The sequence below is a fragment of the Citrus sinensis genome, chromosome 5 (genome assembly GCF_022201045.2).
Source record: "Citrus sinensis cultivar Valencia sweet orange chromosome 5, DVS_A1.0, whole genome shotgun sequence".
NCBI classification, from domain to species: domain Eukaryota; kingdom Viridiplantae; phylum Streptophyta; class Magnoliopsida; order Sapindales; family Rutaceae; genus Citrus; species Citrus sinensis.
In genome coordinates, this window is record NC_068560.1 from 3,659,341 (window position 1) to 3,803,519 (window position 144,179).

The 144,179-nt window shown below is 34.4% G+C and overlaps 2 protein-coding genes, 2 long non-coding RNA genes and 1 other non-coding gene across 6 annotated transcripts; 3 read left to right on the forward strand and 2 right to left on the reverse strand.

Moving 5' to 3' along the window:
• Window positions 1-11,489: 11,489 nt before the first annotated feature.
• On the forward strand, window positions 11,490-98,215 carry LOC102615306 (uncharacterized). 2 transcript variants are annotated; one of them, XM_052442765.1, is made up of 8 exons: window positions 11,490-11,619; window positions 12,988-13,097; window positions 95,279-95,355; window positions 95,493-96,002; window positions 96,852-97,001; window positions 97,184-97,336; window positions 97,421-97,474; window positions 97,564-98,215. In XM_052442765.1, exons 2-8 carry the CDS (start codon window positions 13,039-13,041, stop codon window positions 97,980-97,982), a joined length of 1,422 nt encoding a protein of 473 aa, XP_052298725.1. In that variant the 5' UTR covers window positions 11,490-11,619; window positions 12,988-13,038; the 3' UTR covers window positions 97,983-98,215. The 2 variants fall into 2 exon arrangements, with proteins under 2 accessions (XP_052298725.1, XP_052298724.1); XM_052442764.1 differs by lacking the exons at window positions 11,490-11,619; window positions 12,988-13,097 and adding exons at window positions 92,223-92,323; window positions 93,638-93,747.
• LOC102621143 (uncharacterized) lies at window positions 53,120-60,069 on the forward strand. Its single transcript, XR_008055349.1, has 4 exons — window positions 53,120-53,443; window positions 53,538-53,579; window positions 55,212-55,321; window positions 59,984-60,069. It is a non-coding gene; the product is annotated as an uncharacterized LOC102621143 (long non-coding RNA).
• Window positions 56,682-59,025, reverse strand: LOC102608114 (uncharacterized). The gene is made up of 4 exons (XR_001506730.3): window positions 58,668-59,025; window positions 57,860-57,932; window positions 57,570-57,733; window positions 56,682-57,168 (listed from the first exon to the last, which is right to left on the reverse strand). It is a non-coding gene; the product is annotated as an uncharacterized LOC102608114 (long non-coding RNA).
• A 19,095-nt stretch (window positions 98,216-117,310) lies between the features above and the next one.
• Window positions 117,311-117,417, reverse strand: LOC127902815 (small nucleolar RNA R71). Its single transcript, XR_008055453.1, has one exon. It is a non-coding gene; the product is annotated as a small nucleolar RNA R71 (small nucleolar RNA).
• Window positions 117,418-135,809: 18,392 nt separating this feature from the next.
• LOC127902174 (histone H2B.3-like) lies at window positions 135,810-136,587 on the forward strand. Its single transcript, XM_052440985.1, has 2 exons — window positions 135,810-135,813; window positions 136,247-136,587. The coding sequence occupies exons 1-2, from the start codon at window positions 135,810-135,812 to the stop codon at window positions 136,585-136,587; spliced, it is 345 nt and encodes a 114-aa protein (XP_052296945.1).
• Window positions 136,588-144,179: the final 7,592 nt, after the last annotated feature.

The window sequence follows — 144,179 nt, forward strand, 5'->3', positions numbered from 1 at the left end:
CTATAAACCTGATAAAATCTCAATAATAACCTCACTTAAAAGTTCATTTTCTTATAATTTTATTTTTTCTTTTTTAATTCCCACCATTAACTGTTATTATTATTTTTCTTTTCTAACTCCCAGTATTAATTCCTACTCTCTATAAAGCCAATCTTTTTCTAAAAGCGAATAATGCTTTTTCTTATTTCATACAAATCCCAATTGCTTTTAATAGAACTGAAAAGATGCTTTATTCCTAAATTCAATGACAATTTGATGAAAAACTATTGTTTTTCCCCCTTATGTCCACTGCTGTTTTGCTTGGAAATTCTTGGTAATTTTCATAAGTACTGGAATTATTTTAATACGAAATAGCGTCCATATAATTTAGATTTAAAATATTCAACTGGATCATATTTGGTTTTGAAAATTGCATTGAATAACACACGGCATATTAGAAGTCAACCGGCGATTACCTGTGTTAGGAATTTAGATCTATTAGAAATAGATATAGGTAATTAAAAAAAATAATTACAACTTAATTTTTTCCGGAAGTACTATTCACAATTACTGTTCACCGTGACTGTTCACTATTATTGTTCACGAATACTGTTCATCCGCATAAAAAATATTAATTTTCGAAAACATAATAAAATGCAGAAAATAAATGACACGGAGATTCTTACGTGATTCGGATTAACCAATTCTACATCCACGAGGCCACGCCCAGATGAAAAGCAATTCACTAAGTTGAGATGTTACAACTTATGGATTTACCAAACTTAAGACTCTCACTTACCGTTTATCACCATACAGTTTACTCAACCTTAGACTGAATCTGCTTCTCTTGAATAATTGCTACCCCTCTTGATCCACGATCCTCAAGGCACTTCGCAAAGTGTTCAATAGCAATTCTTCAACATCTAGTGATCCAAGATCCACATAGACTTTCCGCAAAGATGAACAGAAAATAAGAAAACAAATCAACACAACATGATGCGCCAAATCCGGATTCTCTAGGGAGGAGGCTGAATTTTGCTTCTATGTTTTATGCTCTGTGTTGTGCAATTTTCAATTGTGAAATACCTCTCTTTAAATAGACACTAGAGTTTCACCAAAATAGCAAGTCTTAAAAGACTTGGATTTTTTCCAAATAAAAGTTTGTTTCCTCTTATAATTCCCATGAATCTGAATAGGAATAAATCTGATCTTTTTGCCTTGCTTGTATCCTAAGAAATATCTACAGCATTTAATGAACTTCCTGTTTGAACCAACTTCTTGCTCTAAATAGATCTCATGCGCCAATTATAAAATCTCACCATGAATTGACTTGCTAAATTAGACATCTAATTAAATTAGGAAACAAATATTCCTAATAAATTGGAATCTCACTAAATTAGGGAATTAATAAATTAATCCCTATTACAAGATATGCAATAAATAAATTTCCAATTTAACTAGACTTGCCATAAAATGCCAACTCTATAAATATTGGATTTAACAACCGGGATGTTTATTATTCTTTGTATTGCCTTTCCTAACTGAAATTTGAGGTTTATGTAAAAGTAGCTTTTTTTTTGGATTATTTGTTTAATTCTCTTGTCCTTGCATGTAACTCTATTAAAGGATAAATTAGTAATTAAAAAATTTTTGAAACGATTTGAAGTGTAAATTCATGGGTTTCAATAACGTCACCCTTAAAGTTATTTGTAAAAGTGAAATAAGAGTCGGTAGAAATAATTCAATATTTTAAGTTGCTTATATTTAAAAAAGAGATTTAAGGGGTCTTTGGATTTTTTTTTCTGATTATATACAATTGGATACATTTACACGTTAAATCACTTTCTACATAAAATCTTTTTTCAATTGATCAAGTCACACACACTCACAAAGATCATTTAGTAGTTGAGATGAGTTTGAACATTTTCAATCCCTTATTTTACATTGCTTGGCTTTCTCAAATCAATGTTTTCATGAATCCACGAGGCACCAACTCTCTTTCTATAAATAAAAAATTAAAAAATTTGCCCTCAATCTTCCAAAACTCATGGGTCAAAACTTGTTTAGAAAACAAATGTTGTATTCGTTTTGCCTTTTTGGCTCTAAGTTTTATATTTCTTCATAGAATAAATTAAGTTCAATTGTTGACTCTAACATGGAAGAAGCCAATAAAGAGCAAACGGAGAAACAAATTATTAAAATAACCAACTAGTCCAAGTACGAAAATAAAATAAAACCACTCACATTTTGCCTTGTATTATTGAACACTTGTTATTAGAAAGAAAAAGAAGGCATCAATATTTTAGCCTTCTAAAATTTGTAATAATAAATTAATTGGCTTTCAAATATAAATCATAATTGACTATTCAATAATACAGGTGGGAATTCCCTTCATGATATTCTAAACTCCAGTCACATCGTGCTGGCAAAACTGATTAATCAGTAAAAGCCAAATACTATTTTCTTTAATAAATATTGAGGTTATGTTTTAATAATAAATAAATAAAATAGGAAATAGAAGTTACATGCTCTATCACAGATTATTAATCCACTATATATTTGAATTTCCATCTCATTTTTCTTCACTCTTTCTTTCTAACTCTCTTTAAGCCTCCAGTGCAATATTCAAAGTGTTTCAAGGCACGTACTTATAGTCCTCATCAGTCATGATCATTTTCTTATCATTTCGAAATATTGTTTGCATAATTATCGTCTTCATAACAGCTTAATTAATTTACATCTTTTTATCCTACCTATGGAGTTACTAAAATTATGTATTTTTCGCAAAAGAAATAAATACGAATTTTTTTTTTAAGGAAACATATGCGTGTTAATTATAAAATTGTACATATTACTGTGTTTTTAATTAGAGTAGACTATTTTTTAGAGTAAATAATTTTCTATTATTTTGTATTTATGTTAATATGAAATAAGAGACTAAAGTAAATGGTTTTATTTTTAATTGTTGAAAACTTATGATAGTAAATATTTGTGCTTTTGAGACCAAGTCTTATCTCCAACTGGTTAGTGGGATAGCCTTATCAAGACTTTGGTACTAAATTCTTTTTTGTCTCCTAGGTCTATGGACCATTTTTTACCATTAAAGTTGTCTTATAGAAGTTCAATTTAATTATCTTAATTATAAAGAAAACTAAATACCCTCAAAACTATTTTAACGTCCATAAAATCTTATGATTCTATACAAAATTCAACTTTTCTGACCTTAGAATTTTGCTTCAATTCAATGATTGATATATCTATTCTTTCGATTGTGGTACAGAAGAGCAAACACCAAGAAATTTAGTTTAATTCTGAACTCCAACATGCAAAACAACAGATAAATGATCAACAACTCTGAGTAGGTATCTTTTTCGAAGTTCGAAAGTCGATTAACTAGAAATCAAATGTTGTATTTGTCATATAATTTTTGGCTCTAATTAATTTGTATTCCTAGTATATTGAGATGAAGCGAGTTGACTATCAAAACTATGAAGCGGGTTCCAAACGATTAAGCACTCGATCTTCTTCATTGTCTGCAAAAGTATTGAATACGATTCCGCCAACTTTCTCACTATCTTTCAGTTAAGTTCAAATTTAAATATTTCTAATCTTTTGATTCTTTGCAACAGTACGGAAGTGCAGTGAGGAAGAGATTAATGCTACGTTTACTTATCAGTAATCGGAATGAGCTGGAATCAGAATGAGTTAGAATGAGAATGAGCTGGAATGGGAATGAGAATTAGAATAAGTTGTTTACTTGACTTACGGGAATAAAAATCGGAATGGACTGGAATCTTATTGATATGTTTATTTTATCTTGGAATCGGAATCGAAATGAGTTAGATTATAACAAATTACAAAAAAGTGTTTAATGAATTATTGTCATAATTATTCTTTCATATTTTAATTATAGTGATTATTTATTAAAAAATTATTATTATTAATTATTGTCATTAATACATTAATTAATTGTAAATTTTTTAATTAATTAATTATAATAATATGGTAATTAATTACAATAGTTGTATTAATCATTATTATAAAAATATATTAATTATTGTGATTATTTATTCAAAAACTATAATTATTAATATATTATTTTTAATAATATATTAATTAATAGTAACCATTATATTAATAATTATTATAATAGTATATTAACTAATTAATTATCCATGAATCCAAACCCTAAGCATTTTCCTCAATTCTTTCTTGCTTTACCCATGAGCTTGCAAATGGAAAATGCTTTTCTTTTTCCTTTTTTTTTAATTAACTTAATAACATTAAAAAAAAAATTGGCCTATGGCCTTGGGTTTTAAAATTAATAGCTTGGGCTGTGAATTTGTTTAAGCCCAACACCGATTAACTAATATATTCATGAGTTATTATACAAATAAGTTGTATAAATATGATTATAAGTCAAGGTGCTACGCTTAGTTTATCATCTTATTAACTTTTGTTTAACAAAAAGGTTGCCAGACTAATAAATGGTGCAACAATTGATTCAACTAAATCTTGGCCAATGAGTAATTAAAAAAAATTGCCAACAAATAAAAGTAAGAATTCATGATTATATTCTTCCAATTATGAATGACAAAATGGATCTCCATTAACATGTGACAGTAGAAGATTAAATAATTCACATTTTGCAATTTAATGTTTAATTTTGTTTATGATTTAAAAAATTTGTTAATTAATTTAAAATAAAATTATATCCATTTCCTACATATAACCAGCAACTTGAATATTAATTACCTATTAATTATCAAATAACGAGTTACTTACCTACTAAATTGAATCAATTGTGAAGATTAAAAGATTTAAATCTAAAGGTTTATGACATCCTCATTACACCACGGGTTTTTTGCTCCTAAAAATTCTCCCTTGAAAGTAACTTGTAGTCCTAGGACTTATTATTTTTAATTTTCTGTAGGCGGTAGAAAGTCTTGTCCATCCATCTTTTCGTGAAGCTATAAATTATCAAACGCAAACTCCCGGAAGGTCTTTATCGAAGAACACAAGGATGGTCAAAAATGTAAAAAAATGAATGAAGGAAACAACTTCATCTGGCTCAGTTTAGCTGCACTCGTAATCACTGTAGTGCTTGCCGCAGCTTTCACTGTACCTGGTGGCAGCGATAGCGGAGGAATTAAAACAGAGCTATAAAAGATTATTAAATGGCGTAATGTCCCACTGAGTAACTAAGCTATTTCCTGTTGATTTTTCATGATGCTTGTTCTATAATCCTTGATGAGTGTTTAGAACTGTGTACCTGAGTTTCGATTGAGGAACTGAAGCGTAAAATAGTTCTTCTGTTTGTTTTGATCTCATTTTAGGTTCTTATTGATCTTTGCTTCTTAATATAATATTTGGATTGATCTTTAGTTACTGTTGTGTATTCAGTGAAGCAAATCGAAGAGGTTAAAACGACAGAATTGATGCACGTTTTGGTGGCTTATAATTAAAGCAAAACGACATGTGAAGTGGATGAAAAACTTGGAGAAACAAAATAATTTTCGTACTTGTTATTCAATAGTGCTCAAAGGTCCAATCTGTCAACATTTTGAATGACTTAAAAAAGTAAAATAGTCAGATGCAATATTCTGGAGACCGATCATGCATCTATATTTTTCATTCCATAATAGTCCCAATTCTTTACATAATATCATTTTATAACGACTTCGATGTTTTGTTTTATATGGATGTCATGTTTGATTGAGAAAGATCTATTCCTCGTATTCTAATCATGACCTTGACCTTTAGAATCAATATCGGTTCTGTTGTGAATAGAGCCCTAACTATCAAGACTAAACCCACCCCAAGAACACTTAACTCACTGGTTTATACTCAAGAAACAACCAAGAAGAAATCAACCCCCTAAGAATCAAGAATAACAAATAGATCAAGAACAAAAACACACACGAATTAAAGTGGTTCAGCACCAAATGAATGATGCCTACATCCACTGGAAACAAACTCTATGATTTCACTTTATTGCTTGTCCAAGAGTTTACAGAGAGCAAACACAAATGGAGATTACAAACCTATTCAGAACTCTCTCTCGCATTCCCTCTTTCTTGCCCTCTCTGATATTCTCGTATGTGATCAAAACCCAGAACTCCAGCTCGTTATAAACTGATTCTGGGCCTTCCTTTCTCAACGGCTTTTCCCGCTAAGTTACAACAGAATCTGCCTCAGTCACGTGCTTGCAACGTGTCTTGAATAAGCATGCTCAAAACGGCTTTTGGCTTAGTCGTTTTGATAGCAAGTGTTTTTCTTCAGCTTACGTGCCAGGCATGTGAGCTATTTAAACAAAGAACGACATTTTGGCTCATGTCGGTTTTGTTCTAGATGCTTATCAGATGACATGTCGTGCTAACATAGAATCAACATACAACATGTCGCCACTGGGTATTGATTTCATATTTCACAATCTCCACCTTGAACTTAATACTTCAAGTTACTCCACAGAGCTTTCTTCCTCACGATTTGTAGCTTCAGTTCCCACAAATCCCTGCTAAGTTCATGCATAGATTGAACTTAGCAGAGGGTACTGCCTTGGTCAGCATGTCAGTTGGATTCTCCTCTGTATTTATCTTTAGAAGCTTTACAGCTCCTCTGGAAACTTCAAGCCTTAGAAAATGGAGCTTCACATCAATATGTTTTGTCTTCTCATGATGTGTCTGGTTTTTGCTGAGATGAATTGCACTCCGACTGTCGCAATAAACCTCAACTGAGTCTTGTTCAGCTCCAAGTTCAGTAACCATCCCCTTTAGCCAAATGGCTTCCTTGAGAGCTTCTGCAGCTGCTATATACTCAGCTTCTGTAGTTGACAGAGCCACTAAATTCTGTAATGTAGCTTTCCAGTTGACTGTACATCCCCCCAAGGTAAACAAATATCCTGGCAATGACCTTCTCTTATTGAGATCCCCAGCAAAGTCTGAGTCTACATAACCTACCAAGATATTTCCTTTATTTCCAGTTCCACCATATAACAATCCATACTCTGTAGTGCCCCTAAGATACCTCATTATCCATTTTACTGCCCTCTAGTGGTCAGTCCCTAAGTTTGACATAAACCTACTCACCACACTGAGAGCATGTGAAATATCTGGTCTGGTTAGCACCATTGCATACATGAGGCTCCCTACAGCATTTGAGTAAGGGACTTCTGACATTTCTTGCTGTTCTGCAGCTGTTTGGGGACACATAGCTGCTGAAAGCTTGAAGTGACTTGCCAATGGTGTTTGGACAGGTTTTGATTCATTCATACCAAACCTGACCAGCACTTTCTCAATGTAATCCTTTTGAGTCAGAAACATTGTTCCAGCCTTCCTGTTTCTGATGATTTCTACCCCAAGAATCTTCTTTGCATGCCCAATATCCTTCATTTCAAATTCACTGCTCAATAATCTCTTTAACTGATCAATCTCTGCCTTGTCATGACATGCAATCAATATATCATCAACATACAACAGTAGATAGATTCTCCTTCTTTCACTTATCTCCCTGTAATACACACAGCAATCATAGCTGCATCTGTTGTAGGCATGTTTCACCATGAAACTGTCAAACCTTAGGTACTATTGCCTAGGTGACTGTTTTAAGCCATATAGAGACTTCTTAAGCAAACAGACATAATCTCTTTTGCCAGGAACTTCATACCCTTCAGGCTGATCCATTACAATCTCCTCTTGTAATTCTCCATGCAGGAAAGCTGTTTTGACATCCATTTGTTCAAGATGCATGTCTTGCACAGCCACAAGTGCAAGAATGACTCTTATGGATGCATGCCTCACCACTGGGGAGAATACTTCAGTAAAGTCTATACCCTCCCTTTGTGTGAAGCCTCTAGCCACTAACCTAGCCTTAAATCTCCTAGGTTCTGCTCCAGGTATCCCTTCCTTGATTTTATATATCCATTTGCAGTTTACATCCTTCTTCTTTTCTGGCTTCCTAATCAACTTCCATGTTTCATTCTTCATGAGGGATTCAACTTCCTCATCCATTGCCCTTTTCCATTCCAGGCTATTCTTGCTTGTGATTGCCTCTTGATAAGTCTTTGGTTCATCATCATTGATCTCATGAGCAGCTGATAAAGCATAAGCAATTAAATCTACAACTGCATACCTCTTTGGTGGTCTGATTGTTCTCTTTTTTCTGTCCCTTGCTAGTTGGTAAGTGTTACCACCACTCTCAGTTGATTCTGATCCTTCTTCATCATAAGATCCATCATCAACCTCTCCTGATTCTTCTGTTGTGGGTGTTTGAGATTTCTTATCTTCAGCATGCTCCACCTCAAACTGAATTTTATCATCTTCAGTTTCTGGATTCTTTTCTTTAAGCGCAGAACTCCTTCTTTTGTTCAACATTTCAGCATCATTGAAGGTTACATCCCTGCTGATTATGCACTTTGGTGGTTTGAAGTCAGTACACCATAACCTGTAGCCTTTGACCCCCTCAGGATAGCCCAGAAATCTGCACTTCAAAGCTCTTGCTTCCAACTTCCCCTACTTCACATGTGCATATGCTTCACAGCCGAAAATTCTAAGCTTAGAGTAATCAACTACCCTTTCTAACTACATTTCCATTGGTGTCTTATAGCCTATAGCTGTTGATGGACTTCTATTGACCAAATAGCAGGCTGTGTTTAAGGTTTCTGCCCAAAGAGCTTTTGGTAACTTTGAGTGGATTAGCAGACATCTCACTTTCTCCATTAAAGTTCTGTTCATTCTTTTAGCAAGACCATTTTGCTGAGGAGTGTATGTTACTGTTTTATGCCTCAAAATACCATTCTTCTCGCAGTAATCCTCAAACAACTTGTTACAGTATTCCAGCTCATTGTCTGTTCTTAATACCTTCACCTTCAGATTTGTTTGGTTTTCAACCAAAACTTTCCACCTTTTAAACTTTTCAAGGACTTCATCTTTAGTTTTTAGAGCATAAACCCACACCATTCTAGAAAAATCATCTATAAAGGTCAAGAAAAATTTACAGCCACCTAGAGAGGTTACCTGTGCAGGTCCCCACAGATCTGAGTGTATGTAACCTAGCTTTTCTTTGGTAGTGTGAATTGCAGATTCAAACTTTATCTTGGAAGCCTTCCCTAGTATACAGTCTTCACATAATCCCAAAGAGTTCAGCTGATCTTTCCCAAACGCCCCTTTCTTTTCCAGTTCCTTCAGCCCCTTCTCACTTATATGTCCTAACCTCAAGTGCCAGAGCTTAGTTTTATCCACACCACTCTCAGTTACACTTGCCTCTCCAATGACTGTTTGTCCATTCATAACATACAGGCCATTGTTTTTGTTACCCTTCATAATGACCATGGAGCCCTTTATCACTCTCAACACACCTTTCTCAGCCTTCACAATACATCCCATCTGATCTAACATCCCCACAGAAATTAGATTTCTTTTAAGGTCAGGGACATGTCTGACTTGTGTGATTTCCCTCACCACACCATCAAACATTTTTAGACTCACAGTTCCTATACCAACTACTTTACATATGAAATTATTCCCCATCAATATCATACCACCATCACAAGATTGATATGATGTAAAATAGTTTCTATTTGGGCACATATGAAAGGTGCATCTTGAGTCAAGAACCCACTCACCTTGAATCTTTTCTTTGGAAGCGATGAGTACTTCAGCTGTTTCATAACTGGATTCATCTGTGGCAATTGATGCATTCCCTACTTTATCCTTTGAATCTTTAATCTTGGACTTCCTCTCAGGGCAGTCCCTCTTGAAATGCCCTTCCTTGTGACAATGGAAGCATTTAAGCTGTTTTTGTTTTGACTTAGATCTTCCCTGTTTCTTCCTTTTGCCTTCCCTCTTTTTAGGTTTGCCTCTGGCCATTAAACCTTCACCAGACTCACTGTCAGTCTTCTCTTGCTTGTCTTTCAGTTTCTTTGTGCCAAGAGCTGATTTAACCTCTTCCAAAGAAAGTGACTGTCCCCCATACAAAAGGGCATCAACAAAATGCTCATATGATTTAGGCAATGAGCTGATTAACAGGAGTGCTTTACTCTCATCACTCAAGCCTTCATCAATTGTCTCCAGAGCATTACAAACCTTGTTGAACTCATCAATGTGCTCATCAAGTGATGATCCTTTAATCATTCTTAACGAGAACATTTTCTTTTTGATGTACAACCTATTTGCAAGAGATTTTGTCATATATAGATTCTCTAATTTTGTCCATAGACCTGCAACAGTTCTTTCTTTTGCCACCTCCCTTATTACAGAATCCCATAGGCTGAGAATGATTGTACTTCTTGCATTCTTATCAATCTCAGCTGCTTGTTCAGGAGTTGTAGAAGAAGAGCCCTCTTGACCCTCTTTCTTGAAGTCTGGTTCGATGGCATTTCCCAAACCTTGAGTGATCAGCAAAGCCTCTATCTTGATCTTCCACATGTTGAAATCATTTTGCCCTGTAAATTTTTCCAGATTGATCTTGGTACCCATTTCTTGAATCTAAAGCCAGAGAGCAGTAGCTCTGATACCAATTTGTTGTGAATAGAGCCCTAACTATCAAGACTAAACCCACCCCAAGAACACTTAACTCACTGGTTTATACTCAAGAAACAACCAAGAAGAAATCAACCCCCTAAGAATCAAGAATAACAAATAGATCAAGAACAAAAACACACACGAATTAAAGTGGTTCAGCACCAAATGAATGATGCCTACATCCACTGGAAACAAACTCTGTGATTTCACTTTATTGCTTGTCCAAGAGTTTACAGAGAGCAAACACAAATGGAGATTACAAGCCTATTCAGAACTCTCTCTCGCATTCCCTCTTTCTTGCCCTCTCTGATATTCTCGTATGTGATCAAAACCCAGAACTCCAGCTCTTTATAAACTGATTCTGGGCCTTCCTTTCTCAACGGCTTTTCCCGCTAAGTTACAACAGAATCTGCCTCAGTCACATGCTTGCAACGTGTCTTGAATAAGCATGCTCAAAACGGCTTTTGGCTTAGTCGTTTTGATAGCAAGTGTTTTTCTTCAGCTTACGTGCCAGGCATGTGAGCTATTTAAACAAAGAACAACATTTTGGCTCATGTCGGTTTTGTTCCAGATGCTTATCAGATGACATGTCGTGCTAACATAGAATCAACATACAACATGTCGCCACTGGGTATTGAGTTCATATTTCACAGGTTCCTATAATCTTCATTTGATTTCCATCATCCCCTAAAATTGGATATTAGAATTTGCGAGAAAAAATTTTGGACTACCAACTTTTCCATATACATCATGAGCTAACTTGGTTAAAAAAGGAAAAGAACCTACCATACTTCTTAGAGATAATTTACTTCCATCCATCGTGCTGGCATATATGCTTGTCTTGAGTTAGTAAAAGTGAAAGTTTCTCAATATGAAAGAACGTAAAGGGAAGATACTATTCTCCAATTATTATCGACGTGGTCGATAGGTAAAGCCTTGAGATACGAAACCTATCTTGCGAATGCAGTACATATAAGAATGCAAAAGCCCCGATTTCATTTAATTTTGAAAAATCAATTTCTTTCCTTTAATTTTGTCACCGAAAATTATTCGCCACTACCACCACCATTCTAGCTGCTTCGTAGCCGCTGCCAGTCACCATTCCTCTTCTCATTTACAGGTTCTTATTTTTTCTCTTAAAAAAATTCTAATTAACGGATTTATGTTTTTATTTATTTTAATTAACTTTGAGTTTACTAATAATTATTTTTACAAAGTATCGGGCTTGACAGTCTTTACTGATATATGTAGTATGTAGCTGAAAAAACGATAATGTTTCTATAATGTTACGGACGCTGTAAACCAAATGTATAAGTCCTTTAAAATGGTTTTATGAATTTAACTTAATTAATCAATTATATTTATTATGAACTTTATCTATGTAATTTATTTAAGTTTCTTCACTTTTTTTCTTTTTGTCTTTTTACTCGAGTGATCTTCAAGTTGCCCTTTTTTGGTCCCTTTTTCTGTCCTGCAGCAGTAGCGTTGTTTTACATTAGTAATGTTAGCAGTTCGTTAATTTCTTTTTTTTTTAGTTTTTAAAGATTAGTTTTAGCACCCCCCACCCCAAAAAAAAAAAAAAAAACTTGATCACACTACAGAATACATTCCTCAACCAATGGTTGTTTACTCAATGATACAGAAGCAACCGAGGCCTTTGTAATTGCTCAAGGATTATTTTCTTTACATTTTTTTTAATCTGTACTTACTACAAGGGTGATTAATAACCAACGTGTGCAATTAATAAAAATTTTAATTTAGCACTTTTTATTAGGAAAGCGAGCATCATATTAATTTTAGCCTTCTAAAAAAATTTTAATAATAAATTAGTTGTTGTTTTCATATATAAATTGACTATTCAATTCATTATTTTGACTCACAGGGTGGGAACTCCCCGGGTGATATTTAAGTTATTTGTTTTATTAATAAAATATGCAGGTTAAGTTTGCTCTTCCTATCTTGTGAGTCAAAATTAGGAAACAAAGTTTTCGAGCTATTTGATATTGAGGTGCTATGATTTTTAATCACAGTTATTGTGAAAAAAAAATGATTGTTATATTGTGTAGAATAGATATGATTTACAAATAATGCCTTTTACAAAACTAGTAAGGGTATTATATGTTTTTCATCAAAAAATATTGAGATAAATTTAACTTAATTTGGCTTAAAAATCATAGATACGCCACAGTAGTCCCAAACGAGGCCTTACTTGGGACTCAAAATGCTCAGCTCCACTGAACCATCTTTTGTCTCTAAGGTATCTTATAGAAATTTAATAGTTAAATGTCTTATAGAAATTTAATTTAACTATTAAATATAACGTAAAGAACACTAAATTGCCTCGAAAAAAAATTTCACTTTCAAAAAAGCTTATGATTCGATACAAAATAAAAATTTTCACTTTCAAAAAAGCTTATGATTCGATACAAAATTGAACATTTCTATCTTTGCTTCAATTTAAATATTGATATATCTATCTGTGCTTCAGGTATAGAAAAGAAAAACACTGAGAAATTAAGTTTAATTCCAAACTCCAAATATGGAAGAAGCCGGCAGATCATCAAACCAAGAAGCAAATGATCAAAGCAATGACTCCAAGTAAGAAAATAAATACCATATATATGTGTATCTGATATCAGATATGCGGAATTGATTTATTAATATTTTTTATGTTACAAAATTCAATTGATGGATTGCGTTTTGATTCATTATTATACTGAAAATTAATTAAAGCTTAAAGTCTTGAAATGTATTTTGAATTTAATTGACTTTTTAGAAGGCCTGTAGTTAATTAATGATATTGAGCTCGCTCTAACCCCTCCTCAAACTCACAAAGTCACACATAAGTAAATAAAAATTGAGCTGATACTAAAGTTACCCCAAATTTTGAATTAATGATAAACTTACCCTAAAGATTTGCTTTTGATGGGATTGAGGTGGAGTTTGTTGGTAAAATTCATATAATTTTTCGTGGAACGATTACTATTATTTAGTCCTTATTAACAATTCAAAGTCTGCAACGTACCCGAGTTAGCAATGGTGTGTGTATTTTATTTAACGAGAAACTCCTCACTTTAAAAAAGTGGGTGAAGTTAAAGGACAAAAGAAAAATTTAATGCAAGTGTTTATGTTTTTTTTTTTAAAAATTATATTAGTGTTCGTATTATTTTTCCTTTTAGCACTATCTCTTTTGAAAACAAAACTTGCGCCATTTTTTTGACTAAGAAAAATTATCTTTACACCACCTTTCTTTTACCATATGTACATGTAACCACTATAAAATTTTGACACGTACTTTACACCATCTTTATTTCTAAACTTGTATTAATTAACCACTTTGACCTTCAAAATATCCATTTTACCCCTAAATGAATTAAAAGACTATTTTATTCTACAAAATATTAAAAAATATAAAAATTATACTTATAAGAATACCCTTAACTTTGATAAAATAAATAAATTTCAAAATCTAAGATGATAATTTTTAAATGAAATTATAATTATAAAAAATATCATCTTGTAATTATAACTTTTTGTAATTATAATTTCATTTAAATTTTGTAATTAAATTAATTATAGGGAAGTTTACAAAAATTAACATGAAAAAAAAAGCTCTCTATAATTATTGTAAACTTCCCTATAATTAATATTAAGTAACTTTCCTATTCAAATTGAATGGAACTATGATTACAAAAAATTAACATGATTACAAAAAATTAACATGATAATTTTTAAATGAAATTATATTTATAAAAAGTTAACATATTGAATTTAAGATTTATTTATTTTATAAAATTCAGGGGTATTCTTATAATTAATTTTATTATTTTTCAAAATTTTACACAATAAAATGGTCTTTTAATTTATTTAGGGATAAAATGGTCATTTTTAAGTGTCAAAGCGGTTGGTTGATATAAGATTAAAAACAAAGGTGGTACAAAGTACATGTTAAAATTTTATGGTGGTTAAATATACATATGACGAAAGAAAGGTGACGCAAAGATAAATTCCCTTTTGACCAGCCCCCTCTAGAATTAACCCTTGACTCTACCATTGGTGATGGTCTAGATGATTAGATTGTAATAATAACTTCTCTGATATGTGATCCATTTTTGAGCTTATCTGCAGAAAAAAAAACGAAGATGAAATCACTGTGACGGAGCCAAAAATAAGTAAACAAACTGAAGGTGCACAGAGTTCAATAGGTAAAAAAATAATTAACATAAAGAGATTAATTAATTTTTAATTTACTGATTCAATTTCAGTATTATTAATTAATTTTTCAAAATAATAATAACAATTATATAATTTATAGATTCTGTTCTCACGATGATTAATTCAGATGGTCAAGGGAAGGATGAGTATTATGCTCGTTATTGGCCGCTATACAGAATGATAGAGAAGAATGATTGGCGAGGTGTGGAAGATTTCGTCACTAATGATCCCGATGCCTTGACCGCCAAGACTGTTGCCCCAGGTTCACAGACAATATTTCACGCGATTGTGGAGTCGTTGGTTGATGTTGAGTCTGATGACGCCACATGCCTCCTCCATAAGCTGGCGTCAAAGGTTGATCCACAAACACTAGCACGACAAGATGAACATGGGCGCACAGCTCTATATCAGTGTGCGGGAAAAGGGGATCTAAGGGCCTTAAAAGTCCTAGTGAAGTATAACCCTGATTTAACAAATATATGGCACAGCGGAGGCTTTCTTCCGGTTCATGTGGCAGCGTATAAGGGTCATAAGGATACGTTTCAGTTTCTACAAGAGGTGACCCATGGAGTAGACATCTACAGCGGCAGCGATGGTGCCACAATGCTTTCACATCTCATCTACGCTAATTTATTCGGTCAGTATTAACACATATAAGCCAATTCTCAAGTTATACTGTCCATGTAAAGCTTGTCGAACCAACTTTTTTCTTTTAAAACCTCAAGGCTAGCTAACGCTAAACCATAACTCATAATTAACTTAGTGCCCATTCTTTAATAAAATTTTTATTACTTTGATGCCCATTTGTTAAGATAGTGCTTATTATGAAAATTAATGAGCTGATTAGTTTCGTTTGTTAGATATGCTGATGTGTAACTTGCTGAGTCAGCATGTTAGTTAAAAAGTTGTTAAGAACGTTTCTGTTGCTGAGCTTAGAATTAGCTTACACACACAACGTGTGTACAACATTCTAGATCGCGTATATAAATGGTTGTAATCAGAAAGTACACAATACAATTGAATAGCAATTCATTTCTCATTGCTCTCTAAAACTTTCTCAAACATTTTTTTCTCTGTTTCATTCATTTTCTTGGAATCCAAACACTTCAATTTTGATTTTAACTCTATTAATCAAATAAATATCTCAAATAAATAATATGATTAATTTTTTGTTTAAAAGAAAATTCCTCACAAGACAACCAACTTACTGAAACTCCAATAGAAAATACTGGGAGCGCAAAATTCTTCGAAGATGAACCCATTAATTATCACGCAATGGTTAAGACATAATTCAATCATAATAACATTGAATTGTTTAAATATACACACTTAAATCTTGTTTGCCGCTTTTGTTAAACCAAATTCCTGTTTCTACTGTTGATTGCTTGGTTATACTTTAGTTTTATTATCTTCGTTTATATGATGCTCGCATTATATTGAGATCAAATACATCGCCACTACTCTGACTTTGTTCATGAATCAGATGTAGCTTTGGATTTATTGAAGCTTCATCCAACGATTGGCCGTGACAACATCGACTCTCAGAGAATTGTTCTAAACAGCTTGGCTCGAAAGCCCTACGCGTTTGAAAGTGGGAGTCGGCTTGGACGTTTGCAACGCTTAATTTACAATTGCAGCCCCCAGCATCAAAGCTTTACATGAACAAAAGTTAGCGCACATGCAGACAGTTGAAATTGTCAGAATTATCTGTAAAGAAGTGATTTGGACCTGTCACAGAATAGAATTGGATTGGGCATTGTTCACAGCTGCAAGATTGGGGATACATGAGTTTGTCAATGAATTTATTATGGCAAATGTGTTGAATGAGGATGGGCGTAACATATTTGATGTTGCAGTTTTACATCGTCGTGAAAAAGTTTTTAATCTAATACATCGTGTGAATTTCACAACAAATTTATTTTTAACAGAAGGCAATTCTGGCAACAACATCCTGCATTTAGCGGCAAAGTTGGTACCTTCAAGTATACTGGCGCAGATATTTTACATGAACCATCTTTCATGATTTTTGCCATTTCAGATATACTGGCGCTATTTTCTTCCATTTCTTCAGTTCTAATGTTCTTGGGCATCCTCATTTCACGCTACGAAGAAGACGATTTTCTTCTGTCGTTACCAAGGAAGTTAATTATTGGCCTCGTCACCTTGTTCTTTTCTATTGCAAGCATGATGGTAGCCTTTGGTGCAACCGTTCACATATCTCTTTCTCATAAATGGAATTTGGTTATCATTCCAATTGCCCTTGTTGGATGTGTCCCTCTCACCTTATTTGCATTGTTGCAGTTTCCTCTTTTGCTTGATATGTACTCATCTACTTATGGCCGCAGCATCATCATAGATAGCAGTTGGAGAGAATTAGCTAGCTGCGACTTGGTTGCTAAAGGTAGCTAAAAAATACGGTTATAAAAGCTGATTAAATGGGGTTATTATCCTACTGTGTAACTGATTCATTTCTTGTTGATTTTTCCTGATTCTTTTTCTATAATCATTGTTGAGTGTTTAGAGCTGTGTACTTGAATTTGGTTTATAAAAGTCCATTATGAGGCTGGTCCGATTGTGGAACGGAACCTTAGAAAATTTATTCTGTTTGTTTGATCTCGTTTGTATACACTACTAGAAAAATGGGCTTTACTGACACCAATTTAGTGTCAGTAATTACTTTTACTGATACTTGTTAATTCTGTCAGTAATGCTCAAGTTAGAACACACTGACACTAATTTTTGGTGTCAGTGATTTTTGGGTCAGTATCTTGTATCACTATAGTATCACCACAATAGTGATACTATGGTGTTAGTATCAGTTGATACTATTTCTATGTCAGTATTTTGTGTCACTAGAGAGTCACAAGGATAGTGACACAATCGTGTTAGCATTTAATGATACTATTTACATGTCACTGATTTATGTGACTACAATATCAGGAATCCACTGACTCAGTAACATCAAAAATTCTTATCGTCATTTAAATAACTAGTGTCAGTATTAACGGTGCTATACCGGTTGTGTTTTATTTTTTTAATCACATTATTCCTGTTTATTTTACAATTAAAATAAACCCAAAATATATTAAACATACCAAATCTTGTAATGCAATTCACATAATACACATTTGAAATACATCAGTTAAATTAAAATAGTTCAAATACATCATTGTTTGGGGGTAAAAAACAAGTTCAAGTACTAAATGAAGCTTTGAACAAGTAGTATACACGATAAAGTACTAAATTAATTTCTAAAAATTTAGCCAACAAGAAAAAATAGATAACAATGTCACTGATTTTGGAGTCCGCATATGCCTTAATTGTTTTTCCACCTACAAGTATATAAAATCAATTAGCACACCACAAAAAATAAGTCTTGTATATTTTTAAGGAAAAATAATCATAAATTACTTGTATGTTACCTCGCGATTGTAGGCTGTAATTAACTTGGCAACGTATGTAGCCCACTGATCACGAAGTCGCGAGAGGTCCTTGAGAGTGTATTCCTCAACTCTCTTAAACTTTAATTTTAAAACAACAAGTTATTCACCGAAAATCCTTGACTAAACTACTTAATTATCATTCATTTAAATATATTTGTGTGTTAACAATTAAAGCCAACAAATAAACTCCAACAATGTTACTGTTTTATCCAAAATTATATAGGTAAATACTGAACATCCTAATCATGGTAATTCCAAAAAAAAAAAAAAACAACTTGTGAACCCCAACAGCAACAATATTTGATAGCCGAAGCAACTTGTGAACCCCAACAGTACGCGATTTAATACAAATATGGATGTCTATACAAAACCTTAATTAGGATGACAACTTATCCTCATCAAAGTAAAGTACAAGCAACGACACCATAGCACATCCCCACTAACAACTACTTTGCAACCCAAACAATTGTTTTGTGTTGGGATATGCAGTACATTGTGTATATCCCAAATCCTAATTCATGTCTATATGGATATTCATATAATCTATTCAACAGTATGCAACATAGTCACCATTATAAGTACCCTCACAGTTTATAAAATGCATACAATACGCAATAAAAAGATAACTATAAAGAAGAACACAATAGGTGTTTGAGTTGATTCATTTCACAATAAATTAAAACAATATGATGCAGTATTGTAAAAATCGTTTTCAATACTTACATTATTTTTCAGAACGTTCACATTTGTGATGTTATATTGCATGTATTTCATCACATAGTAACCACATTCAAAGCTGCTCGGCTGCCTCGGACACTACAAGTTTAAAATTACATTAATTTTTTACTGTACATTAACAATAATTATTTAGGTTTGTCTGATTTTACCTTGACAGGTATCCATTGAACATTGGCCTTTGTATCAGAATTTAAATTCTGATGTATTCGAATCCCCCTACAATTAAGAGACATAGCTAACGTTAGCAAATAATTAGCATAAGACATAAAAATAAAACAGCATGATCAAAGATACAAATAACAAACTTAACTGATTGACAATCTGCACTAGCTCTTCATCAGGACTACCTTCCAAATGATCAAGATAATAGGTTGTACGTCTCACCATATCAATTGCCAATAACACCCAGTGGGCACTAAACAAAGTAAAAATTGTTCTCACACATGAATTACAAGTAAAAGTTTTTAACTTCGTGATTAATCTACAAATTAAAGAATATCACTAGCAAATGAAAAAGGTTATACCCAGGGTTATACGGGAATACGATGACTTGTCCTAATTCTGCCAAGCCTAGCAGTTTTGAAATGTATTGAGTCCTGTCTTTGAAGCTGGCCCTTGGATATAGCTTCTCAAAAAGCCCAAATTGAACTGGTTTAGTACTTCCATTGCTCTCCATCTCCTCATACAGGTGTCTAAGAGGAAACAAATATATATTATAGGAAACAAAATAATAGCTCCAAGTTTACTAAAACATAAGCTATGATTTACCGTACTTGATCCATATGTTAATGATGCAGTTTGAGACCTCTTTAAACTCTATGCTTTCAGCACAAATCATTTTGTCCAAGTGTGTTTCCCAAATTTCACCAAAGATTGCTGTGTCATGCCGAATCCTGATAAACCGAGGTAAAGAATTCTTGATGAACATGATAAATATGTTCATATTTTCACTCCTGTCATTCTTTCTTGATCGTGTTTCTGCCCGTGTATTCTTCACACGTACCTTGAAGTCTTTTGCTGTTGGTCTGATGACCCGTGGTTCTTTTTTGGCTACCACACCTGGTCTGATGATCAGTGGTTCTTTTTTGGGTACTTCTGCTGGTCTGATGACTAGTGGTTCTTTGTTGGGTACTTTGTCATGACAGGAGAACTGCCTATCTAGTACTTTAGGAGTTAGTCTAGGAGATCTTCTCGGTGTGGGCTTTGAAGTAATTTCACACTCTACTTTTTCGGGGGTTTGTTGAGGAGTTGCTTGGGAAATTGTGGTGGGACTGTCCTTAATTTTACTCTTAACAGATTTTGGAGTCGACTTAACCAATGGGAAATCAGCCTATGCAATCATCGAAATACATACAATTAGTAGTAATACATGCATATACAAATGGAAATAAAATAATGACATGTAACAGGCCATATACCTTTCTTTTTCCAAGAGTTTCAAGGGATTGTTGATCATCGTCAATCTGAACACCAGTAGAAGTTTTGGGCTTAGGAAAGTTAGAACTTCCAACTTCAGTATTGCTGTACACATTTAACCTTGCATTCATGCGTTCTAATTGAGCAGACATGAATTAGAAACTCTCTTGATACATCTTTCTTTCTCTTGCTAACTCAATGGCATTAGGGACATGAAAGTACATAAATAGAGTGACGAATTGCCCCACTCCTTGCACCTGCTTCCATTTGGCTGCTTCTGAAGAGCTTCACCTAGAATGTCATGTGACCCTTGTGATTGGAATGTTCCTTGTTCAACTTGACTCTTCAGCTCATTCTACAAAAAAAAATATTGTAAATCCGCAATTACGAGTACAAAACATCAACTAAACTAAACTAATATCCTTCTTGAATCTTTAACAAAGAGCAAATCCATATACAGTTCAAATTGAAACTACATAAAATATTACAAGACAACACCTCACACAAGTTTTAACCTTTTTATATGCGAAGAAATAAGTTCTGATAAAATCTTACTGAGTTTCTGTCACTTGTAAATGTTGTCATACAACTATTACAAAAAGCAGTATATATGTATGTAAATATCTACCCCCCCCGACACACATATTATAAAGAAAATTCATAAGAATTAAGTATACAAGTGACTTACTATTTTCTCAGCAATTGGCGTCACATCAGAAGCATATTTGCCATCTCGGTCTGCTCGTGCCATTAACCAAGCTTCACTGTGATCAATCTCCTGCTCAGAAACTCCACTCTCCTTAATCTGTTACAAGGTGACATAAAATATAAATAATTGATTCTATTATATTATACGTATTAGATTACTTATGTTACTGTAATTAGATTATTTACCACACTTACTTTTCTATACAACATGCCACAATATCCTGTGCTACCCAAGCGATGGTTGTAGACATTCTTTGCTCTTTTGTCTTTTGCCTTCTTACTTTTTTCCTGCACAAATAGTTTATATGAAGAACAAAAGGTTACTGTTGAGTATTAGAAAATGTATATTTATAAAGGAGAAAATCATCATTTTACATTTCAATTCTTACTAACTACCTTTACTTTTATGTATTTAAGCTTATTGTAATTTAATTATGTGTGTTTTATTTTAATTAAGTATTTTATGTATTTTAGGGGCATTATAGTCATTTCACAATAAAGGAGAGATCAGACGGTAAAACGGACATCACTTTTGAACTCAGGACGGTCGAAAACCTTAGGAGGAGCATAAAAAGAAAAATGGCACTATTCACATGTACGGTACTATTCACGTGTACGGTACTGTTCGCGACACTGTTCACATAGACGGATCGATGACGTGGCATTGACCGATGATGTGGCATTGACTGATGAGGTGTCACGATCCTGTTGGACTAAAATTCTTATGTACTGTTGATGGTGACGTGGCAGCATATCAGTGGACGAAAAATCTCGCGTACGGTGCATGCATCACACAGGATTATTTTCAACCAAACCGTGTTACTGTTCATCCGCGTGGTCAAACCGTGGACTGTTAACTGATGACGTGGCGCAATCCTGAGCATCCAAACTGTTTTTAATCCGATGGCCATGATTTACTCCATGTATCTATAAAAAGGGGGCCTTCCCCCCCTAATTTGATATCTCTGAATCCATTTTTGGGATCTATTTTCTGTAATTCCTTCTCCATCTTGTATTTTCTTCGTATTTTAATAAATTCCCATTTTGTCCCTAGTTCAATTATGAGTGGCTAATTTTCTTTCAAGCTTGGGTTGAAGGTGAAGTCTCAACATGTGTCATGGGCTTTATTTGGTAAATTTATTTTCTCTTCCCCTCTAGTTTTTGTGGATGTTTTGACTTCTCGTCGACAAATAATAATAGTCTTGTCTAGATACCGCCTTGGTTACACCGGCTTTCTAGTACAAGGTTATTATTATTTGGCACGATAAGCCCTTAGCACCATATTGATTAGAGCGTGGTTCATGAGGTGTGGATACCCCCCTCATGATTTAATTGGCATTAATAAGGATTATTTAGCCCATGATGCATGTTGATACGGATCCAGATACCCAAGTACGTTATTTCAATAGAATTCTCTTCAATTTATTATCGCCATTTCAATTCCAATTTTAGAATTTATTCTCGCCATTTTAATTTAAGTTTTAACATATTTTCCACCACAAATCCAATCACCCATTTACAAAATTAATTCTATACACAATTAAAATCCACCTCCTCGTGGGATCGACACTCGTCACCATTGATCTACACTACAATAGATTCGTGTGCTTGCGAGTACATTAAAATTTGCACAACAAGTTTTTGGCGCCGTTGCCGGGGAGGTAAGTAATTTTAATTCATAGAATTAATTTTTGTGAATAATTTCTTTTATTTCTTTTCTTGTATTTTTTTATTTTTATTATTAAAAAAAAAGTGAATCCGCATTTAGAGGTTAGTATTTCTTTTCTTTTTCTCTTCTTTAAATTTCGGTAATTTAATTTTCAATTTATTTTTCTTAGTTAATTTATTTCACGTATTTACTTTTTTTGTATTTTTATATTAAGGTTGTAATTGCGCAATAAGGTTAGTCTTGTAATTTCTCCCTCTTCTTTATTTTTATTTGTTTTGTTCTCATCTTTATTTTTATTGGTTTTGCATGCATGGTCGTAGGTCATTATTACCTAATCTTGAACCTATAGATCTTGAACTAGAAAAAACACTTCGCACACAAAAGCACATTAAAAATAAATTTGGAATGGATTTACAAGCACCACAGGAGAGGCCATTTAAGGACTATTTTAGTCCCTTAGCTAATTTGAGCACATCATGCATAAGATACCCAAATGTAGCTGCTAGGAGTTTTGAATTAAAACCTAGTGTGCTAAATTGTCTCCCCACATTTTATGGCTTAGAAAATGAGGATCCATATAATCATCTGAATGATTTTCATGCTATTTGTCAAACTTTTAAATACGAGAATTTTTCAGACGATGATGTTAAACTCAGATTATTCCCATTTTCTTTAAAGGATAGAGCTCGTTCATGGTTAAATACTTTACCTGCTAATAGTATTGCATCATGGGAACAAATGGTAACTAAATTTTTGAATAAATATTTCCCAGTGTATAAAACCAATGCTATTCGTAGGGAAATCTCGGAATTTACCCAGAGAGAGGACGAGCAATTTTTCGAAACATGGGAGCGATTTAATGGGCTACTCTTGAAGTGTCCACATCATGGGTACGAGAAATGACACCAATGCCAATACTTTTTGGAGGGATTACTACCAAATGTGCAAGAATGGCTAATGGCAACAAGTGGAGGAGAGCTAATGTCAAAAAGTGCATCAGAGATTTGGGAATTCTTCCAGCGACAAGCGGATAATTCCCAACAACGGAGTCGATCACTCAGGAATACCAGAAGGATTAAAGGAGTGAATGAGGTTCACATTGGCGAGTCAACTTCGGGAATCAAAGAAGTTAAGGAGATGGTTGAAGGTCTTGCTCGACAAATAGCATCGTTATCGACTGCTAAATCAAAAGAACCACATGACCATGACTCATATTCAGATGAAGCCAATGTCATAGGGGTAATGAGAAAGCCATCAAATTACAACCCATACTCCAACACATATAACCCTGGATGGAGAGACCACCCCAATTTTTCATGGTCTCAAGGATTCCAACAGAATGGACCAGCAACTCCAGCTCCACCAATGCATCCAATTCCTCAAGCCTCTCAGCCCCCATTTAGACCATACAATCAGAACCAGAATTACTCTCAACCTAAACCATGGGAGGATGCATTCCAGAATTTCAAGAATGTTACTCACTCTACGATTGAGCAACAGAATCGTACCATTGATGGACTACGAAATGAGTTGAGAGCAGGCTTCAATTCACAAGCCCAATCAGTTTCAAGCCTTGAAAAGATGGTGGGACAACTTGCTTCTTCAGTTCAGACCTTGGCAATGACCGTTGAGAAAGGCAAGTTTCTAAGTCAACCAGTGCCTAATCCTAAAGGAGTACATGAAGCAAGTACTAGTTCACCACAGCAGCATGGAGAGGTCAAAGCAGTCATGACCTTGCGAAAAGGAAAAGAAGTCGACAACAAAGTGGAGATGCCGGTGACAAAAGAAAATCAAATTGTACCTGTGAATGTTGAGGATTCATCACCGGAGGAGAAAGAAGAAACCAACCCACGAGAATACGTTCCCAAAGCTCCATTCCCCCAGAGGTTAGCTAAAGGCAAGAAGGGAAAATCCACAGGTGAGATTCTCGAAATCTTCAAACAGGTAAGTGTTAACATCCATTTACTGGATGCGATTAAACAAGTTCCATCTTATGCCAAGTTTCTTAAAGACCTTTGTACTAAAAAGAGAAATATGCATGTTCAAAAGAAGGCATTTTTAACCGAAAACGTTAGTTCTATACTCCAACATAAAATTCCTTTAAAATGTAAAGACCCAGGCTCCCCCACTATCTCATGTAGCATAGGGAACCACACAATTGAGAATGCTCTATTGGATTTAGGAGCTAGTGTAAATTTGTTGCCTTACTCTGTTTTTGTGAAACTTGGACTTGGAGAATTACACCCAACCCCAGTGGTGTTACAGCTTGCAGATCGGTCCACGAAAATACCTCGTGGTATTGTAGAGGACGTGCTTATCCAGGTAGACAAGTTTTATTTTCCTGTTGATTTCATTGTAATTGACACTCAACCTATACAGGATTCGAGGAAGCACATCCCCATTATTCTAGGCCGACCTTTCTTGGCAACTGCGGATGCTCACATTCAATGCAGGACTGGAAATATGCAGTTGTCCTTCGGCAACATAACTATGGAGCTAAACATTTTCAACATAGCCAAACAACCTCACATTGCAGATGATGGACTTGTTGATGTGGATTTAATTGAAACATTAGTTGATGACACTTTTATTTCAAACCTTAGTGATGACCCTTTACAAACATGTTTAACTCACTTTGGTTTGGATTTTGATATTGACAGATCGGTCGAAGAGGTCAACGCCCTGCTTGACTCAGCACCATCCATGGACACAAATAAATGGAAGTCAAGAGTTGAACAACTAGCACCATCAGAGAAGAAACTCACCCCATCATCAGAATCACCACCGAAACTTGATCTCAAACCATTGCCCAACACATTGGAATATGCATTTTTGGGAGAAGAAAGTACTCTACCGGTAATCATTTCATCATCCCTCAATGATAAACAAAAAGGTAAGTTGTTGGATGTTTTAAAAGAGCATAAAGGAGCATTATGATGGACCATAGCGGACATAAAAGGTATACACCCAGTTGATTGCATGCATTACATTCACCTTGATGAAAATGCTAAATCTACTAGGGAAATGCAACGTCGGTTAAATCCTAATAGGAAAGAAGTTGTTAGAACTGAAGTCCTTAAGCTATTAGATGCAGGTATCATTTACTCAATTTCTGATAGTTCATGGGCCAGTCCTGTGCAAGTTGTCCCTAAAAAGTCAGGAGTCACAGTAGTCACCAATGCTGATAATGAATTGATACCCACTAGAGTGACTACAGGATGGCGTGTATGCATTGATTATAGAAAATTAAATTCTGTCACACGTAAAGACCATTTTCCTTTACCATTTATCGATCAAATGCTTGATAGATTAGCAGGCCACGAATTTTATTGCTTTCTAGATGGCTATTTAGGATACAATCAGATTCCCATAGCAACAAAAGATCAAGAGAAAACCACTTTCACTTGCCCTTTTGGCACTTTTGCATATAGGAGGATGCCATTTGGATTATGTAATGCACCTGCTACGTTTCAACGATGCATGTTAAGCATTTTTTCTGATATGGTCGAACGATTTCTTGAAGTCTTTATGGATGATTTTTCTGTCTTTGGTGACTCATTTGATCAATGTTTACATCATCTAACACTAGTTCTGCAGAGATGTATTGAGAAGAACTTGATCTTAAATTGGGAGAAGTGCCATTTTATGGTAAAACAAGGTATTGTTCTCGGTCACATCATTTCGAGCAAAGGTATTGAGGTTGACAAAGCCAAGGTGAATCTCATTTATAATCTTCCTCCACCTAAAACAGTCAGAGAAGTAAGATCTTTCCTTGGGCATGCTGGTTTCTATAGACGTTTCATTAAAGATTTTAGCAAAGTTTCTAGACCCTTATGCAATTTACTTGCTAAGGATGTACCTTTTGTCTTTGATGATTCATGTCTTGTGGCTTTTGAAAAATTAAAGCATTTGTTGACATCATCACCCATCATTCAGCCCCCAAACTGGAGCTTACCATTTGAGCTCATGTGTGATGCATCTGATTATGCAGTAGGAGCAGTATTAGGACAAAGAGTTGATCGAATTCCTCATGTTATTTACTATGCTAGTATGACATTGAATGATGCACAGTTGAACTATTCAACTACTGAAAAAGAAATGCTAGCAGTAGTGTTTGCACTAGAAAAATTTCGATCTTATCTCATTGGTTGCAAAATAATTATATTCACAGATCATGCTGCTCTTAAATATCTTCTCACAAAGAAAGATGCAAAAGCTAGACTAATTCGTTGGGTGTTACTTCTGCAGGAATTTGACTTGGAATTCAAAGATAAAAAAGGGACAGAAAATGTTGTGGCGGACCACCTCTCTCGTCTTCATTTTGACACAATTACAGAATCATTACCATTGAATGAGTTATTTCCAGATGAACAATTGATGAGTGTGGAAGTATTACCATGGTATGCTGATATAGTTAATTATCTTGTTACAGGTAAACTTCCAGAGCATTGGACCAAGCAAGACAAGGCTAAATTCTTTGCAGAGATAAAGAATTTCTTTTGGGATGACCCGTATTTATTCAAGTATTGTGCAGACCAAATTGTTAGACGATGTGTCCCAGAAATTGAAATTCAGAATATCCTTTCATTCTGCCATGAACAAGCTTGTGGAGGCCATTTCAGTGCTAAGAAAACAGCGACTAAAGTTTTACAATGTGGTTTTTATTGGCCAACTATATTTCGAGATGCTTACACTTTTTGTTCTTCATGTGATAGGTGTCAACGAATGGGGAGCATTATACGAAGGAACATGATGCCACTAAATCCAATTTTAGTGGTTGAGATTTTTGACGTATGGGGTATCGACTTCATGGGACCCTTTCCCCCGTCTTTTGGTCATCAATACATATTGGTTGCTGTTGACTACGTATCAAAATGGGTAGAAGCAATTCCATGCAGAACCAATGATCACAAAGTGGTGATAGGATTTTTGAAAAGCAACATTGTTTCACGCTTTGGATTCCCTCGAGCGATAATCAGTGATGGTGGTGCCCACTTTTGTAACAAAGCATTCAAAGCTCTTTTGACAAAGTATTCAATCACACACAAAGTGGCGACTCCGTATCATCCGCAAACCAGTGGCCAAGTTGAGATCTCCAATCGAGAAATTAAGCACATATTAGAAAAGACGGTGAGGCCAGACAGAAAAGATTGGTCATTAAGACTTGATGATGCATTATGGGCATATAGAACGGCTTTCAAGACCCCGATTGGGATGTCACCCTATAGGCTAGTGTATGGAAAAGCTTGCCACCTACGTGTGGAACTCGAGCATCGTGCGTATTGGGCCATCAAGAAATTCAACTTTGACATGCAACAAGCCAGCTCAGAAAGAAGGTTACAGCTGGCAGAACTTGAGGAAATTCGCAATGATGCCTATGAAAACGCCAAGATTTACAAGCAACGAATGAAAGTCTTCCACGACAAGCACGTTATGAGAAAATCTTTCACTCCAGGTCAGAAAGTACTTTTATTCAATTCTCGCTTGCACCTATTCCCAGGTAAGTTACGCTCTCGTTGGTCTGGTCCCTTTATTGTTCATACTGTTTTTCCACATGGGGCAATTGAAATTAAGGACCCAAAGAACGGTGTCATGTTTAAAGTTAATGGTCAAAGATTAAAGCCATATCTAGAGTACCAACCACATGGAGAAGACACCGAAATAAATTTGAGTGACCCACCAAATTTGAATTGAATTTTTTTTCTTTTCGTTGATTTAATTTCTTTTTCTTTCTTTATATTATTCTTTTGCGAATTGAAATTATTTTTGCATAAGTGTGTTTGTTTAACTATTAAGTTTTCTCTTATCATTTTTAATCATGAGTACCTTACTTAGACCGTTCCTCCTGAACATTCTTAAACCACTTCAACGTGTCAAAACTCATCTCAAAAGGCAAATTCAATTTTGTAAAACACATCGCATTTGGGCTCTACAACCACCAGAGTTAGTAGCCTATGTTGAGGGTTTAGAACGCCAACTCAGAGACATTGAGAGAAGTGTTTACGACATTCAGTTGGAGCTTGAGGTAAATTCAATAAGAGGACGATTTTAATTTTCTTTGTGTGTTTTGATTTTTTTTTCTGTTTGTGTGCTTTAGTTTGTTACCCCGGTGAAGTGGCGGATAACGGTACTCCGTGACAATCAAGTCGGTTACTTCAGTTTCCCATAATAACTGACATTCTGAGGCGAAAGTATGGACAAAAATGAGATTCTAGCGAAGCTTCACAAGCGATTCCCTTCACTTCCTCAGAATGCCCTCCTTATGATCTATAAAGCTCGGTCCGAACGCATGCGATTACTCATGAGGAATAACCTACTTGCTGATATCCGTTGGTTAATCGAAGCTAAAGTACGATTGACAGGTGAGTTATCTCCAAAATTTATTGCATTCATGCCTGGTTGTGGTAAAGGAAATTATGCAAGAAAACGACGAGCTCGAAGAATTTCTGTTGCTTGTCATAAGTGTGCCAAAATGAGTTGCGATAGAAACCCATGTTCTTTAGGAATGGTGTCTGATAACAGGGAAGATAAGATTCAATTCATTAGGGATGACTTGAATAAGGAGTCATTGGATGATATCCTTCTGTCTCTTGAAATGCATCCCAGTGGATATGTGCAAGGAGCGATTCTCCAGTTATGACCATTATTCCAAAAAGAGCATGCACGATATAGTCTCGGGAATCTGACTATAAACGACCCTGTTTGCCAGTTTATAAGAAAATTGGATAGGAAGCCTATCCTCGACCCATAGAGGGCGTTCAAGCCGTTTCTGGACGTAAAACTAGAGGAAGATGTGAGCCACAGTCGCAACTACGTGTAAATATCCTTTTACTTTACTGTTATTTTATTTCACTGTTGTTTTACTGTTTGTTTTATTGTTTTTAATAATTTTGTTACTGTTTGCTTTTTCCTTTTCACTGTTTTCTTTTTTACTCGCGAGCCATGTGCTTTACGCGTTATTTGACACTGACATGTTACCTCATACACAACTGTGACCCACTATCACTAAGACTCTTAAATGTGATTTTCTTTGTCAAGCACTCACAAATTGTTTTTGCGAAGTATCACAATGGCAGCTACTCCCAATAGACAATTCAAGAACATTTGTGTGCTTTCTGGATTTACCTATGGCAAACATAAAGAGTTCGTAGAGGCAGCCATAGATCTTGGTCGAAGTATAGCAGCGAGAAAATTACACTTGGTGTATGGAGGAGGTAACCGAGGGTTATCAAAAATGGTCTCAGAAGCAGCTTTTATCAGAGGAAGTCAAGTGTTAGGCATCATCCCAAGAGTCCTAAAACCATTGGGCAGTTCGTCTAACTCATCAACTGGAGAAGAGTTAGTCGTCTCAGGTATGCAAGAACGAATAGCTAAAATGCTTAATCATACTGATGCTTTTATTTTCCTTCCAGGAGATCTTGCAACACTAGAGGCACTTATCACACTAGCATCTTGGGCCCATCTGCACATTCACCAGAAACCCATCGGTTTGTTAAATGTCAATAACTTTTATGATGGCTTTATCGCATTTCTTAACCATGCAATAAAAAACTACTTCATTCCTTCTCATGCGAAAAAACTTTTTATTTGTGCTCACACTGCTAATGACCTACTTGATCTGTTACAAGCTTATAGATCGGAGCCAAACCCCTGGACCTTTGTGTTGGAGCGCCCCAATAATGATGGTAACAGTAGTAGCAGTAAGAAGTACAAATTAGATTTAACTCTCCGCCTGTAAATATTTTCTTCTGTGTTGCACCACCCAGGTGATGTCTTATAAACTCTACTTCTTTCCTTTAAAACATTGAGGACAATGTTTCGTTCTGGTTGGGGGGAGGGAATAGTCGACAAATGTGGAATCTTGGTTAAGTTTTTACTAATTTTTTGTTGTAGAAACTAACTGTTGCTAACGTTTTGTGTTGAAGGTGGTTGAATATGGAGTGTAGTGACTCTAGAAACGCATCTTCTTCATTTAAAAAAAAATAATAAAAAATAAAAACTTAAAAAAAATTTAAAAAAAAAAATTCAAACATTTTTTTTCTTTATTAAGTTTTTATGTTCATTTCTCTTCTTCCTTTTAATTTCTCCTCTATTAATATACATTTTCCAACTTTTGAGTTTTCTTAAAAATAAAATCTACCTTTATGCTGTCATGTTTTATCCACATGCCGCCAACTAACAGCACATGAGTCTACCCAATAAGCATTAAACTCACAAACAACAAAATAGCCACTTCTTAAGTTTTCATCATAACATAGTACTTATATGTAAATGTAATTATTAGCCAACCAATTAGCCAAATTGTTTCCTCTAAAACTAGTTACTAACCATAGCGCAATGCAATTAAGTGTTTTATTTTATTTTATTTTTAAAAATATATAATTTTAGTTGCTAAGGTGAAGATAAATATCTCTTATTCAAAAGTTTGGTAGGACTACTTTGGATTTGTGATGACAATTGCGTGAGAATTGTCTGTTGATTTGTTTGCAGGAATAACATTTTCACTTTTTCTTTTAAAATAAAAGGTATTGAATCTCTCTTTATTCATGCCAAGCTTTATAATCTTCTCTTGCTTACGAATTTAGATTTGTTCCAATTTCAGTTGGGGTTTTGCTTTATTGATCATCAAGAAGAAGACTGGAAGAGGTTGTTTTGGCCTTTGGGAACTGACTTTGATGGTCAATTTATGTGCTGCTTGTTCAGCTTCTTGCTCTACGTTCTTATGCAAAATGAGTGCTGTTAACAAAATTGGGCAATGCAATTAATAGTTCAGAAATCTGAGCAAGTATATTTCATATCTAAGGTTGAAGATTATTAAAATGACTAATTTAGAGGATTGCAGCCATCATATTCATATTCCTGTTAAAGGATGATACAGCTTTCATACTAGTTAAAAATAAATAAATAAATAAATAAAAAGAAGAAGCATAAATAAATAAATGCATCCTTCCTTTTCACGCTTAGAAATTAAAGTAACTGACGACATACGTTAGTGAATGCACATATCTATAAAGCCTTCTTTGTCAAGGCTCGAGAGTTACCATTTGATATAACGTTTCTTTACAAATAAATCCTGCTAATAATTGCTAAAATGCCGTGAGTTGCTCCTCGTGCTTCAGGTCCGGCTAACCTTAGGAGCACTAATTTTAACTATCTTATCGATTTTATTGAGAGAAAGGAAGCAGGTAAGTGTTTAATAATATATATCAGTTACGTGGCCAATCCGGGGTTCGTCCCAAGCGGCCCAGTGGGAACTGACAGACCAGAGTAGATAATAAGAAGTCAGAAGTTCTGCCGTCAGATACTCCACAACCCTTAGATACTCCACGACCTGAGCCTTCCATCACTAAACAGATTGCAGATGTCGAGTCTCTGATTGTCTTACCTACGGAGAACCAAGCTAACGCTACAAACTCTATTTCCATTAAGGAGCCGATTGGCCAGGATGTCACGACTCATGATTCTAGGATCCGAAAACCTGGTGAGTATAATCCACATCTTCATCGAGCGTCCAGCACAAATTTTAGGCATTACAGTAGTTGACAAAACCCATATCAGTCCTCGATAGAACGGTGCTCCTCGTTGTTGCCTGTGAGGGAAACTGGGAGTTCATGGAGGAGTTGGTGAATGTCGTGGATGCAAATGATCTTGGAATGGTAGATGAATTGGGTTGCACGGCACTTCATTATGCGGAAGTTGGTGGAAGCATCAAGGCGTGCAGGCTTTAGTAAGGAAAAAGCGTGCTCTTACACAAACTGTGAGCAACTGCGGGTGGACTCCGCTTCTCTCTGCAGCTCATTGTGCTCCCAAAGATAAAGACATTGTATACTACCTTTCATCTGTAACTACTAATGAACCTCCCGGCAGCCCATTCACTGGTCCTTTGGCTGGTATGCTTGCTTGCGCACTAGCTGCTGGAGGTTTTCATGGTAAAGTAAAATATCTACATCGTGACTTCCATGTCAAATGCATTCGTTGATGGATTTCTTTTGTAACTTTTTTTTTTTAATTTAACTTTTGCAGCAGATATTATTTTATATTTAAGCCAGGGACATCGTAACTTAGGTACTGTTAAAGATGATGAGGGGCATAATATACTAGATGCATTGGTTTTAAGGCCCCAGGATTTCCAAAATGGAACCGATCTTGGATCTTAAAAAAACTGGATCTACCCTCGTTAGTCCTCTCTCATTGTATATCATTATATATTCTACAACAGTAGTGATGCTATTTGCTGATATATTTTTTTTTCCTTTTTTCCTTGTTTAAGTTGTTCCTGTGGAAATGGATTCCTCAGCACCGTGGTCAGCAAGAATTGGTCTGGTCAATACAACCGGTCAAGGTTTATGAATTAAATTTCGTATTAGTTTTGGTTTTGTATTGCAATATTCTAGTATTATGGGTTTAATATGGTTTAATTATTGACTGGAGTTTTAATATAAGAATTTCAATTTTCTCCAGCGTGCCAATGTTGTATTCTTTAGTTGATCATTTCTAACGTGTCATGCATTTTCATTCAAGTGATTTAATACTTTTTTCTATATCGGTATTTTGGTTGCAGTGTTACTATGGCCATGAAAATTATTTTGGAATTGCATTGAACTCTTGGGTAAGTGATGTTGCTCTCCCTGGCTTAATGAGGGTGACTTGATCATGTAATTTCTTATACATTATCCATTGTTTGTTTTATTTGCAGTGCCTGGTATCAAGCAAATTCGGGATGCAAAGTTGACACATAAATTGGCCCTCGAAATGGCCAAACACGTTTTTAAAGCATTTCAAATGTTTATGATGTAAAGGATTATGTATCTTTCCACTCAAACACCATAGCTGCTGCAGCAAGCTCTGGCATTGTTGAAATCGTAAAGAAGTGTCTTCAAATGTTCCCACATACCATTTGGCTTTCCACTGATCAGCAAACCATACTGAAAGTTGCTGTTTGTTAAGGAAGCTCACGGTGCAGTCAAAAGGAGCAGCTCAGCTGGCACGTGAGATCTAAAGCCAAATCAGCAGAGTCTGTTAAGAAGCTATGCCAGCTCAGCAAGTTTGTTGAAGCATTCTTTTCATTCTGTTTTGTAGTTAAGCTTACTTAATTAGTTTAGCTCTCTTGTTTTAGCTTGGTATATAAACTGATGTAGATCTGCTTTTCATTGTTAATCGAGAAATGAAATAAAAGAAAAACTCTAGAATATTATTTTCATTTTCTTAGTTCCCAAACACATTTTACAATTACACATTTAACTTTCAAACATGGTATCAGAGCCAAACAGAGCAAGCTCTAGTAATCAACAAATAAATTCCAGAAATACGATAGCAGCAAATGTAAGTCAGATCAATTTCTCATTTAACACTTCAATCAAGTTAGATAGATCCAATTATCTGTTTTGGTGATCACAAGTTTTAGCATCAATCAGAGGAAATCGATTGGAAGGCTTCATAGATGGAACCAAATCAACACCTGAGGAAAAATTACTACTCGCTAGAGCTAATGGATCTGCTCAAGAAATTGATAAGCTAGAATATCAAAACTGGAGATCACAGGATCAAACCTTACTTGGATGGCTGTTATCAGCAATTAATAAAGGTAATCTTAGTCTTGTTATTAATTGTGTGAGCTCTTTTGATGCATGGAGAACCTTAGAGAAGAAGTTTGGAGTTCAATCTGAGGCTAGAGTACTTCAGCTTAGATATGAGTTGAATACAATAAAGAAGGAGGCATTAAGTATTGAAGATTATTGTATTAAGATGAAATCTATAGCTGATAAACTTGCTAGTGCTGGTAGTCCTATAACAGAAAAAGATTTGATGTTAACAATATTAAATGGATTAGGATTAGGCTATCGTGATATAGCAACCTTCATAACTGGTTCTAAAATGGAATTTGATGATGCTTATGCATTGTTGTTAACACATGAAACCAGACTTGAACAAGAACATGATGATAAGAATATGTTTAATGCAAACTATGCCTATGTTAATACATGTTATCATAGAGCTTTCTATGGTCAAGCTAGAGGTAATTTCAGAAGAGGTGAATATATTGGTGGTAGTTTTGGTAATATTGGTAGTAGGAATCATGGATTTGGAGAAGGAAATTTTAGTCCACAAAGAATGTTTTATGGAAGTTTCAGGAGGGGAAATGGCAGAGGACAGTTTCCTGGTCAAAATAATGCTCACAATTTTTCTTCTCAATGACCAAGGAATATGACTCCATTCACTAGAAATGGCTTTGTTGGAATGAATGGATCAACAGGATCTACTGGAAACATAGAAGAAACTACTTGTCAGGTCTGTTTTAAAATTGGTCATACAGCTGACATCTGCTGGCACAGATTTGTAAAAGATTATACTCCTACTCCAAGAAATTTTAGTAAAGGAAAAGGACCAAGATCTACATACTTTACTAATTTTGATGGTTTCAACTCACATTCTAGCTGTGAAGATTATGATTGTTTCAGCTATATGCCACCAAATTTTCATCCTACTTCTGGAGCACATCTTTACCCTGGTGTTGATGCTTATAATCCTGGAGCTGCAAATATGGCAAATTTTGAAGGAGCTGCTGATAATGGCTGGTATTTGGATAGTGGAGCCACTCACCACTAAACAAATAATATGGAGAATCTACAGCTCAAAGAGGAGTATAAAGGTAATGATCAGCTCATCATTGGTAATGGTAAAGGATTATCTATCTCTCATATTGGACATGCTTTTCTGTCATTTAGAGCTTCAAACTGTCATTCTTCACATATTGTTATAACACTTAAAGACATGTTGTTTGTTCCTTCAATCACTAAAAATTTGTTAAGCAGTTCTAAACTCACCTCTGATAATTCTCTCTCTGTTGAATTCTGTGGAAATATCTGTTTTGTAAAGGATATGAAGGGACAAGTTCTTCTGCAAGGCCTTGTTGAGAAAGGTCTCTACAAACTGCTATTGAAACCTAAGCCTCTATCTTCATCACCTGCATTTCATCTATCACAATCTCAGATAAATTAGCCAGTCTCTATACTGTCAGTCTCAAATGTGTCTTTTGTTCATCAAAATTGTTGTGCTTTTACTACAACTTGTAATAACTCATTTTCAAATGCTTGTAATAAAAAACCTGATGATCTGACCTTATTGCATAGAAGGTTTGGTCATCCAAACTCAACAATATTGATGCATTTGCTTAAATCCTGTAAGCAATTTAAAGTCTCTTCTAAAGCTCTTTCATCTTCTACTTATTCTATCTGTGATGCTTGTCAATTAGGAAAGACTCATAAACTACATTTTCCCACCACTGAAACTAAAAGTACACAAGTACTGGAATTGATATAATATATACTGATATTTGGGGGCCTTCACCTACTGTTTCTAGGAATGGATACAAATATTATATCAGTTTTGTTGATGACTACAGTAGATACACTTGGGTTTATCCTCTCAAGCTTAATTCAGATGGTTTTGCAGTCTTTAAATTCTTTAAACTCCAAGTAGAAAATCAATTCAGCAGTAAAGTCAAGATGCTGCAATTTGACTAGGGGGGAGAATATAGAGTGTTCACTGATTTCTTGAATCAAAATGGGATCATATTTCGACATTCATGTCCATATACTCACCATCAAAATGGTCTGGTTGAGAGGAAGCTTAGACATATAGTAGAATTGGGATTAACATTATTAGCTCAAGCTAATCTGCCCTTTAAATTTTGGTGGGATGTTATTCACACTGCAGTTTATTATATAAGTAAATTGCCTACCCTTGTGCTAAAGTTTGTGTCTCCTTATGAAAAATTATTCAACCACAAACCAGATTACAGCTTCTTAAAATGTTTTGGTTGCCTTTGTTATCCATATTTGAGGGACTTCAACAAGCATAAGTTCGATTTTCATACAAGAAAATGCATCTTTATTGGATACAACCCATCTCATAAAGGTTACAAATGTTTGACAAGTTCAGGAAAGGTTCATATACTTAGACATGTGACTTTTTATGAAACCATATTTCCTTACTTAACCAACATCATTTTTTCTTCTTCTGAAAACACATCCTCATCTGAGATTCCAGTGTCATCCTTTACTCAGCAACAAATTTTTCATTTATTAACACTTTCTATCCCTGATAGCAGTCTTGAAGAAAATTTCTCAGCAGACTCAGTAAGAAATGAACAGGTATCTTCATCATCTTTACATACAGACATTTTACATCATGAGCTACCTAATCATTCTTTGACAGAATCTTTATCACCCCACATATCTTCTCAAAATCTAGAATCAATTCAGCCACAATTTGAACCACAAATTATCATTCAACAACCATAATCTCAGCATATTCCTGATGCCTCAAACACAAGCCTGACTCAGAAACCTTCTCACAAAATGGTTACCAGATCAAAATCTGGTATCTTCAAACCAAAAATATATACAACTTTAATCAATAAATAACTTGATACAAATCAAGAAGCTTTTAGTGATCAGAATTGGCATCAAGCCATGAGAGATGAGTATGAGGCTTTAATCAGGAATAAGACTTCGTCATTAGTTTCATCTTCAGCTGAACACAAAGTTATAGGCAACAAGTGGGTGTTTAGAGTAAAACAAAACAGTAATGGAAGCATAGTTAAGTATAAAGCTCGGTTAGTTGCAAAAGGTTTTCAACAAACTGAAGGTGTGGATTACTTTGAAACATTCAGTCCTGTTGTGAAATCTTCTACAGTGAGAATTATATTGAGTTTAGCTGCAATGCATAAATAGACAATTAGACAAGTGGATGTAAATAATGTACTTTTAAATGGAAAGTTGACTGAAGATGTTTATATGTGTCAACTTGAGGGGTTTGTTGATCTGCAGAAGCCCAACTATGTGTGCAAATTAAAGAAGGCTTTATATGGGTTAAAACAAGCTCTAAGAGCTTGGTATGATAAGTTGAGAGATAGTCTGGTTACCAAGTGGGGATTCAGAAAATCAAGAGCTGATACATCCTTGTTCTGTAAAGGAAAGTAGGGCTCAATAATTTTCCTTTTGATATATGTCGATGACATAATGATCGCAAGTCCTAATAGTGCTGAATTAGAGCAATTTATCTTGGAATTCAGTAAAGTATTTGCTCTAAAAGACTTGAGGAAACTGTCGTGTTTCCCTGGCATAGAAGTTTCTTATGTTGCAGAGGATATTTATCTGTCTCAGAGGAAATATATCAGGGATTTGTTGAGTAAAGCTGATATGTTAGAATGCAAAGGGTGTAACACTTCAATGGTGACAGGAGTAAAGCTCCAGAAGGAAACTAAGGGTCATTTGGGCTAGTATGTTGAAGATCCTACTGGTTACAGAAGTCTTGTTGGGGGGTTGCAGTATTTAGTTCTAATGAGACCAGAAATAACTTATGCAGTAAACAAGCTAAGTCAGTATGTGTCAGCACCTACACTTCAACATGTCATTTCCTGCAAAAGAGTTCTTAGATATCTAAAGGAGATTGAAAATTATAGTTTAAAGTTTTCAACAGAAGGAGAAATGAAGCTCTCAGGTTACACTGATGCAGATTGGTCTTTTGATATTGATGATAGGAAATCAACAGGTGCTTAATGCAATTATTTGGGAAGTAACTTGATATCTTGGTCATCCAAGAAACAGTCAGTGGTTGCTAGGTCCAGTGCAGAGAGTGAGTACAGAGCCCTTGCAGCTGCAAGTGCAAAAATCTCATGGATTCAATCATTATTTGGTGAACTTGGTATTGAATGTGTTTCTCTTCCCACGATTTGGTGTGATAATGTCAGTGCAATAGAACTAGCTAAGAACCCTATTTATCATTCAAGAACAAAGCATATTGAATTAGACATGCACTTCATTAGAGATAAAGTCCTAACTAAAGAACTGGAAATCAGGTACATTCCCAGTAAAGAGCATATTGCAGACATCTTGACTAAGCCTCTCACTTTTATTCATTTCAATTATTTTCGAGCCAAACTCAATGTGCAAGCATGCCCCTTAAGTTTGAGGGGGGATGTTAAGGAATCTCACGTTGCAGTAAAAAAGAGCAGCTCAGCTGGCACGTGAGATCTAAAGCCAAATCAGCAGAGTCTGTTAAGAAGCTATGCCAGCTCAGCAAGTTTGTTGAAGCATGCTTTTCATTCTGTTTTGTAGTTAAGCTTACTTAATTAGTTTAGCTCTCTTGTTTTAGCTTGGTATATAAACTGATGTAGATCTGCTTTTCATTGTTAATCGAGAAATGAAATAAAAGAAAAACTCCAGAATATTATTTTCATTTTCTTAGTTCCCAAACACATTTTATAGTTACACATTTAACTTTCAAATATTGTTCAACATCGACAAGAAAAGATTTTGAATCTTTTGCATAATATGGTTGTATATAATAAGTTCATATCTCCCCAGCTAATTGATGAATCTACTAAGGACAGCATCTTGCATTTGGCAGCAAAGTTAGCACCTTCAGCTCATTTAAGAATTGTGCTTGGGGTAGCTCTAAAAATGCAAAGGGAGGTGCAGTGATTCAAGGTTTTAGCTCCTGTTAAAACACATAAATTATCCATGTTGCGTACTCTTCCAATTAGTAACATTATTCCTTGACAATTTTGATATATGCTCTCGTAGGTGGAGAAATTAGTGCACCATTTTCTTAAGAAAAGCACAAAACATTGATGGAAAAACAGCCCAGGATATATTCATAGAGCAACATAAAGATTTTCTTGAGAATTCAGAGAAATGGATGAAGCATACATCAAATTCTTGCATGGTTGCCACCGCTCTCATTGCTACTATGATGTTTGCAATAGCTTGTACTGTGCCTGGAGGAAACAGTGAAAGTGGCATCCCAATTTTCTTGAGAGATAAGTTATTCATGGTGTTTGCTATCTCATATGCACTCGGGTTTATTTTCACTTCTACTTCACTTTTGGTGTTCGTATCTATCCAAATTGCGCAGCATGCAGAAGAAGATTGTTGGTATTATATGCTCTTTTAAACCATATTAATTTATTTTCTGATTAATAAAATATTTGAGACATTTTCAATTGCATAAATATATATTGATAAGGTCCGTTTAATCATATTATATGTATTTATGTGATCATCATATGGATTCACAGAAAACATAAATACAAGTTATCTTATGATTAAATAAATTTAGTTCGCAGTTGATAAATAGAGTTGGGCGCTCTATTTATGTTTAGACTGCAGTAAATTCATTGAATAATTTGTCTTAATCATATATGAATCTACTGATGTAGTTTGACTACATTGATCTAGATCACATATGAGATTTAATTAACCTTGAAATGACTATCCGACTTATTAAATCTCATAGGCATTGATTTTACTGTAATCTTAATCTTGAGTTAGTTATGATTTCATGATTGTAATTGTTATTCCATTTGAGTTACCAATAGGCACGACACACACTTGCGGTCAAAATTACCCGGTATCTTGGTGGGAGCAATTATGAGTATTGGAGTTATAGATTAACAATATAGAATTTGTACAACACATCTCTTGATGGGTTTTCGGCACTTAATCATAGAATTCTTTGGCCAGAGTGTGTCAACATATTTAGTATGTTGAAAATGATCATTAGAGAAAACCAGTAAGTATCAAGGAACAAGATGTAATTAAATTGATTGGACAGTTGAGATGTCGATTTAATTAACGATATGGTACAAAGGATTATGCAGTAAAGAAATCAATGTGACATGGGTCGAATTATTATTCGAGTACACTATCCTAGATAGCATACAATTATGGAGGTCAATTTCAATCTTTTAGTGGAGTAGATTTGGAATTAAATAATTGGACTAGTTTAATTACAGCCTAATTATTGTAGGCATTATTGTATGTACCCATATGATCCCTGAGTTAGCTCATTTAATTGACTGCGCCGCTACTGAATTAATAAGCAAGATAACTAGCTATTTAGGTTAAAAGCCTAAATATATTATTCAGTGGGAGGCTCCATTAATATGCTTGAGTGTAAGGGGCCTTGTGTTATTTTATAAGGTGGGCCCCTATAACACAAGAACAAGTACCGTGACTTTTGTTTTAATTATTTTTAATTTAAATCAAGTGGGATTTAATAGAATTAAAAAATAAATAAATATGGAGCCTAGGATTTCCACTAAATAGAGATATAAAAAGGCTTATTTTCTCCTAAAAGAGATAGAGCAGCCACTTTATACAGATCAGAGAAAAAATATTTCTCTCCAATTTTGAGAGAAAAATTTTCTCTTGCTAGTTGCTTATAGTGGTGATAAAGGCGCCTACATGTCAAGTGCAGATCAAACCTGAGTCATAATCTAGAAGATCAGTGGTGACAGATCGTGATCTAATAGGCGTGGTGGTCACAGATCATGATCTAATAGGAGTGGTGGTGACAGATCGTGATCTGAGAGTCTAAATCACTTCAGCGGAAAAAGCAAAGATTGTACATCTTCTCAGATTTTCAAGGTACGATTTCTAGATTACGTATTCCTATATATTGTATGAGATCAGTCCTAAAAGTTTTTATAAAAATTTTAAAAAATTGATTTTTCTCTAACAAAGATTTCCTCGAGTCACTGCAAAAAAAGTTAATAATAGGTCTTGTTTCTCTCTTCATCTCTATCGTGAACATGATGATATCTTTTGTGGCAACTTTTTCAATTGTTCTCCATGATAGATCGAAATGGTTAACCATTCCTATCCTAGCGTCTGTCCCTCTGACCATACATGCATTACTGCAGCTGCCATTATTTGTTCAAATGTATCAATCGACGTATGGATCCGACATCTTTCGATGTCTTTAGATTTAGTACTTCTTGTATATTTTAGTAATGTGAGTCCCGATCCTATTGTGGATTCTTCATGAACGATGTTGTATTGAAGTTTTCATAAAGTTTTGTGTTTCACATTGTTACTTGGGATGTGCTACCTCATTTGTCGCTGAAATCCATGCTATAATTTAATTAATTTCCTGTGGAATCTGTGCTATAATTTATCCGACATAAGAATTAATGCAGTGGGGTGTTGAGAAATTTAGGGGGACTAAACGGCACAAAACTAAAACTATTTACTTGAGAGAAACTTTTGTTAAATGGAAGGACTTTGTTGATATTTTATAAGAGACATTACAACACTCACGACTCACTCTTCTTTCTCTCTTCTAACTATTTACTCTTCACTTAATTTCCACAACAAAGAGCTTAAGTCCTCAAATTAATTGTCCATCTTGACTCACCGCGTTTTAACTTCATCTTGCAACACCTTTTCTCTGATGAAAAGATAGTGCACCTCTACATGCTTAGTTCTTGCATGGAAAATTGGATTTTCCATCAAGTTAATCACCGATTGATTATTGCAATACAATGGTACTATGTAATCTACTAGTTGGTGTAGATCCTTCATCAATTGTATTAACTAAATATTTTCTTGAGCTGCCATCACTATATTTGACTACAATATACAATTTTCATTGAAATAGGTCTTAAAACATAATAGTGTATGGTAAAAACTTTTAAACTTTAAATAAAAAACTAGCATTTAAAAAGGAATAAATGATATTGTGCATAATAATCATGAAAATCATATCAATAGAGAATGTATATACATAATTATAAAGTTGTCAATGAACAAGTACCCAAAGAAATAACCTTCCATACCCAAACTTATATGGGCAATGCAACAAATGTGCGAATGTAGCGTTTACAATTTGGATTAGAGTGAAAATCCTAAGGAGTAGGAATTCTGGGATTGGGAGTGGGAGTAAGAGCAAATTGTTTACTTACACTGAAATGGGAGTATGGAATCGGAATCAGAATCTAATTTATGTGTTTATTTTGTCTTGTATTGAGAGTCAATGCTTTCGAATTATAATTTTATCCTTATGTAAAGAATTATAGTTTTTAATTATCAAATTAATAAAATATATTTTCAAAAATAAAATATTTATTTTATTATATTTGCAAATTAATGGTAATTATTAATATTCCTAATTATATAAATTAAAAATTACTGATAAAAGCAATAAAAATGAAACATTATTATTAATAATATAGTACGAAATTAATATTTTCTTAGAATAAACTATTTGTTGTTATTAATTATTAATTTTAAATAAATAAAATAATATTATATTTTCAAAAAAAGATAGTATATAGTTATATTATTAATTCTCTATGAATATAATAACAATATTTTTAAGTAATTCTAACTTAGAATCAATAAAATTATTATTTTTAACTAAATATAATAAGGTTATAGTTAAATAAGTTTAATATTATTATTTTAAATCATAATAATTTTTAAAATAATATAATAATATTATTTAAATAAATATAATATTATTTATTTTGTTTTATTAAATATAATTATACTAAATTTAATAAAATAAGAATAAAAAATGAGTGGGAATCCCCCTCCCTATTCCTAAAAAAGGTGGGCTCCACGAAGTGAGATTCCCACTCCTCTTTTAAACTATGTAAGTAAAAATTAGAATATGAGGAATCCACACTCTTCACTTCTACTCCAGTAAGTAAACATAATATAAAAGTATATTGTTATGCTTGGAGCTACAACGGATAGACCAATAACGTGCCATTTCATATATCTAATCATATCTTATCATACTGCAAGGATAAAATAGCCTCCAAAAGGCAAAAGGCCTTGAGCACATGGCCTAAAGCACTATGTGTACTCAGACAAGCTCAAAAAGCCTTTATCTCAATTGCATCCCTATACTGTATCTCTGTAACTAAATTTATGTAATTGTATCTCTATTCTCATCTATGTACTTGGAGGGGAAGGGTAATGATTTTGAAAATAAACTTTTATACACATGGAAAGAAACATTTTAAACAAACTTTAAGTCTACATTCCTTTTTATTAAAATACTCATGCATTTATTATTAAAAAATCCATCATATCCATTAATAAAAAATTCAATATGTAAATGAAAAACTATTTCTATAAAGACTAAAATCAAAGCATCAAACATTACTCTGTAGACATAATTTACTTTACTCGAATTGAAATTGTAATAAAAATATTCAAGATAAGTTTAGTGTATTCCATTCATAAAGACTATGCTTAAGCTTGACTATCTTTGATGCCCACTAATTGACTCACGTTCGCGGCTCCTGCTAAATCAAGCAAATGACATAATTACTTCTCAAACATGAGAAAATACAACAAACTTTATGCGACATAGCTCACAATGGATATTTACCGTAGAACTTATAAGTCTGAATCCATACTTGTAAACCCAAAATTACTACAATAGCCTCAAGCAATAAATTATATCTTATGCTTAAAATTCCATATTTCACCTCAATAATTGAATTTCCGTATATTATAATACTAATAAATCATACATATTATCAGCAATCTCATTACTAACCATAAAGCACCTAAATATAATATAAAATTGTAAGCTAATTACATACTTGGTGTGTTGTGAGTTGTCAATATGCAAGTGTACACAACAAGTAACGTAATGAGGAGTATCAAGATCATCTTATAAGAGATTGATGTTATAGGAATTGCTATAGCAATTTTAACAGTGCAATTTTAATAACCTAAATAAAACCAAATAAATGATGAGATGAGAAATCTACTAAAATTGACAATGCAATAAATAAAATGTAATATAGAAAATGTAAAGTCGAATGCAAAGATATACTCAATGGCAAAGGGGTAGTTGGGTTCTAAACTCACTTACTAGTTAAGGCACAATTGCTACAGCATCTACTATAGCATTGGACGGAATCTCTAATGCGTCCTCAGCTGTCTTATTTTGGATATCTTACATCTATATGCAAAGTAACAATTACTAGTTGTTAAACTAACATCAGATATAACATTATACATTTCAGACTTTATTTGCCTTACAAGGTGAATTTTTACGTCTAATTCTTCACTAATCTTAGATTAAGTATGGCAATATTCAAATCGAGATTAACTCAACTTGGGAGACCTAATCTAAAACCATGTATTGTCTTAATTTATTATATTAAGTCAGACTTTTTTTAGGCTTCTTCTTAACTAGTATCCACTAAATGAATAGTCAACCAAAATAGGAAATTGCAATAAGTAAAATTAAAACAAAGTGCTACAGCAGATTCTGAGCAATATACATATGTGAGTCAAATAACCATTAAGTTTATTAAAAACCCAACTAACTTGAGGTTTAGCTCATGATGAGCATTAAAACAGTAACAACATAAGTGTTTGCCATTAAATACATCATTAAAGAGAGAAAAAACAATCAAATACAATGAAAAGGTGAGATACAAAAGACTCCCAAATGTCACACTTGTTATCTCTCATTCTTCTCTATGAAAATTCCTTGTGTTGCATCTCTAAAATCTCTCTTATTGTATTCTTCTTGCCTTTGTCAGTCGTGTCCTCTATTTCCTTAAAATGTGCCCTTTAATATATTGGGATTAGGGCAACCAAACTGCATGAGGACACTTGTTCTTTCTTGGCATCGTAGGACCACACTCCCTTTTTTTTTGTGTTGCCTGCCACTATTGGTCTGCTTATGAAAGTGGCACTGTAGTAACGGTTGAAACAAATTTTGTCTATTAGCATGTGAATAGTTTGAACAGTTTTGTTTGTATTTGATTTTGGCTATTGTAGTATTTGCTACAACAATGAAATCCTTCTTCTACAACATCTATCAGTAAGACCTGAGCTTTTAAGTCACCTACAATAATGCACTTAATTAGAGCATAAAATCTTGTGAACCATATCAAATTGTTATGATTAAACTTAAATAGATACTTATGCAAAATATAACTAGAACATGATAAAAATTCATCATTTACTCTTTAAATAGGGCTGAGTGAAGAGTATAAATCCAATAATAACTCTCATTTCAGAGAGCTATCAATACTGAATCAGAAAAATGCAGAAGTCTTCTAATCTACAAGATAAATTCTTTTATTCTTCAACTTCGATCATTTCAAAATAGTTCCTATCATTCTATCCCCCATTTGGATGAAATCTAATCGTATTATAACATTTAAGCTCAAACCAATTTTTTTTCTTAATCACTAGGCGAAGCGCACCTTTGGTACTTTAATAGAGGGAACTGTTTGATAAGGTAATTGGTAAATTTATTACATTAATTAGCATTGATAACTTTTTTTTGTTTTTTAACTATCTATTTATATTTTACAATAGATATAAGTTCGCATAACTCTGTTTTGGTCATTTAAATATAGATATGAACTTTTATGGCTAATTTATGAAACGTACATGATAGATTATTTGATAAATGATTACGTAATAATCTAAAACTATGAAAAATCTTACCAAATTATTTATAAAACTGATTAGTTGAGGATTTTAATTATTTGGGAAACTAAATATACTCATAAAATATAGAAATCGTATTTTCTTAGTACGAAATACAACTTTTTTGCTTGATTTATACCATTCTCACTTTAAACACCCTCTCTCTCCCTATTTACACTTCCCACTCTTCATTTCATCTTCAATAGTTGTTTCCAAAATAAGATTCTCCAATAGCACACAAATCAACTACTCCAGCCACCAAAATCCAATAATAATAATAATAATAACAACAACTAATATAAAGATATAAGGGTAGAGAAAATAAATACAATGAGTTTTATGCGGTTCGACAAACTCGCCTACATTTATGCCTCCAAGCAATTCAAGCTTGAGGATTCAACTAACCAAGTCATCACGGTTTTCAACAATGGATGCAATTGACTTTAAAGGTATCAATAAACATTTACAATCTTGAGGTGATCCCACACCTCTTTACCCAACTGTTTTCCGCGCTTGCAACTTGTCAATCTTACAAATAGAGATGATTCTTATAAGATCAAACTCCTCGCAAGAGTGTATGAGCAAGTTATAGTTCAATAATGAATTATAGTATGTAAAAACAAAATGAAAGTGGAAAAATACGCTTAGAATGATCGAGTTTTAGCTTGGAAAAAAGTTATGAATCGAGTTAGAGTTGGCTTTTTATAGATGGATCAATAAACTTGCCATAACTCTCTCAAAATAAGATGCTATATGCACTATTGGATCACCAGTAAATTTAAAACGAATAGCCGCTTGCTGACGTGACATGTTACCTTTGAAGTGATTTGAAAATTTTAAGTCTAATTAAATAAACAGATAGCCATTTCAAAGATAGAATGTAACACATTGTTAATGGATAACTGCTAACTGGGAGAAGGAGCACTGCTAAATTTGACTTCTTAATTTTTCAAATTTCACACTTTGGCCTAAAACTTTATAAACTTTCAAATTAGAACAAAAATGTTATAAAACGTTTCAAAAAGGTTCTTGTCTAGAATTTCAACAATACTTGTATAATTTCATAATTTCTAAAACTCTTCAAATTACTCCTTATAATTGAAAACAAACCTTTTGATAAAAACACTTTCCATTTTTCTTCAAGTATAGAAACTTTATAATATGAAAACAATGATAGATTAAATATCATGATCATGAAAATAACTCGAGTTTTTAAATGCTTAATCATGCACACATTTAATCATACCAGTTTTATAAGAAATGTGACAAGAAATATCACTTAAGCTAGTAACCTTGATGTGTTATGTCCATTGAATACTTTGAACTTTATCTCACATGGATGATTTTTGTCCTTTAAGAGCTAGTGAGATTGAAAGAATATGTTTTCTATTTTATCCTTGACATGTTTTATTGTCATAAAAATGAAGGTTTGTATCACGTTTAGGTCAACAGAAATTTTAAACTGAAATAACTCCCAACGGACTCCTTAAATCAAGATTTTCCAAGAATATCCCAAATGTTTCATGAATCCAAACCATAAGCATTTTCCCCCGATTCTTTCTTGCTTTACCCATGAGCTTGCAAATGGAAAATGCTTTTCTTTTTACTTTTTTTTTTTTAAATTAGCTTAATATCACAAAAAATGGCTGATGGGCTTGGGTTTTAAAATTAATAGTTTCGGCTTTGAATTTGTTTAAGCCCAACACCAATTAACTTATATATTCATAAGTTATTATAATAATAACTTATATAAATATGATCATAAGCGAATGTGCTACACTTAATTGTACTTAGTGGCACTAACAGCAGAGCATTACCAAATTTCTTAGATTTAGTGCATTACTTCAGTTATAATGTTCTTGGGTATCCTTACTTCTCGCTATGCAGAAGAAGATTTTCTTGTGTCGTTACCAAGGAACTTAATTATTGGCCTCGTCACCTTGTTCTTTTCTATTGCGAGCATGATGGTAGCCTTTGGTGCAACTGTTCACATATCTCTTTACCACAAATGGAATTTGGTGTTTATTCCAATTGCCTTTGTTGGATTTGTCCCTGTCACCTTGTTTGCATTGTTGCAATTTCCTCTTTTGCTTGATATGTACTCGTCTAGTTATGGTCACGACATATTTATACAAATCAGCTGGCCACAACATTGTGCTAAAGGAAATTACAAAAATAGAGCTATAAAAGATGATTAAATGGGTGTAATGTACCACTGAGTAATTTCTTGTTGATTTTTCATGATGCTTGTTCTATAATCCTTGACGAGTGTTTAGAACTGTGTACTTAAATTTTGATTGAAGAACTGAAGCGTAAAATAGTTCTTCTGTCTGTTTTGATCTCACATTAGGTTCTTATTGATCTTTGCTGCTTAATGTAATATTTGGATTTGATCTTTAGTTATATTCTTGGTTGAAGAAGGTCCACAAGATCAACATTTTTTATCCGCCAAAGGACATATATGATTCTTTTAGTGGATGAAAAACTAGAGAAACAAAACAATTTTGATTCTTGTTATTCAATAGTGCTCAAAGGTCCAATCTGTCAACATTTTGAATGATTTAAAAAAGTAATATAGTCAGATGCAATATTCTCGGGATCGATCATGCATCTATATTTCTCATTCCATAATATGTCAATGCCCCACCGAAAAGGGCAAAGAAAAGAAGAAAGAAGACAAAAGAGGAAGAAGAAAAAATGGGTGCCGGACCCAAGAAGGAAAAGGAAAAAAAAATAACAATAAAATAATAGTGCACAATAGCCAAATTTTGGCTATAAAAGGGTGGCTCTCCTCATTTGTAAATCATCGAATTCTTTAGTTCTTTTTCTTATTTAGAGAGCGATTTTGGAGTATAGTGATTTGAGAGTTTGAGTGAACTGGAGTTTTGGATAGTAAGATAAAATACTTGTAACTCCTTTTCACTAGTAAAATATTTTCCTTCTATCTTCACCCGTGGACGTAGGCTAAAAGCCGAACCACGTAATTTCTGGTGTTCCTATGTGATTTTGTGTCTCATTATTTCTCAATTTCACTTTAGCTGTATGTCTGCTTCACCCATCAATCTCCCAACAGTGGTATCAGAGCTATTGGTTGTATTTTTTGGAGTCGGGTACTGTTTATGTATATGGTATGTTCATATATATGGTAATATTCACGAGAAACAGTGGGAGCAATCTAAGAATTTTGTGGTGCAAAGCAGGGAATAGTGGTGTGAGTAAACCAACTGTGTGGTTTTGTACATATCTAGGAAAGTTTTGTCACAAAGGCGATAAGAGCCTAAAGAGTCTAGGTTTTAAGTGAGACCGTTGTGACCCCTCCAGTCTTTCCTGGGAACTTTTCTGGTGTGCATTCTCACACATACTCACAACTATTCAAGGTGGTACACTAGCTTGTGTGCGGTATTTATTAATAAAATGGCGGCAAACTATGAAATTGAGAAGTTCAACGGGAATAATTTTCTCGTTGTGGAATATGAAGATGTGGGCAATTTTGAGGAAAAACAATTGCTTAGCAGCAATTGGAGAAAGGCCTATAGAGATAACTAATGATGACAAGTGGATGAGATGGAAGGTAATGCAATTGCTGATCTACGTTTAGCACTTGCAAACGGGATGTTATCCAGTGTGGAGGAGAAAAAGACAACGAAGAAAATATGGGATACTCTCACAAAATTGTACAAGGCCAAGTCACTACATAACAAAATCTTCTTGAAAAGGAAATTCTATACTCTTCGAATGGCGGAATCTACATTGGTGACCGACCACATCAATACCTTTAAGACTCTATTATCACAACTTACAATGTTGTGTCATAAAATAAAGGAAAATGAACGTGTAGAGCTTCTACTTCAAAGTCTATTAGATTCGTATGATTAACTCATCATTAACCTGACAAACAACAATCCAGCAGACATTTTAGTTTTTGACGATGTTGCAGTCTCCGTATTAAATGAAGAGAGCAGGTAGAAAAGTAAGGAAGACAGACAAGCAAATTCGCAACAAGTAAAAGCGCTATAAGTGACGAGAGGGAGATCAATGGAATGTGGCCCCAGTATGAGTCACAATCATGGTAGATCAAAATCCAGAAGTAAGACGAATGTCAAGTGCTACAATTATGGTGAGAAAGGGCATGTCAAGAAAGAGTGTTGGAACAACCAAAAGAGAAGAGAGGGAAAATAATCTGAGTTATCAAATGCCCAGGGTTGTGTAGCAAGTACTTTGGATGATGGCAAGATTATTTACAGCGAGGCAACAACTATTTCAGAAGGCAAAAAATGACTATCTGACGTTTGCCTCATAGACTCAGGAGCTACTTAGCACCTGACCTTTCGGAGAGAATGGTTCCACACATACGAACCTATTTCAGGAGGATCTATATATATGGGAGATGATCATGCCTTGGAGATCGCTGGTATTGGTACCATCAAAATCAAAATGTTTGATGGTACCATTCACACAATTAAGGAGATACGACATGTTAAAGGCCTGAAGAAGAATCTATTGTCTCTAAGAGAAAGAGACAGTCATGGGTGCAAAACTCGTGTTGAAAATGGGACCATGAAAATTGCTAGAGGCGCGCTTGTATCGATGAAGGCAGAAAAGATCAGTGCTAATTTATTTATGCTTAAAGGAGAAACATTACAAGAAGCTAATGCGTGTGTCGTATCAAATGGAGAAAAATCAGTGATGATGTGGCATCTCAAACTTGGTCACATGTCAGAGTAAGGTTTGAAGATTCTCTCTGACCAAAAATTGCTTCCAGGGATCAAATTGGTAAGCTTACCATTTTGCGAGTATTGTGTTACAAGTAAGCAGTATAGATTAAAATTCAATAGATCTATTGCTATAAGTAAATGCATTCTAGAATTAGTTCACTCTGATGTTTGAGAATCACCAGACATATTCATGGGATGTGCAAAGTACATGGTGACTTTCATTGATAATTATTCCATGAGATGTTGGGTGTATCCAATTAAGAAAAAGTCAGATGTCTTTCCAGTGTTTAAAGAATACAAAGCACGAGTGGAACTTGAATCCGGTAAAAAGATCAAGTGTTTGAGGACAGATAATGGTGAAGAGTATAGAGACGGCGAGTTTCTTGCTTTCTGTAAGTAATAAGGGATTCAGAGGCAGTTCATGGTAGCATACACTCTTCAATAAAATGGAGTGGCAGAGCGGATAAACAGGACTCTTACAGAAATGATAAGAGCTATGTTGGGGACTGCTGGTTTACCCATTTCATTCTAGGCAAAAGCAGCCAAAACTGCCGGTTATATAGTAAATCGGTCGCCATCCATAGCTATTGGGCTGAAGACATCGATGGAGATGTGGACTGAAAAACCAGCTGACTACTCCTACCTACATGCATTTGGATATCCTGTGTACATGATGTACAATGCTCAAGAAAGAACAAAGTTAGATCCAAAATCTAGGAGGTGTATCTTCTTGGGATATGCTGATGGAGTAAAGGGGTATCGTTTGTGGGACCTCACTGCCCACAAGATCGTCATCAGCAGAGATGTTATCTTTGTAGAAGATCAACTGCAAATGAGAGATGAAGATGATAGCGTTGTAAAAGAAAATTCAGAGACTGTACCAATAAATGTGAAAAATAATCCGGAAAAAGAAGAATCAAATTCTCCTGAAGCAGCACCAGAGAACGAGGAACAAGAACCAGTCGAGTCCGAGGCTTTGGAAGTTCGTAGGTCAACTAGTGAGAGACGACCACCAACATGGCACTCGGAGTATGTCACATAGATCAATGTTACTTACTATCTTCTAATAGAGTATGGAGAGCCATTAACTTTCCATGAAGCTTTAAATAGCTCAGATGTTACTTTGTGGATGACAATAATTAAGACGACCTACCCCGACCTACATGTATGATTTGAGGTGAATCGTGCAGACTGATAACTAAAACTTGAGGCGCAAATTTAATTCATGAAAATATGTATCTAATATGGCATTTCCTATAAACACATAACCACCTCTGTGCCTTTTCTGAAATCATAAATGTATTCAAAACTTGCATAACTTATGTCTCATTGTACATACTGACATTACATGTATATTTACATATAAAACATAAGCAACATAAATGTGCTCAAAATGCAAGACATACAGCAATGCGTCTCGTGGCCCAACCTCAATTAACTAAAACTTATCTGCACGAAATCTTGCGGAATCCTGGGAGAGGAAGGAGATGTCTCGAGTACCGTATGCATCAGCAGTGGGAAGTTTGATGTTCGCTATGATATGTACTCTAGACATTGCACAAGCAGTAGGAGCAGTTAGTCGATACATGGTAAATCCTGGTGGAGAGCATTGGATAGCTGTTAAGAAGATTTTAAGATATATTAGAGGAACCTCAGATATTGCATTATGTTATGGAGGATCAGAGTTTACTGTCAGGGGCTATGTGGATTCAGATTTTGTAGGAGACCTTGCTAAAAGAAAATCCACTACTGGCTATGTGTTTACACTTGCGGGAGCAGCTGTAAGCTGGGTTTCAAAACTGCAGACTATTGTGACCTTATCTACAACAGAAGCAGAGTACATGACAGCTGTACAAGCTTGCAAGGAAGTTATTTGGATACAAAGATTATTGGAGGAGCTAAACCACAAAAAATAGAAAATTCCTGTGTTTTGTGACAGTCAGAGTGCCTTGCATATTACAAGGAATCTAGCCTTTCATTCCAGGACAAAACACATAGGAGTTTAATATCACTTCGTTCAAGAAGTAGTGGAAGATGGAAGTGTCGATTTGTAGAAAATCCATACCAAGGAGAACCTAGCAGATGTTTTGACCAAGCCAATCAATGCTGACAAGTATGTCTAGAGTAGATTCTCTTGTGGCCTAGCAGAAAAGTAGGCAACATGAGTATAGGTGAAGTAGAAAGGATGGTGTGGAGATTGATTGGTTCCCAATCTAATCTCCAAGTGGGAGAATGTTAATGGCCACGGAAAAGGGCAAAGAAAAGAAGAAAGAAGACAAAAGAGGAAGAAGAAAAAAGGAAAGAAAAGGAAGAAAAAACGGGTGTCGGGCTGGAGAAGGAAAAGGAAAAAAAATAATTACAATAAAATAATAGTGCACATTAGCCAAAATTTGGCTATAAAAGGGTGGCTCTCCTCATTTGTAAATCATCGAATTCTTTAGTTCTTTTTCTTCATTTAGAGAGCGATTTTAGAGTCTAGTGATTTGAGAGTTTGGGTGTATTGGGGTTTTGGGTAGTGAGCTAAAATACTACAATATTTATAACTCTTTTTCACTAGTAAAATATTTTCATTCTGTTTTCGACAGTAGACGTAGGCTAAAAGCCGAACCACGTAATTTCTGGTATCCTTGTGTGATTTTGTGTCTCATTATTTCTCAATTTCACTTTAGCTGCGTGTCTACTTCACCCATCAATCTCCCAACATAATAGTCCCAATTCCCACCACCACTCTAGCTGCTTCGTGGCCGCTGCCAGTCGCCATTCCTCTTCTTCTTCACAGGTTCTTTTTTTTTTTCTTAAAAGAATTCTAATTAACGGATTTATGTTTTTATCTGTTTTAATTAACTTGGAGTTGACTAATAATTATTTTTCAGTGTGCAAAGTTTTGGGATTGACAGTCTTTACTGATAATCGTGGTATGTAGCTGAAAAAACGATAATGTTTCTATAATGTTACGGACGCTGTAAACCACATGTAAAGTCCTTTAAAATGTTTTGTATGAATTTAACTTCATTAATCAATTATATTTATTATGAATTTTATCTATGTAATTTATTTAGGTTTCTTCGCCTTTTTTTTTTTCTTACTCGAGTAATCTTCAAGTTGCCCCTTTTTTGGTCCCTTTTTCTGTCCTTCGGCAGTAGCGTTGTTTTACATTAGTAAAGTTACCAGTTATTATTATTATTATTATTATTTTATAAAGATTAGTTTACCCCCAAAAAAGAAAAAAAAATTATCACACTACAGAATATATTCCTCAGCCAATGGTCGTTTACTCAATGTTAAACCGAGGTCTTTTTAATTAATAGCTAAAGGATTATTTCCTTTACATTGTTTTTTTTCTACATGTTTTTTTTTCCTTAAAATCTGTACTTACTGCATGGGTGATTAATAACCAACGTTTGCAATTAAGAAAATAAACCACTCGCGTTTTGGCCTGTATTATTTAGCGCATTTTATTAGGAAAGCGAGCATCACATTAATTTTAGCCTTTTAAAATTTTTAATAGTAAATTAGTTCTTGTTTCATATATAAATTGACTATTCAATTTATTATTTTGACTCACAGGGTGGGAACCCCCGGTGATATTCAAGTTATTTGTTTTATTAATAAAACTAGAAAATAGAACTGCGCTTCACGCAGTTTTGAAAAAAAAAATTAGTATTATCATTTTTTCTTACTTTACACTTGATAAAACTGATAAAAAATATGGATTGATTTTCTTTAAGATGAGGCAGCCTTATAAAAAATAAAAAAAAAACTATTAACCAACAATACAAATAAAGAAGCAGAGCAAGATAAAAAATAAAATGAGAGAATATATTATAGAGTAATTTTATTCATTCCAATTGTGTGTGTACAAAACAAAAAGATCAGCACTCCTTTTATAGTTACATAATCACTCCATGAAATTAATGAAAAATTATGGATCATAATTCCTTGTGAGATAGTGGGAGTTATAGGGAAGCTAAAGGTTGCTAATGGGAGATAGTGAGGAGACTGAAAAATATATGTTATGAATATCTATATTTATTTTAATAAATTCATAACACTCCCCCTTGGATGTTCATTACAAAGAATATGTCGCATTAAAATCTTTACATAATTGTTATTGTGTAATAACAATCAAATTAATTATGAGAAGATGAAAAGCAAAATCTAAAAGAAAATTTCTCTATTTATTAGATAATAGAGAATCTACAAAGATGAGAAATGGTGATGCTATATCACCTCCTCAAGTCCCAGCTTTATATATATATATATATATATATATATAGATATGCTGGTTAAGTTTACTCTTCCCATCATGTGAGTCAAAATTAGGAAACAAAGTCTTTGAGCTATTTGATATTGAGGTTTTATAATTTTTAATCACAGTTATTGTGAGAAAAAAAAGTTTGTTATAGTGTGTTGGATAGATATGATTTACAAATAATGACTTTTACAAAGCTATCCAACACACTATAACAAGCTTATGATTCGATACAAAATTGAACATTTCTATCTTTGCTTCAATTCAAATATTGATATATCTATCTTTGCTTCAGGTATAGAAAAGAAAAACACCGAGAAATTAAGTTTAATTCCAAACTCCGAATATGGAAGAAGCCGGCAGATCATCAAACCCAGAAGCAAATGATCAAAGCAATTTCTCCAAGTAAGAAAATAAATACCCTATATACGTGTATCTGATATCAGATATGCGGAATTGATTTATTCATATTTTTGATGTTACAAAATTCAATTGATGGATTGCGTTTTGATTCATTATTATACTGAAAATTAAAGCTTAAAATCTTGAAATGTATTTTGAACTTAATTAAGTTTTTAGAAGGCCTATAGTTAATTAATGATATTGAGCTCGCTCTAACCCTCAAACTCACACAGAAGTAAATAAAAATTGAGCTAATAATAAAGTTACCCCAAATTTTGAATTAATGATAAATTTACTTAAAAGATTTGCTTTTGATGGGATTGAGGTGGAATTTATTGGTAGAATGCATATAATTTTTTGTGGATCCACCTAGCGTAACTAGCTGAAAACTATACACTTATTCTCCAAGTGACTGTTGTTAAGAATTATCACGATTACTATTGTTTAGTCCTTATTAACAATTCAAAGTCTGCAACGCACCTGAGTCAGCGATGGTGCGTGTATATTATTTAACAAGAAACTACTCACTTTAAAAAAGTGGGGTGAAGTTAAAGGACAAAAACAAAAATCTTAATGCAAGTGTTTACGCTTTTTTTTTAATTATATTAGATTTCATATTATTTTTCCTTTTAGCTCTATCTCTTTTGAAAAAAAAAATTTCAACATTTTTTTGACTACGAGAAATTATATCTACACCATATTTCTTTTACTATATGTACATCTAACTACTATAAAATTTTGACACGTACTTTGCACCATCTTTATTTCTAAACTTGTATCAATTAACCATTTTAACCTTTAAAATAACCATTTTACCCTAAACAAATTAAAACACAAATTTATTCTACAAAATATTAAAAAATATAAAGATTATAATTATAAGAATACCCCTAACTTTTATAAAACAAATAAATTTCAAAATCTAAGATGATAATTCACTACAAGAAAAAAGACCCACTATGACAGGCAAAAACTATCATCTTAGGGGGTAGATGACTGTTGTCTTTACCGTCATTGTACCCAGCGACAAGAAAAGATGACAGACAAAAACTAGTCACGAATTGTGATAGAATTTACCTATCATAATTCTGTCATACTATTTATAGGAGGGAAATTAAATTTTTTAAAAAATTTTGGCGGAAGAAAATAAATTTTATGAAATTAAAATTATAATTATTTTTTTGGACAAAAGTTGTGTGTCATATACTGACTGATTTTTTCTATCACAATTTTTAAATAATTAATAATTAATTAATTTAAAAATAAAAATTTATGCAATTTCAGCTGCTTCAATTTAAAATTTAAATTATTAAATTTATATGAGAGAAAATAAATTACTAAATGCAATCAAATACAAAACCAGTGAATCAAATTAGTGAACTTTATTATCCATAAAAATAACTAAAGTACAAAAGCATACAATTCAAGCTTTACAATATATAAGTTGAACAATATTCCAAAGTTAAGCCAATAGAAAACAAAGGCCAATCCAAAACCAAGTGATGCACTTAGCATTCATCAACATCAGCACCAAATCTATGCAAATGTAGTCCTTTTCTACCAGCAAAATCCAGCAGCCCCTCAGCCAAGTAAAATGTACCCCATTTCATCAATCGAAAATATCCAGAAAAATAAGTATTTACACATGAAATTAATTGAATATGAAAATATTCAATGAAGAATAAGGCCAGACCCTTTTTTCCCCTTCTCTAAAGTAAGGCATTAAAAAAGATTGAAGAAATTTACGCAACAAAATAAATAAAAATATAAATTATATAGTACTATTAGTTGTGTATAACACCTACCACATAGACAAAGCATCCACAGCAATCTCTGCGTTCTGCAGTTTCCTGTCATTAAGTAATGATATATAAATAAAATTAAAATCAATAGCTATAGCTGTAATTCTTAGGCCAAATCAAATTTATATGTACTTAAGTTCATGATTCTTTAAGTTTTGTTCTCTTTAGCATGCCTTCCTACTGGTAATCATCTCATGCCTTATTAAAGTTTAATAATGTTTTGAATTAGAATATACCAAGAATTTGAGTGAATGCTAGAATTATAACTCTTTAAGATTAATGCATTGCATGCTCAGCCTCAGCAAACTTATCAATCAATGTTTGCATACTCGAAAAAGAGATTGAAAAGAAAAACAGGAATTAAAGAACAGATAATATAAGCAATTCCTTACTTGAAAAGCTTGATATCACATTTCAGAATAAAAATAAACATAACAAAGTTTCCTTACCCAAATTTACATGAACATCATCATCAACTTTGATGCCACGGGATAGGGATTCCCCCACTTCCCTCGAACCCCTCACCTACAAAATTCTGCACCCCCTTGGAAAAAGCTGTAGCAAAAATAAGTTTTTGTCTTGGCTGACAATTCCAAGTAGCCCTTTATATGTTCTGGTATGTATAGTCCCAACAAACAAATGAGAAGATTTATCAGAATTTTTGAAATATATTTTAAGACTAACAGGATTGTGAATAAACACCAACAAGAGCATCAAAGGAACCAGAAAGAAACATCACCAGCCTTAAGAAGTCTCCATGCGTCTTTTCCTCTGCTTCATTAGCTTTATTAAGAATTCTACCTGATGTTGCACTAGTGAAAAAATTATATTCAATGAATAAATAATTGGAAACTTCAAAGTCTGCAGTTAACTAAATTACTAATGACGATTAAGAGATTCACTCCGCAAATTATTCAAGAAACTTTTGCAGATAATACTAATTAGATTTTTCAGAAATATTTCAATATTCTTTTCATTCCCACTGAAGGATCAAGCATTATGAGCCAAAATGCAAACACAGGGCATTACTTGAGTAGCAACTTAACCATTTGTCACAAGTTGTACAAGACTTTTCAATCCAAAAGAAGGCTGAATTGTAGAATAAAATCTAATCCTATCATTAAAAGCCCAAACGAACATTATTAACTAGATTTATAAATTTCTTGAATCCTAAAACGGAAAAGTTCATTCGTATAAAGTTATCAATTCCGGCCTCACTGTTCTACTCATCCCCGTCTCGCTCAATTCAGCCGATTCATAAAGCAGCTCAAGAAATGTTTCTAAAATTTAATAAATGAGAAAATTCTATAATGAATTATTGTAATACTAAAACACAAGATTACCCAGAAATGTAATAGAACCTTTAACAAACACATGGAATGCAAAAGCCATATCTAAAAAATATATCATTAATGCAAGAGTCGGAGCAACATCCTATACTATATATAGATTTATAATCAATTAATCACAAATCGAGTAAGAGAAACAATCAAACAAAACAATAATGCAAAAAAAAAAAATTGAAACCCACAAAAAAAAAATCATACTTAAGGTTTAAAAGAGATGAGAACTTTGAAGCTCGTGTCGAAGATAGTTGAGATAACAGCGAAGCTCACCATCACTTGCTAGAAATCGCTGAGAAATAGGTAAAGCTTGCTTGCGAATGAGTGTGGCTTTCAGGGATTCTTGATGGCTAGGGTTTCGGCTGTCGTCGACAGGTAAGGTTTTGGTTTCGATTTAGGACTGAATTTGATTCCACCGTGGCAAAGAAAGACTGCGGCGGGTCAGCGGCGAGCCAACGACAGTGAGGATTGTCATTGTCAGTGAGGAGCGAGCTACATTCGAGGGAGAGAAGTTTTAGAGTAATGAGTGGGTGTGGCCTTAACACGTGGGGAAAAAAGAGGTTGAAAGACTGATAAATGTGTGAAACAACGTCGTTTCACTTCTTTCTTTGTTTTGATGTTGTTTTATTTTTTTTTATTATTTAGAATTTTTAAAATTTCGGTCAAATCTAAAGTCAAAATAAAATTCTATCATAATTTCTTGATAGAGAAAATATATATCATTAGTTGGTCATAAGTATTTGACAACAGTAAATTCTACCACATTTTTATCATAAATTTTTTATAGAAAAAATTTATGTCACATGTATTTCGTACTTATAAGATATAAAGCCTTTTAGCCAAAAACTGTCACATGAGTAACTGTTATTATAGGTCATTTTTCTTGTAGTGTATATTTTTAAATGAAATTATAATTATAAAAAACATCATCTTGTAATTATAATTTTTGCAATTTTAATTTCATTTCATTTTTGTAATTAAATTATTTGTAGGGAAGTTTACAAATATTAACATGAAAAGAAAAGCTCCTTATAATTATTGTAAACTTTCCTATAATTAACATTAAGAAACTTTCCTATTCAAATTGAATGAAATTATGATTACACAAAATTAACATGATAATTTTTAACTGAAATTATATTTATAAAAAATTAGCCCATTGAATTTAAAATTTATTTATTTTATTAAATTCTGAGTTATTCTTACAATCAATTTTATTATTTTTCAAAATTTTATAGAATAAAATGGAATTTTAATTCATTTAGGGATAAAATGATCATTTTTAAGTGTCAAAACAGTTGATTGATACAAGATTAAAAATAAAGGTGGTGCAAAATACATGTTAAAATTTTATGGTGTTTAAATATACATATGACAAAAAAATGTGATTCAGATGTAAATTCCCTTTTGACCGGCCTCTCTACAATTAACTCTTGAGTCTACCATTGGCGATCATCTAGATGACTAGATTGTAATAATAACTTCTCTGATATGTTATCCATTTTTGAGCTTATCTGCAGAAACAAAACCGAAGATGAAATCACTGTGACGGAGCCAAAAATAAGTAAACAAACTAAAGATGCACCGAGTTCAATAGGTAAATAAGTAATTAACATAAAGAGATTAATTTTTAATTTTTAATTTACTGATTCAATTTCAGTATTATTAGTTAATTTTTCAGAATAATAGTAACAATTATATAATTTATAGATTCTGTTTTCATGATGATTAACTCAGATGATCAAGGGGAGGATGAGTATTATGCTCGTTATTGGCCGCTACACAGAATGATAGAGAAGAATGATTGGCTAGGTGTGGAAGATTTCGTCACTAATGATCCCGATGCCTTGACCGCCAAGACTATTGCACCGGGTTCAAAGACAATATTTCACGCGATTGTGGAGTTATGGGTTGATGTTGAGTCTGATGACGCCACATGCCTCCTCGATAAGCTGGCGTCAAAGGTCGATCCACAAACACTAGCACGACAAGATGAACATGGGTGCACAGCTCTATATCAGTGTGCGTTAAAAGGGAATCTAAGGGCCTTAAAAGTCCTAGTGAAGTATAATCCTGACTTAACAAATATAAGGGGCATTCAAGGCAGTCTTCCGGTTCATTTGGCAGCGTATAAGGGTCATAAGGATACGTTTCAGTATCTACTAGAGGTGACTCATGGAGTAGACATCTACAGCGGCAATGATGGTGCCGACATGCTTGAATGTCTCATCGACGCTAATTTATACGGTCAGTATTACTAACTTAAACGATTCAAGCTAACACATATAAACCAATTCTCAAGTTATACTGTCCATGTAAAGCTTGTCGAACCAACTTTTTTCTTTTAAAACCTCAAGGCTAGCTAACGCTAAACCATAACTCATAATTAACATGTGTTTTTGACAACTCTGATATAGAGGCCTTCTCTGGTGAAAATGTCCGCATAAAATTCTGTATGGACGAGGAGTTTACAACGTTATAAAAGTTATTTACAACATTATAAAAGTAGACAGCCTGCACCTGAGAATTTTTGTATTACCAAAAGTAGACCCATTCTTTAATAAAATTTTTATTACTTTGATGCCCATTTGTTAAGATAGTGCTTATTATGAAAATTAATGAGCTGATTAGTTTTGTTTGTTAGATATGCTGATGTGTAACTTGCTGAGTCAGCATGTTAGTTAAAAAGTTGTTAAGAACGTTTCTGTTGCTGAGCTTAGAATTAGCTTACACACACAACGTGTGTACAACATTCTAGATCGCGTATATAAATGGTTGTAATCAGAAAGTACACAATACAATTGAATAGCAATTCATTTCTCATTGCTCTCTAAAACTTTCTCAAACATTTTTTCTCTGTTTCATTCATTTTCTTGGAATCCAAACACTTCAATTTTGATTTTAACTCTATTAATCAAATAAATATCTCAAATAAATAATATGATTAATTTTTTGTTTAAAAGAAAATTCCTCATAAGACAACCAACTTACTGAAACTCCAATAGAAAATACTGGGAGGGCAAAATTCTTCGAAGATGAACCCATTAATTATCACGCAATGGTTAAGAACTCTTGACGGTATTGGGCAGAACGACCTATTCTTCCTGACTATCCAACACTGCATTAATTTAATCGGTTATCCCATTGTGTTAGCAATTTTTTCGAATGCACATTGAATTGTTTAAATATACACACTTAAATCTTGTTTGCCGCTTTTGTTAAACCAAATTCCTGTTTCTACTGTTGATTGCTTGGTTATACTTTAGTTTTATTATCTTCGTTTATATGATACTGGCATTATATAGAGATCAAATACATCGCCACTACTCTGACTTTGTTCATTAATCAGATGTAGCTTTAGATTTATTGAAGCATTATCCGACGATTGGCCGTGACAGCATCAACAGTCGAAGAGTTGTTCTAAACAGCTTGGCTCGAAAGCCCTACGCGTTTGAAAGTGGGAGTCGGCTTGGACGTTTGCAACGCTTAATTTACAATTGTTGGTGTCAACAATCCTTTACGAACACACACACATCTATATAGTGATCCTCCAATGAAGGAGTCCTCATTTTAATAAAATGAGGAAGCACTAATTGGAAGATGACCCCATGTAGATGTGTGTACATATAGAGTGTTTATTTGTGTGGCCTAACAAAACCAAGTAAATAAATTTGCAGGCATTCCTGTGGAAAAGAAACTTGTTCCTTCCATTCAGACCAAAGATAATCAAAATGTGGATGGAGACATGGAGAACCTTATCGTGACATCAAAAATCCACTCAAAAACATCCACACGTTTTGGATCTGCTAAGAAAATCACTACGACATTTGGTCTGTAAAACTGTTATATACTAAGTCTTCTTGAATTTATGATTCTGAAATGAAAGGTATTTCGTTTGTTTATACGTATGACAGGTGCAACGTGGCATAAATCGTATTGGATGCTCTGGAATGCCCTCATGCGCCTAGGTAAGTCTTGAGAGGCTGTGTTCAATTAAAATATAGTTGTTTGAAATCAATTTATTTATCTCCTTTTTATTGATCGAGTTCAATTGCAGCCCCCAGCATCAAAGCTATACATGAACAAAAGTTAGCGCACATGCAGACAGTTGAAATTGTCAGAATTATCTGTAAAGAAGTGATTTGGACCCGTCACAGAAGAGAATTGAAGGGGGCATTGTTCACAGCTGCAAGATTGGGGATACATGAGTTTGTCAATGAATTTATTATGGCCCATAACATGACTGCAGATGTGTTGAATGAGGATCGGCGTAACATATTTGATGTTGCAGTTTTACATCGTCGTGAAAAAGTTTTTAATCTAATACATCGTGTAAATTTCACAATAAATTTATTTTCTACAGAAGGCAATTCTGGCAACAACATCCTGCATTTAGCGGCAGAATTGGTACCTTCAAGTGAAGTGGCTGGTGCAGCATTGCAGATGCAGCGGGAGTTGCAATGGTTCAAGGTATGATTGCTCATCCGACTACTTAATACACCTTTTTATATTTAATAGTCACAATTTAATGTTTGATATTAAGACCAAAATAATTGACAGAAACATAGACAAAAATAAGATATCAAGAAACAATGCCGATTTACTCAATTGAAAAACAAGGTAAACCAGCGCCGTTTTTAACTTGTTTCTGTGAGCGTTCTATCACTTTGGCATTTGCAGGGCATATGTAGGCGTGAAAACGCATAAACAATTCTTCAAAATGAAAATTTCCGACTAATTTCTTAGTCCAAATGCCTTTAGTTATCATCTTCCCATTAAGTACATTGGGCCTTTCTGCACCTAGAAATCTACCTTAAAAGAAAGTTTTAGTCCTCGTGTTTATGACTTCTTCTCTGCAGGCGGTAGAAAAACTTATCCATCCACACAGGCTAGGAGATGAAAATAGTTCCAACCAAACTCCTAGAAAGGTCTTTACTGAAAAACACACGGATTTAGTCAAAGAAGGAGAAAAATGGATGAAGGAAACAGCTTCATCTTGCTCAGTTGTAGCTGCACTCATTATCACTGTAATGTTTGCCGCAGCTTTCACGGTACCTGGTGGCAGTGACAGCAGAGGAATACCAAATCTTTTACACGAAAAATCTTTCATGATTTTTGCCATTTCAGATATGCTTGCACTTTTTTCTTCCATTACTTCAGTTCTAATGTTCTTGGGCATCCTCACTTCACGCTACGCAGAAGAGGATTTTCTTGTATCGTTACCAAGGAAGTTAATTATTGGCCTCGTCACCTTGTTCTTTTCTATTGCAAGCATGATGGCAGCCTTTGGTGCAACTGTTCACATATCTCTTTCTCATAAATGGAATCTGGTTATCATTCCAGTTGCCCTTGTTGGATGTGTCCCTATCACCTTATTTGCATTCTTGCAGTTTCCTCTGTTGCTTGATATGTGCTTCTCTACTTATGGCCGCGGCATCATCATAGACAGCAGTTGGAGAGAATTAGCTAGCTGCGACTTGGTTGCCAAAGGTAGCCACAAGACACGGTTATAAAAGCTGATTAAATGGGGTTATTGTCCCACTGTGTAACTAATTTATTTCTTGTTGATTTCCCCTGATGCTCGTTCTATAATGATTGTTGAGTGTTTAGTGCTGTGTACTTGAATTTGGTTTATAAAAGGCCATTCCGAGGATGGTTCGATTGAGGAACTGAATCTTAGAAAATTTATTCTATTTGTTTTGATCTCATTTAGATAATAATTGATCTTTGACCATATTTGTTTGATTGAGAAGGATCTATTCATCTGATTCCAATCAGACCTTTCCCTTTAGGATCAATATTTATTCCTATGATCTTCATTTGATTTCCATCAACAGGCAATTAAAAGTTGCGATGAAAAATTTTGGACTACCAACCTGTCTGGGATGCTCGAAATCTTTGGTCGTAAGGTGACTAATGGTGCCTATTTCCTCGATAGAAACCAGCCTCACAATGGCTTTTTGTTAACAAAAGCCAAGAATAAAATTCTAAAGCACTCAAGAAGGTTACGGAGAAACAAGGATCGTGAAAAATGAGGCTTAGATCAAAATAGAATCGAAAAACCTCACTTAAGGCTCTGCTGGACTACTGACTAATTTTAATTACATGCTCAAATAAAATGTTCTAAACACTTAGCAAGGATTATAGAACAATCGTCATGAAAAATGTTGAATTTAAACTCAGCAAATAACCAAGTTTAATCCCCCAAGATCCATTCCTAATCGCTTAAATCTCAGAATTACACCTGTAAAGATCAAGCTTAATGCAATTGACTCTTAACGATTCAAGAATTATAATCAAAACAACAAGAACAGAAACAAAATTACAAAATTTGACAGTAGAAATTTATAGTGGTATGCCTTCAAGCAAACCAACATCCATTGCGAAAAGAGAAGCAAGATTTCATTAATTTCAGTTTTTCAAGATTCAGTGTTGTAGAGAGTGTGTGACAGGATGACCATATTTTAATAACCACTCATGAGGCCTTACATACAGAGAGATATTCATCTAGAAATGTCCGCTAACAGCTCGCATATTTCTGGGTTTGTTATCAAAACCCACAAGCTTCCCGTGCATATAACGGCCTTAGCAGCTATCCGCACCAGTTGATTGGACACGTGTCAATGCTTCATCCACTCTGTTATGTAAAACAGCAAATGTAGCTGTTGAATTTGATAAGTGATGCCAGTGAAAAATCACGTGTGTCACCTAGTCTTCCAGCTGACAATACATAAGTGTCAGAAGTCCCTCCGAAGCTCTACAAATGGCATGTCATACATGCAAGAGCAACATGTCATGAAGGTCTAGAGAATGTAACCGACTTGTCATTCTTGATCGCAAACCCAGATTTGAGCTTGATCCTTCAACAAAAAATGACCAAGAAATGGCTTAGTGGAAGTATATCTAAAATGGCAAAAATCATAGAAGATGATTGATCAGAAAAATTGGGTATTCCTATGCTACATATGTCTGTACCATCTGGTACATTGATAGTTGCAATGAAAACTATTGTGATTATGAGTGCAACAATTGAGCAACATGAAACTAAGGATGGTTTATTAGGCCATGGTCAAAATATGCATAAACTATAGAGAGTTAAAACATAAAATAGACTAAATAGTCTTAACACCTCTGTGAAATTAATCCCCTTCTTTTAGATAAAGCCTTTAGGTTCAACACCTAGTATTCCCTCTTTAACCTTATAAATCGACTTACACCATTCTAATTTCTCGTTTGCAAGCCTCTTTATTAGATCCCAAGTATGGTTTTTGATCAATGACTACATTTCCTTATCCATGGCTTCCTACTATTTTTATTATCTATCACTTTTAGCAGCCTCTAAGTGAGTCTTTGTTTTGTTAATTTCAACCTCATGTGCTGTTGTTAATGCAAATGTAATAGGATCTACATATGCAAACCTCTTAGGTTGCTTTATTACCCTTTTTCTCTCTATCTCTCACTAGCTAATAGTCTCCAATTTCTTGATTACCTGTTTGCTCATCTTCTGATTTAGAAATGTCCATATCAGATCCTGATTCATGTTAAGGTCTCGGTTTCCACTTTGTGTTAGAAGTTGACAACTCTACCCCAAAACGAGTCTTCTAATCTCTCACGTTGGGCTTTGTGATATCAGGTTTACAATGAGTTAAGTTTTAAAGCATCTTAGACTCATTAAACACAACATCTCTGCTGATAATAGCTCTTAATGACTTTAAATCAATGCACTGGAGTTTGTACCCCTTCACTATGTTAGGATAGCCAAGAAATACACACTTTAAGCCCTACTTTCTAGCTTTCCTTGCTTAGTGTGTGAATATGAAGGCAAACCAAAGACCCTCAAACCAAAATAGTCTGTTGATCTACTAAACTAAAGCACAATAAGTGTTTAAAATCAATTCCAGATAAGGGGCTTCTATTAAGCATATAGCAAGCTGTAGATAGCTGTAGATAAAGCTTCTGCTTATAATATCATCGATAACTTTAAATGAATAAGCATGTATCTTACATTATCAATTAAAGTTCTATTTCATCTTTTTAGCTAATCCACTCTACTAAGGTATGTATCTCATTGTTTTGTGTCTCACAATCCAATGCTCAATACAATAGCCATCTTACCTCTTATTATAGAACTCTAAATCATTTTCAATCTTCAACCTTCAAACCTTTCTATTTGCTTAATTCTCAACTAATATTTCCAAGTCTTGAATTATTCAAATACATCATTTTTGCTCTTGAACATATATACAAAAACCATCCTTAAAAAGTCATTAATGAGAGATAAGAAGTACTTTGCCCTATCTAAAAAAGCTGTCTGTGTTGGTTCTTTTGATACATAAACACCATAACTAAATTTAACTCTTGAAGACTTGTCGAGGACATATTCTTCGTAGAAACTCTTGGTCTCTATCTTATCCTTTCCTAAAACCCCCTGTTTTGACATCTCTTTAAACCCTTTTCACTCATATAACTTAATCTCAAATGCCACAATATTGTGCTATCTAAATTCTAGTTTGATACCTCACCATCACCTGTAACAGTTGACCCTTGAAAGACATATAGGTCATTGTTCATATCACCCTTCATTAACACTATTGACTTTTTTATTACCCTTAAGGTACCAGATTCAAACTTAATTAAACATCCTATTTTATAGAGCATACTAAGAGAGATAAGGTTTCTTTTCAGTTCAGGCATATGTCTAACATTCTTCAATTGCCTAATCATACCATCAAACATTTTAAGCCTAATTATGCCTTTACTAACTACCTTATAACTAGTATCATTACCTATTACAAGTACCCCACCATCACAGGCTTTATAGTTCATGAGCAAACTCTTATTAGGGCACATATGGAATGAACAACCAGAATCTAGAATCTAATTATTTCTTGTTTGGCCACCTGTAGTTATAAGAACTCTAGTTGAGTCATAGCCATTATATTATTGACCCTTTGATGCATAGTAGCATCACTACTCTTTTCCTTTAAGTCTTTGTTCTTGTTTTTCCTCTCAGGGCAGTCTTTCTTGAAATGCCTTCCTTCTGGCATTGGAAGCATTTCAAGTTGTTTTGTCCGGATTTCGATTTTTGTTTATTCCCTTTGCCACTTTTTCTATTTTCTGTTCTCTCTTTTGCTGTCAAGTTTTCTCCATCTCTAGATTCTTTCTTTGTTACATCCTTGGAGCTAAGAGTTTCTTTGACACCCACTATGGTAAAGGTTTGTCTCACATACATCAAAGTGCCAACAAGATGCTCATAAGAGCTTGGCAATGAACACAACAAGATCATGACTTTATCTTCATCATCAATTTTCACATTAATGTCTTCAAGATCTAGTGTAATCTTATTGAGAGCATTAATGTGATATGATATGGATGACTCTTCTTTTATTTATAAAGTATAAGGCTTGTTTTTTGTAGCTAATCTCTTAGCCTTAGACTTCTTAATGTACAAGTTTTCAAGCTTCTTCCATAACCCGACTGCTATCTTCTCACCACCAACTGCTCAAAGTACTTCATCTTCAAGAATAAAGATTATTGCATTGTGGGCTCTTTCTAAGACATTCGACAAGTCTTCATCAAACACTTTCCTTGTCTTCTTAGACAATGAGGCCTCACCAAGTGCCTCATCTAGCATTTGGTGTGCCAATAAAGCTCTAATCTTAAGCCTTCACATGTGAAAATCATTTTCACCTACAAACTTCTCTACATCAAGCTTAGATGCATCCATTCTGAGGTCAAGAATCCTGAGAATAGCTCTAATACCAATACGTTGAATTTAAACTCAGCAAATAACCAAGTTGAAGCCCCCAAGATCTACTCCTGAATACTTTAATCTTAGAATTATACATATGAAGATCAAGTTTAATGCAATTGACTCTTAATGATTCAAGAATGGTAAGAAAACAACAAGAACAAAAACTAAATTACACAATTTGATAGTAGAGATTTATAGTGGTTTGGCTTCAAGCAAACCTACATCCACTGTGCAAAGAGAAGTAAGATTTCACTAATTTTGACTTTTCAAGATGCAATGTTGTAGAGAAGTGTAACAGAAACATGAGATCACAATAACTACTCATGAGGTCTTGTATATAGAGAGATATTTATCTAAAGAGGTCCGCTAACAGCCACCTCTTGTATTCTTGGGTTTGTTATCAAGACCTAGAAGCTTTCCGTGCATATAAGAGACTTAACAACCATTTAAACTGGCTGATGGACATATGTCAAGGCCTCACCGGTTCTGTTATGCAAAACGTCAAATGTAGCTGCTGTATTTGATAAGTGATGCATGTGATGAATCATATGCATTACTTAATTGTTGCACTCATCATCACAAAAGTTTTCATTGCAGCTTCAAAGATACCAAGTGGCAGAGACATATATAGTAGAGGAATACTCAATTTCTTATATCAATAATCTTCTATGATTTTTTCCATTTTAGATATGCTTCCATTAAACCCTAAATCATAAACCCTAAACCCTAAACCCTATTCAACTCTCTGTGCTTCTGTAATTATTTTTTGTCCACGGCATGTACCTAGCGAGTTAACAAAGGCCTCATTTTCTTAAAAATAAAATCTACCTTTATGCTGTCATTTTTGTCCACATGCCGCCAACTAACACTACATGAGTCTACCCAATAAGCATTAAACTCACAAACAACAAAATAGCCACTTCTTAAGTTTTTATCATATCAGAGTACTTATATGTAAATGTAATTATTAGCCAACCAATTAGCCAAATTGTTTCCTCTAAAACTAGTTACTAACTATAGCGCAATGCAATTAAGTGCTTTATTTTATTTTATTTTTGAAAATAAATAATTTTAGTTGCTAAGGTGAAGATAAATATCTCTTATTCAAAACTACGGTAGGACTACTTTGGATTTGTGATGACAATTGCGTGAGAATTGTCTGTTGATTTGTTTGCAGGAATAACATTTTCAGTTTTTCTTTTCAAAATAGAAGGTATTGAATCCCTCTTTATTCATGCCAAGCTTTATAATCTTCTCTTGCTTACGAATTTAGGAATGTATTTGTTCCAATTTCAGTTGGGGTTTTGGTTTATTGATCATCAAGAAGAAGAGTTGAAGAGGTTGTTTTGGCCTTTGGGAACTGACTTTGATGGTCAATTTATGTGCTGCTTGTTCAGCTTCTTGCTCTACGTTCTTATGCAAAATGAGTGATGTTAACAAAAATTGGGCAATGCAATTAATAGTTCAGAAATCTGAGCTAGTATATTTCATATCTAAAGTTGAAGATTATTAAAATGACTAATTTAAAGGATTGCAGCCATCATATTCATATTCCTATTAAAGGATGATAAAGCATTCATACTAGTTAAAAATAAATAAATAAATAAAAAGAAGAAGCATAAATAAATAAATAAATGCATCCTTCCTTTTCACGCTTAGAAATTAAAGTAGCTGACGACATACGTTAGTGAATGCACATATCTATGAAGCTTTCTTTGTTAAGGCTCGAGAGTTACCATTTGAAATAACGTTTCTTTGCAAATAAATCCTGCTAATAATTGCTAAAATGCCGCGAGTTGCTCCTCGTGGCTCAGGTCCGGCTAACCTTAGGAGCACTAATTTTAAAGATCTTACCGATTTTATTGAGAGAAAGGAAGCAGGTACGTGTTTAATAATATATATCAGTTTCGTGGTCAATCTGGGGCTCCGTCCCTAGAGGCCCAGTGGGAACTAGCAGACTAGAGTAGATAATAAGAAGTCAGAAGTTCTGCCGTCAAATACTCCACAATCCTTAGATACTCCATGACCTAAGCCTTTCATCACTAAGCAGATTGCAGATGCCGGGTCTTCGATTGTCTTACCTACGAAGAATCAAGCTAACGCTACAAACTCTACTTCCATTTACGAGCTGATTGGTTAGGATGTCACGACTCATGATTCTAGGATCCGAGAATCTGGTGAGTATAATCCACATCTTCATCAAGCATCCAGCATAGATTTTAGGCATTACAATTCTCATACTGATAATGATGATAGTTCTGACAAGCACCTGGTGAATAATGACCACTTTCTGCACCTAAAAATTCTGAGAGAATTGACTCTAGCCTTGATTTTAGCGTTGTCGGTCATTCGAAAAAGGGCACTAAATTACTTGTCGGCTGCAAGTATCGTAAGAAATATTATCACCGTTTACATTACTCATTGTATTATGCTTCTTACGTTAGGCTATGACTTAATCATTTCTTTTACTGTTGTATTTATTTCTCTTTATTGAAGGTTTTGGTTTATATCCCCCTTCACATGTATTTTTCATTATCTGTTCTAAATGACAGGTAGGGGTCTCACCTAACCCCCACCAATATATATATATATATATATATCGCTGAATATTAGCTATATTTGTTGTTTGATAATCATTCATCATTACTTAGAAATTAAAGAAATATTAAAAAGACGCTCAAGCGTAACTGAAGAAGAAAAAAACAACAGTAAGTCCAGAAGGAACTTCTGTAAGTCCCGAAGAAAGAACAGTTTTAATTTAAGAAGGGACAACAACTGCAAGTCCAGAAGAAACAATTACTATAACTCCAGTTGCAGTAGGAACTCTTTTGCAGCGTGGCGAAGATACTTTTGAATTATGTAGGCGGATTTCTTAGTTGACTAAACATAAATGAATTCTCTCGACTAATTTCGTGTAGGCTGAATATTATTAGCTAGTTTATTGCAGCTGTATTTAAAGGTGATTGGAAGAGTGCTAAAAGATTCATTAAAAAGGATCGTAGTGTATTGACAAAACCCATGTCAGTCCTCGATAGAACGGCGCTCCTCGTTGTTGCCTTTGAGGGAAACTAGGAGTTCATGGAGGAGTTGGTGAATGCCATGGATGCAAATGATCTTGGAATGGTAGATGAATTGGGTTGCACGGCACTTCATTATGCGGCAGTTGGTGGAAGCATCGAGGCGTGCAAGGCTTTAGTAAGGAAAAAGCGTGCTCTTACACAAACTGTGAGCAACCGCGGGTGGACTCCGCCTCTCTCTGCTGCTCATTGTGCTCCCAATGATAAAGACATTGTATACTACCTTTCCTCTGTAACTACTAATGAACCTCCCGACAGGCCATTCACTGGTGCTTTGGCTGGTATGCTTGCTTACGCACTAGCTGCTGGAGGTTTTCATGGTAAAGTAAAATATCTACATAGTGACTTTCATGTCAAATGCATTCGTTGATGGATTTTTTCTTAACTTATTTTTTTATTTAACTTGCTGCAACAGATATTATTTTATGTTTAAGCAAGTGACAGAGTAACTTATGTACTAGTGAAGATGATGTGGGGCATAATATACTAGATGCATTGGTTTTAAGGCCCCAGGATTTCCAGAGTGGAACTGATCTTGGATCTTGGAAAAACTGGATCTACCCTCGTTAGTCCTCTCTCATTGTATATTCTTCAACAGTAGTGATGCTATTTGCTGATTTATTTTTTTCCATTTTTCCTTGTTTAAGTTTTTCCTGTGGCAATGGATTCCTCAGCACCGTGGTCGGCAAGGATTGGTGTGGTCAATACAACCGTTCAAGGTTTATGGATTCAATTTCGTATTACGTTTTGGTTTTGTACTGTAATGTTCTAACGTTATGGGTTTAATTATTGACTAGAGTTGTAAGATAAGAATTTGAATTTTCTCCAGTGTGCCGGTGCTATATTCTTTAGTTGATCATTTCTAACATGTCATGCATTTTCATTCAAGTGATTTAATACGTTTTACTATAACTGTTTTTTGCTGCAGTGTTACTATGGCCACGAAAATTGTGTTGGAATTGTATTGAACTCTTGGGTAAGTGATATTGCTCTCCCTGGTTTAATGTGGGTGACTTGATCATGTAATTTCTTTTACATTATCCATTGTTTGTTTTATTTGCAGTGCCTCGTATCAAGCAGGTTCGGGATGCAAAACTGACACATAAATTGGCCCTCGAATTGGCTAAACAAGTTTTTAAAGCATTTTCAAATGTTTATGATGTAGAGGATTATGCATCTTTCCACTCAAACACCAAACTGCTGCAGCAAGCTCTGGCATTGTTGAAATCGTAAAGATGTGTCTTCAAATGTTCCCACATACTATTTGGCTTTTGACTGATCAGCAAACCATACTGAAAGCTGCTGTTCAACATCGACAAGAAAAGATTTTGAATCTTGTGCATAATATGGTTGTATATAATAAGTTCACATCTCCCCAGCTAATTGATGAATCTGCTAAGGACACCATCTTGCATTTGGCAGCTAAGTTAGCACCTCCAGCTCATCTAAGAATTGTCCCTGGTGTAGCTTTACAAATGCAAAGGGAGGTGCAGTGGTTCAAGGTTTTAGCTCTGTTAAAACACATAAATTATCCCTGCTGCTTACTCTTCTAATTTGTAACACTATGCCTTAACAATTTTGATATATGTTCCTGTAGGAGGTGGAGAAATTGGAGCACTTTTCTTAAGGAAGCGCTAAACATGGATGGAAAAACAGCTCAAGATATATTCATCAAGCAACACAAAGATTTGCTTGAGAATTCAGAGAAATGGATGAAGGATACGTCAAATTCTTGCATGGTTGTTGTTGCGAAAGCGCGGGGTGAGCAATTACTAATACTGCGACTTCTGGAGAAATATAAATGTGGCGTAAACAAATGCAAAGAAAATAAGATACAATAAATTTTACGTGGTTCGACGTAATACCTACGTCCACAGGCAAAGATTGAAAGATAATTTTACTAATAATGAGAATTTACAAAAGTGAAAAACTCTCAAAAAACCCAATACCCAATACACCCAAATTCCCTTAGCACCTAAGGAAATTCTCTACCAAAACTCACTTGGAAATCTCATAAATTTTGGATGCACTAAAAAAAATGAGGAATTGCCTTCTATTTATAGAAAAAATGGGGTGCACTATTGCACCAACCCCAACATAATTGTCAACAAAAATTAGGCCCCTACCTTAGGAATTTGTCTTCAAATTTGCCTCTCCAATGTGTATGCAAGTTGGTCAATTGATGCTAGGAATTTGACTTCAAATTTGCCCCTCCAAAGTTGAATGCATACATGTGTATTTGAATTCCAATTTTGAATTTTTCAACAATTCTCCACATCGACGAAGATTTTGTCCAAATTTGAGTCAACTATTGACACCCTGTCCTCCAGTCTCTGCCCTCTCCGACCGCTTTGAAACTTATAAGATATTTGATCAAGTTTAGATAATGCTCAAACTTGATCGCTGTTACCACCTTGATCAACATATCTGTAGGATTCTCTGCAGTCTTGATTTTTTGTAGAAAAATCTTTTCCTCATCAATAATTTCCCGCACAAAGTGAAATCGTACGTCGATGTGCTTCGTACGCGCATGATAAACTTGTTTTTTCCAACTTTGACTGTCGCAATTTACATTAATGAGCTCCTATGCCAATCCCAAGTTTTCAAGCAAGCCTTGTAACCAAATAGCATCTTTAATAGCCTCTGTAATTGCCATGTACTCGGCCTCTGTGGTCGACAGTGCAACTGTAGACTATAGTGTAGACTTACAACTAATTGGCCCTCCAGCAAAAGTAAATACATATCTGGTGGTTGACCGTCGTTTGTCCAAATCACCAGCATAATCGGAATCGACATACCCGATCACACTTTGACCAAGTGTATCATTTCGCTCAAATAGTAAACCAATATCCACAGTCTTGTGAATGTACCATAGAATCTATTTCACAGCTTGCTAATGTCCTTTACCAGGATTATGCATATATCTACTCACTATACTAATTGCATGTGAAATGTCAGGCCTTGTACACACCATTGCATACATCAAGCTACCCACTGCATTTGAATACGGAACTTGTAACATGTATTCTCGTTCTACATCTGTCGAAGCAGATAGTTGTGTCGAAAGCTTGAAATAAGAAGCCAACGGGGTACTTACAGGTTTTGTTTGCTCAGTCATGCCAAACTGTTGTAGTACCTTTTTAAAATATTGCTTCTGAAACAAGCTTACTTTGCCACGAGCTCTATCTCTGCATATCTTCATTACAATAATCTTTTTAACTTCAACTAGATCTTTCATTTCAAATTCTTGATTGAGTTGAGTCTTTAACTTCTCAATCTTATCTTTGCTCTTTGATGCTATTAGCATATCATCGACATATAATAGCAAATAAATGAAATATCTTCTTGTAGGTTGCGAAAATACACACAATGATCAAATTTATTTATTGTATACTTTTACTCTTTCATAAATCGATCAAATCGCTTGTACCACTGCCTGGGAGATTGTTTCAATCCATAAAGCGACTTTGTCAATTTGCAAACCCAATTTTCTTTTCTAGCAACCTTGAATCCATCTGGCTGAATAATGTAGATTTCTTCTTCCAAATCACCGTGTAAAAATGCAGTTTTTACATCAAGTTGAACTAGTTGAAGATCAAATTGCGCAACTATGGCTAGGAAAATTCGAATAGACGAGTGTTTTACAACTGGAGAAAATATCTCATTGTAGTCTATTCCTTCCTTATGAGCGTAACCATTCGCTACCAATCTAGCCTTATATCGAATTTCAATTTTACGTGGAAATCTTCTTTTTTTGCATATACCCATTTGCACCCAATTGCCTTCTCTTCCTTAGGTAGTGTAACTAACTCTCAAGTTTCATTTTTGTGAAGAGACTGCATTTCTTCGTTCATTACTCTCTTCCACTATATACTTTCTGTGTTACTTACTCCTTCTCTGTAAGTGGAAGGAATATCATCATCTACAATTGGAAGTGCATAAGCCACCATATCAACAAAGCGAGCAGGTCTGTGAATCTCTCTGCATGGCCTTCTATATCCAATTGAATCTTGTTGTTGTGAAGGTTCTTGGGTCAGAACCTCTTCATCATCTTCGATCTCATCGACACTAGCTGGATCAACTTTAACCTTTTCAAACTCCACCTGCTGTAAAATGCTACTAGTCTTGTCATCCTCCTGAGATTCTTTTTGTTTCAACATGGTTGATTCATCAAAAGTTACATCTCTGTTGAAAATAATCTTCTTTGTAACAGGACAACAGAGACGGTATCTTTTTACTCCACCAATTATACCCATGAATAATGTTTTCTTTGCTCTTGGGTCTAACTTAAATTCCTTTACATGATAATAAGCGATGGAACCAAAAATATGTAAATAATCATAATCAGTAGCAGGATTACCAGTCCACATCTTTATGGGTGTTTTGCCCTCAATTGCAGTTGATGGCAAATGGTTGATCAGATAGCACGTATATACAACTACTTTAGCCCAAAACTCTTTGCCCAATCCAACATTGGATAACATACACCGAACTTTCTCCAGTATAGTCTGGTTCATGCGTTCTGTCACACTATTCTGTTGTGGTGTATCTCGAACAGTGAAGTGTCGCACAATGCCCTTATCTTGGCATATTTGAAGAAATGGATCATTTTTGTACTCACTACCATTGTCTAAGCGAAGTTTTTTTACCTTTCGACCAGTCTGAGTCTCGACCATCTTCTTCCATTTTAGAAACATGCCCAAAACTTCATTTTTGTTCTTCATCAAATACACCCACACTTTTCTTGAATAATTATCAACAAAAGTAACAAAATAGAGCATACCTCCCAAAGAAGCTGTTTTAGTAGGTCCCCACACATCACTGTCAATATAGTCTAGAATTTTTTTTTGTATCGTGAATTGCTGAACTAAACTTTACCCTTGTCTGCTTGCCCATAACACAATGTTCAATAAGCCTTGCTTCACCAAAGTCTGCAAAAATTTTTTACCAGCGTGTCTTAAACACATATGCCACTACTCGGTTGCTTCTGAATCTGCATCTTTTGCAAAAACTGTTGATGATGATCCAATAAATGTACTTAATTGGAAATAGTACAAGTTATTTCTTCTTGTGTCTTTCATCACTGTCAACGCCCCACCTACTACTTCACCAATCTATCTCTTAAAGTGATTGTGAGCCTTTTATATTATAGGACTCCTAATGAGATGAGATTTTTCTTCAAACTTGGTACACAGCGAACATTTGTCAAGACTTGGATTGAGCCATCATGATTCTTTAATTGGATTGTATCTATTCCCATGGTTTTACAAGCATTTTCATTACCAATAAAAACAACTCCACCATCTAGCTTCTTGAAGCTAGAAAACCAGTCCTTGTTAGGACACATATGATAAGTACAACCTGAATCCAAAATCCACTCATCTAAATGACATATCAACGTCATTCTAAGTAGATTAAAGTCTGACTCCTCATCTTGCTCAGCTACACATGCATTAGAAGTAGCCTTACCCTTTTGTAACTTAGGACAATTCTTTTTCCAATGCCCTTTCTCTCGACAAAAAGCACATTCATCTTTGGCAGGTCTCCCTTTAGACTTACTCCTTTTTCTAGGTTTGCGGCTTTGCGAACGACCTCTTGCTATTAATACTTCTGTAATTGTATCTCTGTGATCCCTGTTGTGCAAATTTTAATGTACTCGCAAGCGCACGAATCTATTGTAGTGTAGATCAATGGTGACGAGTGTCGATCCCACGAGGAGGTGGATTTTAATTATATATAGAATTAATTTTGTAAATGGTGGTTGGAATTATGGTGGAAATGATTTGGAATATGCTAAAACTTAAATTAAAATGGCGAGAATAAATTCTAAAACTGGAATTAAAATGGCGAGAATGAATTGAAGAGAATTCTATTGAATTGACGTACTTGGGTATCTGGGTCCGTATCAACATGCATCATGGGCTAAATATTCCTTATTAATACCAATTAAATCATGAGGGGGGAATCCACACCTCATGAACCACGCTCTAATCAATATGGTGCTAAGGGCTTATCGTGCCAAATAATAATAACCTTGTACTAGAGGGCCGGTGAAACCAAGGCGGTGCTAGATAAGATTAGTATTATTTGTCGACGAGAAGTCAAAACATCCACAAAAACTAGAGGGGAAGAGAAAATAAATTTACCAAATAAAGCCCATGACACATGTTGAGACTTCACCTTCAACCCAAGCTTGAAAGAAAATTAGCCACTCATAATTGAACTAGGGGTAAAATGGGAATTTATTAAAATACGAAGAAAATACAAGATGGAGAGGGAATTACAGAAAATGGATCCCAAAAATAGATTCAGAGATATCAAATTAGGGGGGAGAGGCCCCCTTTTTATAGATACATGGAGTAAATCATGGCCATCGGATTAAAAACAGTTTGGACGCTCAGGATTGCGCCACGTCATCAGTCAACAGTCCACGGTTTGACCACGTGGATGAACAGTAACACGGTTTGACCCGGATGAACAGTAACGCGGTTTGGTTGAAAATAATCTTGTGTGATGCATGCACCGTACGCGAGATTTTTCGTCTACTGATATGCTGCCACGTCACCATCAACAGTACATAAGAATTTTAGTCCAACAGGATCGTGACACCTCATCAGTCAATGGCACATCATCAGTCAATGCCATGTCATCGATCCGTCTATGTGAACAGTGTCGTGAACAGTAACGTATACAGTACCGTATACGTGAATAGTACCGTACATGTGAATAGTGTCATTTTTCCTTTTATGCTCCTCCTAAGGTTTTCGACCGTCCTGAGTTCAAAAGTGATGTCCGTTTTGCCGTCTGATTTCTCCTTTATTGTGAAATGACTATAATGCCCCTAAAATACATAAAATACTTAATTAAAATAAAACACATGTAATTAAATCACAAGAAGGTTAAATACATAAAAGTAAGGGTTGTTAGTAAGACTTGAAATGTAAAATGACGGTTTTCTCCTTTATAAATATGCATTTTCTAACACTCAACACACCCCCCAACCAGCTTATTGCTAGTCCCTAGCAAATAAAGCGAAAACAAAATTCAAATTCAAAATGATTTTTTTTTTTTTTTAGAAACACTCGTGTTTATTCAATCAGATTAATGATAGCAATCAAATAAAAGTATAAGCATTATCTCCAGTCTAAAGCAACATCACACCCACATCAACCATCCACATGAATTAGCCCAGTAGACTTTATTATAGCTACTTTCAAGAATGACATGTCAACCCCAAAATCTCACTGGAAGTAGTGACACTCTCACAAATAAATTAAACCCAATAAAAATAGTCACTCCAATAAATGGTAATTGAGAGAGAAAATAATAAAGAAGTGATATCACATGCTCTCACCAAGATGAAATAAATATGCCCTCAGCTTAGAAATAATACGATCTCAAGTCAAATAAAATGTTAGTCAACCCACTTTATTTATCTTTTTTTTTTTAATTATGCATCACTACATCTTTTTAACCCATATAACTAGCTTCTACTTCAAACTATAGTTCCCTAAAATCAAGAAGGACTTTTATTAGGACGTAACGTAGGCTAGGGACATGGCTAACGAAGAAGGGAAATACGGAAAACAAAGTTTATGTTTGAGAAAAATGCAGAGAATTTTTTTTTTTTTTTTGAAAGTTGCAAGGTGGATTTCACCTATTATTATTTTTTTTCCTTTTGAAACAACAACTTTTGTTTTTTTTTTTTTTTATTTGGCATAACTTTACTGAACAACATAATTATTTACATTTTCTCAAACATAAATAGGTGATGGAACTTATAAGATATCGGGTAATACTCCAAATCGGAGTGGGTCAAGAGGATAAGTTTGACAAAGAAAGGTTTTTTTTTTTTTTTTTTTTAAGGCTCAAAAGGGCTAACTATGAATATTTGATAAAAAAGGATAGCTAGAAAGGCTCAAACGGATCAAAGATGGCCTTTCCATCATCTTTTAGGGCTCTAAATAATCTTCCATATCTACTAGTTAGATGGGCCTCCAAATGTAGCAACACACATTTTTTTTCTTTTTTTTCTTTTTTTTTAATTTTACAATTTTTTTTTGAAGGGTTAACTCAAAAGAAATCTAGAGATCGTGTATACAATAATAAACTGTTAAGCTGTATAAAGAATGGGCAAAAGGGGTACTCTCCAAGAAAAATGATAGGCTCAAAAACTCACTTGGTACTTATTATGATATGTTCATTCTTCAAGCAACTCATATTTGTCTCCAACATCAACATGTAGAGTAGCAAACATAATGTAACATCACTTAAGACCAAAGATAATACAAATACTAAAATTTGAAATTAATCATGTCATCCAATGTTAAAACAAATCACACAATTTTTTATTTTTATTTTTCAAACAACATTCTACCCCCCAACCTATTCTAAGCATGAAAGGAAAATATGCATTCAGAAATGTGAAAATGATGCATAAAAACTAATTAGAAAAGTTACACGTAAAATAATAGAAAACGAAAATGATTTTTTTTTTTTTAAAGAAGATGCGTTTCTAGAGGAACTACACTCCATATTCAGCCATCTTCGACTCAAAAGTTAGAAAATGTATATTTATAGAGGAGAAATTAAAAAGAAGAAAAATAAACATAAACACATAATAAAGAAAAAGAAAATGTCTGAATTTTTTTTTTTAATTTTTTTTAAACGATGAAGATGCGTTTCTAGAGTCACTACACTCCATATTCAGCCATCTTCAATATAAAAAGTTAGCAACAGTTAGTTTCTACAACAAAAAATTAGTAAAAACTTAACCAAAATTCCACAATTGTCGACTATTTCCTCCCCCCAACCAGAACGAAACATTGTCCTCAATGTTTGAAATGAAAGAAGTAGAGTTTAGAAGACATCACCTGGGTGGTGCAACACAGAAGAAAATATTTACAGGCGGAGAGTTAAATCTAATTTGTACTTCTTATTGCGGCTACTGTTACCATCATTATTTGGACGCTCCAACACAAAGGTCCAGGGGTCTGGCTCCGATCGATAAGCTTGTAACATATCAAGTAGCTCATTAGCAGTGTGAGCACAAATAAAGAGTTTTTTCGCATTAGAGGGAATGAAATAGTTTTTTATTGCATGGTTAAGAAATGCGATAAAGCCATCATAAAAGTTATTGACATTTAACAAACCGATGGGTTTCTGGTGAATGTGTAGATGGGCCCAAGATGCTAGTGTGATAAGTGCCTCTAGTGTTGCAAGATCTCCTGGAAGGAAAATAAAAGCATCAGCATGATTAAGCATTTCAGTGATTCTTTCTTGCATACCTGAGACGACTAACTCTTCTCCAGTTGATGAGTCAGACGAACTGCCCAATGGTTTTAGGACTCTTGGGATGATGCCTAACACTTGACTTCCTCTGATAAAAGCTGCTTCTGAGACCATTTTTGATAACCCTCGGTTACCTCCTCCATACACCAAGTGTAATTTTCTCGCTGCTATGCTTCGACCAAGATCTATGGCTGCCTCAACGAACTCTTTATGTTTGCCATAGGTAAATCCGGAAAGCACACAAATGTTCTTGAATTGTCTATTGGGAGTAGCTGCCATTGCGATACTTCTCAAAAACAATTTGTGAGTGCTTGACAAAAGATATCACATTTAAGAGTCTTGGTGATAGTGGGTCATGGTTGTGTATGAGGTAATATGTAAGTGTCAAATAACGCTTAAAGCACGTGGCTCGCAAGTCAAAAAGAAAACAGTAAAAAGGAAAAAGCAAACAGTAATAAAATTATTAAAGACAATAATGCAAACAATAAGACAATAGTGAAATAAAATAACAATAAAGTAAAAGGATATTTACAGGTAGTTGCGACTGTGGCTCACATCTTCCTCTGGTTTTACGTCCAGAAACAGCTTGAACGCCCTCTATGGGTCGAGGATAGGCTTCCTATCCAGTTTTCTTATAAACTGGCAAACAGGGTCGTTTATAGTCAGATTCTCGAGACTATATCGTGCATGCTCTTTCTGGAATAATGGCCACAACTGGAGAATCGCTCCTTGCACATATCCACTGGGATGCGTTTCAAGAGACAAAAGGATATCATCCAATGACTCCTTATTCAAGCCATCCCTAATGAATTGAATCTTATCTTCCCTGTTATCAGACATCATTCCTAAAGAACATGGGTTTTTATTGCAACTCATTCTGGCACACTTATGACAAGCAACATAAATTCTTCGAGCTCGTCGTTTTCTTGCATAATTTCCTTTACCACAACCAGGCATGTATGCAATAAATTTTGGAGGTAACTCACCTGCCGATCGTACTTTAGCCTCGATTAACCAATGGATGTCAGCAGGTATGTTATTCCTCATGAGTAATCGCATGCGTTCGGACCGAGCTTTATAGATCGTAAGGAGGGCATTCTGAGGAAGTGAAGGGAATCGCTTGTGAAGCTTCGCTAGAATCTCGTTTCTGTCCATACTTTCGCCTCAGAATATCAGTTATTATGGGAAACTGAAGTAATCGACTTGATTGTCACGGAGTACCGCTATCCGCCACTTCACCGGGGTAACAAACTAAAGCACACAAACAGAAAAACAAATTAAAACACACAAAGAAAATTAAAATCGTCCTCTTATTGAATTTACCTCAAGCTCCAACTGGATGTCGTAGACACTTCTCTCAATGTCTCTGAGTTGGCGTTCTAAACCCTCAACATAGGCTACTAACTCTGGTGGTTGTAGAGCCCAAATGCGTTGTGTTTTTCAAAATTGAATCTGCCTTTTGAGATGAGTTTTGACACGTTGAAGTGGTTTAAGAATGTTCAGGAGGAACGGTCTAAGTATGAGACTCATGATTAACAATGATAAGAGAAAACTTACTAGTTAAACAAACACACTTATGCAAAAATAATTTCAATTAGTAAAAGAATAATAATAAAAAGAAATAAAGAAAAATCAAATCAACGAAAAGAAAAAAAAAATCAATTCAAATTTGGTGGGTCACTCAAATTTATTTCGGTGTCTTCTCCATGTGGTTGGTACTCTAGATATGGCTTTAATCTTTGACCATTAACTTTAAACGTGACACCGTTCTTTGGGTCCTTAATTTCAATTGCCCCATGTGGAAAAACAGTATGAACAATAAATGGGCCAGACCAACGAGAGCGTAACTTACCTGGGAATAGGTGCAAGCGAGAATTGAATAAAAGCACTTTCTGACCTGGAGTGAACGATTTTCTCATAATTTGCTTGTCATGGAAGACTTTCATTCGTTGCTTGTAAATCTTGGCATTTTTGTACGCGTCATTGCGAATTTCTTCAAGTTCTGCCAGCTGTAATCTTCTTTCTGAGTTGGCTTGCTGCATGTCAAAATTGAATTTCTTGATGGCCCAATATGCACGATGCTCGAGTTCCACAGGTAGGTGGCAAGCTTTTCCATACACTAGCCTGTAGGGTGACATCCCAATCGGGGTCTTGAAAGCCGTTCTATATGCCCATAAGGCATCATCAAGTCTTAATGGCCAATCTTTTCTGTCTGGCCTCACCGTCTTTTCTAATATGTGCTTTATTTCTCGATTGGAGATCTCAACTTGGCCACTAGTTTGCGGATGATACGGAGTCACCACTTTGTGTGTGATTGAATACTTTGTCAAAAGAGCTTTGAATGCTTTGTTACAAAAGTGGGCACCACCATCACTAATTATTGCTCGAGGGAATCCAAAGCGCGAGACAATGTTGCTTTTCAAAAATCCTATCACCACCTTGTGATCATTAGTTCTGCATGGAATTACTTCTACCCATTTTGATACGTAGTCAACAGCAACCAATATGTATTGATGGCCAAAAGATGGGGGAAAGGGTCCCATGAAGTCGATACCCCATACGTCAAAAATCTCAACCACTAAAATTGGATTTAGTGGCATCATGTTCCTTCGTGTAATGCTCCCCATTCGTTGACACCTATCACATGAAGAACAGAAAGTGTAAGCGTCTCGAAATATAGATGGCCAATAGAAACCACATTGTAAAACTTTAGTCGCTGTTTTCTTAGCGCTAAAATGGCCTCCACAAGCTTGTTCATGGCAGAATGAAAGAATATTCTGAATTTCATTTTCTGGGACACATCGTCTAACAATTTGATCAGCACAATACTTGAACAAATACGGGTCATCCCAAAAGAAATTCTTTATCTCTGCAAAGAATTTAGCCTTATCTTGCTTGGTCCAATGCTCTGAAAGTTGACCTGTAACAAGATAATTCACGATGTCAGCATACCACGATAATACTTCCACATTCATCAATTGTTCATCAGGGAATGACTCATTTAATGGTAGTGGCTCTGTAGTTGTGTCAAAATGGAGACGAGAGAGGTGGTCCGCCACAACATTTTCTGTCCCTTTTTTATCTTTGAATTCCAAGTCAAATTCCTGCAAAAGTAACACCCAACGAATTAGTCTAGCTTTTGCATCTTTCTTTGTGAGAAGATATTTAAGAGCAGCATGATCCGTGAATATAATTATTTTACAACCAATGAGATAAGATCGAAATTTCTCTAATGCAAACACTACTGCTAGCATTTCTTTTTCAGTAGTTGAATAGTTCAACTGTGCATCATTCAATGTCATACTAGCATAGTAAATAACGTGGGGAATTCGATCAACTCTTTGTCCTAATACTGCTCCTACTGCATAATCAGATGCATCACACATGAGCTCAAATGGTAAGCTCCAGTTTGGGGCCTGAATGATGGGTGATGATGTCAACAACTGTTTTAATTTTTCAAACGCCATAAGACATGAATCATCAAAGACAAAAGGTACATCCTTAGCAAATAAATTGCATAAGGGTCTAGAAACTTTGCTAAAATCTTTAATGAAACGTCTATAGAAACCAGCATGCCCAAGGAAAGATCTTACTTCTCTGACTGTTTTAGGTGGAGGAAGATTAGAAATGAGATCCACCTTAGCTTTGTCAACCTCAATACCTTTGCTCGAAATGATGTGACCGAGAACAATACCTTGTTTTACCATAAAATGGCACTTCTCCCAATTCAAGACTAAGTTCTTCTTGATACATCTCTGCAGAACTAGTGTTAGATGATGTAAGCATTGATCAAATGAATTACCAAAGACAGAAAAGTCATCCATAAAGACTTCAAGGAATCGTTCAACCATATCAGAAAAAATGCTTAACATGCATCGTTGAAATGTAGCAGGTGCATTACATAATCCAAATGGCATTCTCCTATATGCAAATGTGCCAAAAGGGCAAGTGAAAGTAGTTTTCTCTTGATCTTTTGGTGCTATGGGAATCTGATTATATCCTGAGTAGCCATCTAGAAAGCAATAAAATTCATGGCCTGCTAATCTATCAAGCATTTGATCAATAAATGGTAAAGGAAAATGGTCTTTACGTGTGACAGAATTCAACTTCCTATAATCAATGCATACACGCCATCCTGTAGTCACTCTAGTGGGTATCAATTCATTATCAGCATTCGTAACTACTGTGACTCCTGACTTTTTGGGGACAACTTGCACAGGACTGACCCATGAACTATCAGAAATTGGGTAAATGATACCTGCATCTAATAGCTTAAGGACTTCAGTTCTAACAACTTCTTTCATGTTAGGATTTAACCAACGTTGCATCTCCCTAGTAGTTTTAACATTTTCATCAAGGTGAATGTAATGCATGCAATCTACTGGGTTTATACCTTTTATGTCTGCTATGGTCCATCCTAATGCTCCTTTGTGCTCTTTTAAAACATCCAACAACTTACCTTTTTGTTCATCATTTAGGGATGATGAGATGATTATCGATAGAGTACTTTCTTCTCCCAAAAATGCATATTCCAAAGTGTTGGGCAATAGTTTGAGCTCGAGTTTCGGTGGTGATTTTGATGATGGAATGAGTTGCTTCTCTGATGGTGCTAGTTGTTTAACTCTTGACTTCCATTTATTAGTGTCCATGGATGGTGCTGAGTCAAGTAGGGCGTTGACCTCATCAACCGATCTGTCAATATCAAAATCCAAACCAAAGTGAGTTAAACATGTTTTTAAAGGATCATCACTAAGGTTTGAAAGAAAAGTATTATCAACTATTGTTTCTATTAAATCCACATCAACAATTCCATCATCTGTACTGTGAGGTTGTTTGGCAATGTTGAAGATGTTCAGTTCCATAGTCATGTTGCCAAAGGACAACTGCATATTTCCAGTTTTGCATTGAATGTAAGCATCCGCAGTTGCCAAGAAAGGTCGGCCTAGAATAATGGGGATGTGCTTCCTTGAATCCTGTATTGGTTGAGTGTCAATTACAATGAAATCAACAGGAAAATAAAACTTGTCTACCTGGATAAGCACGTCCTCCACAATACCACGAGGTATTTTCGTTGACCGATCTGCAAGTTGTAACACCACTGGAGTTGGGTGTAATTCTCCCAGTCCAAGTTTCATAAATACAGAGTAAGGCAACAGATTTACACTAGCTCCTAAATCCAACAAAGCATTCTCAATTGTGTGGTTCCCTATGCTACATGAGATAGTGGGGGAGCCTGGGTCTTTGCATTTTAAAGGAATTTTATGTTGGAGTATAGAACTAACGTTTTCTATTAAAAATGCCTTCTTTTGAACATGCATATTCCTCTTTTTAGTACAAAGGTCTTTAAGAAACTTGGCATAAGATGGAACTTGCTTTATAGCATCAAGTAAAGGGATGTTAACACTTACCTGTTTAAAGATTTCAAGAATCTCACCTGTGGATTTTTCCTTTTTTCCTTTAGCTAACCTCTGAGGAAATGGAGCTTTGGGAACGTATTCTCGTGGGTTGCTTTCTTCTTTCTCCTCCGGTGATGATTCCTCAACATTCACAGGTACAATTTGATTTTCTTTTGTCACCGGCATCTCCACTTTGTTGTCGACTTCTTTTCCTTTTCGCAAGGTCATGACAGCTTTGACCTCTCCATGCTGCTGTGGTGAACTAGTACTTGCTTCATGTACTCCTTTAGGGTTAGGCACTGGTTGACTTGGAAATTTACCTTTCTCAACAGTCATTGCCAAGGTCTGAACTGAAGAAGCAAGTTGTCCCACCATCTTCTCAAGGCTTGAAACTGATTGGGCTTGTGAATTGAAGCCTGCTCTCAACTCATTTCGTAGTCTATCAATGGTGCGGTTCTGTTGCTCAATCGTGGAGTAACATTCCTGAAATTCTGGAATGCATCCTCCCATGGTCTAGGTTAAGAGTGGTTCTGGCTCTGATTGTATGGTCTAAATGGTGGCTGAGAGGCTTGAGGAACTTGAGGAATTTGTTGCATTGGTGGAGCTGGAGCTGCTGGTCCATTCTGTTGGAATCCTTGAGACCATGAAAAATTGGGGTGGTCTCTCCATCCAGGATTATATGTGTTGGAATATGGGTTGTAATTTGATGGTTTTCTCATTATACCTATGGCATTGGCTTGATCTGAGTATGAGTCAAGGTCATGTGGTTCAGTTGATTTAGCAGTCGATAACGATGCTATTTGTCGAGCAAGACCTTCAACCATCTCCTTGACTTCTTTGATTCCCGAAGTTGATTCGCCAATTTGAACCTCATTCACTCCTTTAATTCTTCTAGTATTCCTGAGTGATCGACTCCGTTGTTGGGAATTATCTGCTTGTCTCTGGAAGAATTCCCAAATCTCTGATGCACTTTTTGACATTAGCTCTCCTCCACTCGTTGCCATTAGCCATTCTTGCACATTCGGTAGTAATCCCTCCAAAAAGTATTGACATTGGTGCCATTTCTCGTACCCATGATGTGGACACTTCAAGAGTAGCCCATTGAATCTCTCCCATGTTTCGAAAAATTGCTCGTCCTCTCTCTGGGTAAATTCCAAGATTTCCCTGCGAATAGCATTGGTTTTATGCACTGGAAAATATTTATTCAAAAATTTTGTTACCATTTGTTCCCATGATGCAATACTATTAGTAGGCAATGTATTAAGCCATGAACGAGCTCTATCTTTTAAAGAAAATGAGAATAATCTGAGTTTAACATCATCGTCTGAAAAATTCTCATATTTAAATGTTTGACAAATAGTATGAAAATCATTCAGATGATTATATGGGTCCTCATTTTCTAGGCCATAGAATCTTGGGAGACAATTTAGCACACTAGGTTTTAATTCAAAACTCCCAGCAGCTACATTTGGGTATCTTATGCATGATTTGCTCAAATTGGCTAAAGGACTGAAATAATCCTTAAATGGCCTCTCCTGTGGTGCTTGTAAATCCATTCCAAATTTATTTTTAATGTGCCTGTGTGTGCGAAGTGTTTTTTCTAATTCAAGGTCTATAGGTTCAAGATTAGGTAATAATGACCTACGACCATGCATGCAAAACAAATAAAATAAAAATAAAGATGGGAACAAAACAAATAAAAATAAAGAAGAGGGAGAAATTACGATACTAACCTTATTGCGCTATTACAACCTTACTATAAAAATACACAAAAATAAATACGTGAAATAAATTAACTAAAATTTAAATTAATAAAATAAAAAATTACAAAGAAAAAAAAAATTGAAAATTAAATTACAGAATTTTAAAGAAGAAAAAGAAATACTAACCTTTAAATGCGGATTTACTTTTTTCTTTTTTCTTTTTTAATAAAAAAAAATACAAGAAAACAAATAAAAGAAATTATTCACAAAAATTAATTCTATGAATTAAAATTACTTACCTCCCCGGTAACGGCGCCAAAAACTTGTTGTGCAAATTTTAATGTACTCGCAAGCGCACGAATCTATTGTAGTGTAGATCAATGGTGACGAGTGTCGATCCCACGAGGAGGTGGATTTTAATTATATATAGAATTAATTTTGTAAATGAGTGGTTGGAATTATGGTGGAAATGATTTGGAATATGCTAAAACTTAAATTAAAATGGCGAGAATAAATTCTAAAACTGGAATTAAAATGGCGAGAATGAATTGAAGAGAATTCTATTGAATTGACGTACTTGGGTATCTGGATCCGTATCAACATGCATCATGGGCTAAATATTCCTTATTAATACCAATTAAATCATGAGGGGGGAATCCACACCTCATGAACCACGCTCTAATCAATATGGTGCTAAGGGCTTATCGTGCCAAATAATAATAACCTTGTACTAGAGGGCCGGTGAAATCAAGGCGGTACTAGACAAGATTAGTATTATTTGTCGACGAGAAGTCAAAACATCCACAAAAACTAGAGGGTAAGAGAAAATAAATTTACCAAATAAAGCCCATGACATATGTTGAGACTTCACCTTCAACCCAAGCTTGAAAGAAAATTAGCCACTCATAATTGAACTAGGGGCAAAATGGGAATTTATTAAAATACGAAGAAAATACAAGATGGAGAGGGAATTACAGAAAATGGATCCCAAAAATGGATTCAGAGATATCAAATTAGGGGGGAGAGGCCCCCTTTTTATAGATACATGGAGTAAATCATGGCCATCGGATTAAAAACAGTTTGGACGCTCAGGATTGCGCCACGTCATCAGTCAACAGTCCACGGTTTGACCACGTGGATGAACAGTAACACGGTTTGACCCGGATGAACAGTAACGCGGTTTGGTTGAAAATAATCCTGTGTGATGCATGCACCGTACGCGAGATTTTTCGTCTACTGATATGCTGCCACGTCACCATCAACAGTACATAAGAATTTTAGTCCAACAGGATCGTGACACCTCATCAGTCAATGCCACATCATCGGTCAATGTCACGTCATCGATCCGTCTATGTGAACAGTGCTGTGAACAGTAACGTATACAGTACCGTATACGTGAATAGTACCGTACATGTGAATAGTGTCATTTTTCCTTTTATGCTCCTCCTAAGGTTTTCGACCGTCCTGAGTTCAAAAGTGATGTCCGTTTTGCCGTCTGATTTCTCCTTTATTGTGAAATGACTATAATGCCCCTAAAATACATAAAATACTTAATTAAAATAAAACACATGTAATTAAATCACAAGAAGGTTAAATACATGAAAGTAAGGGTTGTTAGTAAGACTTGAAATGTAAAATGACGGTTTTCTCCTTTATAAATATGCATTTTCTAACACTCAACAATCCCCTCTGTCTTTCTTTCTGGTCTCAAAGTTGTACAACGCATTGCATACAATATCGAATATGACACTGTCCTTCCTATGAACAAAAGTGGTGGTGAGATGATCATATTCATTAGGAAGGGAATTTAACAACAATAATGCCTTATCTTCATCTTCAAATCTCTCATCCAGATTTAGCAAATCTGCTAATATCTTGTCTTGTTGAATGAGTTTACATGGTCATTCATCGACATGTCAGATGTATACGTGAATCGATAGAGTTTTTTCTTCATATAAATCATATTTTCAAGGCTTTTCTTCATATACTTTTCTTCCAGTGTCTCCCACAATTTCTTTGTCGATGTCTCCTTCATGATAGAATATTTCTGATCTTTAGTCAGTCATAGGCAAATAGTACCACATGCCTGTCTATTGATCTTTATCCACTCTTTGTCATCCATCATGTCAAGCTTTTCTTCAAGAGCAACGTCCAACTCTTACTGACATAAGACATCCAACACCTCACATTGCCACATACCAAAATTATTGGTACCATCAAATTTATCCACTTCAAACTTTGCATTACTCACAATAGTCCTCGCTGATGAAAATGACGATGATCCCTCTGCCATCCTTTTTTATTTCAAATGATAAGTTTTTTCAACAACTATTTACACTTAAAAAAACAGCCTCTATGATGTTTATTTCGCGTGAATAAATGATCTAAGAAAGTTCCCAGGAGAATAGAGGGGTCACAACGGTACCACTTAAAACTCAGACTCTTTAGGCTCTCATCACCTTGTTAATAGAACTTTCCTAGACATGCAAAAATACGTGAACAGTATCGTATCTATGAACAGTTCTTTATACGTGAACAATGCGTATATGTGAACAGTGTCGTATGCCCCAAACACAAACCTTCGGCTCTAATACCAATTGTTGCGGAAGCGCGGGGTGAGCAATTACTAATACTGTGACTTCTGGAGAAATATAAATGTGGCGTAAACAAATGCAAAGAAAATAGGACACAATAAATTTTACGTGATTCAGCGTAATGCCTAAGTTCACGGGCAAAGACTGGAAGATAATTTTACTAATAATGAGAATTTACAAAAGTGAAAAAACTCTAAAAAAACCTAATACCCAATACCCAAATTTCTTAGCACCTAAGGAAATTCTCTACCAAAACTCACTTGGAAATCTCACAATTTTGTATGCACTAACAAATGAGGAATTGCCTTCTATATATAGAAAAAATGGAGTGCACTATTGCACCAACCACAACATAATTGTCAACAAAACTTAGGCACCTACCTTAGGAATTTATCTTCAAATTTGCCTCTCCAATGTGTATACAAGTTGGTCAATTGATGCTAGGAATTTGTCTTCAAATTTGCTTCTCCAAAGTTGAATGCATACATGTGTATTTGAATTCCAATTTTGAATTGTTCAACAGTTGTCACCGCTCTCATTGCTACTATAATGTTTGCAGCAGCTTATACCATGCCTGGAGGCAACAATGAAAGTGGCATCCCAAATTAAAAAAAGGTTAAAACGACAGAATTGATGCGCGTTTTTGGTGGTTTATGATTAAAGCAAAACGACATGTGAAGTTCGCGTTTTAACAAGTGTTATGTTTACTTGCAGAAAAGACCCACAGCATTGCCGTTTTTGGTTTAATGAAGCATAAGCATTGCACGTGATCAGAGAAGGTAGTTATGAAACCGTTAATGCACATGACTCTCAGCTGCGTATCTGGAAAATCCTCTGGGTTTGTTATGAGACTGTTTTGCACAGCTGGTTTGTGAGTGTGATTCAGAGAGATCTACAGCATTCTAGTGAGAGAGTAAGCTTGAAAGAAGGAAGCTTTCTTGTTCCTTGTAGCGTGCTCTGTAATCTCTGTGTAAAAGAAGCTTGAAAAGAATCAATGAAGCTGATGAACTTGTTCCCCCGTGGACGTGGGTCAATGAAGATTGACTGAACCACGTTACTAGCTGTGCTCTGTGATTCTTGGCTGAGTTTTTAGTTTCTTTCCTCGTTTATGATCTGAGTTAATCATCATCATCTTTCTCATTCGTTTATTCTTTGTTAAGCAATTAAGATTGTCTGTAAAGCATCTTGTTGAATGTCATTAGGGGTCTTGGGGAGTGTTTCTTTAAAGCTTGATGTGAATAGCTTTGAAGCATTTCAGTTATATTCTTGGTTGAATAAGGTCCACAAGATCAACATTTTTCATTCCACCAAAAGACATATATGATTCTCTTAGTGGATGAAAAACTTAGAGAAACAAAATAATTTTGATTCTTGTTATTCAATAGTGCTCAAAGGTCCAATCTGTCAACATTTTGAATGACTTAAAAAAGTAAAATAGTCGGATGCAATATTCTGGAGACCGATCATGCATCTATATTTTTCATTCCATAATAGTCCCAATTCTTTACATAATATCATTTTATAACGACTTCGATGTTTTGCTTTATATGGATGTCATGTTTGATTGAGAAAGATCTATTCCTCGTATTCTAATCATGACCTTTACCTTTAGAATCAATATCGGTTCCTATAATCTTCATTTGATTTCTATCATCCCCTAAAATTGGATATTAGAATTTGCGAGAAAAAATTTTGGACTACCAACTTTTCCATATACCATACTTCTTAGAGATAATTTACTTCCATCCATCGTGCTGGCATATATGCTTGTCTTGAGTTAGTAAAAGTGAAATTTTCTCAATATGAAAGAACGTAAAGGGAAGATACTATTCTCCAGTTATTATCGACGTGGTCGATAAGTAAAGCATTGAGATACGAAACCTATCTTGCAAATGCAGTACATATAAGAATGCAAAAGCCCCGATTTCATTTAATTTTGCAAAATCAATTTCTTTCCTTTAATTTTGTCACCGAAAATTATTCACCACCACCATTCTAGCTGCTTCGTAGCCGCTGCCAGTCACCATTCCTCATCTCCTTTACAGGTTCTTATTTTTTCTCTTAAAAAAATTCTAATTAACGGATTTATGTTTTTATTTATTTTAATTAACTTGGAGTTTACTAATAATTATTTTTACAAAGTATCGGGCTTGACAGTCTTTACTGATATATGTAGTATGTAGCTGAAAAAACGATAATGTTTCTATAATGTTACGGACGCTGCAAATCAAATGTATAAGTCCTTTAAAATGGTTTTATGAATTTAACTTAATTAATCAATTATATTTATTATGAACTTTATCTATGTAATTTATTTAAGTTTCTTCACTTTTTTTTTTTTTTTTTGTTTACTCGAGTGATCTTCAAGTTGCCCTTTTTTGGTCCCTTTTTCTGTCCTGCAGCAGTAGCGTTGTTAGCAGTTTGTTAATTTCTTTTTTTTTTATTTAGTTTTTAAAGATTAGTTTTAGCACCCCCTTCCCACCCCAAAAAAAAAAAAAAAACTTGATCACACTACAGAATACATTCCTCAGCCAATGGTTGTTTACTCAATGATACAGAAGCAACCGAGGCCTTTGTAATTGCTCAAGGATTATTTTCTTTACATTTTTTTTAATCTGTACTTACTACAAGGGTGATTAATAACCAACGTTTGCAATTAAGAAAATTTTTAATTTAGCACTTTTTATTAGGAAAGCGAGCATAATATTAATTTTAGCCTTCTAAAAAAAATTTAATAATAAATTAGTTGTTGTTTTCATATATAAATTGACTATTCAATTCATTATTTTGACTCACAGGGTGGGAACCCCCGGGTGATATTTATGTTATTTGTTTTATTAATAAAATATGCAGGTTAAGTTTGCTCGTCCTATCTTGTGAGTCAAAATTAGGAAACAAAGTTTTCGAGCTATTTGATGTTGAGGTGCTATAATTTTTAATCACAGTTATTGTGAAAAAAAATGATTGTTATATTGTGTAGAATAGATATGATTTACAAATAATGCCTTTTACAAAACTAGTAAGGGTATTATATGTTTTTCATCAAAACATATTGAGATAAATTTAACTTAATTTGGCTTAAAAATCATAGATACGCCACAGTAGTCCCAAACGAGGCCTTACTTGGGACTCAAAATGCTTAGCTCCACTGAACCATCTTTTGTCTCTAAGGTGTCTTATAGAAATTTAATAGTTAAATGTCTTATAGAAATTTAATTTAACTATTAAATATAACGTAAAGAACACTAAATTACCTTGAAAAAATTTTTCACTTTCAAAAAAGCTTATGATTCGATACAAAATTGAACATTTCTATCTTTGCTTCAATTTAAATATTGATATATCTATCTGTGCTTTAGGTATAGAAAAGAAAAACACAGAGAAATTAAGTTTAATTCCAAACTCCAAATATGGAAGAAGCCGGCAGATCATCAAACCAAGAAGCAAATGATCAAAGCAATGACTCCAAGTAAGAAAATAAATACCATATATATGTGTATCTGATATCAGATATGCGGAATTGATTTATTAATATTTTTTATGTTACAAAATTCAATTGATGGATTGCGTTTTGATTCATTATTATACTGAAAATTAATTAAAGCTTAAAGTCTTGAAATGTATTTTGAATTTAATTGAGTTTTTAGAAGGCCTGTAGTTAATTAATGATATTGAGCTCGCTCTAACCCCTCCTCAAACTCACACAGTCACACATAAGTAAATAAAAATTGAGCTGATAATAAAGTTACCCCAAATTTTGAATTAATGATAAACTTACCCTAAAGATTTGCTTTTGATGGAATTGAGGTGGAGTTTGTTGGTAAATTTCATATAATTTTTCGTGGAACGATTACTATTGTTTAGTCCTTATTAACAATTCAAAGTCTGCAACATACCCGAGTTAGCAATGGTGTGTGTATTTTATTTAACGAGAAACTCCTCACTTTAAAAAGTGGGTGAAGTTAAAGGACAAAAAAAAAAATTTTAATGCAAGTGTTTGTGTTTTTTTTTAAAAAAAATTATATTAGTGTTCGTATAATTTTTCCTTTTAGCACTATCTCTTTTGAAAACAAAATTTGCGCCATTTTTTTTACTAAGAGAAATTATCTTTACACCACCTTCCTTTTACCATATGTACATCTAACCACTATAAAATTTTGACACGTACTTTACACCATCTTTGTTTCTAAACTTGTATTAATTAACCACTTTGACCTTCAAAATATCCATTTTACCCCTAAATGAATTAAAAGACTATTTTATTCTACAAAATATTAAAAAATATAAAAATTATACTTATAAGAATACCCTTAACTTTGATAAAACAAATAAATTTCAAAATCTAAGATGATAATTTTTAAATGAAATTATAATTATAAAAAATATCATTTTGTAATTATAACTTTTTGTAATTATAATTTCATTTAAATTTTGTAATTAAATTAATTATAGGGAAGTTTACAAAAATTAACATGAAAAGAAAAGCTCTCTATAATTATTGTAAACTTCCCTATAATTAATATTAAGAAACTTTCCTATTCAAATTGAATGGAACTATGATTACAAAAAATTAACATGATTAAAAAAAATTAACATGATAATTTTTAAATGAAATTATATTTATAAAAAATTAACATATTGAATTTAAGATTTATTTATTTTATTAAATTCAGAGGTAATCTTATAATTAATTTTATTATTTTTCAAAATTTTGTAGAATAAAATGGAATTTTAATTCATTTAGGGATAAAATAATCATTTTTAAGTGTCAAAGCGGTTGGTTGATACAAGATTAAAAACAAAAGTGGTGCAAAATACATGTTAAAATTTTATAGTTGTTAAATATATATATGACGAAAGAAATGTGATTCAGAGATAAATTCCCTTTTGACTGGCCCCTCTACAATTAACTCTTGAGACTACCATTGGCGATCATCTAGATGACTAGATTGTAATAATAACTTCTCTGATATGTGATCCATTTTTTACCTTATCTGCAGAGATGAAAACGAAGATGAAATCACTGTGACGGAGCCAAAAATAAGTAAACAAACTGAAGATTCACAGAGTGCAATAGGTAAATAAATAATTAGCATAAAGAGATTAATTAATTTTTAATTTACTGATTCAATTTCAGTATTATTAATTAATTTTTCAAAATAATAATAACAATTATATAATTAATAGTTTCTATTTTCGGGATGATTAACTCAGATGATCAAGGGGAGGATGAGTATTATGTTCGTTATTGGCCGCTCTACAGAATGATAGAGAAGAATGATTGGCGAGGTGTGGAAGATTTCGTCACTAATCATCCCGATGCCTTGACCGCCAAGACTGTTGCACCGGGTTCATCAACAATATTTCACGCGATTGTGGAGTTGTTGGTTGATGTTGAGTCTGATGAAGCCACATGCCTTCTCGATAAGCTGGCGTCAAAGGTCGATCCACAAACACTAGCACGACAAGATGAACATGGGTACACGGCTCTATTTCTTTGTGCGGGAAAAGGGAATCTAAGGGCCTTAAAAGTCCTAGTGAAGTGTAACCCTAATTTAACAAACATAAGGGGCGGTTTAGACACTCTTCCGATTCATGAGGCAGCGTATAAGGGTCATAAGAATACGTTTCAGTATCTACTAGAGGTAACTCATGGAGTAGACATCTACAGCGGCAACGATGGTGCCAGAGTGCTTTTACTTCTCATCGCCGCTAATTTATACGGTCAGTATTATTAACTTTAACGTTTCAAGCTAACACATATGATTCACATATAAACCAATTCTCAAGTTATACTTCCATGTAAAGCTTGTCGAACCAAGTTTTTTCTTTTAAAACCTCAAGGCTAGCTAAGGCTAAACAATAACTCATAATTAACATATGTTTTTGACAACTCTGATAGAGCGGCCTTCTGTGGTGAAAATGTCCGCATGAAATTCTGTATGGACGAGGAGTTTACAACGTTATAAAAATTATTAACAACATTCTAAAAGTAGACAGCCTGCACTTGAGAATTTTACTCTGAAGCATATTTTTCAAATTCTATGCACATGAACATTAATCAAATAAATTCTTAGTGCCCATTCTTTAATAAATTTTTTATTACTTTGATGCCATTAATAAAATAAATATTTCAGATAAATAATATGAATAATTTTTTGTTTAAAAGAAAATTACTCACAAGACAACCAACTTAAACTACGATAGAAAATATTGGGAGGGCATAATTTTTCGAAGATGAACCCATTAATTATCATGCAATGGTTAAGAACTCCTCACGGAATCGAGCAGAACGACCTGTTCTTCCTGACTATCGAACACTGCATTAATTTAATCGGTTATCCCATTGTGTTAGCAATTTTATCGAATGCACATTTAATTGTTTAAATATATACACTTAAATTTTGTTTGCCGCTTTCACATAATGTGCTTCGCTAAACCAAATTCCTGTCACTGTTGATTGCTTGGTTATTCTTTGGTTTTGTTATCTTCGTTTATATATTTCTCATATGATGCTCGCATTGTATAGAGATCAAATACATAGCCACCACTCTGACATTGTTCATGAATCAGATGTAGCTTTGGATTTATTGAAGCTTCATCCAACGATTGGCCGTGACAGCATCGACTCTCGGAGAATTGTTCTAAACAAGTTGGCTCAAAAGCCTTACGCGTTTGCAAGTGGGAGTCGGCTTGGACGTTTGCAACGCTTAATTTACAATTGTTGGTGTTAATAATCCTTCATGAGCACATACACAAACATCTATATAGTGATCCTCCAATGAAGGAGCTCTCATTTTAATAAAATGAGGAAGCACTAATTGGAAGATGACCCCATATAGATGTGCGTATATATAGAGTGGTTATTTGTGTGGCCTAACAAAACCAAGTAAATAAATTTGCAGGCATTCCTGTGGAAAAGGAACTTGCTCCTTCCATTCAGACCAACGATAATCAAAATGTGGATGGAGACATGGAGAACCTTATCGTGACATCAAAAGTCCACTCAAAAACATCCACACGTTTTGGATCTGCTAAGCAAATCACTACGACATTTGGTCTGTAAAACTGTTATATACTAAGTCTTCTTGAAGTTATGACTCTGAATTGAAAGGTATTTCGTTTGTTTATACGTATGACAGGTGCAGCGTGGCATAAATCGCATTGGATGCTCTGGAATGCCCTCATGCGACTAGGTAAGTCTTGAGAGGCTGTGTTCAATTAAAATATAGTTGTTTGAAATTAATTTATTTATATCCTTTTTATTGATCGAGTTCAATTGCAGCCCCCAGCATCAAAGCTATACATGAACAAAAGTTAGCGCACATGCAGACAGTTGAAATTGTCAGAATTATCTGTAAAGAAGTGATTTGGACCCGTCACAGAAGAGAATTGAATTGGGCATTGTTCACAGCTGCAAGATTGGGGATACATGAATTCGTCAAAGAATTTATTATGGCCTATAACAGGGCTGCGGTTATAGTGAATAAGGATCGGCGTAACATATTCGATGTTGCAGTTTTACATCGTCGTGAAAAAGTTTTTAATCTAATAGATCGTGTAAATTTCACAACAGATTTATTTTCTACAGAAGGCAATCCTGGCAACAACATCCTGCATTTAGCGGCAAAATTGGTACCTTCAAGTGAAGTGGCTGGTGCAGCATTGCAGATGCAGCGGGAGTTGCAATGGTTCAAGGAGTGATTTCTCATCCGACAACTTAACACACCTTTTTATATTTAATAGTCGCAATTTGAAGTTTGTGGCACAATAGGATAAATAAGTATTGATATTAAGACAAAAAAAGAATTGAGAGAAACATGGCCAAAGATGAGATATTCAGAAACAATGCCGATTTACTCAATTGAAAAACAAAGTAAACCAGCGCCGTTTTTAACTTGTTTCTGTGAGCGTTCTATCTCTTTGGCATTTTCAGAATATATGTGAGCGTGAAAACGCATAAACAATTCTTGAAAATGAAAATTTCTGACGAATTTCTTAGTCCAAATGACTTTAGTTATCATCTTTCCATTAAATACATTGGGCCTTTCTGCACCTAGAAAATCTACCTTAAAAGAAACTTTTAGTCCTCGTGTTTATGACTTCATCTCTGCAGGCGGTAGAAAAACTTATCCATCCAGACATGGTAGGAGATGAAAATAGTTCCAACCAAACTCCTAGAGAGGTCTTTACTGAAGAACACAAGGATTTAGTCAAAGAAGGAGAAAAATGGATGAAGGAAACAGCTTCATCTTGCTCAGTTGTAGCTGCACTCATTATCACTGTTGTGTTTGCCGCAGCTTTCACTGTACCTGGCGGCAGTGACAGCAGAGGAATACCAAATATTTTACATGAACCATCTTTCATGATTTTTGCCATTTCAGATATACTGGCGCTATTTTCTTCCATTTCTTCAGTTCTAATGTTCTTGGGCATCCTCACTTCACGCTACGCAGAAGACGATTTTCTTCTGTCGTTACCAAGGAAGTTAATTATTGGCCTCGTCACCTTGTTCTTTTCTATTGCAAGCATGATGGTAGCCTTTGGTGCAACCGTTCACATATCTCTTTCTCATAAATGGAATTTGGTTATCATTCCAATTGCCCTTGTTGGATGTGTCCCTGTCACCTTATTTGCATTGTTACAGTTTCCTCTTTTGCTTGATATGTACTCATCTACTTATGGCCGCAGCATCATCATAGATAGCAGTTGGAGAGAATTAGCTAGCTGTGACTTGGTTGCTAAAGGTAGCTACAAAACACGGTTATAAAAGCTGATTAAATGGGGTTATTATCCCACTGTGTAACTGATTCATTTCTTGTTGATTTTTCCTGATGCTTTTTCTATAATCATTGTTGAGTGTTTAGAGCTGTGTACTTGAATTTGGTTTATAAAAGTCCATTCTGAGGCTGGTTCGATTGTGGAACTGAACCTTAGAAAATTTATTCTGTTTGTTTTGATCTGGTTTATATAATAATTGATCTTTGACCATATTTGTTTCATTGAGAAGGAACTATTCATCTGATTCCAATCAGACCTTTCCCTTTAGGAACAATATTTATTCCTATGATTTTCATTTGATTTCTATCAACTGGCAATTAAAAGCTCCGATGAAATTTTTTGGACTACCAACCTGTCTGGGATGCTCGAAATCCTTGGTCGTAAGGTGACTAATGGTGCCTATTTCCTTAATAGAAACCAACCTCACAATGGCTTTTGGTTAACAAAAGTGAAGAACAAAATTCTAGAGCACTCTAGAAGGTTACGGAGAAACAAGGATTGTGAAAAATTGAGGCTTAGATCAAAAGGGAATCGAAAAACCTCATTTAAGACTCTGTTTTTCACCTGCTGGACTACTGACTAATTTTAATTACAAGTTCAAATAAAATGTTCTAAACACCTAAGAAGGATTATAGAACAATCGTCATAAAAAATGTTGAATTTAAACTCCGCAAATAACCAAGTTTAATGCCCCAAGATCCACTCCTAAGCACTTAAATCTCAGAATTACACCTATAAAGATCAAGCTTAATGCAATTGACTCTTAACGATTCAAAAATGGTAACCAAAACAACAAGAACAGAAACAAAATTACACAATTTGACAGTAGAGATTTATAGTGGTATGGCTTCAAGCAAACCTACATCCATTGTAAAAAGAGAAACAATATTTCACTAATTTGGGTTTCTCAAGACTCAATATTGCAGAGAGTGTGTGACAGGATCACCAGATCTCAATAACCACTCATGACGCCTTATATACAGAGAGATATTCATCTAGAAATGTCCACTAACAGCCAGATCACGTATTTTTGGGTTTGTTATCAAAACCCACAAGCTTCCCGTGCATATAACTGCTTTAACAGCCCTTTGCACTGGTTGATGGACACGTGTCAATGCTTCATCCACTCTGTTATGTAAAACAGCAAATGTAGCTGTTGAATTTGATGGTGATGCACGTGAAAAATCACGTGTTTCACCCAGTCTTCCAGTTGACAATACATAAATGTCAAAAGTCCCTCCGAAGCTCTACAAATGGCATGTCATACTTGCAAGAGCAACATGTCATAAAGGTCTAGAGAATGTAACCGACTTGTCATTCTGGATTGCAAACCCAGATTTGAGCTTGATCCTTTGACAAAAAATGACCCAGAAATGGCTTGGTGGAAGTATATCTAAAATGGCAAAAATCATAAAAGATATTGATCCGAGAAATTGGTTATTCCTATGCTATATATGTCTCTACTACCTGGTACATTGAGAGTTGTAGTGAAAACTATTGTGATTATGAGTGCAACAATTGAGCAACATGAAACTGAAGATGGTTTATCAATATGTCATGATAAAAATATGGATAAACTATAGAGAGGTAAAACATAAAATAGACTAAATTAACCCCCTTCTTTTGAGTAAAGCCTTTAGGTTCAACACCTAATATTCCCTCTTTAGCCTTATAAATAGACTTACACCATTCTACTTTCTCGTTTGCAAGCCTCTCTATTAGATCCCAAGTATGGTTTCTGATCAATGACTACATTTCCTCATCCATGGCTTCCTACCATTTTTATTATTTATCACTTTTAGCAGCCTCTGAGTAAGTTTTTTTTATCAATTTCAACCTCATGTATTGTTGTTAATGCAAATGTAATTGGATCTGCACGTGCATACCTCTTAGTTTGCTTTATTACCTTTTTTCTCTCTATCTCTCACCAGCTAATAGTCTCTAATTTCTTGATCACCTGTTTGCTTTCTTTTGATTTAGAAATGTCCATATCAGATCCTGATTCATGTTCAACTCTTTGTTTTCGCTTTGTATTAGAAGTTGACAATTCCACCCCAAAATGAGTCTTCTAATCTCTCACATTGGGCTCTGTGATATTAGGTTTACAATGAGTTAAGTTTTGAAGCATCTCAGACTCATTAAACACAACGGCTCTGCTGATAATAGCTCTTATTGACTTTAAATTAGTGCACTAGATAGCCAACAAATACACACTTTAAGCCCTAGGTTCTAGCTTTCCTTGCTTAGTGTGTGAATATGAAGGCAAACCAAAGACCCTCAAACCAGAATAGCCTATTGATCTACCAAACTAAAGCTCAATAAGTGTTTTAAATCAATTATAGGATGAGGGGCTTCTATTCAGCATATAGCAAGCTGTAGATAGCTGTAGATAAAGCTTTTGCTTATGATGTCATCGATAACTTTGAATGAATAAGCATGTATCTTACCTTATCAATCAAAGTTCTATTTCATCTTTTCAGCTAATCCATGCTACTGAGGTATGTATCTCACTATTGTGTGTCTCACAATCCCATGCTCAATACAATAGCCATGTAACCTCTTATTACAAAACTCCAGATCATTATCAGTCCCCAACCTCTGAACCTTTCTATTTATTTAATTCTCAACTAATACTTTCCAAGCCTTGAACTATTCAAACACATCATCCTGTTAGCCTAAAGGGCTCTATATAATGTAATTTTGATGATAATGAACATGTGTATTAAGTGATTTAATAAATATTGTATTTCACATTTTCACTAGTTTTTGAAGAGTAATATTTATGCAAGTGAACCAAGTGAAATCAAGCTCAAGACACTCAACGGACAATGGCAAAATCAAGAATAAAGTTTAAAGCTCAACGGACAAATTATTGCAATAAATTCTTGCAAAGCCGATATGATTTAATTGATGCGTGATTTAACATTTGAGAAGCTCAAGAGATTAATTTCATTAATTACTTTTCATAAGCTAAAATGTTTTATTTTTATAAGATAAAGTATTTTGTGGTTTTGAGTATTTTGGACTTAAATGGAAAGTTTTGCAATCTTTGTTTTTAATAAGTATTATCTTGAATTCCGGAGTTGGACCTTTTTGTAAATATGAGAAATATTTTAGGCCATACTATAATTTATGAACATTTTGGACTAAAATGAAAAGTTGTGAGAACATTGAAAAATATGGGTATTATGTTAAATTTTGAAAAAGGATCTCTTTGAGAAATAGTTATATATTTGGGGCCATAGCATAATTTCATAAAGTTTTGGAAAGACAATTATTATTAAGAAATTCTGAAATTGGACCTATTTGCAAAGTTTTATGACATTTTGGGCCATAGTAGCAAAATTAAAAAATAACGGTAATATCACTGTTACAAGCGGCTAGCCGGATAAATCAAGCGGTTAACCGCTTGGTCGCTGGAATTTGCCTATGACGGCTAGTTTTGGGTTTTAACTATAAAAACTCAACTCCAACTTCATTTTAAGAATTAATGCAAGCAAAAATAAGATCATATAACATATATTGAGCTTCCAAAACGCAAATCATCATAGATTGAATCATTGTTGAGCTATTATTTGCATATCCACTCTTAAAGAGAGTTTTTGTTGTAATTTTCATTTCTTATCAAATTGTGAGTGTACAAGTGTGAGAAACACTTGGGGTGAAGAGATTGGGGAGATAATCTCTTGATTGTAAAGGTTCATTTACACCTTGGAAGTCAATTGTAAGAACTTGAAGCCTTGGGAGGCTTGGATAGTGAAATCCTCGAGCTTGGTTGGCTGAGAGGCGTAGACGTAGGCGAGGATTGCCGAACCGCGTAAAAATCCATATGTTTGTTTTTCTCTTCCCTTACTCTTTTATTTTTATGCTTGTTTGAATTTATTGTTTTCTATTCCATTACGGCGTTAGATTAATTTGTTGTGCGAATTGTATTGCATAATTTTTAAAAACCCAATTCACCCCCCTCTTGGGTTGCGTAACTTGCATTTCATTTGGTATCAGAGCTTGGTTCTCTTGTTAGGACTTAACTGTCTAGAGTAAAAGATCCATGGCAACCCAAAATGATTCAACCTTTAGGGAAGGACAATCCACAACTACACCACTGTTCTTTGACGGAAATGACTATCCATATTGGAAAACTATGATGAGAATCGATTTACAAGCACTATATTATGAAATTTGGAAAGTTGTATGTGATAGACCATTTATGCCCTTAACTAAAAATGAAGTCAGGGAAGATATTCCAAAACCTTCACGGGAATGGAATGAATTGGAAAAGAGAAAAAATTTTCTAAATTCCAAAACTATGAATGCCTTGTTTTGTGCACTAGATAAGAAAGAGTTTCATAGAGTGTCTAGTTGTGAAAGTGCTAATGAAATTTGGCACAAACTTGAAGTTGTTTATGAAGGCACGAATCAAGTGAAAGAGTCCAAAATTAGTAGGTACACTCAACAATATAAATTGTTCCAAATGGAACAAAATGAGAGTGTGTATTCTATGTATTCTAGATTTACAGACATAGTGAACACTCTAGGAGCCCTAGGAAAGGCCTTTTCAAATAGCGAGAAAGTTAATAAAATCATTAGATCGCTACCTAAAGAATGGAGACCAAAACGGATTGCCATTGAGAAAGTCAAAGATTTGAATATCTTATTTATTGATGATTTAATTGGTTATCTTATTTCTTATGAGGAAGATTTAGCAGTCGAAAGAGGAAATGAGGAAAAGAAAAAAATATTGCTCTCAAATCCACAAAATATAAGAGTGATGGGGAAAGTGAGCCGGATGATGAGGAGTTGGCTATGCTAGCAAGGAGGTTCATAAAACTTTTCAAGAAAACCGGTGACCGAAGAAAATATAGAAACCTCAAGAACCAAAAGGAGAAGAAAGAGGTAATCTTATGCTATGAATGTAAAAAGCCTGGCCATATAAGATCGGAATGCCCACTTCTCAACAAACTCAAGAAGAAAGCTATGGTTGCTATTTGGAATGAGAGTGATGAAGAAGAGTCGCAAGAAGTATCAAACCTAGCACTTATGGCAATAGTAGATGATGATGATCTCAATGAGGTAAGTGATCCAACCTATGATGAATTGTCTGATGTTTTCAAAGAAATGCATGATGAGTTGATGAAAATTGGTAAAAAGAATGCATGCCTTAAAAAGAAATTGTTAGAACTTACAAATGAAAAGGATGCCATGCAAAAATGCAATGATTCATTGAATGAGAAGATTAAAGGATTAGAATTAGAGAATAAAACCTTGCATAATATAATTGCATTATCAAATGAGAAACCAAGTGCTTCACATGAGTATTTAGAGCTGCATGTAGATGATTTGAAAAAGGAAAATGAAATACTGAAGAAAAAGAACATTGAACTTAGTAATGTCATGTTAAAATTCATAAATGGGCAAAAGATGTTGGATAACATGCTTAACTCTAAAAAATGTGTATTTAATAAAGGAGGACTTGGGTATAAGCCTAATTTGAAGCAAAAGTATTAAAGGAGGATTTGGGTATAAGCCTACCTCTACAAGTGATCATAAAATTGTTTGTCATTATTGCAATAAAAATGGTCACATGAAATATAGATGTCCCATGAAAAGAAATGCATATTATGGTGTCAAATGCATTTGGGTTCCAAAAGGAACCGTTGCTAACGCTTAAGGACCCAAAAAGATTTGGGTACCTAAGACATAAGATTTTCCTTGCAGGGCTTGAAGAAGAAGAAAAATAAATGGTATTTGGATAGCGGTTGTTCTAGGCATGTGACCGGAAACTATGCACGGTTCTCAAGTTTCACCAAAATCGAAAATGGTGGGGATGTATCCTTTGGAGACAACTCAAAAGAAAAAATTCTCGGAATTGGTAATGTTGGTAAAGTTTCCTCAACTCTAATTGAAAATATGTGTTTGGTTGAGAATTTGAAACACAATTTTGTTTTTGATAAATCAATATGTGTTATTGAGAATGCATGTGATGGGAAAATTTTGTTTATAAGAAATAGATGTGGTAATGTTTACACAATTGATATAGAATGTGCATCTAATCATGATAAATATTTTTTGGCATTGCATGATGATGGTTGATTATGGCATAGAAGACTAGGACATGCAAGCATGGATTTGATTTCAAAATTTTCGAAAAATGATTTAGTTAAAGGTCTTCCAAAAATCGGTTTTCAAAAGGATAGAATTTGTGAAGCTTGTCAATTTGGAAAACAAATAAAAACTTCTTTCAAAAACAAGAATCATATCTCTACTTCAAAACCACTTTAATTACTTCACATAAATTTATTTGGACCTTCTAGATATGCTAGTTTAAGTGGCAAATATTATACATTTGTGATTGTAGATGATTATTCTAGATACACATGGGTATTATTTTTAGCTAATAAGGCTAATACCATTGATGCATTTAGAATTTTCTCTAAAAAGGTTTAAAATGAAAAAGGTTATTCTATTACTTGTATTAGAAGCGATCATGGTAGAGAATTTGAAAATCATACATTTGAAATTTTTTGTAATGATTTTGGCATTGAGCATCAATTTTCATCACCTAGGATTCCACAACAAAATGGGGTTGTTGAGAGAAAGAATAGGTCTATTGAAGAAATGGCTAGGACCATGTTGAATGAAAATGCATTACCAAAATATTTTTGGGCCGAAGCTGTCAACACCGCTTGTTATGTTTTAAATCGGGTGTTGATTAGAACTCATCTCAATAAAACTCCATATGAGCTTTGGAAAGATAGAAAACCCAACATTAGTTATTTCAAAAATTTTTGGATGCAAATGTTTTATTTTGAACACAAAAGATAATCTTGGTAAATTTGATCCAAAATCTGATGTTGGCATCTTTCTGAGGTATTCAAACTCAAGCAAATCTTATAGAGTTTATAACAAAAGAACTTTAGTTGTGGAAGAATCCATACATGTTACATTTGATGAATCTAACCCCGCCTCTGCGGAGAAACGAGTTGCTAATGATGATGCAGATGGAGAGTTACGAGAAGAATCATCAAAAGATAAATAAGAGAATGCATCACAAGAAAATCAAGAGGATATACAAGAAGAACAAACAAATATGGAGCAACAAGAAGATATTTCTCAAACACTCCCCAAGGAGTGGAGGTATGTTTCCTCTTATCCTAAGGATTTAATCTTAGGTGATCCTTCAAGAGGTATTACAACTAGATCATCACTTAGAAACACATGTGAGCATGCTGTATTTATTTCTCAAATTGAACCAAAATCTTTTGCGGATTCGAAAAATGATGAGTTTTGGATTATGGCAATGCAAGAGGAGTTAAATCAATTTGAGAGAAATAAAGTGTGGGAATTGGTTCCTAAACCGGAACATGAATCTATTATAGGCACTAAATAGGTATTTAGAAATAAAATGGATGAATCTGATGTGGTTGTAAGAAATAAAGCTAGATTAATGGTTCAAGGATACAACCAAGAAGAAAGAATCGATTTTGATGAAACCTTTGCACCTGTAGTTAGATTAGAATCCATTAGGATGTTGTTAGCATTTGCATGTCATAAAGATTTTATTTTATTTCAAATGGATCTCAAGAGTGTTTTCTTAAATGGTTATATTTAGGAGGAAGTTTATGTGAAACAACCCCTTGGTTTCGAAAATGAAAAATTTCCAAATCATGTTTATAAGTTATCAAAAGCATTGTATGGATTAAAACAAGCACCTAGAGCATGGTATGATCGGCTTAAAAATTTATTGTTGGATAACGATTTTTCGATGGGAAAAGCGGATACTATCCTTTTTATTAAGAATAAAAATCAAGATATACTTGTTCAAATTTATGTTGATGATATTATTTTTAGTTCTACTAATAAATCTTTGTGCAAAGAGTTTTCCTCTTGTATGAGTAAGGAATTTGAGATGAGCATGATGCGAGAATTGAAGTATTTCCTTGGACTTCAAATCAAACAAAACAATGAGGGGATCTTCATCAACTAAACTAAGTATGTGACTTGCTCAAGAGATTTGGCATTGATGAATGAAATACCAAGAATACTCCAATGAGCACAACAATCAAGCTTGATAAAAATGAAAAAGGTAAAGAGGTTGATATTAAAAAGTATCGAGATATGATTGGATGTTTACTTTACTTAACCGCAAGTAGACCCGATATCATATTTAGTGTATGTTTGTGTGCAAGATTTCAATCATGTCCTAAGGAATCTCATTTGCTTGCTGTTAAAAGAATTTTTCGTTATTTGAGTGGAACCATAGATCTTGGCTTTTGGTATCCTAGAGGAACTCATATAGATTTAACTTGTTATTCGGATGCCGATTTTTTCGGTTACAAGGTAGATAGGAAAAGTACTAGTGGAACTTGCCATTTTTTAGGTTATTCACTTGTTTCATGGTTTAGCAAGAAATAAAATTTGGTTGCACTCCCAACTACTGAGGCGAAATATATTGCCGCAGGTAGTTGTTGTGCACAAGCACTTTGGATGAAACAAACACTTAGAGACTATGGTATTAATCTTGAACAAATTCCTATCAAGTGTGATAATACTAGCGCCATAAATCTTTCAAAGAATCTCATTTAGCACTCTAGAACCAAGCATATAGAGATTAGACATCATTTCTTGAGAGATCATGTACAAAAGGGTGACATTGCATTAGAATTTATCTCTACGGAAAACAACTTGCCGATATTTTTACAAAACCCCTTTGCGAAGAACAATTTTCAAAAATTCGGCATGAACTTGGGATGATGAAATTTTCGCATTAACATCTCTATTTATGTTATTGAATCTATTAAAATTGTTTGCTTGATGATTGTTGATATTTATGAAGTGTTTGAGCATGTTAGATATATGAGGTGTTTGATTTATTAATTTTGAATGCTTATGTGCTTCATGAATATATGCTTGTTGGATGAATTATTTATTTGAATTAATCATCTTTTGAATGTTTAAAATCATGATTCATGTATTAAATTGGCTCTTGAGATGTTTTGGGATCACAAAATGATCACGGAATTGATCAAAACTAGCTGGAAAGCAACTATTGTGCAGATGGACAGCAACCAGGCGGCTAGCCACCTGTTCCAAGCAGCTAGCCGCTTAGAGAGTGCCCCAAACCCGAGAGCAAGCGGCCCCCAAGCAGCTAGCCACTTGGTCACGGGTTTTATGCTTCTTCTTCTTCGTTTGTTATTTTTCTACACTTGTTATTCTTCTCTCATCAAAACCGTGAAACACCTCTCCATTTTCACTCAATTTTTCTTCATTTCTCACCCATTTTTATGCCCAAATCAATCATTCAAACTAATACCCATGCTTTTAACCTTCATTAAACACTTCTAATCATCATTTTCTCACTTGTTCTTCATCATTTCATTATCATCTCTCTCACGCGTGAATAGTGCCTCTGCATTTTCTTTCTCAAATCTCTTCATCTTTCACTCATTTTCGTATTAAAATCAATCACTCAAATCATTATCCATCCATTACTCCTTCAATTTTCACTCTCAAAATAACATTTCATCAACTCAACACATAAAACCTAAAATCAAATCTCACTCTACCCGTTTTTCTCTCTTCATTTTCAAGCTTCCTTTAGCCCATTTCTAATTCAATCTACATCATAAATTAGCTTCATTCATCTCTAGGATTGATTTTCTTGCCTCAAACAAATCCACTTCACTCAAATTTTTTAAAACCCGAAATTGCATTTTTAAGCTTATTTTTCTTCCAACAATGGCGGGTGGTGACAAGTCCAAGGGAAAACACGTGGCCAAGAAGCGTAAGGAAGATCATGGCGACTATTCGGAGTTTATTTTGACTCATTTTCCAAGACCCCTGCTTCGGAAACGTTTTCTCGACAATTTCATGCCAAGGTCGGTCATTACTTCTTTTTTTGTCAATCTCAATAATATGGAGAATTTAGAAATTTATGATAAATCTCTTAAAATTTTCCTTATTACTATGGGATGGAAGAATGTATTGGTTGTTAAGGAGTATTATTATGTAAATTTAGTCAATGTTTTTTATTTGAATATGGATACGGAAGTTTCGAATAGAATTGTTACTAATGTTGGGGGAGTTCATATTGAATTTGATGTTGTTTTGTTAAATTCTATCCTTGGAACTCCAAATGAGGGATTGGAACTATATAGTGCTTGAGCCAAAATAAATTATCCTTGGTTTTCACTTGAAAATGTTGTTCGAAAAATTTGTCGACGACGTGATTTGTCCTCTGCGTTTTTCCGATCACCTTTGAAATCTCAAGACTTACCTCTTCAAACTAGAATCCTTCATTATGTTCTTCATCATGTTATAACTCTTAAGTCTGGACATGCGGATGAAGTTAACCGTTTAGATGTAGCCATATTGGACTGTATTTTAGAGGAGAGGGTGCTAAATATTGGTTATATTATCCTTCATCATATACTTAGCACTCCCTGTTTAGCCAAAAGATCCCTTCCTTATGCTAGTATTATTACCCGCATTCTTCAGTATTTCCGAGTCCCTATAACCAAGCCAATCTTCTTGAATTTGAGGGAATTAGGCGATGAAGCAATCGCTAATTTGGGATTTTATTGGAGGAACAATAGATGGTATAAAGATAAGAGAAACAAAAAGGATACTGAAATTGCTCCTACAGATCATCGTTTCTTTAACGATGTCATTCCACCACACGCTTCCTGATCTCAGTGCTCCACATTGCTCACATCCACCACCTTCTGAGGGCCCTTCCCACTCTACTTCAGCTGACTCTGAGGATCCGTTGCAGCAGCTGTTAACTAAAGTGGATTCACTTTCTGAGCGGCAAGGAAAACTGCAATCCCAGCTTGAAGCTTTTCAACTTCAGTCTATTTCCGAGCGAGAGCGTCTCTTTGAGCAGCAGCAACGGCTCTTTGATCAACAGCAACAACTTCTTGATGGCCAGCAGTAACTTTTTGCCACTCTTGGATTTCCACCACCATCCTCTTCATCACATCCACCATCTCTACATGCATTATTGTTTTTAATTTACGAATGATATATTGTTATTTGATATTTGGATATGTTATGTTTGGTGGTTGTTGTTTGTTCTAAATTCTTGGCTTGCTATAATATTTTAGTAACTGCATGCTTAATTTATATATGTTTCTTTGAGATGTTCCTTTTTTATATAAGCATGGTTTTATGGTAATTTTGATGATGAAGGGGGAGAAGTCATGCATTTTTGAATTCGGAGATAGGTATAGGTAATATGTATTTTGGATCTTAAAGTTTTTGTGCATATTTTTGAAATATTCAGGGGGAGTTTTTGTTTTGAATTTGATTTATATGTTGAATTTTTTATGCCATGCATTAAGGGGGAGTATAAATGTAAAAATACATGAGATGTTTGTCATCATAAAAAAAGGGGAGATTGTTAGCTTAAAGGGCTATACATAATGTAATTTTGATGATAACAAACATGTGTATTAAGTGATTTAATAAATATTGTATTCACTAGTTTTTTAAGGGTAATATTTATGCAAGTGAATCAAGTGAAACCAAGCTCAAGACACTCAACGGACAATGGCAAAATCAAGAATTAAGTTTAAAGCTCAACGGACAAATTATTGCGATAAATTCTTGTAAAGCCGATATGATTTAATTAATGCATGATTTAGCATTTGAGAATCTCAAGAGATTAATTTAATTAATTACTTTTCATAAGCTAAAAGGTTTTATTTTTATAAGATAAAGTATTTTGTGGTTTTGAGTATTTTGGACTTAAATGAAAAGTTTTGCAATCTTTGTTTTTAATAAGTATTATCTTGAATTCCAGAGTTGGACATTTTTGCAAATATGAGAAATGTTTTAGGCCATACTATAATTTATGAACATTTTGGACTAAAGTAAAAAGTTGTGAGAACTTTGAAAAATATGGGTATTATGTTAAATTTTGAAAAGGGATCTCTTTGAGAAATAGTAATATATTTGGGGCCATAGCATAATTTTAGAAAGTTTTGGAAAGACAACTATTATTAGAAATTCTGAAATTGGACCTATTTGCAAAGTGTTACTATAGTAAAATTTAAAAATAACGGTAATATCACTGTTACAAGCGGCTAGCCGGATAAATCAAGCAGTTAACCGCTTGGTCGCTGGAATTTGCCTATGACGGCTAGTTTCAGGTTTTAATCATAAAAACTCAATTCCAACTTCATTTTAAGAATTAATGCAAGCAAAAATAAGATCATATAACATATATTAAGCTTCCAAAACGCAAATCATCATAGATTGAATTATTGTTGAGCTATTATTTGCATATCCACTCTTAATGAGAGTTTTTGTTGTAATTTTCATTTCTTATCAAATTGTGAGTGTACAAGTGTGAGAAACACTTGGGGTGAAGAGATTGAGGAGATAATCTCTTGATTGTAAAGGTTCATTTATACCTTGGAAGTCAATTGTAAGAACTTGAAGTCTTTGGAGGCTTGGATAATGAAATCCTCGAGCTTGGTTGGCTTGGAGGCGTGGACGTAGGCGGAGATTACTGAACCACGTAAAAATCCGTGTGTTTGTTTTTCTCTTCCCTTACTCTTTTATTTTTATGCTTGTTTGAATTTTTTCTTTTCTATTCCATTACGGCGTTAGATTAATTTATTGTGCGAATTGTATTGCATAATTTTTAAAAACTCAATTCACCCCCCTCTTGGGTTGCGTAAATTGCATTTCACATCCTTGCTCTTGAATATATATACTGAAATCATCTTTAAAAAAAGTCATTAATGAGAGATAAGAAGCACTTTGCCCTACGTCAAGAAGCTTTCAGTGTTGGTTCCTTTGATACATAAACACCATAACTAAATTTAACTCTTGAAGACTTGCCGAGGACACATTTTTTACAGAATCTCTTGGTCTCCATCTTATCATTTCTTAAAACCCCCTATTTTGACATCTCTTTAAACCAGTTTCACTCATATAGCCTAATCTCAAATGCCACAATATTGTTTTATTTAAATTCTAGTTTGACACCTCACCATCACTTGTAACAACTGACCCTTGAAAGACATATAGGCCATTGTTCATATCTCCCTTCATTAACACTATTGACCCTTTTATTACCTTTAAGGTGTCAGATTCAAACTTAACTGAACATCCCATTTTATCGAGCATACTAAGAGGGATAAGGTTTTTTTTTTTTTTTCAGTTCAGGCATATGTCTAACATCCTTCAATTGCTTAATTATGCCATCAAACATTTTTAGCCTAATTATGCCTTTATTAACTGCCTTATAGCTAGTATCATTACCTATTACATGTACCCCACCATCAAAGGCTTCATAGCTCATGAAAAAACTCTTATTAGGGCACATATGAAATGAACAACCAGGATCTAGAATCTAATTACTTCTAGTTTGGCCCTTTGTAGTTACAAGAACTCCAGTTGAGTCATAGCCATTATATTATTGACCCTTTGATGCCTAGTAGCATCATCACTCTTTTCCTTTAAGTCTTTGTTCTTGTTTTTCCTCTTAGGGAAGTCTTTCTTGAAATGACTTCCTTGTGGCATTGGAAGCATTTCAAGTTCTTAGGTCCAGATTTTGATATTTTTTTTCTTCCCTTTGCCACTTTCTCTATTTTATATTCTCTCTTTTGCTGTCAAGCCTTCTCCATCTCTAGATTCTTTTTTCCTGCAGCCTTAAAACTCAAAGTTTCTTTGACATCCACTATGGTAAGGTTTTGCTCCCCATACATCAGGTCAACAAGATGCTCATAAGAGCTTGGCAACGAACACAACAAGATCATGGCTTTATCTTCATCATCAATTTTCACATTAATATTTTCAAAATCTAGTGTAATCTTATTGAAAGCGTAATAACTCTATTAAATGAGAGTTATCATGACACTTTTAAACTTAAATCATGATTACTTAGAGAGTAAAGGATATGTTTTAGCATAGGAATAAAATTGATGTTTGCAGTAATATCAGTAGTAGACATAACTGAACATAGAACAATAAAAAAACAAAACAAGCTCATATTAGTCTTAAAATAAAAATAGATTCAAATAAAGGTAAACCCTATCTCAAGATACCAGACTCTCCATTAATATTCCATTTTTGGACAAAATAGTTTGTAAGTGATATCTTGGTATAGTAATCAAACACTAATAATAAGAACATGTCAAACAATAAATTTTCCTTTAGGCTGATTTATTATTCACATTTAAAATCAAATAATCATCATGTGTTTATTACCACATATGCACATGTAATTCTGTTAAATATGGACCTTCCTTTGGGTTGATCGATATTTACAGAAATTACATATATAGAACCATTTATATTCTAAAATAGATTAGTTTCCACAAGAGAGGTTACTTTGGCGACATGTTGCCTCAATTAATTTAAGCCAAAAATTGAAAATTTTCTACCTATTTCATGTTGGACGTCCGTATTGCATGTTTCATCTCAGTTCTTGCATGTTGAACCCCTTAATATATGCACCAAATTAACAGACATATGTAATAAATCTTAGGTGATGTTTGGTTTGAAAAAAAGGAAGGAGAGGAGAGACGTGAAATGAAAGGGAAGGGGGAAGAAAGGAGAGGAGGAGGAGAATGATGAAACTAAATTGCATTACTTGGTTATACACACAAAAAAAAAATGTGAGTAAGCCGAAATCAAATGCACTGGCTAACTTAATCTTCGTAGTTAGTGTACAAGTAATATTGGTGTTGCTGCGGTTTAATTTAGTTAGATCTGCAAAACAAGTGGTCGGGTGTTTTTAGATAGTCGGGTGTGCTTAGATGCAATTTCTTCTTAGTGTTTGCATTTTTTGAGAATATTAATTCTTCTTCCTCTTTCTGTATTTTGGGTCATTTTATGTCATTTAGATTGAATCATGACTAAAGAGCTGCTAGACATCCAACCATTTGAACTCACATTTAGACTTTATATTCCCGCATCATTTGTTTCCCCCTTTTTTAATTTAAAGATTATGACGCAAAGTTTTGTGTTGATGGTAATCATTGTTCTCAATATTTTTAAGTGGTCGTAAAAAGATCACGATTGCTTGCATGGAACTATTGGGTTGATTATTTGATTGTAACTCTTAATTATAAGGGATAGATCGGCTTTAGCTCAATGTGATATAAACTATCAAAATCTACAATTATAATTGTTCTGCAAGAAACATACTACATTAACAAGAATAAGAGGGTCACTTTTTGGATATAAACACACAATATTCACCCTTCAACCAATAACAAGAATAAAAGTCTGATTACTGTTAATGTACTTCTAGACATTTGGTGTCAAATGTGTACAAGTTGAATAGCTTTATGGTATAAAATTGCGCAAGCGGCTAACCGTTAAAAATAGCGGTTAAGCGTGTGGACCCCAAAAAGGATGTCCAATTAGCTGGCTAGCTGGCAAATTTAAACAGTTAACCGCGTGGACTCTAGAAACTCTGCCGCACCCTAGTGGTTTGCTGCTACAGCGAGAATTTTCATTATTTTAAATATAATTTCATTATATTTTTATGAAATAGTATCCTTAGAATGTCTATAATGACTAACAACTTTCTTTTGAAGTGTGAAAATTATTTTGTAATGAAAATCTTTCAATACCATTGTTTAAAATATAAAAGAATTTCACATGATTATTGTATATACAACGCACATTATATAACTTTATAATATACAAACTAAGTTTGATGTTAAAGAGACCTTTTTTTAGATTATAGTTCATTAAACACTTTCATAACCTTCCTATTCATACATTGAAATCTGATAGTTTAAAAAGAGTTATCAAAAGAGGATTTTAAACTATCTGATAGTTAATATTTTAATTTCAGTTTCAACACTTTCATACCATTAAACATTATCATACCCTTCCTATTCATACTTCCTATATACAAGTTAAAATTTTAAACTATCAGACCGATGTTATAGGAAACTGATATTTAATATAGTTTCAAACTTAGTTTGTATATTCAGATTCATAAACCAAACTAAGTTTGATGTTTATAATGAAACTAAGTATATATATCCATTATACATAATGAAAGTGTTTGTAGTTTGTATATCCATTATCACATAATGATTAACGTACAGCCAGTTCTATTCATATAATGAACTATATTTAAAATAAAATGAAATAGACTTCCAACAACAGCCAGTTCTGATGGACATAAAAATAAAAGCTGATTTTTATTTTGTAATGAAAATCTTTAAATTAATTTCCAATTTTGGGTGTATATATATGATGAGCATAATTTATATACATATTTTACCCTTAATTATTTAATTACTAGTTATTTTTATTTGTTATTTTTAATTAATTAAATTATTTTATTGAATAGGAAATTAATTGGAGATTATGGATAAAAAGAGTATAAAGGAATTCAATTTGTAAGCATTAAAGATTAATTGATTTTTGGAAGGAATTAGACATACATGCATGTGGAAATCAAGCCAAGGAACCGAATTCAACAAGTTAATTCATCATGCACATGCGGACAAAAGAGATAAATTGATTTTAGCTTTAAGAAGGGACCCCACGTGGCTTTCATAAATGGAAAAAGGAAACCTATTACAATTCAAAGTGCCTACGTGAGTGAAGCAAAAAAAATAAAAGGCCAAACCCTTTTGGCTCTAGGATTGACAAGGTGGGGCCCATTTTAAAGGCTATATAAGAAAGCTAAGCTATTGTCTTTTGAAGGAGCCGCCAGAGGACGGAAACAAAAGGGTTGGAAGAGAGCAATCGGCAGTAGCAATATTTCGGCTTAGATGACTGATTTTATTTTTTGTGTTGCTCTCAATTCAAGTATGTCTACCTAATTTTCTTATACTGAGGTTAAGGATGAAACTCTATTTAATGAAATAATTATCTTTTTATTTATTTAATTCCCTATATATGTGCTTTAATGTTTATGGTTTTTATTTCACATGATTAATTGGATGTTATTAAAATCTTTTCATCAATTATGTCATGCATTATTGATTGTTAGGATTAATATTCGATTAATTCTATGCTTGGATCTATAAAGTTTATACATGATTATCTTTGATTTTATGTCTTTCATTAAATTATTTACATGGAGTGCTTAGGAAACTTTGACTCTTTGTTATTCAATATGTTTACATGATATTCTTAGATGTCATACTATTAAGCAGAAAAAGAACCTACATAAGATTAATTTTTGGGCTTAATTGTTATATCCATGAGATGATATCGATTGATTTCGAGTTGTCACTCTAAAATTGGGGATTAATTAATAATTAGATAATTACTAGTTGAATAGTGGTGGATTTTGAAACCTTAGTAATTTGTCTTATTGATTTCTCATTTGCTTTAATTGTTTTCTTAGTTTAATTAGTTTAATTTCTCTTAAAACTCAATTTGCTCAACTAGGTTAGAATTAATATTAATTTTAGATTTAAATTAGACTTTTCAATTTATAACAATCCCTGTGGGATCGACCTCGTTATCACTATTCTATTTCTAGATTCGTGCGCTTGCGAGTATATTAAAATTTTCAGAACAAGTTTTTGGCGCCGTTGCCGTGGATTGTGCTAGAAAGTCAGTTTAATCTAGGTTGATTTGATTCTTCCACTAGTTATAATTTAGGTTGTTTTTTATTTTTTAATTAAAAAACACAAAAAAAAATTATTTGTCTTTAAATTCATTGTTTGGTTGTTTGATTTCTTTTATTTTTAAATTTCGTTTATTCTCATTTTTGTTGGTTTATTTTATTTTATTTTTCTTTCTTTCTTTCCTTGTCTAGTTAGTTTATGAGTGTTTGGGAACGTGATTCAACAAATCGTTTGGTTAAAAAAGAGTCGAAAATTGATAGTAGTCAAACTAGTTCTTCTCAAGTCATGGATGACCCAAATAGACTATTGCCAATACTTCCACCAGTGCAAGCAGAGAAAACCCTTAGAGAATATTTTTCACCACTTGCAGCCAACCAACCATCTTGTATTGTGTTGCCACAAACTACAGCAACACACTTTGTACTTAAGCCCTCAGTCATTCAACTTTTACCATCTTTCCATGGGTTAGAGAGAGAAGATCCATATTTGCACATTAAGGAATTTCTTGACATATGCTCTACATTTCGTTTTCAAAATTTTAATGATCAGTCAATTAGGCTTCGTATGTTCCCTTTCTCATTAAAAGATAAAGCAAAAGCTTAGTTGAATTCACTTCCTGCTGGGTCTATTACTACGTGGGATGAATTGAGTAATAAGTTTCTCACCAAATTTTTCCCTATGTCTAAAACAAATGCCCTTAGGAGAGAGATAAGTGATTTTTATCAAAGAGATGGTGAGCAATTTTATGAGTGTTGGGAAAGATTTAATGATTTACTCCTTAAGTGTCCTCACCATGGTTTTGAGAAATGGAGACTTATACAATGCTTTTATAACGGTTTAACCATGTCAAATCGTCATATGGTAGAGTCTATGAATGGTGGGAGATTTTTGAACTTACATGAAGGGGCTGCATGGGATTTCTTTAATTCACTTTCTAAGAATTCTCAACAGTGGGATTTTTCAAACCAAAGGGAAAAATCATCTCAAGTTTCTAAAAAGGGGTTTTATGAAGTTAGGGATGATTTTGATGTGAAATCCACTCTAGTTACACTTTCTAGAAAAGTAGATGTCTTAGCTTTGAACCAATCAATGAATCATCATCCTAGTGTAGCTAATGAGGTTTGTGCTATTTGTTCTAACTTGTCTCATACAGCACAGAATTGTCCATCATTACCAGCCTATCCAGAGGCTTATTCTGAGCAAGTACATGCCTTACAATCATATGAGAAAACCTCCAATAATCCATATTCATCCACATATAATCCTAATTGGAGGAATCACCCTAATTTTTTCTTGGAAACAAAATCAACCTTTGTCAAACCAAGGAGGGCAACAATTTAACATGCCCAATCCTAACCAAGTATATCCTCCTACCCAACAACCTATGTCTCAATTTATTGCACCCCAACAAAGAAAGCCTTCTTTAGAGGATACACTTCAAAGTTTCATTCAGTCAACCCAACAAGCTTTTCAGTCAAACACTCAAGCTATTCTAAAGCTTGAACATCAATTGGGTCAATTAGCAACTACTGTAGCGGAGAGAGAAAAAGGAAAATTTCCAAGTCAACCAGTTCCTAATCCCAAAGGAGTGCACGAAGTTGGATCGAGTTCAAGTCATCAGCATGAACAAGCAAAATCTGTTATGACCTTGAGAAGAGGAAAATTATTTGACAACAAGGTGGAGGTTCAAACAAGAAAGACATCTGAGCATACTTCTTCAGATCCAGTTCCATCACAAGACTCGTCACCAAATAATCCTGAAGAGAGTGGTTCGCCAGCTTACATTCCCAAGGCTCATTTTCCTCAAAGGTTAACAAAGGTAAAAAAAGGGACTTCAACAGGTGAGATTATGGAAATCTTCAAACAGGTAAATATAAACATCCCTTTACTCGATGCTATTAAGCAAGTTCCTTCCTATGCCAAGTTTTTGAAAGATTTATGCACTAAAAAGAGAAATTTACATGTCACTAAAAAGGCGTTTTTAACTGAACAAACTAGCAATTTACTTCAATGTAAAATGCCACCAAAATTCAAGGATCCTGGTTCTCCTACTATCTCATGTGTTATAGGGAACCAATGTTTTGATAAAGCATTATTGGATTTGGGTGCTAGTGTTAATCTCTTGCCTTATTCTGTTTACATGCAGCTTGGACTAGGTGAGTTAAAATCAACTCCTATTATTTTGCAACTTGTTGATAGATCAATGAAAATACCTCGTGGTATTATAGAGGATGTGTTGATACAGATCGATAAATTTTATTATCCTGTTGATTTTATCGTTATTGATACTAAACATGTACATGATCTTAAGAAACACACTCCAGTTATTCTAGGTCGTCTTTTCTTAGCTACAGTTGATGCTCTTATTAATTGCAGGAATGGAAACATGCAGCTATCTTTTGGTAATATGACCATGGAATTGAATATTTTTAATGTTACCAAGCAGCCACAAGAAGAAGATGAATTTGTTGAAGCAAATATGATAGAGGAATTAGTAGAAGATTCATTCATTTCTAACCATACTGATGATCCATTAGAGGCATGTCTAACTCATTCTGATTTATCTTTTAATGATGATAGTGCAATTGTAGAAGTCAGCGCTTTACTTGATGCACCTCTAATTACATATACAACTAAATGGAAGACAAAGTCAGAACTATTGCCTCATTTTGAGAAGAAAATTGGCCCATCTGTGGAGGCACCACCAAAATTGGAACTCAAAGCACTACCCAACACTCTGGAATATGCATTCTTGGGAGAATCTGACACTCTACCTGTTATTATTTCTTCTTCCCTCGATCTTGAGCAAAAAGGTAAATTGTTAGGTATTCTAAAAGAGCATAAGGTGGCAATAGGATGGACTATCGCTAATATTAAATGTATTAATCCAGTAGATTGCATGCATCGTATCCATCTTGAAGAAAATGCTAAACCTATTAGGGAGATGCAACGTAGGCTAAATCCTAACATGAAAGAAGTGGTAAGAGCTGAAGTAATCAAATTATTAGATGCAGGAATTATTTATCCTATTTCAGATAGCTCTTTGGTTAGCCCTGTGCAAGTTGTTCCTAAAAAATCTGGTGTTACAGTAGTTACTAATGCTAATAATGAATTAATTCCCACTAGAGTAACTACAGGTTGGCGTGTTTGCATTGATTATAGAAAATTGAATTCATTCACAAGAAAAGATCATTTTCCTCTTCCATTTATTGATCAAATGCTTGATAGACTTGCAAGTCATGATTTTTATTGTTTTCTAGATGGATATTCAGGTTATAATCAGATCCCTATAACTCCAGAGGACTAAGAGAAAACTACTTTTACTTGTCCATTTAGAACTTTTGCATATAGGAGAATGCCATTTGGTTTATGCAATGCACCTGCTACTTTTCAAAGATGCATGCTTAGCATTTTTTCTGATATGGTTGAGAGATTTCTTGAAGTATTCATGGATGATTTTTCTGTTTATGGAGATTCTTTTGATGAATGTTTGCAGCATCTAACATTTGTTTTGCAAAGATGTAAAGAAAAGAACTTGGTTCTAAATTGGGAAAAGTGTCACTTCATGGTAAAACAAGGTATTGTCCTTGGTCATATAATTTCCAGCAAAGGTATAGAAGTCGACAAAGCTAAGGTGGATTTAATTTCTAATCTTCCACATCCCAAATCTGTAAAAGAAGTAAGATCTTTCCTTGGACATGCTGGCTTTTATAGAAGATTCATTAAAGATTTTAGTAAAATTTCTAGACCCTTATGCAATTTACTTGTTAAGGATGCACCTTTTATCTTTGATGAATCTTGTCTTGATGCTTTTGCAAAGCTTAAGAAATTGTTGACTTCGTCACCTATCATTCAGCCACCTAATTGGGATTTGCCTTTTGAAATTATGTGTGATGCATCTGATTATGCTGTAGGAGCAGTTTTAGGACAAAGATTAGATCGTGTGCCTTATGTGATTTATTATGCTAGTATGACACTCAACGATGCACAGTTGAACTATTCAACTACAGAAAAAGAAATGCTAGCTGTGGTGTTTGCACTTGATAAATTCAGATCTTATCTTATAGGTTGTAAAGTGATTATTTTTACTGATCATGCTGCTTTAAAATATTTGCTTACTAAGAAAGATGCTAAGGCAAGATTGATTCGTTGGGTGTTGCTTTTACAGGAATTTGACATTGAATTTAGAGATAAAAAAGGTTCTGAAAATGTTGTGGCGGATCATTTATCTCGCCTTGATCTTAAATTTATTCCAAAATCTTTACCTTTGAATGAGTCTTTCCCAGATGAGCAACTTATGAGTGTAAATGTTGTACCATGGTTTGTTGATATAGTTAATTATCTTGCTACAGGTCAAATCCCAGAGCACTGGACTAAGCAAGATAGAACAAAGTTCTTATCTAAAGTGAAGGACTTCTTTTGGGATGATCCCTATTTATTTAAATATTGTGCTGATCAGATTATTAGGCGATGTGTTCCCGATAATGAAATTCAAAGTGTTATCTCATTTTGCCATGAACAAGCTTGTGGAGGCCACTTTAGTGCTAAAAAGACAACAACAAAAATTTTACAGTGTGGTTTTTATTGGCCTACTCTTTTTCATAACGCTTATATTTTCTGTTCTTTGTGTGATAGGCGCCAACGTATGGGTAGCATTTCAAAGAGGAACATGATGCCACTCAATCCTATTCTTGTGGTTGAGATCTTCGATGTATGGGGTATTGATTTCATGGGACCTTTCCCTCCATCTTTTGGTTATCAGTATATATTGGTTGCAGTGGACTATGTGTCGAAGTGGGTTGAAGCTATTCCATGCAAAACCAATGATCATAGGGTTGTAGTGAAATTCTTGAAGAGTAATATTCTGTCTCGTTTTGGTTTCCCTAGAACAATCATTAGTGATGGTGGTACCCATTTTTGCAATAAACCTTTCAAAACTCGTTTGGACAAATATTTCATTACACATAAGGTTGCCACCCCATACCATCCTCAAACCAGTGGCCAAGTAGAGATTTCTAATAGAGAGATCAAGCAGATTTTAGAGAAAACAGTTAGGCCAGATAGAAAGGATTGGTCTTTGAGACTTGATGATGCATTGTGGGCATATAGGACTGCTTTTAAAACACCAATTGGGATGTCACCTTATCGACTTGTGTATGGAAAAGCATGTCATCTGCCAGTAGAGTTGGAGCATCGTGCATATTGGGCTATCAAGAAATTCAATTTTGACATGCAGCAGGATGGTTCCAAGAGAAGATTACAACTAGCAGAACTTGAAGAGATCAGGAATGATGCATATGAGAATGCCAAGATTTATAAACAGCGAATGAAAGTCTTTCATGACAAACACATTTTGAGAAACCTTTACATCAAGTCAGAAAGTACTTTTATATAATTCCCGATTGCATCTCTTTCCAGGTAAGTTACGTTCTCGATGGTCTGGTCCTTTTATAGTTCGTATTGTCTTCCCTTATGGAGCAATTGAGATTGAAAACCCTAAAAATGGTGATTTATTTAAGGTCAATGGGCAAAGATTAAAACCATTTTTAGAGTTAAGAACACCAGAAGTTGAGGAGATACTTTTAGATGATCCTGTTTATCAGGATTAATTAAGTCCATCTTTGCACTCTTGTTTTATTTTAATAGTAGGTTTTCTTTTCTTTGTTTGTTTTTCTTTTCTAGTATTTTTCTTTTCTAATGTTTTCTTTTTAGTTGTCATTTTTTTTAAGCTTTCACAGCCCATCCAGGTGTGTTCTCTTTAACTTTCTTTTTATTATTTATGTTTTTATTATTTTTTTTTCTTTCATTTGTTTGCATGCATATCTTTTGTTTGTGAAACATTGAGGACAATGTTCCGAATAAGTTTGGGGGTGGGAATAGTGTGTGCTTTGTTTGTTATTAAAAAAATCAAAAAAAAAATTTAAAAATTTCAAAAATTCAAAAATTCAAAAAAAAAATTGTGTTGTTTTTTGTTTTTATGTGAAAAGCCAATGATAAGAATTTGATTGACAATGAATATGGTTTTTAGAAAGGGTTGAATATTGTCTTAGTTTATACTTGATTCTTGTGTTAGTTCCTCTTGATTGACATTCTTTAAACCATGAGCACTAATATCAATTCTTTCATAATTTGGACTTGAAATTTGAGATTGACGCAGCCTGAGTTGAGAATTTTAGATAGAGTAAATGACTGTTTGTCTTGATTCTTATCTCCACAATACAAATTAGTATACACAGGCGCCAAAGTCAGAAATAGCTACCTATAACCCTTAAGAGTGAAGCTATCCTTGAGTAATTTGGGCCTATGTACCACAAGTATGTAGAGGATAATCTACCATGAGAAGAAGACTACCTTAAGGGGTAGAGTGAAAGCTCCTGACTATGGTTAAAAAAAAAAAGAGAAAAAAAGAAAAATCAAATCAAGTGCATGTGCTGAAAAAAAAATCAAAAGAAAATGCACATAAAAGCCTGTGAAAAAAAAAAATTGGAGATCAAGATGATAAGATAAGTTTAAACTACTCTTTTCTTTGTTTGAGGCGAAGGTTGTTGATGTTAAAGATTTTGGGAATGGATTTGATTGAATTGATTTCACACACACACTACAAGAATCGAAAGAGAGATGGGATTGATTATTGAATTAAAGTTAGAACTTTGCCAATATTTGAAATTTTCTTTAAGCTATATAATTTTTGCAATCTTTGAGGCTATTTTTCATGTTTTATTTAATTTTTTTTTCTTTTCTTTTAATTTAATTTAATTTAATTTTTTTTAATGATGTTTGTGGGTATCATCACTGAAGCCCTCACGAGACTACAACTCGTCCACTAGGGCCGCCTAGGGGTTTAAAGGCTTATTGCATACGTTAAATGCAATCGCGATTACCTGCGAAAGTGGTTTAATTAGGATTTACTTTTTGTGTTGTTATTTTTATTTTTTGTTTTTTGTTTTAGTTTTGCTCGAGGACTAACAAAATTTAAATTTGGGGGTATTTGATGAGCATAATTTATATACATATTTTACCCTTAATTATTTAATTGCTAGTTATTTTTATTTGTTATTTTTAATTAATTAAATTATTTTATTGAATAGGGAATTAATTGGAGATTATTGATAAAAAGAGCATAAAGGAGTTCAATTTGTAAGCATTAAAGATTAATTGATTTTTGGAATGAATTAGACATACATGCATGTGGAAATCAAGCCAGAAAATCAAGCCAAGAAACCGAATTCAACAAGTTAATTCATCATGCACATGCGGACAAAAGAGATAAATTGATTTTAGCTTTAAGAAGGGACCCCACGCGGCTTTCATAAATGGAAAAAGGAAACCTATTACAATTCAAAGTGCCCACGTGAGTGAAGCAAAACAAATAAAAGGCCAAACCCTTTTGGCTCTAGGATTGATAAGGTGGGGCCCATTTTAAAAGCTATATAAGAAAGCTAAGCTCTTGGCTTTTGAAGGGGGGAGGAGCCGCCAGAGTACGGAAACAAAAGGGTTGGAAGAGAGCAATCAGTAGTAGCAATATTTCGGCTTACATGGCTGATTTTATTTTTTGTGTTGCTCTCAATTCAAGTATGTCTACCTAATTTTCTTATACTGAGGTTAAGGATGAAACCCTATTTAATGAAATAATTATCTTTTTATTTATTTAATTCCCTATATATGTGCTTTAATGTTTATGGTTTTTATTTCACATGATTAATTGGATGTTATTAAAATCTTTTCATCAATTATGTCATGCATTATTGATTGTTAGGATTAATATTCGATTAATTCTATGCTTGGATCTATAAAGTTTATACATGATTATCTTTGATTTTATGTCTTTCATTAAATTGTTTACATGGAGTGCTTAGGAAACTTTGACTCTTTGTTATTCAATATGTTTACATGAGATTCTTAGATGTCATACTATTAAGCAGAAAAAGAACCTACATAAGATTAATTTTTGGGCTTAATTGTTATATCCATGAGATGACATAGATTGATTTCGAGTTGTCACTCTAAAATTGGGGATTAATTAATAATTAGATAATTACTAGTTGAATAGTGGTGGATTTTGAAACCTTAGTAATTTGTCTTATTGATTTCTCATTTGCTTTAATTGTTTTCTTAGTTTAATTAGTTTAATTTCTCTTAAAACTCAATTTGCTCAACTAGGTTAGAATTAATATTAATTTTAGATTTAAATTAGACTTTTCAATTTATAACAATCCCTGTGGGATCGACCTCGTTATCACTATTCTATTTCTAGATTTGTGCGCTTGCGAGTATATTAAAATTTTCAGAACAATATACACGTGTGAAAATTCATATAATGTAATGAAAATTATATGTGTACAAATACCAGACATTATGAAAGTGAATTTTGGGTGTATATATACACCCAAACTGGCACCTAATCCTAGAAATTACAGAATTAGAAAATACCAAAAGCTTGATCAAAATATACGGCCAGCAAAAGATCCACCCAATAGTAGCAATCCTTATATAGTTCCTTGAGGCGACAAATGTTTTCGTTGTTCAAAACCAGGCCATAGATCAAACCAATGTCGAGAAAAAAGACGCCAAATAGTCAATTTGGCAACTCATGCAGAGGAAAATGAAGAGCCTGAGGATGAAACATTAATATGCTAACTTAATCAAAACATTAACACATGGGTAGTTTTGTTTATTAAAGAAGATAGCACATGGATGTAAACAAAGATTATCTCTTACATGGCTCAAGATCTTAATGTACAAATGAACTAAACCAGATTGACATTCATATGATAGCACAAGTAAAAATCATACCCATCCTTTTATTTCAATATTGAACTTAAGACAAAAGAGTAACATTTTATGTATTTAACCAGTGTGATCAGGCTGTGTCCTGTATTGAGGGACAACAAAAGAGTAATACTGCATGCATTTTAACCAATCGGATAAGGATTTCTCCCATGCCGAGGGACAATAAGAAGATTAGGAATGTCATCATTTACTTTCTCATCATCGAGCATGCTCAAATTAATCGGGAAAAAAGCTTCCTTTATGATAGGTGTCTCCGACCATTTGTTCTAGCATGAAAATTCGTATTATAAAATTTGTTCATAAATGCATATATTAAAATAAAAATTATAGATGGAATTGATATGAAATTAACGCCCGGGAGGGGGGGGGGGGGGCGGGGCGGCGCTGCGCAAGGAGTTCTCATATTCTTCAAATTAGAATGATATTCAAAACTCCAAAGTTATTTGATTTTGCGAGCTCTCGCTTCTGGTTTGACGGATAATATACATGTACATATATAGAATGAAGTAGCGACAGTGCAAGGTGGGAGATGGGGACGTTTATTAACAGTAATTAAATAATTATTTATTTACGTTTATTAAATTTGAAGAAATAGAGAGTTGGTTTCAAGTCATTTTCATTCTTTACATTTTCTATGTATGGTTTCTTTTGCAGCTGAGTGCTTGGCATATCTTATTTGATATATTCATCGGTGCCGATAAAATTTATTATCATTTCGATAGCGATGTGAAAAATATCAATATCTTGAGATCTTCTACATAAAATCTTTTAGTGGTGATCTTTCTTTTTGTCTTAACAGAAACTAATGGCCAAAATGGTGCGCATATTATAAGTCATATTTCCATAATCCATGTGCGGTACCACCCTTCATGCTATGCTATTTGTTAAGCGCAGGACAGGTGAGCAGGACAGGTAATTAAGACGAAACGAACAATTGAGAGCTCTGATAAGGATCGCATTAGGAACACTGAGATAGGATCTTGAAGCATCTTAATTTTGTCAAATATGAGTCAAAATCATTGTCATTATTTTATGGGAGATTCCAAGTTTTCCCCTCTGAAATTATTATCTGCCACTTACTTTCAACAATTTTCATGATATAACTAATAAACCCTAATGATGTAAGAGAGTTTTGACTCTGCATTCAGGAAATAAAATTTTGTAACTTCACATTATTTAACAGAATATATAAGTAACAAACTAATTGTAATTATGGTTGAAAATTTAGATTTTGTTAATGTTGCTTTCTGAATTGATGTAAGAGAGTTTAACTTCTCATTCAGAAACTAAAATTTTGTTACTTTACATTATTTAACAAAACAATATAAGTAACAAATTAATTGTAACTATGTTTGAAAATTTACATTTTGTTAATGATGCTTTCTACCTCATGAAGCTAAAAGTCAATACTGGCAATCGTAGAGAAGAAAGTAATTGCTTTGGTTTACAAGATACTATTCTAATTGGACCATCTAGTGGAGACTATATATAATATGTTTATTGGAGGATCAGGAGCGTATTGGGGCTAAATTAACAAAATGTGACTTTTTTTTTTTCAATGATTGAAAGAAATTGTGATTTTTGTACCAAAAAAAAAAAAAATCTAGAGGAGACTTTTGTACTCACCATTGAGTACAGTCATTTTAGAAATCAAAAGTTTCCATGAGTCACTCCTTTGGGGGTTCTTTAGCCCTTGCCTTAAAAATTTAAACACCACATATATGCACAATGTGCTAACACTCTCATGAAGAAGAAAGCAATACAATCCACTTAGAGTGATGATGATTCAAATTATAGCAATGATGAAGAGGACCTCGTTACCTACGATGATGTGTCAAAACAGACTAATGGTGATGTATATGAATCAAACATTAAAGGCGCATCCTTATTTAAAATCTTGTACATAGCTTCCTACAAGGAAGACACTAATTCTCATCTTGACACAACTGTGTAACATGATAACAAAAATGATGATCCAGATAGCGATCCAAATGACTTTGATATAAATGACAAGAAAGCTTTCGTAAAAGCTATAAAATGATATTTGCAAAATGGGAAGAAATCTACAATAAGAATATGACTTCGATGATTCAAATATCCAATCTTTTGGATGATAAGGCGAAACTTGAGAGTAAGGGTGGACAAAATATCCGACTCGACCTGACCTGATTCGATCAGATCTGAAATTTTTAGATTTGGATTGGATACAAATGAAGTCTTAAACTTGATTAGATGAATTTTGCTCAACCCATTGGATTGTGATCAGATTGGATTAAACTCGATCCGATCCGAAAATCTGATCGGGTTGAAAAATTTTTTAAAAAAATTGTTTTTGGCTTAATATCTCAAATCTAATGGACTGCACACACACCCATTCACTATCTTAAGTCTAAACTAATGCACAAGAAAAGATTAAAAAAAAATCGAAAAACAATCAAATATAACACACACAGCACCGCCAGCCCTGCGCAACCATTTCGCCACCATGAAGTTAGGGCATCGCAATGCGACCTGATGCAGTCTACTTCATGGCAATCTCACTGCAATATGCTCCATTATGACCTGTTGTAGCTTGTTTAACTTCGAGGGCGCCGCCTCGAAGTGGACTGACCTACCTTCTTAGATCCAAGCCCAACCAACAATTGGCTAACACCAATAGTGAAGATTTATTTCATGGTGTGTATTACATAATTAATTTCAATTTTCCATTGCATTTTAAATTATTTAAATTCAATGATTTTTTGTGCTTAATGATTTTTTGTCAGTTTTTCTTTATTATTATTAGTTTCTTTGTGATCAATTGCATGTTCTTGAGTCGATTTTGGACTTTTTGGTTTGGAATTCTCCACAATGACAAATAATTAGTCAAGCTTTTGATTAACTTCTTGTTGTTGTTGTTGTTGTTATTGTTAATAATAATAATATCAAGAATCCAAAAATGATTAATTTACAAAAATGAAATATTCAATGTCTTGGATCTTGGTGGTGAAGCAAGTTTTAATTTTAACCCGATCCGATCTGAACATAACATTTTTTTTATCTGATCCAATCATATTCGGATAAGATTGAATCGGCCTACATAATCAGGTTGAGTTCAGATGAGTTTTTCCTAATTCGAACCATCTGAACCCGATAAGGTTGATCTGAATTCGGTCCGAACCCGATTTTGCCCACCCTACTTGAGAGTGAGGTAATCTATTACGAGTTTTTACTTATAAAAATTACCAATTGCTTGAAGTGATAATAGCATTAGAGAATACCAAAAACTCACTCAAGATGATGAATTCTGGAATTCAAAAGTTAGTTTAAAGATACAGTCATGTGATTAAAGATATAAATTAACACGTGATTTTTATATAGTGCATTCCAGAATAAATTTTCACACGTGTATATGTGTACAAATACCATACATTAATATAACACATGTGATAGGATTTTTATATAACACGTGTGATTTTTAATAATAAGTGTGAGAAATAACGTAATTTAATTTTTAAGTAATTTATACTTAATACAATTCCATATATATCCTCATATATATTATAAAAATCTAAAATTATCCATATTAATTAGGAAATAGAATCATTCACTGTAAGAATATTATTATGATTATCAATTATATTGAGATAAAAATAATATTATTTAAAATATTTATTTTAATTATCAATTATTATATATATACAATAAAAACATTTTACATAATGTTTATGAATGTGCAAATAAATTTAATTTAACATTATGTTCAATTCAGTCGTTCACATTCTTATAATAGTTTAACAGTAAGATTTACTAAATACATACAACTGCTTTTAAAATTTATAGCACTTTTGAAAATAAATTTTACCAAACATTGAACTGATTTCCTTCACAACTGATTATTTCTATAGTACAGCTAACAATAATTATTTTAAAAGGTGTAACATTAACACACAAGCCCTAAATGGCAATAGGAACCACATGAAGTGGTTGAGCCTTCTGCAAAGTGATGCCAAACTTCTCTTCCATGTCAACGTTCCCAGATGTAACCTTATTATCAAGCTTCCAATCAAAAGATTTAATAAGCGAACCCAACATTAGATACAACATTCTAATTGCCAATGGCAAACCAAGACATATCCGCCGCCCAGCTCCGAATGGAAATAGCTCAAAATTCCGGCCTTTGACATCAACATCTGACCCCAAGAACCTTTCAAGCTTAAAAGAGTAAGGGTCATCCCATGTGCTTGTATCTCGACCTATAGCCCATGCATTTACCAAAACTTGCGCACCCTTTGGTATTATGAAGCCTGTGATTTCTACATCTGCTGAGGCTTTGCGAGGGAGTAACAACGGAACTGGCGGGTGCAACCTTAAGGTCTCTTTAACTATTATTTGTAAATAAGGTAATTGAGTAATGTCTGATTCCTCAATTAGGTTTCCTTTGCCTACTTTTTGTTCCAACTCCAATCTAGCTTTTGATAATGCTTCTGGGTTGTTTAATAGCTCTGTTACTGCCTATTCCAATGTGCTTGAAGTCGTTTCAGTCCCCGCAGCAAACAAATCCTGTTAGCATATGTAATTGATTAATTTTCGGTTTACATAATTACTAATAATTTGAGATGGAAATTAAATTAATTCAAATATTACCAAAATGACAAATTTGATATCATTTCTGTCAATATCTTCACTTTCACTGATGTTAAGAAGAGTATCTAACATATCCTTGGAATCAGCAAAGCTATTTTGTTGTCTTTGCTCCAATCTTTGATCAATGAAGCGATCCAAGACCTCCAATATCTTGATAGTATGTCTCGTTATTCGACGCTGTACTCCCTGAATGTCAAGCTTCCTAAGCATAGGAAAAAAATCGGACAGGTTAGGCCTTTTAGCTTCTACCATCAAACCCCACATCGAATCCTTAAACTCTCTTGCGGAATCTGAATTAGGGTCGGCTAAATCAATAGAAAAGATCGTATTGGACAAAAAATTAACTACAATATCGAAAGCTGCTTGGCCAACATCACTTGGTTCACCCGTACGGCAACTGTCTTGAACAAAAGCAACAAGTTGTTGGATTTTCTTGGGCCTGAGGTCTTGATTGGCATCAAGTTTCTGACTAGTGAAAATATGTAAGTTGCATATTTTCCGAAGCTTTTTCCATTTTGTCGAGACAGGGAGCCACGGTATCCCGTATTCATCCTTCTGGATGGACCTGATAGATTCTGGAACGTTTCGATTGCATAAAGATGTGTCATGATCTTGAAGGACTTGTTTGGCCATGGCTGCTGAGGAAATGACTACTGTGGTCACCTGCCCAAATTGTAGACTCATGATAGGGCCATGGACCTTGGCAAGGTCGGCTAGTGACTTGTGAGGTTTTTGCCCAAGCTCCAGGAGGTTTCCGATGATCGGCAGAGGCGTCGGCCCCGGTGGAAGCTTTCTTGATCCTTTAGAGAAAGACCTTAACGTTATGACCCAAACCCATGTGAATAGAAGCCATAGTACGCAGCTTATCAAGATTTCCATCTTTGATCTTATTTCTGTCAGAAATTCCCAATGAAACTTGTTTGCACTACCTTTCTGAAGCGTGAGATTTTACGTTCCAGATTAAGCATAGTGCCGACAAAAGAGCTGAAAGACGAGTGAAGTTAAGATTAGGGATGGGCAATTTCAAAATCCAATTGGATTTCGGATAATTCGGATGGGAAAAAAATTCATCCGATTCTAATCCGAACTTCAAATCCGACCCGATCCAATCCAAAATAAATAATGGAAAAAGTAATTCGGACCAGATTAATATTTCGAATTGATTCATATTCGAATCGGTTTGGATTGGTTCGGATTGAATTCGGATTTGGAACCTTTTTGACAATTTCCACAAAAATTCATGCAATTTATAATTAATGAAAACATAAAACACAAGTAAAACCATCAAAAGGGTGCGGTCGAGTAAGGTAAACTACACAATTGTCAGATGCTCGTCTCAATCGATGGCGTGCACGAATCATCGAGAACTTCAACGGCGTGTGGCGTGCAACTGGCCGACTGGACGTCGACGTCGATCAAAAAGTGGCTGGGATTAACGGCCTGGGTCGTCGCGGCATCGTGGGTTTGGAGGGGCTTAAATGTCGTGGCGGCTAGGCGTCGATCAAGACGCGGCTGAGTTTATTTGGTTTGTGTAGTCGGCGGCATGGGCTGCGGGTTGGGTCTGGTCGTCGGCGGAGTGCATTTTGTTTGTGGTTTCTGTGGTTTGTGCTTTTGGTTTGTGTTCGTGCATTCGGTTTGTGGCTGCTGCTAGTTTGTGCGTTTGTTTTGTGTTTGTGCTTTCTACTGTTTTGTGCTTGTGCCTTTAGTTTGTGGCTGCTGTTGCTTTGTGCTGGTTTAGGGTGAGATGGAATTAGGGATTTTGTGCTTTTATATTTTCTTTTTTTTTTCCAAGTAGAATTGTTGTAGTTGTGAATCGGATCGAATTATTCAAATTGATCCGAATCCAATCCGATCCAAATTAAATTAGATTGAATGACACAGATCTTATCCGATCGGATTTGAAGCGAAATCCGAATCTGATATGAATTTATACAGATTGGATGTATCTGAATCCGATCCGATGCCAACCATAATTGAGATGGGGTGAATTTATTGACATAGGTGGATTTTCCGTTTCATTATTATTTTCTTTTGACATGGGACATTAGATTGAAATGGACATGGACCTGATTTAGTTTAAAATTATCAACTGCGATAGATTTTCAACTCATTGCATTGAAACATTCAATATATATGATAAATTTATAAATTAGATTCTTTTATTCAGGCTGAGATGATTTTCAATTTTCATCACATTAATTATAGGAACACTGTAGAACTTACTCTATATGTACGTGGCACATTCTCTGTTCGTACCCATGTCAAGGCCATTTTATTGCATCCATTATTTGATTCATATACCGCCTTTTGCTGTGCCTATAGTAATATTAAACCAATGATAAAAATAACCACTTAGCACATTCTTATGCCCTTGTTTTAATGGGATAATTTATTGATCTTACCTTTATAGCATCTAGAAGTTTTAATTTGGGCTGTCTTGGAGGTATTTGAGAATCCAAGTTTTTATTATATTATCAGCAATTTGAACATCTGTTAGAATCCGCCCCTTCTCATCATCTTTTGCAGGTCGATTTGTCCATGTACATAAAACATCGTTCAAACTACACCACCTAGCATTGTAAGACAAATTGTGGCGGCGCATTTTTAGGTCGTTTAAATCTTTTCCGATCCAAGCATGCCCAGAAAGTCTTGATTTTATGATGAGGCAGACGGCTGTGACCCGTGCTCGTGGACTCACAGTGCTCTTTCTTTATTGACATCTAGACACATGGTGCTTGAAAGTCATCAAAATATCCACACGTCATTCTGTTAATGTAATAGGATTAAAAGTGTCAAGAATAAATCTAAATTTGAAATTCATTAAAATTTGAAGGGAACATTGTCATTGAATGCAAAAAGACAATAAAAAAAAATAATAGACGAGCAACGACTTAACAAATTTGATAGTCTTTTTAAATGACAATCATAATTGTAATTTTCTAATATTAATTTTTTAAGTTAAAGATAAAACAATCTTTATCTCTCAAGTTCTTTATTGATATTTTACGGGTCAATATTAAAGGTGGCGTTTGTTTTTTATTTGAAATCTAAATAGACCTACATCGGTTTGAAATCTAAATAGATCTAAAGGTTTGAATCTGAATAATATATTATTTTACTGAATTTCTAAAAATAAGTATTAAGCTGTTTATTTTTTCCAGCTACAGCCAATTCTATTCATATAATGGATATTAATTTCATTATACAATTTCAAACTAAATTGTCCACGCGGAGTTTTTGTAAACTTTCTTGTGCGGAGTATTGACCGATAAATATAGTTCATTAAATAGTTTCAAACTTAGTTTGTATATTACGCTGAAACTTAGTATGAATAGGAATGTATATAACTGATATTTAATACGTGGATTATAGTTCATTAAACACTTTCATACCCTTCCTATTCATACTATCATTTTATTTTAAATATAGTTCATTATATAGTTTCAAACTTTCTTTTGGAAGTCTATTTCATTGCATATTTCGTTAACTAATAGTCATTTAGGATAAGTCTTTTTTAAAGTTTAGACCTCTGCCAACTTCATTATTTTAAATATATGTTTATTTTTATGTCTATCTGTAACCAACAAACAAAATTCAGATTTATATCTATTCATTATAAATTTTAATTCCATATTTGGCCAATGTTGCAATAAATATGATGTTGCAAAAATGAGTGCCTTCATCATTGATTATGGCTCTTGGAGTTCCAAATCTCATGAAAATGTTCTTATGAAGGAATCTCACCACGGCTTTGGCATCATTTGTTGGGAGTGCTACAGCTTCTACCCATTTGATAGTCTATAGCAAGTAAAATGTATAAATTCCCAAAAGAGAGTGGGAAGGGACCCATGAAGTCTATCCCCCATACATCAAAGAGCTCAACTTCCAAAATGTTGGTTAATGGCATTTCATGCTTTTGAGAAATGTTCTTTGTTCTTTGACATCTATCACAACATTTAACAAATCATAAGCATCTTTAAAAATAGAAGGTCAGTAATAACCTGATTGTAAAACTTTGGCTGTTATTCTGTGGCCTCTAAAATGTCCTCCGTATGTTGCAGCATGGCATGAGTGCAGTATGTTAGGGATTTCTTCATTAGGCACACATCTCCTGATCATATGATCTGAACACATCTTATACAAATAAAGTTCATCCCACTGATAACTTCTCACATAATGGAGAAATCTCTTTTTCTGCTGGTAACTTAGATCAGGTGGCAACATTCCACTCACCAAGTAATTAGCAAAATCGGCATACCATGGTAACCCAGATTGCTGCAGGAAGAAAATTGTTATTTTACACTCCAAGTCTCACTAACATCCCTACTTTTATGTATTTAAGTCACTTGTGATTTAATTATGTGTGTTTTATTATAATTAAGTGTTTTATGTATTTTGGGGGGCATCATGGTTATTTCACTATGAATGAGAGATCAGATAGCAAAACGGACAATAATTTTAAACTCAGGACAGTCAAAAACCTTAGAAGGAGCGTAAAAGGATAAACGAAATTGTTCACATATACGGTACTATTTATGATACTGTTCACGACATTGTTCATATATACGGTACGATGACGTGGCATTGATCGATAAGTGATGTCCATTTTCGATTGATGACTATTGATTTAATTCGTATTCCATTATTTCGCCCGTATTAAGGAAACAATCATTTTAGGTGACAGATTAGGTCCCAGTTTGGGTGTATATATACACACAAAATTCACTCAAGATGATGAATTTGAGAAATAAATGAATATTTCTCGACATCGGATTGTATTAAGTATACCCATCAATGAGTACAGTCATTCATAATTGATGACTTAAAATGATTGATGTTGTGTGGCTCCATTCATTTGATTTCTATCAATTGGCAATTAAAAGCCGTGATAAAAATTTTTGGACTACCAACCTACCTGGGATGCTCGAAATCCTTGGTTGCAAGGTGACTAATGGTGCTTATTTCCTTAATAGAAACCAACCTCACAATGGCTTTTTGATAACAAAAGTGACGAACAAAATTCTAAAGCACTCAAGAAGGATATTAAGAAACAAGGATTGTGAAAAATGAGGCTTAGATCAAAAGGGAATCGAAAAACCTCATTTAAGGCTCTATTTTTCACCTGCTGGACTACTGACTAATTTTAATTACAAGTTCAAATAAAATTTTCTAAACACTTAAGAAGGATTATAGAACAATCGTCATGAAAAATGTTGAATTTAAACTCAGCAGATAACCAAGTTTAATCCCTCAAGGTCTACTCCTAAGCACTTAAATCTCATAATTACACCTATAAAGATCAAGCTTAATGTAATTGACTCTTAACAATTCAAGAATGGTAACCAAAATAATAAGAACAGAAACACAATTACACAATTTGACGGTAGAGATTTATAGTGGTAGGGCTTCAAGCAAACCTACATCCATTGCAAAAGGAGAAGCAAGATTTCACTAATTTGGGTTTTTCAAGACTCAATGTTTGCAGAGAGTGTGTGACAGGATCACCAGATTTCAATAACCACACATGAGGCCTAATATATAGAGAGACATTCATATGGAAAAGTCCACTAACAGCCACCTCACGTATTTCGGGGTTTGTTATCAAAACCCACAAGCTTCCCGTGCATATAACGTCCTTCATAGCCATTCGCACTAGTTGATGGACACGTGTCAATGCTTCATCCACTCTATTATGCAAAACAACAAATGTAGCTATTGAATTTGATAAGTGATGCACGTGAAACATCACGTGTATCACCTAGTCTTCCAGCTGACAATGGGTAATTTTTAGGGACCTCCCCTAAGGTTTTGCGTATTATCACTCAGATAGAATGTATTGATGTAATTACAGATACTTCCCGCCTCATTAGTATAAAATATGTATGGCATTAGTATAAAAGGGTAAACATGTAAATACATACTTAAATTTTAAAAATAATTTAAAATGAAGCTCGATGTCTAAGAAATCTTGAATGTTACACCTTATTAGCCAAATCTTGGAAATAACCAACAGACAAAAGAAAGCTACCAATGCCCTTATCTTTCTCTTTCACATAAGTAAAAACTCAATACCAGAAGCAAAAGCCAAACATCCACTTATCTTTCCAATTCACAGAAGCAAGAACCCAATACCATTCCCGATCTTTTTTCTAAAGCTGTGAAGAAATCAAGATTAATAAAGATTTTACCTTTAAATTTTGTTGTTGGCTCAAGTCTTCCATAATGGCGCTGCTCGAGAAGAAGCTAAAGACTGGGAAGAAATCTCAGAGGAAGCCGCCTATAGCGACAAGAAAAAGAAGCGCGCGAAGAAGAGCATCAAGACGTACAAGATCTACATCTTCAAAGTCCTAAACCAAATCTATCCTGATATCGGAATCTCAAGCAAGGCCATGGGAATCATGAACAGTTTCATCAACGATATTTTCAAGAAGCTTGCTTGGGAAGCTTCAAGGTTGGTGAGGTACAAGAAAAAGCCGACGATTACATCTTGGGAAATTCATACCGTTGTGATACTTCTACTTCCTAGTGAGTTAGCCAAGCATGTTGTTTCTTAGGGTACCAAGGCTGTTACTAAGTTTGCTTCTTTTTAAATGAAGTTTGCTGCAATTGTCAGTGGATTTGGGTGCTATATGATTTGTTTAGTTAGTGATTTGGGCTTTTAATTTTACTAGATGAAGACATTTTTGTTTTCATTTTTATTTTTATTTTTTATTTTGAGTGGGGTTTTAAGGTTTGTTTGGATGTACTTGAAATTGGAATCTGATCTAGGTGATGTGCATGTTCATTCTGTGAGAAAATGAAAATGAAAATGAAATAAGATTTCTAAATTGCCTTCTTCGTTCTTTACTGAGTTGTGATTCGATATTGTGAAATTCTCTTAAGTGAAACAATTGCGTTTTAGATTTTTTTTTTAATAGACAATACGAATTGCTTTACATAGAGGATTATGTTTGTCTATTAAACGTTTTTTAATTCCAGGTAATCTTATTGTCATCAGTTCTCAAAGCTTAATTTAATAATTCATTATTTTGGCAAGAAGGGTATTTTAATAATTTAAACAGTCTACTACCAGTTAATGTAATGGGAAACTAACGACAGGGGAGCTACCCGCAATTACATCAATACATTCCATCTGAGTGTTAATACACGAAGCCTCAGGGGAGGTCCTTAAAAATTACCCAGCTGACAATACATAAATGTCAGAAGTCCCTCTGAAGCTCTACAAATGGCATGTCATACATGCAAGAGAAGCATGTCATAAAGGTCTAGAGAATGTAACCGACTTGTCATTCTCGATTGCAAACCCAGATTTGAGCTTGATCCTTCAATAAAAAATGACCAAGAAATGGCTTAGTGGAAGTAAATCTAAAATGGCAAAAATCATAGAAGATGATTGATATGAGAAATTGGGTATTCCTATGCTATATATGTCTCTACTACCTGGTATATTGAGAGTTACAGTGAAAACTATTGAGATTATGAGCGCAACAATTGAGCAACATGAAATTGAAGATAGTTTATCAATATGTCATGATAAAAATATGGATAAACTATAAAGAGGTAAAACATAAAATGGACTAAATGGTCTTAACACCTTTACGAAATTAACCCCTTTCTTTTGAGTAAAGCCTTTAGGTTCAACACCTAGTATTCCCCCTTTAACCATATAAATCGACTTATACCATTCTACTTTCTCGTTTGCAAGCCTCTCTATTGGATCCCAAATATGGTTTCTAGTCAATGACTACATTTCCTCATCCATGGCTTCCTACCATTTTTATTATCTATCACTTTTAGCAGCCTCTGAGTAAGTCTTTGTTTAATCGATTTCAACCTCATGTAATGTTGTAAATGCAAATGCAATTGGATCTGCATATGCATACCTCTTAGGTCGCTTTATTACCTTTTTCTTTCTATTTCTCACCAGCTAATAGTCTATAATTTCTTGATCATCTGTTTGCTCATCTTCTAATTTAGAAATGTCCATATTAGATCATGATTCATGTTAAGCTCTCTGTTTCCGCTTTGTATTAGAAGTTGAAAACTCCACCCTAAAATGAGTCTTTTAATCTTTCACACTGGGCTTTGTGATATCAGGTTTACAATGAGTTAAGTTTTGAAGCATCTCAAACTCATTAAACATAACGGCTCTGCTGATAATATCTCTTGTTGACTTTAAATTAGTGCACTAGATAGCTAAGAAATACACACTTTAAGCCTTAGGTTCGATCTTTCCTTGCTTAGTGTGTGAATATAAAAGCAAACCAAAGACCCTCAAACTAGAATAGTCTATTGATCTACCAAACTAAAGCTCAATAAGTGTTTTAAATCAATTCCATATGAGGGGCTTCTATTCAGCATATAGCAATTTGTAGATAGCTGTAAATAAAGCTTTTGCTCATGATGTCATCGATAACTTTGAATGAATAAGCATGTATCTCACCTTATCAATCAAAGTTCTATTTTATCTTTTCAGCTAATCTATTCTACTGAGGTATGTATCTCATTATTTTGTGTCTCATAATCCCATGCTCAATACAATAGCCATCTAACCTCTTATTACAAAACTCCATATCATTATCAGTCCCCAACCTCCGAACTTTTCTTTTTGTTTAATAATTAACTAATATTTTCTAAGCATTGAACTATTCAAACACATCATCCGTGCTCTTGAATATATATATTGAAACCATCTTTAAAAAGTCATTAATGAGAGATAAGAAGTACTTTGCCCTACCTAAAGAAACTTTATGTGTTGGTTCATTTTATACATAAACACCATCACTAAATTTGAGTCTTGAAGACTTGCCGAGGACACATTCTTCGCAGAATCTCTTGGTCTCTATCTTATCATTTCCTAAAACTCCCTGTTTTGACATCTCTTTAAACCCATTTCACTCAAATAGCCTAATCTCAAATGCCAAAATATTGTTTTATCTAAAGATTTTAGGTTAGATTAATTTTTAACTTAGTACGGTGTAATAATATAATCACATTATAGTATTAAATTATATGACTTAATAGTTTTCTGGAATTTAATAAAGTCTAGCATCCTAGACCATGCAGTCATTCTCTAATACGGATGCTTGTATCTGTTGGGATTATATGCTCTTTTAAAGCATATTAATTTATTTTTTGATTAATAAAATATTTGAGATGTTTTCAATTGCATAAATATATATTGAACAAGGTCCGTGTAATTATATTAAAAGCAAAAGCTTTTACTTTTGTCAAAGTCCTGCTTTAATTATTAAAGCACTTTGTCCCTTTGTAATAATTAAAGTTGTATCATGATGTATCTTTTGCTTTTCCTTTTGAAAAAGATAGGGATCATGTCCTATCTTCCTGAGATTTCTCCTATAAAAGGAGTTCTCTCCTCTCTTGTAAGATATAGAAAGTTTGAAGAAAATAAACTCTCGTGTGTTTTCTAAAACCATGAATTTCTAAACTTCTCTTCTCTCTCTGCAAATGAAGCCCTAGGGAAAAGAAAAGGAATAAAGATTAAATTTGTTCATTTTGAAACCTAAGGAAGTATGCTCTGCACTTGCCTTCCAATAAGGATCCTGTGCATCAGAAAACTTTTGAAACAATTTCTTATCTGGTTTGGTACCCTGTTTTAGACTAAAGGAAAGTCTGTTTTGGGTTATACAACCCGAGAAAGAAGATGTTTTTAAGAGTTTTGATTCCCCATTTGAGTATATCGGCTGGAAACCAAAGTGTGCGGGCTACTGGCCCTAAGGAGATTTAAATATCTTGGCTTGCCAAGGATCTCGTCACTCTGGTAGAACAACGCCACGTACTCTAACTGGTATCAGAGCCATACTCGTCCTTGAAAATCATCCGTTTTCTCAAACCCGTTTTTCTGCTCAAAATGGTATAATTTAAGTCTTTTTCTATATCAATCTTTAGTCTTCAGGCGCAGAGAGAATTTCTTATTCATGGCTTCCACTTCATCTTCATCTTCTTCCAATCCTATTACTCTTACTTATATTCTTTCTTTACCTAAATCTTGCATATCTCATACCACCAATAAGATTGAAAACCTTGTAGAATATTCCTACATCCCTGAATCTGCCCAAATCAATGAGTCCTCCTACCCTCTCCTCAGCCCTTACCAACTATACAAACGTCCCCGTTCTTTTACTCGCAGTATCCGCACCCTCATCTCAACCAAACAGCCTCAACCTAAAGAATATATCCAGTCTTCCCGCCTGGATCAATGTGCTCTTCAAGCCACCTCTGCTGAGCAATATGTTACTCTGGAGATTCCCTTCGAGCTGCTTTCCAATTGGAAACGCGAAGGTTATACTCATCTTCACCTTGGCGGCATCAGATTAATCCTTACCCTTCATGGCCGAAAAGGATTACCAGTTACAGCTCGTCTTGCTATGCTTGATACCCGGTTTAAACAGTACCAAGATGCTGTTATAGGCACTGTCCTCACCACTCTCCATGCAGGAAGTGTTTTACTTACCTTTTATCCAAATTTTAACCTTTCTCTTCAAGATCCCAACTTGCCTACAACCTTAAAAGTCCAAGTTCAGATTCAAGGTGCTGAACAAATCTCTTCTGCCAAAATAGCCACCTTACACCATCAACTGGTCTATAGGCTTCAAAATCATGCCTTAGATCTACCCACTCCAGAACACCACTCTGACACCCTCATGGTGTTAGCAGAATCTGACCAAATTCCTACCATCATCCAGATTCCAAGACAAATTCCCCGTCATGGGCTCATCAAACTTATGCCTCTTGAATGGATCTCCAACTATGAGCAGTTCCATAACAATACAGCTCCAATTCAGACATCTGAAATTATGTTTGAAAGACGACAAGATGGAGCAGTCAGAATGACTTTTAAACCACCTCCGAGTGCTCCGCACGAGCCTCCTCGGCTCTCCTTTACTTATTCTTCAATGGTTACCGCTGTCCACACAGCCCAAGAAGATCTACCCATTACAGGGTTCAATTCTGAAGGCTACCCTGTTTATCCAGCAAAGAAAAATGGCCATTTCCTATGGGATGCCCCTGGCTCAGGCATGTGTGACCCAAATTGTCCCTGCTGGGATGATTGGGAAGATGATGATTATGCAACCACAAGGAAAAAGAAACCCAAAAAGAAAAAACCTCCAGTCTCATGTTACCACTGTGACCCCAAACCACCACAAGACCCTCCACCTCCACCAGCTCCATTACCCTTTTACAAAAAAGAACTCAAATGGATTGCAAAGCATTGCACATCTGAAACTCCATTACCAATCCCACTTCCATCACCACCCCTGGCTTGTATGATGTTCTCGTCTGCCTCTTCAGACTACTCTTCATTTTTTCCTCCTTTAGACACTCATACAGATGCCCAACGAAATGTTGTGTCCAAACCCTTTGTCCCTTCACCAATTACCTCATCCGGCCACCTCGAACCTCCCAAACCTTTTGAATCAGTCCTCAACTGGCAAACCCAAAATGCCAGAGCACAGAATGATACTTTGTTGAATATCACTTCCCAAGTTGACAAAATCAGTTTGCGAACTGAACAACTTGAGACAAAAGTTGACTCTATTTCTGCACAGATGCAACAGATCCACCAAAATCTCCAGTCCAGAATTACCCAACTCGATTCTGAACTACGAGCTATGCTTGCCCAGCGCTACTATGGCCCAGAATTTGACCAAAAGGAACGGAAAATTAGACGCTTGAAAACTGAGCTTGTCCAAATTGAATCTGAGAAACAGAGACCTACCCTTTTTACCACATCTCCTCTTATCCCTTCCATAGGTCCAACATATCATCCATTTGCCTCTATGCTTTCCCCTATCAAACAGTATGATCCTTCCAAATTATTTGGCATGACTCATACTCTTTTTCGAGACCATCCCTTACCACCATCACCTAAACCAAAAACAAAGCCTCGACCATAACCTCGACCTGTCACACTTCATCCTTCATCTCTGTCCATCCCTAGCCAACCATCTCCTGGTTATCCACCGGCCTCACCGCCAGCTCCTCCATCGGCCCCTGTACCCCAACCTTCTACTCACGCTAAAGATAAAGAACCCATGCACCAATTTAGTGCCCACACAGTAGATCACTCCTCCACTACAGATGACCAAACTTCTGATTCAAATCTAGCTGTTTCTGATGGCCATACCGAAACTGACACCGAATCTTCAGTATCCACCAGTGACTTTGAAAAGTCCTATGCTGATATCACTCGAATCTTGATGGCCCAACCAGATCCGCCTCCTCAAGGCCAAACCTCCCATATCGAACCATATGTTGATATTCCCTCAGAAGTTGAAGAAGAGATGCCTGAATCTTCTACAACCAATCAACCTCCTCCAGTTCAAGCCCAAACCAGTCCACCCAGTCAAAAATCTTTCAATGGTCCATGGTTCACCTTTGATGATCTCCCATCTTCTAGATGGCGTGATCGCCTTAATGAAATGTCTGCCTGGATTGACCTCCAAATGCTACGATCAGGAGCCACAACTGAATCAGTCCTTAGGGAATTTGCCACTCGTTTTACAGGTGCTCTACGAGATTGGTTTGATTCTTTAGGCCAATACAGACAATTACAGTTTGTTCAATTACCAGCAGTCTCAAGTGCCCTTGCGGTTCTCCACGACCAATTCCTTGGAGACCCTTCTGCTGTTTTTGAAGCTGCACACCGAGACTATCTCAACATGAAATGTTATTCACTCAATGCTAAGGATCTTGACTTCCATTATAAACGCATGTCCCTGCTGTTCTATAAGCTTAATGGATTCAATGAGCCAACATTAAAGCATGTCTTTCTGGCTTCCTTTCCAGACGAACTCCAACCAGACATCCAGAGACAACTCACAGCATCCAATCTTTCCCTTGACAACATTTCTCTTGGCAAAATCTTCCATCTTGCCAAAACTTGTCGTGACAAACTTTGCGAGCAGAAACAGTTTTTCAAAGAACTGTTGAAAGATAAAGAGCCATTCCGAAGTGCTTGCAAAAAGCCTTATTTACAGATCAAATGTCAGAAGAAAAAAGATTGTGATTGCAGTTCTAAGAAGAAAAGGCATTTTAGGAAATTCAGAAATCTATAATTTTCATCCAGACCTCGCAGCTCCAAAAAACCTTACAGATTCTTCTACAAGAAGTCCTCTTCTTCCAGAGACTTTAAGCGGAGAAAATCAAGCAGATGTTTTATCTGCAAGAGAAAAGGTCATTTTGCAAAAGATTGTCCCAACAAACGGGAAAAATCTATCCAGTTAGTTGAGCATCTTCAAGCCACTACAGATTATTCTCCAGAAAAGGATGAACTGGAATTCTATTTTTCTGAACAAAATGAACCCAATGATGAAACAGTGTACGCACTCCAGAACTCCTCTGATGACTCCGACAGTGATCAGTCCCAAGTCATTTTCCACCAACAGTTACTATCCCTTGACACCACTGTTCCTATACCTTCCATCAAACTCCAGATCTTGCCCTCAAAATTCCAAAGGCCCGTCCCAGCCATTAGTCTCATTGACACTGGCGCCCAACGCAGCATGTTGAACCCCCATATTCTTCCATCCGAATATTGGACCAAGTCTGAAGAACATTTCAAAGTTGTCAATGGCAAACTCTTCACCACCTCTTTGATTACCAAAAAACCCATTGGTATTCAAATTTTCCCAAATTGTGTTATTTGGACCAAAGTTATCAATTCAACCCTTCCTAATAAGGATATATTGTTAGGTTTTGACATCCTTCACCAGATCAAACACCTCCAAATCAGTCCCACTGGAATTCGAGTCAAGTCCATGTTCAAACCATTCACATACATTCTGAAACTTTACAATCTGTCTGAAACCCCTCAGTCCTATTAGGATATTTCAACCAAACTTTTGAATTTCTACCCAGAGTCCCATTCTGAGTTCACTCATCCAAACCCATTGTGGAAAAATAAGTCTTTCTTCATTAAGTTACCTTTCAAACTCAATGAAGACATTAACCCAACCAAAGCTACTCACCCAAGAATGAGTCCTGCTGACTTACTCCTAGCCCAACAAGAATGTGCCCAATTGTTAGCCCAAGGTCTAATTGAGCCCACAAATTCTCCATGGGTTTGCCAAGCCTTTTATGTTGAAAAACATTCTGAAATTGTCAGAGGAAAGAAACGCCTAGT

Coding starts and splice junctions, on each gene's coding strand:
- LOC102615306 (XM_052442765.1), top strand. CDS start 13,039: ATGGAAGAAGCCGGCAGATCATCAAACCAAGAAGCAAATGATCAAAGC. Junction 95,356..95,492: donor AGATTCACAGAGTGCAATAG/GTAAATAAATAA, acceptor TGATTAACTCAG/ATGATCAAGGGGAGGATGAG. Junction 97,002..97,183: donor GCAACGCTTAATTTACAATT/GTTGGTGTTAAT, acceptor ATAAATTTGCAG/GCATTCCTGTGGAAAAGGAA.